Source organism: Hemitrygon akajei, chromosome 31 (genome assembly GCF_048418815.1).
Source record: "Hemitrygon akajei chromosome 31, sHemAka1.3, whole genome shotgun sequence".
Taxonomy (NCBI): domain Eukaryota; kingdom Metazoa; phylum Chordata; class Chondrichthyes; order Myliobatiformes; family Dasyatidae; genus Hemitrygon; species Hemitrygon akajei.
The window spans coordinates 30,709,685-30,853,863 of NC_133154.1; the positions used below are offsets into that span (position 1 = coordinate 30,709,685).

The 144,179-nt window shown below is 46.3% G+C and overlaps 3 protein-coding genes across 5 annotated transcripts; 1 reads left to right on the forward strand and 2 right to left on the reverse strand.

Moving 5' to 3' along the window:
• Nucleotides 1-620: 620 nt before the first annotated feature.
• On the reverse strand, nt 621-68,718 carry stk36 (serine/threonine kinase 36 (fused homolog, Drosophila)). Of its 2 annotated transcripts, none has more exons than XM_073033427.1 (27): nt 68,592-68,718; nt 67,576-67,737; nt 67,199-67,339; nt 60,882-60,959; nt 59,954-60,084; nt 57,027-57,276; nt 56,700-56,793; nt 56,085-56,257; nt 55,560-55,741; nt 52,266-52,362; nt 39,794-39,937; nt 38,209-38,388; nt 36,844-36,929; nt 29,741-29,846; nt 29,140-29,290; nt 26,561-26,676; nt 20,624-20,731; nt 18,974-19,066; nt 18,388-18,482; nt 13,679-13,736; nt 13,287-13,397; nt 12,229-12,303; nt 11,708-11,870; nt 10,786-10,933; nt 6,025-6,181; nt 1,727-2,211; nt 621-1,362 (listed from the first exon to the last, which is right to left on the reverse strand). In XM_073033427.1, the coding sequence occupies exons 2-26, from the start codon at nt 67,684-67,686 to the stop codon at nt 1,750-1,752; spliced, it is 3,510 nt and encodes a 1,169-aa protein (XP_072889528.1). In that variant the 5' UTR covers nt 67,687-67,737; nt 68,592-68,718; the 3' UTR covers nt 621-1,362; nt 1,727-1,749. The 2 variants fall into 2 exon arrangements, with proteins under 2 accessions (XP_072889528.1, XP_072889527.1); XM_073033426.1 differs by having other exon boundaries at nt 36,844-36,932.
• Nucleotides 68,719-68,733: 15 nt separating this feature from the next.
• rnf25 (ring finger protein 25) lies at nt 68,734-87,420 on the forward strand. Of its 2 annotated transcripts, XM_073033428.1 has the most exons (10): nt 68,743-68,832; nt 74,932-75,006; nt 75,398-75,500; nt 76,277-76,344; nt 79,976-80,045; nt 80,411-80,482; nt 82,053-82,193; nt 82,701-82,787; nt 85,533-85,667; nt 86,426-87,420. In XM_073033428.1, the coding sequence occupies exons 1-10, from the start codon at nt 68,810-68,812 to the stop codon at nt 86,912-86,914; spliced, it is 1,263 nt and encodes a 420-aa protein (XP_072889529.1). In that variant the 5' UTR covers nt 68,743-68,809; the 3' UTR covers nt 86,915-87,420. The 2 variants fall into 2 exon arrangements, with proteins under 2 accessions (XP_072889530.1, XP_072889529.1); XM_073033429.1 differs by lacking the exons at nt 75,398-75,500; nt 76,277-76,344 and having other exon boundaries at nt 68,734-68,832.
• A 6,192-nt stretch (nt 87,421-93,612) lies between these two features.
• LOC140719389 (carbonic anhydrase 4-like) lies at nt 93,613-115,894 on the reverse strand. Its single transcript, XM_073034005.1, has 9 exons — nt 115,743-115,894; nt 107,693-107,764; nt 106,832-106,861; nt 106,334-106,501; nt 103,893-104,041; nt 103,479-103,568; nt 103,003-103,075; nt 94,988-95,151; nt 93,613-94,499 (listed from the first exon to the last, which is right to left on the reverse strand). The coding sequence occupies exons 2-9, from the start codon at nt 107,748-107,750 to the stop codon at nt 94,272-94,274; spliced, it is 960 nt and encodes a 319-aa protein (XP_072890106.1). The 5' UTR covers nt 107,751-107,764; nt 115,743-115,894; the 3' UTR covers nt 93,613-94,271.
• Nucleotides 115,895-144,179: the final 28,285 nt, after the last annotated feature.

Here is a 144,179-nt window from a genome sequence, read left to right on the forward strand (position 1 = left end):
CCCTTATGTCATCATGGAATGACTTGATGATACTTTGGAGTTTCGGGGGACAGCCGCTCTTGAGGAGAATCTGAAAGAGCCCATCCCTGCTGACAAGGTTGAATGCTTGGTCAAGTCAATGAAAGTGACATAGAGGGATTTCTGTTGTTCCCTGCACTTCTCCTGGAGTTGACGGAGTGAGAAAATCATGTTGACAGTTGACCTCCTTGTGCGAAAACCACATTGGGAGACAGGGTAGACTCGTTCTGCCAGAGTTTGTTGACACGCCAGAGCTACACAAGCAAAGACTTTGCCGAAAATACTCAGGAGGGAGATACCCCTGTAGTTGTTGCAGTTGCTCCTATCACCCTTGTTCTTGTACAAAGTGACGATTTTGGAGTCGCACATAATCTGTGATACGGCTCCTTCCTTCCAGCACTGACAGAGGACCTTGTGTAAAGGTTGGAGGAGTGAGCTCATGCAGTGTTTGATCAGGACTGGAGGAATCCCATCACTGCCAGGAGCTTTCCCTGGGGCCAGACTGTCAGTTGCCTTGCTGAGGACCTCAATGGTTGGTACGGAGTCAAGTTCATTCATGACTGGTATTTATATGCAAAATATGCAATATTTTGACACAACAGTTTATCAGATAAAATTTAATGTGAGGACATACAGAGCCGATGGACGGTATGAGGTGGCTGTGTGCACATTTGGGGGGGCCTCTCCCCCCACCTGCCATCCCCCTATGCTGAGGGAGGGAGCAGCTCTTGGAGCCCCTCAGTCAGGGTAAAATAGCTGCTATGTCTGCTTTCAACCCCAGACCAAATGACCTCTGACTTCTCATGGCTTGTGTAGCTGATCTCTAGCTGGCCCTGACCTGTAACCAGTCATTTCGACCTCTGTCCAAACTTTTGTTCCTGACCCCTTACTGTCACTTTTGCCTGACTTATGACCTCTCACCACCCCTGACCTCCATCCCCTCAGTGCCCCTGACCTCTTTGTTGTTGGGCTCCATCCCTGACCTGCAACCTCTCATTGATCTGACCTCTGCCCTTAACCCCTCACTTATGTGATCTCCACCACTGAATTGTGACCTCTCAACACTCAGGACTTTGCTTCTGCTCACCCCCCACCCCACTAAACCAACCTTTTGCCTCTAGCTGCCTTGCTCCCTGTCAGCTCCCATCCTGCTTCCAACCCTCAGCCCCTGCTGTCCCAGGAGAGAGGCGTGGTGTCAGGAGGGGAGTTGTCCAAGATCTGGGAGTGGTGATGGAGAGACCTCTGGGTCGATGACTGAGTGTGCACGCCAGGGGTGGTGAGAGAATGCACATTCCAATCCCACAGCTGGGTCAGAAGCTCGGGAGCCTTGAGGGAGATCAGGACCTGGAGGAAGAGGGAGAGGGTTAGTCCACTGTGCATGCTCAAATCACAAACAAGAGAATATCTGCACATGCTGGAAATCAAAGGGCCTTTTTCTCCTTCCAGTCTTGTCCCATCCCTCCACTCCACCTACCCTGACCTTTCTTCTCATCCTCTCTCCTCCCAAACCTCCATCTGCCATGTGCACCCTCACTCACTCCTCACTCTATACCCTTACCCTCCTGACCCACCTCTCTTCTTCACCCCCTTCCTTCCCTATCCACTCACATCTCTTGGAAATTCTCCCTCTGCCTCCTCCCTCCACTCCCAGGCCCCCAACTCATCTTTCCCTTCTCCCATCATCATTCCTCCTCAAATTCTCACTCACCTCTTGGACTCCTGCCCGGCGGCTCACTCCCCCTCAGGGAACGCTCTGGGTGCGGGTGGGAATCCTGGAGAGGTGTCCCCATCTCCTGTCGTCTCGCCCTCCAGTCGCAGGGCAGAGGCCAGCCGACACGCCTGGGACCGGACCATAGGGTGTGGGTGGGACAGGGCTTGGAGCAGGGGTCTGGAGGGACAAGACTTGGAACTCTCCTCATCTCCCTCTCCCTCCAGTGCATCTCGCAGCAGGGTCCGAGTAGGGGGAGAGAGGCGGCAAAGCCAGGAGAGGAGTGACAGTAAGAGAGCAGCAGGGGGTGGTGAGGAGGGGGGAGGAGAGGAGAGGAGCTGGTTCAGCAGAGAGCAGAGGCGAGTAGGAGGGGGCAGGCTGGAGAGCAGCCGCTCTTGGCTGGGGCCCACTACCGACAGGGAGAGGTGGCAGAGCAGAGACAGGGGCAGGTCAGGTTCCGAGGAGGGCAGGCCACAAAGAGACAACTGGGGAGGGAGAAAGAGGGTTGTACAAGGGGGGAGGAAGGAGAGGGTAGAACAGGGGCAGGGAAGAAAAGGGGCAAAGGATGGATAGAGAGTGAGAGTGCGAGGTGTCAGAGGGTATAGAAGGGGAAGAGTGGCAGAAGGAGATAGGAGGAAGAAAGGGGAGAGAAAGAGAAAATATGTAATGTACTCAAATGGTTACGTTCAGAATAAAGCTGTTTCTAAAGAAAACGGCTTGCATTGTGAACCTCTGTGTCTGTGGTTTATGTTGCAATGTAATTGTATGCAGGGTGCAGACTGTTGGAGGAGGGCAAGGTAAAAGGAGATGTGCAGGGAACAGGGGCACTGGGAAGAGAAGGCTGGTTAAAACAGTGCTTGGGAAGGAAGTGTTACAGTAAAACTGCCAGTACAGAGCATGTGGAGCATACCTCTCACAAGGTGGTGGCACGCTTAGACACAGCAGCTTCTATGGGGCTGTGTCTAAAGGTGTTATTGTCTTTTTTTAAACGTATTTGTTACGATCACAAGACCCTGCTGAACATAAAGAACTTAAAGTACTGCAGGTCTAGCCCATCAGCGAGTTGCTTGTTGGTGGAGAAACTGAAGGAACTGGAAGGAACAGAGAAGCATTGGTCTGCAAAGGCTGTACGCGGGATAACAGTGAGACTTACTTTTCAAGTGATGTGCAAGTCTGATTCACTGATTGATTGGCAGATAGTGGGGGGAGTTGCATGGCCTCGGTCGTAGCAAGGACCGGGCTTCAAACGGTGTTGTCACCCGCTTGCATATGCCCAGGAGAGTCAGTGCACTCCACTGGAGTGCCTGAGGCAGTGTTCATGCTGTAGCGCCATCCAGTGTTCATGTAGCAGAAGACAAGATCTATTGTCTGCAGACTGCAGAAAAATTCATACAGGGACTTAGAATTTTTTTTTGTGTGTGACTGTATTTTACTGCTATCATATGCTACATTGCCTGTAAAATGTATTCAACCCCTTGGAAGCTTCATGTTTATTGTTTTAGAACACTGAATCACAGTGGATTTAATTTGGATTTTTTTTAAACTGATCAACAAAAGACTCTTGTGTGTTAAAGTGGAAACAGATCTCTACAAAGTGATCTAAATTAATTACAAATATAAAACACAAAATAATTGATTGTATAAGTATTCCCCCTCCCCCTTTAATATGACCCACCAAAGCATCGCTGCTGCAGCAATTGGCTTGTGACATCACATAATTAGTTAAATGGAGATTTGTTTTTGGAGACCTGTGTGCAGTCAAAGTGTTTCATTTGGTTGCAGTAAAAATATACCTGTATCTGGAAGGTCCAACTACTGGTGAATCAGTACCCTGGCAACAACTACACCACGAAGACAAAAGAGTACTCCAAGCAACCCCGTGAAAAGGTTATTGAAAAGCACAACACACACAAAATGCTGGAGGAACTCAGCAGGCTAAGCAGCATTCTATCGAAGGGTTTCGGCCTCATATGTTGACTGCACGTTTTTCCACAGATGCTAACTACAGATTTTCTCTTGTTTGTGATTTGAAAAGCACAAGCCAGGAGGTGGAAACAAGAAAATTTCCAAGTCACTGAATATCCGTGGAGTGAAGTTAAGTCTATCATCAAGAAAAGGAAAGAATATGGCACAGCTGTAAATCTGCTGAGAGCAGGCTGTCCTCAAAAACTGAGTTACCGTGCAAGAAGTGAACTAGTAAGGGAGGCCACCAAGAGACCTATGACAAATTCTGGAGGAGTTACAAGCTTCAGTGGCTAAGATGGAAGAGACTGTGCATACAACTGCTGCTCGGGTGCTTCACCAGTCGCAGCTTTATGGAACAGTGACTAAGAGAAAGTCACTGTTTTAAAAAAAAAACTCACATAGAATTACAGCTAGAGTTTGCCAGAAGGCATGTGGGAGACTCTGAAATCAGTTGGAAGAAAGTTCTATGGCCTGATGAAACCAAAATTGAGCTTTTTGGCCATCAGACTAAACACTACGTTTGGCTAAGCCAAACACTGCACATCATTAAAAACTCACCATCCCTACAGTGAAGCACGGTGGTGTCTGCATCATGCAGTGGGGTTGCTTCACTGCAGCAGGTCCTGGAAGTCTTGTGAAAGTAGAGGGTAAGATGAATGCAGCAAAATACAGGGAAATCCTGGATGAAAACCTGATGCAGTCCGCAAGAGAAATGAGACTTGGGAGAAGACTTGTTTACCAGCAAGACAATGACCCCAAGCATAAAACCAAAGCTACACAGGAATGTGTAGCTTTAAAATCAACAAAGTTAATGTCTGGGAGTGGCCAAGTCAGAGTCCAGACCTCAATCCAATTGAGAATTTGTGGCTGGACTTGAAAAGGGCTGTCCACTCACGATCACCATGCAATCTGACGGAGCTTGAGCAGTTTTGTAAAGAAGAATGGGGAAAAATTGCAGTGTCCAGATGTGCAAAGCTGATACAGACCTATCCACACAGACTCAAGGCTGTAATTGCTGCCAAAGGTGCATCTACTAAATACTGACTTGAAGGGGGTCAGCAATTGATTATGCAATCAATTATTTTGTGTTTTATATTTGTAATTCATTTGGATCACTGTAGAGATTAGCTTTCTCTTTGAAAGAATCTTTTTTCTGTTGAGCAGTGTTAAAAATGTCAAATTAAATCCACTGTGTTTCAATGTTGTAAAACAATTGTAATGCCGTGGTTCATATAGTTTTACTACTATGCTGTATGTATTTCATTTTGGCAGTTCTGCGAGAGCCGCTTGTTTTCAGCTTGCTCCGTTTTCAGCTTATGTTCGGGTTATTGTTGAAGATAAGAGATGAGGAGAAATGTCTGCCATCCAATTAGGACGGTGGAATTAAGGGGAGGTTTCTCTGGTGAGGGACACTAAGGCTGACCTTGGGGCGCTTGCTTGAGACAAGATGAAGAGGGAAGACGTAGGATTCGACCTGGAGCAGGACCATGATTTGACGAAGCCCAGGGTAAGCTCGATTGAGCATTGGTGACTTGGAGAAACTGTGAGCTCCAATGTGCACATTAGACTGTTTAGTTAAAATAGGCTCTTTTCTTTTTTTTTTGTTCTTTTCTTTGCTAACCCTTTAGTCAAATTAAGAATTATAAATCTTTTAATCATATGCGGTGTACTGTCTGTTATTTCATGGCACTAATTTCTAACAGGGTAGCAAATTACACAGCCTCCACACAAACAGGGGGTTTGGGGTGGGATCACATCTCAATTTCACACGTTTGGCTGAGCCAGAGGTTGTCTTTCCCAGACTTATGCAGCCGAGGAAACCAAGGGGTTTCACAATAAAAATGAAAACTTACAGGGGAGGGTGGGCTGAATACTTTTGATTTTTGATAGGCACTGTTCGTGTGCCTGGTGCTATGAATGACTGTTGGTATTGTGTTGTGCACCTTGGCCCAGGAGTAACGCTTTTTCATTTGGCTGTATTCAAGTATGATTGCATGATAATTAAACTTGAACTATACGGTGCGGTGTTGCATGTCTGTACGTGTGGAGCACGTGTATGGCACGGGGTTAAGTGTCCACGAGGATTGTGTGTTTAAGCGTAGTTGCATGTCTGTCTATTTGCAGCATGTGCACTATGGGGAGCTGTGAGATTGTCCATGCACGTGAAGTGTGTGTTTTGTGTCTGGTGGAACATGTCTATAGCACAGAGCTGCATGTCTGTATATGTGGACCGTGTGTATCATACCTGGTTGAGGGCCTATGCTAGTGGACCACTTCCAGTGTGCAGTGTTGCTTGCCCCATCTGTGTATGGCTGGACATATGTGTCACATACCTGCACTAGGTGCCGGACAATGTCTCCCTCCAGCAGGGCTAGCAGAACATTACTGAAGAGTGGCTCCTCCACATCTGTGGCGAAGGGAAAACATAGGAGCTGGCACACTCGCAGCACCACACATGACACAAGGTCCTGGCCGGGCTCAGAGCAGAACCTGCACATGGAAAACTGGGACACTGAGACATTTCATTTACCAGAGAGAACAGTAACATGGTGTCAAGACAACCTTTCCCTCAACTTCAGTAAAAAGATGGTCACTGACTTCAGGAAAAGGGCGATGCACATCAATGGTGTATGATGTCAGACCAAGAGGGCTGAGAGCTCTAAGTGAATGAGTGAATGTCACGAGCAGCCTTGTCCTGGTCCAACCACGTAAAGCTCACCAACACCCCTTCCTCCACGGAAATTCAGCATACCCCTGCAACTCTCACTAGATTTTACCGATACACTACAGAAAAGATCCTATCCAGATGCATCATGGATTGGTACATCTGCTTCAAGTCAAGTCACTTTTATTGTCATTTCAACCATAACTGCTATGTACAGTACATAGTAAAAATGAGACTCTGTTTTTCAGGACCATGGTGTTACGTGACACAGTACAAAAACTAGATGGAACTACGTAAAAAACAACACAGAGAAAAAACAGCAACTACACTAGACTACAGACCTACCCAGAACTGCATAAAGTGCACAAAACAGTGCAGGCATTACAATAAATAATAAACAGGACAATAGGGCAGTAAGGTGTCAGTCCAGGCTCTGGGTATTGAGGAGTCTGATGGCTTGGGGGAAGAAACTGTTACATAGTCTGGTTGTGAGAGCCCGAATGCTTCGGTGCCTTTTCCCAGACGGCAGGAGGGAGAAGAGTTTGTATGAGGGCTGCGTGGGGTCCTTCATAATGCTGTTTGCTTTGCGGATGCAGCGTGTACTGTAAATGTCCGTGATGGTGGGAAGAGAGACCCCGATGATCTTCTCAGCTGACCTCACTATCCGCTGCAGGGTCTTGCGATCTGAGGACCCCAAAAATATCTGCAGAGTTGTGGACATAGCTCAGCACGTCACGGAATCAATAGACAGTAGGTGCAGGAGTAGGCCATTCGGCCCTTCTAGCCAGCACCGCCATTCACTGTGATCATGGCTGATCATACACAATCAGTACCCCGTTCCTGCCCTCTCCCCATATCCCTTGACCCCACTATCTATAAGAGCTCTATCTAACTCTCTCTTGAATGCATCCAGAGACTGGGCCTCCACTGCCTTCTGGGGCAGAGCATTCCACATATCCACCACTCTCTGGGTGAAAATGTTTTTCCGCATCTGTTCTAAATGGCCTACCCCTTATTCTTAAACTGTGTTTCCTCTAGTTCTGGACTCAACCATCAGCGGGAACATGCTTCCTGCCTCCAGTGTGTCCAATCCCTTAATAATCTTATATGTTTCAATCAGATCCCCTCTCATCCTTTAAAATTCCAGTGTATACAAGCCCAGTCGCTCCAATCTTTCAACATATGACAGTCCTGCCATTCCAGGAATTAACCTTGTGAACCTACGCTGCACTCCCTCAATAGCAAGAATGTCTTTCCTCAAATTTGGAGACCAAAACTGCACACTATACTCCAGGTGGGGTCTCACCAGGGCCCTGTACAGCTGCTGAAGGACCTCTTTACTCCTATACTCAATTCCTCTTGTTATAAAAGCCAGCATGCCATTAGCTTTCTTCACTGCCTGCTGTACCTGCATGCTTGCTTTCATTGACTGATGTACAAGAACACCTAGATCTTGTTGTACTTCCCCTTTTCCTAACTTGACTCCATTTAGATAGTAATCTGCCTTCCTGTTCTTGCCACCAAAGTGGATAACCTCACATTTATCCACATTAAACTGCATCTGCCATACATTTGCCCACTCAGCCAACCTGTCCAAGTCACCCTGCATTCTCATAACATCCTCCTGACATTTCACACTGCTACCCAGCTTTGTGTCATCAGCAAATTTGCTAATGTTACTTTTAATCCCTTCATCTAAATCATTAATGTATATTGTAAACAGCTGCGGTCCCAGCACCGAACCTTGCAGTACCCCACTGGTCACAGCCTGCCATTCCGAATGGGACCCGTTAATCACTACTCTGTTTCCTGTCAGCCAGCCAATTTTCAATCCATGTCAGTACTCTGCCCCCAATACCATGTGCCCTAATTTTGCCCACTAATCTCCTATGTGGGACTTTATCAAAAGCTTTCTGGAAGTCCAGGTACACTACATCCACTGGCTCTCCCTTGTCCATTGAGGCAGGAATCCAGCCTCCCCTCCACGGACTCTGTCTATACCTTTTGCTACTTCAGAAAAGCAGCCAGAATAATCAAAGACCCCACCCACTTGGACATTCTTTCTTCTCCCCTCTTCCAAAGGGCAAAAGATCTAAAAGCTCAAAAGCACATCCCACCAGGCTCAAGGACAGTTTCCATCCCACTGCTGTAAGACTATTGAACAAGATGAACTCTTGACCAATCTAACAATTTATTCTGCATTGTTAATGTTTTACTTTAGCATCTGAACACATTGTTCCAATGAATTGATGTGTGTGAATGATATGATGTATGGAATGATCTGTATTGAAGGCATGTAAAACAAAAATCTTTTCTATAGCTCGGTTCATGTGATAAAGCAACAAACAACACAGCGAAGTTGAGAGAATTTCACCCTGCAGCTGACCTCCGGGGATTGTGCAGAGGGACGGTGTGGAGGGGATTTAACTCTGTCTGATCCCAGCTGTGTGTGATGGGATGATGTGGTAGGAGTTTTATCCGGTGTCTGACCCTGAAGGGGGAGAGGGTTTGCGTGTATGATGAGACCGTGTGGAGGGAGTAATACTCTGTGTCTGACCCCGGGGGAGTGGGAAGTGGTTTGAAGGGACGGTGTGGAGGGAGTTTTACTCTGTCTGATCCCAGCTGTGTGTGATGGGATGATGTGGTAGGAGTTTTATCCAGTGTCTGACCCTGAAGGGGAAAGGGGTTTGTTTGTGTGTATGATGAGACAGTGTGGAGGGAGTTTTACTCTGTGTCTGACCCCGGGGGAGTGGGGAGTGGTTTGATGGGACGGTGTGGAGGAAGTTTTACTCTGTGTCTGACTCCGGGGGCGGGTGGGTGTTGTGATGGTATGGTATGGAGGTAATTTCAACCTGTGTCTCATCCCGGGGGTGGGGGGTGTGTGATGGAACAGTGTGAGAGAGTTTCATTCAGTCCAATCCCAGGAGTATCTGGTGGGGCAATGTAGAGGGAGTTTTTATTGTGTCTGACCACAGAGAGTGTGTGATGGGATTGTGTGGAGGGAGTTTCACCATGTTTGATCCTGGGAGTGCATGATAGGATGGTGTAGAAGGAGCTTCGCTGCTCTGTGTTTGACCTCGGGACTATTTGATAAAATAATGTAGAGGGAACTTCACTCTGACCCCAAGCCCAGGGAATGTGTGAATGATGTGCCGTATGGAATGATCTGTATTGAAGGCATGTAAAACAAATATCTTTTCTATAGTTCGGGTCATGTGAAAAAATAATGAAAAACAGAGCAAAATCGAGAGCGTTTCACCCTGTATCTGACCCCTGGTGGTTGTATGGAGGAACGGTGTGGAGGGAGTTTCACTCTGTCTGAGCCCAGGAGTGTGAGATGGGATGATGTGGAGGGAGTTTTATCCTGTGTCTGATCCTAAAGGTCAGACCTTTAGGGAGAGAAAGAGGGAGAGTGAGAAGGAGAGCAAGTGAGAGAGATAAAAAAATGAAAGAAAGAAAACAGTGTGGAGGGAGTTTCACTCTATGCCTTATGCCGAGGCGTGGGAACGTGATGGTATGGTATGGAGGGAGTTTCATTCTGTCCAATCCCAGGAGTGAGTGATGGGGCGGTGTGGGGGGAGTTTTTACTGTGTCTGACCCCAGAGGGTGTGGTAGGATTTTTTAACAATGTCTGACCCCGGAGGGTCTGTAATGGGATGGTGTGGAGGGAGCTTCACCTTGTTTGATCCTGGGAGTGCATGATAGGATGGTGTAGGAGCTTCGCTGCTCTGTGTTTGACCTCGGGACTATTTGATAATAGGAGTGTCTGATGGGGCAATGTAGAGGGAGTTTTTATTGTGTCTGACCACGGAGAGTGTGTGATGGGATGGTGTGGAGAGAGCTTCGCTCTGTGTTTGATCTTGGGACTATGTGATAAAAAAGTGTCGAGGACGTGACCCTGTGACATAGTGACTCTGTGACCCCAGGCCCAGGGGGTGTGTGAATGATATGATGCATGGAATGGTCTGTATGGAAGGCATGTAAAACAAAAATCTTTTCTTTAGCTCCGTTCATATGATTAACAAACAACACAACAAAAATCAAGAGAATTTCACCCTGTAGCTGACCTTGGAGGGTGGGGATGGGTGTGATGGTATGGTGCGGAGGAAGCTTCACTCTGTGTGAGTGGACGAGATGGTGTAAAGGGATCTGCATTCATTCTCTGACATAGGTGTGTGTGGTGGGTCAGCGCAGAGCTCCCTTCACTGTGTATCGGACCAACGGGAACGTGTAATGACACAGCGTGGAGGGAGACTCATTCTGTGTGACTCCGAGACCATTTCACGGATGGGGTGGAGGGAGCTTCAATCTGGGGTCTGATCCTGGGAGGTCCGGTAAGGAGGGAACTTCACCCTGTATCTGACAATGGGATTATACGATGGGATGATGTGGAGGGTGTCTCATTCTGTGCCTGGCCCAGGATACTGACCTTTGACTCAGATGAGCGAGGAATGGTTCTGACAGCAGATGCCCGAGCATTGCCAACACGACACTGGAGGGACTGGAGAGCAGCGGAATGCACTGAGAGGGAACGGTGGCAAACACCAGTGTGGCCAGACTGAGGAAAGCCAGAAGCCCTGTCCGGGAAAGAGAGAGCGGGAGCAAATCAGATGGAGAAATAATGAGGGCAACAAGTAGGGACAAGTGGGAGGTGGGAGAATTGGAGGAGGTGGAGTGAGGGAGCCAGGAGAGGTTCAGGGGTGGGGTTTCCTGGAAAGAAGAGGTTATTTGGAAGAGAGGTGTAGCCAGAAGAGGAAGCAGGGTCATCATGAGAGAGAGTGAGTCAAGCCAGTGAAGGGAGAGGGAGGGAGAGAGGAGGGAAGGGGTGAGGGAGAGGGGAGAGGAGAGGGGGAGGGGAAAGGAAGGAGAGGGAAGAAGGAGGGGGGAAATGAAGGGGAAGGGGAAAAGAGGGTGGAGGGGAAGGGGAAAGAGGGTGGAGGGGAGGGGAAGGAAGGAGGGGGGAAGGAGAGGGAAGGGGAGAGGGAGAGGAAAGGAGAAGGGAGAGGGAGTGGGGAGGAGGAGGGAGGGGAAAGGATAGCGAAAATTGGGGAAGGAGTGGGGGAAGGATGAGGGGAGGGGGAGTGGGGAGGGAGGGGAAGGATAGCGAGAGTTGGGGAAGGAGTGCGAGGGGAAAAGGCATGTAGGAGAGAGGGGTCACATGGGAACGGGGAAGGTGAGAAGAGGGTGTGGAGTGGAAAGTTTTCAGTGAGGGAAGTGGAGTGGCAAGAGGAGGAGAGGATGGGGAAAGAGGGAAGTGATCAGGAGAAGGAACAGGCAAGAAGGTGGTAGGTGGGGAGGTGAGGAGAGAGAGTGGGTGGTAGAGATCAGAGGGAGGAGGCAGAATTACTCACCTGTGGGAGAGAGACAGCTCCAGTTGGGGACAGGGGTGGGTCTTCCTGGTCTTGGGGTGTCTCCTTCCATCAGTGGCCCCTCTGGGCAGATGCGCAGGTCGCGGCACACCCTCCGCCAGCTGAGTGGCCACACCTCGGAGCCCTGGAGAATGGCAGCTGCACCCTGTGGGAGAGAGGGAGGGAGCAGGTAGAGAAGGTCACTGACTCATAGAGAGAGAGAGTGATGGCAAGAGGAGAGGGAGAGAGTAGGAAAGCGAGAGAGGGTGGGAAAAAGAGGCAGGGAGAGATGGGGCAGAGGGATTGAAAGAGTGATTGGGAGGGAGAGGGGGAAAGATGTCACTGAGTCATAGTGTTAGAGAGGGAGGGGGGAGAGAGAGAGAGAAGATAGGGAACAGGAGCGAAAAGGAGTGACAGTGAGAGAGAACGAGAAAAAGTAATGGGGGAGGGTGAAAGTAATGGAGAGGATAGGGAAGTGAGAGTGAGAAAGGTGTAGAGTGGAGCGGGCATTTTTCAGTCCATACCTCGGCAGCTATCTGCAGCAACAGGATCAAAAGCCCGTCCAACATGCCAAGGTCTTGTGGTGGGGTAACTGAATGCTGAAAGAGGGAAACATAGTACTTTTACCCATCTTCACACACTCCTTAGGGAAGAGAATTAGGCCATTTGGCCCATTGGGTCTGTTCTGCCATTCTATCATTAATATCCATCTGCAGTTCATTCTCCCCATAAACTTTGATGGCCTCACTAATGAAGGAACCATCAACCTTTTTATATACACAGAATACACGTATACACAGTCGTCTGTGGCAATGAATTTCACATATTCACCACCCTCTCTCAAGAAATTCCTCCTCATCTCTGTTCTAAAGGGACACCCTTCTATTCTGAAACTATGCCCTCTGATCCTAGACTCCACTACAAGAAACACCCTCTCCACGTGCACTTTGTCTAGGCCTTTCAATATTCTGTAAGTTTCCATGTGATCCGCCACACCCACACCCCACCCCCGGCCACTAAGTACAGGCTCATGGCCATTAAACCCTCCTCGTATGTTAACCCCTTTAATCTTGTAAACCCCCTCTGGATAGCAGCACATCCTTTCTTAGATTTGGGGCCCAAAAACTGCTTATAATACTAAACAGATGCAGCATTACATCCTTGCTTTTATATTCTAGTCCTCTCAAAAATGAATACTAACATTGCATTTGTCTTCCTTACTTCTAATTAAAACTACAAGTTACCCTTTAGGAAATCCTGCACTAGTCCCTTTACATCTCTGATTTCTGGATTTGCTCCCTGTTTAGACAATAGTCTACACCTTTATCCTTCTCCCTACAACACATCCCATCTGCCAATTATTTGACCAGACTCCCTGCTTCCTCCACACTAACTGCAACTTCACCTATCAGGGTGAAGGTCCCTCCACACTGTCCTTTCAGCCACATCCAGGATCAGCCATGGAGTAAAGGTCCCTCCACACCAACCTATCACACACTCCTGGGGTCAGACCCAGAGTGAAGCTCCCTCTGTGCCCTCACATCACACACCCCCTGTGGAGCTGGGAGGTGCGACACCTTACCTGGAAGCTGGAAGTCAGCGTGACGAGGGCTGCTTGCAGAAGGTCTTCGAGCTGAAGCTCCACCGAACAGCCTCGGGACCTCAATTCGATCAATAGGAGGGCTGCAGCGCTCTGTGGAAGAGGAGTGAGGGTGAGGGGGGGGGGGGGCAGGTGCGAGTAGAGAGAGGGAATAGAAAGAAAGTAGCACCGAGATAGAGAGGGGCAAGGAGAAGACAACGGTGGGGGTGGGGCGAGGGGGAGGGAAGGAGAGTGGGGGACAGAGCCGGGATGCGAGTGAAATTGGCAGAGATGGACAGTGAGAGTAGACTTGTAAATAGCCCCCACTGCAGTGGTCCCTCCTTCCTCCTTCCACCTCCTGCTCCCTGACCCAACCATATTGCTGCTGTACTCACAGTATGAACTGAAGATCGCAGTAAGATCGAGATGACTGCACCGGTTGCGTCTTCCAGCCTGCGAGCAGAGAGAGCAAGGAGGTGGGAAGAATTCCGGAGAGAGAGGGCAAGGAAGGGTGAGAGAGAAAGAGTGGAGGCGTGCGAGAGAGTGTTGGGGGGGCAGATGGCGACAGGGAGAGAGTGGGGGTGGGCGACAGGGAGAGAGTGGGGACGGCAACAGGGAGAGAGTGGGGTGGGCAACAGAGGGAGAGAGTGGGGGCAGAGAAATGTGATAGAGGGGAGAGAGTTTGAATGGAAAGAAAGTGAAATTGAGTGGGGTAGTTTGGGGAGAGAAGGGTCATCAGTCTATAGATCACCGAGTGACACCACTTCCCCATTTGGACCCATCCCGTACATTGCACAGATACACTGACCCCAGCCCCCAACTTCACCTTCAACAAGTGGGAGGAGATCTCCAAGTCAGGGATTCCTGCAATCCACTACCCATTCTGAACCTCTCAAGCAGGATAAGGGCAGGAGGCTCAGAAATGGGCAGGGTGGGGTGGGAAGCCCCTGAGAATAGAGCTGAAACAATTCCCGCTTCACTGGGTGGAGATAGTCCATGGACTCGATAACTGCCACATTACCTCTTCCCTATCTGCAGGTCAGGAGTGTGATGGGAACACTCTCCATGTACGTAGTTCTAACAGCTCTTGGGAACCTTGACACCATCCAGGACAGACCATCCTCACCTGGTCACTCACCCACCTCACCCCCTACATTGTCCCAACTGGGGCCAGGTCTGAATCTCAGAATCCCCTTACCTGACAGCACTGTGGGAACTCCAGCACCAGAAGGAATGACAGTTGTTCAAGTACTGGTCTCACCCCTACCTTCTTGAGGGATGGATTAGGAATGGGTGATAATATCTTGCTTGCTGCTTGTGCCATCAGCCAGGGAGGTCAAGAATAAGATGATTTGGCAGATGAATGCGTGTCTGGAGAATTGATTCAGGGGGCAGGGTTTTAGATTTCTGGATCACTTGGATCTCCTCAGGGGAAAGTATGACTGTACAAAAAGAACTGGTTACACCTAAACTCAAGGGGAGCAATACCCTTGCTGGTAAGTTTGCTAGAACTGCAGGGGAGTGTTGAAACTAATTTGACATGGGCATGGGAACAGGAGAAATAGGAGTAATAAATGGGGCGCTTGGTATACAGCCAGTGAGACTGAGGAAGAACAGGCAGATGATAGGGTAATATTGAAGTCAGTGGGATGAGTTAAAGTGTAACAGAACCAAAATCAAAAAAGGTAATGAATACAGGACTGAAATTGTTATATTTAAATGCACATAGAATAAGGTAGATGATCTTATAACAGAGTTTGGCAGGTATGATGCTGTGGGCATTTCTTAGTCATGGCTAAAAGGTCATAGTTTGGAGCTTAACATCCAAAGTACACCAAGAAATAGCGGACAAATTTAGTAACTATTTTGCGTCAATCTTCACTGTGGAAGATACCGGTAGAATGCCAGAAATGCAAGAGTGTCAAGGGGCTTTTACTAAGGACTGGGAAGCCAGGAAGTCATAAGGTAGGTAAGTCATCTGGACCAAAAGGATTACATCCCAGCATTTCGAAAGAGGAAACTGAAGAGATTGACGAGGCATTAGTAAAAATCTTTCAGGAATCACTAGATTGTGGAATTGTCTAGAGAACTGGAAGACTGCAAATATTACTCCACTCTTCAAGAAGGTAGGGAGGCAAAGGACAGGCAATAATAGGTCTGTTAGCCTGACTTCTTTGGTTGGTAAGATGTTAGATTTCATTATTAAAAATAATGTTTCAGGGTACTTGGAGGCACATGATAAAACAGACTGAAGTCAATATGGTTTCCTTAAGGAGAAATCTTGCTTGACAAATCTATTGTAATCTTTTGAGGAAATAACCCGCAGGATAGTCAAAGGAGAGGCAGTGAATGCCGTTTACGTAGACTTTCAGAAGGCATTTGACAAGGTGCTGCACATCAAGCTGACAAGGTAAGAGCCCGAGGTGTTACAGGAAAGCTACTAGCATGGGTAGATGATTGGCTGACTGGCAGGCAGCCAAGAGTGAGAATAAAGGCAGCCTTTTCTGTTTGACTGCCGGTGTCTAGTGGTGTGCCGCAGGGTCTGTGTTGGGACTGCTTCTTTTCACTTTCACTTATCATCAATTATTGATTGATATATGAAAATATATTTGAAGGAATCAATGGCTTTGTGACCAAATTTGCAGCTGATATTAGGATACAGTGAGTGGAAGGGCATGTAGTGTTGAGGAAGGAGGGTGTCTGCAAAGTGACGGCCGATGGAATATAGTGTCAGGATGTACATGCACTTAGCAAAAGGAATAAAAGTGTGGACAGTTTTCCAAATGGGGAGATTCAAGGAGACTTGGGAGTCCTCGTGCAAGATACCCTAAAGGTTAACTTCAAGGTTGGGTCAGTGGTAAGGAGAGCAAATGCACTGTTAACATTCATTTTGAGAGGACTAAAATGCTATTCACCAATGCTGTTCCTCAACTATTGCTCAGCATTTAATACCATCATTCCCACAATCCTGAAGGAGAAGTTGCAGAACTTGGGCCTCTGCAACTCCCTCTGCAATTGGATCCTCAACTTCCTAACCAGAAGACCACAATCTGTGTGGATTGGTGATAACATCTCCTCCTCGCTGACGATCAAACTGGCACTCCTCAGGTGTGTGCTTAGCCCACTGCTCTACTCTCTATGTACACATGACTATGTGACTAGGCATAGCTCAAATACCATCTATAAATTTGCTGACAATACAACCATTGTTGGTAGAATCTCATGTGGTGATGAGAGGGTGTACAGGAGTGAGATATGCCAACTAGCGGAGTGGTGCAGCAGCAACAATTTGGTACTCAACATCAGTAAGACAAAAGAGCTGATTGTAGACTTCAGGAAGGGTAAGACGAAGGAACACATACTAATCCTCAGAGGGATTAGATCCTCAGTGGAGAGAGTGAACAGTTTCGAGTTCCTGGGTGTCAAGATCTCTGAGGATCTAACCTGGTCCCAACATATCGATGTAGTTATAAAGAAGGCAAGACAGTGACTATACTTCATTAGGAGTTTGAAGAGATTTGGCATGTCAACAAATACACTCAAAACTTCTATAGATGTACCGTGGAGAGCATTCTGACAGGCTGCATCACTGTCTGGTGTGGGGGCTACTGCACAGGACCAAAAGAAGCTGCAGAGAGTTGTAAATCCAGTCAGCTTCATCTTGGGTACTAGCCTACAAAGTACCCAGGACATCTTTAGGGAACGGTGTCTCAGAAAGGCAAAGTCCAGTATTAAGGACCTCCAGCACCCTTTTCTCACTGTTACCATCAGGTAGGAGGTACAGAAGCCTGAAGGGACACACTCAGCGATTCAGGAACAGCTTCTTCCCCTTTGCCATCTGATTCCTAAATGGATATTGAACCCTCGGACACGACCTCATTTTTTTATATACAGTATTTCTGTTTCTTGCATGTTTTAAAAAAAATCGATTCAATATAAGCATACAGTAATTGATTTACTTATTTTTTTATATTATTATTATTATTTTTCTATATTATGTATTGCATAACAGAACAGCTGCTGCTAAAGTGACAAATTTCACGTCACATGCCGGTGATAATAAACCTGATTCTGATTCTGAAAAGCAGGGATGGAATGCTGAGGCTTTAAAGAGCACTGGGTAGACTGCACCCGGAGGGTCAGAGGGAACAGCCTTAGAACTGAGGGACATTCAGTTAGAACAGAGATGTTGGAAAAATTTCTTTACCCAGACTGTGGTAAATCTGTGCAGGCTAGGAGATTGGGTATATTTCATGTGGAGGTTGATGGGCTCTTGATTAATCAAGTTGTCAAAGACTACAGGGAGAAGGCAGGAGAATGGAGTTGAGAGGGATAATAAATCAGCCATGATGGAATGGCCGAGCAGACTCGATGGGCCAAATTGCCTAATTCTGCTCCAAGGTCTTTTGTCTGATAAATGCTGGCAAGCTCCCTGCCTTCTCGAGGGGGCAATGAACGATGGGCAATAAATGTCAGCAAGCAACAACTTTATCAAGGGGTAATAACAGATGGATAATAAATGACAGCAAACATTCACCTTCTCCAGGCACGTTGAGGGATGGGTAATAACTGCTGGCAAGACCCCGCCATTTCGAGGGGGCATTGATGGACGGGTAATAAATGCAAGCAAGTAAGCACCTTATTGTGGGGGGGGGGGGGGAGAGCGGAGAGTGACAAAGGATGAACAACAAATGCTGGCAAACCTCCATTCTCTCAAGGCAAGATGAAGGATACACATTAAATGCTGGCAAGCTCCACACATTCTCGAAGGGACGATGAGGGATGGGCAAAAATGCTGCAAGCTGGACTTCTCCATAGGTGATGGGAGATAGGCAAGACCCAAATCCACAGGGGTAAGGAAGGATGGGCAATCACTGCCTGTGAAGTTGGGGCAAGCTCCCAAAAATCCCATACCCAGAAAAAGCAACACTCAGGGAAAAAATAACCAGCAAGGAAATCTGGAGTAATGCACTCCCCTGGAGTCTGGAGTGGTGAGGTCATGGAACATGGAAGGGGGAGAGGTAGTAACCAGATGAATTGCCACATCTTGCATGGGGATATGAAGAGAAGGGAAGGGTCAGAACAAGGAGAGCAGACAACGCACCTGTCGGGGACACGATCCAACTGTATCACCACCAGCGACAGAAGGAAGAGAGTAAGTTCCCAGAGCTGAGACCAGATGGGGTCTTCGGGGGAGACCTGGGGAGCACACACAGATTATACAGATAGGGGCTGCTAACTTACTCCAGAGGGAGGAAACGAGTGTTTCTGACATCCGATACTGTTGGAGGGGGAGAGAATGGAGTATGCGAAGCCCAGAGGGTGGGGAGAGAACAGCATGTCTGAAGCCTAGTACCAGGGGAGGGGGTAATGGTGGAAGAGGACAATCTGTCTGATGCCCAGTCCCGGACGTAAAGAGGACCTGAAGAACACAGTGTATCAACTGTCTAGTCACGGGGGGTGGGGGTGTGAAAGAGGATGATCACACTTAAGCCCAGTTCCTGAGAGGACAGTGCATCCAGTACCTAGTCCTTGGAGGGGGAGGGGGGGGGGTGGTGGTGGTGGTGGTGGTGGGAGGAGGACTGAATGTCTTACACGTGGTCCAAGGAGGGGCGAGGTAAACAGTGTGTATGACCTACCCTGACAGTCAAGCAGGTGAGACTGCTGTCTGATTTCCGAGTGAAACTCACCTGACTTTCCAAGAGCCCAATCAAGTTTGGTAAAGCCTCGTCCATGACGAGCTGACATGTGTCTTTACTGACATTACAGCAGGAGTAGATAACCTGAGAGAATGGAGGAAACTAACAAAGTAAGTACCTGTGCATGTCTCTGTCTCTCTCTCTCTCTCTCTCTCTCACACACACACACACACACACACACACACACACACACACACACACACACACACACACACACACACACACACACACACACACACACACACACACACACACACACACACACACACACACACACACACACTCTCACTCTGTCTGGTGATGCACAGTCCTTCTTGCTCAATGTGGGGACCTGTACACTGGCCATTGTCTCAGTTCCCCTCACTCGGGGAGATATTTACATTGACTGGTGACTCAGTCCCTCTCTTGCTGGTCTGTATACAGACCAGTGTCACTCAGTTCTGTTCTCTTGGACAGATCTGTACATGGATCAGGGTCTCTCTCTCTCTCTCTCTCTCTTCCTCTCCCCCAGCGTCTATCAGTTCTTCTCTCCCAGGGGGAGATTCGTATACTGAACGGTGATTCGCAGAGGGAGATCTGTATACACTAACTAGTGACTGTCAGTCAGGTGCCTTTCAATCCTTCTCATTCAAGGGGAGAACTGTACACATACAAAAGCTGGATGAACTCAGCAGGTCGGGCAGCATCCGTTGAAAAGAGCAGTCAACATTTCGGGCCAAGACCCTTCGTCAGGATTGGGTCTTGGCCCGAAATGTTGACTACTCATTTCAACGGATGCTGCCCAACCTGCTGAGTTCATCCCGCTTTTGTACGTGTTGATTTGACCACAGCATCTGCAGTGTACTTTGTGAGAACTGTACACTGTCTGTTGTCTCTGAATGAGTCTCTCTCAGAGGGAACTCTGTATAATGACCAGTGTCTTTCAGTCCCTCTCACTCGGGGGAAAGCCGAATGCTGATCAGCGCTTCTCAGTCAGCCTCCCTCGGGGGGGGAGGATCTATACACTGACCGATGTCTCTCAGTCCCTTGCTCTCAGAGCGAGATCTGTACATTGACTTCTGTCTCTTGGTCTCTTTCTCTCAAGGGAAATCTGTACCCTAACTAGTGTTTCCCAGTCCCTCGCTCTCTGAGGGGGTTGTTTGTACACTGAACAATGTTTTCGTGCCTCTCTCTAAGCATAAGATCTGTACACTGATTACTATTGCTCAGTCTCTCGCTGTCAGTGAGATCTGTACATTGACTCGTGTCTCTCAGCCCCTCTCACTAAGGGGCAGATCTGCACACTGACAAATATCTCTCAGTCCCTCTTTCTCAGCAGGTGATGTGCACACTGACCGATGTCTGTCATCCTTTCCTCTCGGGGTGATCTGAACACTGGTGTCCCACAGTTCCTCTCTCTGACCTGCACACTGACCTGGTGTCTTCGTCCTGCTCTCTCAGATGGATAATCTGTACACTGACAGATACCTCTCAGTCCATCTCTTTCAGGGGGAGATCTACACACTGTGTTTCTCAGTCCCTCTCTATCAGGGGAATATCTGTACACTAACCAGTGTCTCTCAGTGTGAGAGTTGAACACTGACTGTAGTCTCTCCTTCCGGGGGAGACCCATACACCAGAGTCCCTGTCCATGTTCCCTACCTTTAGTGTGTAGAGCACCAGGGTCTGGTCTTTGATTCCATTCAGGAAGTTGTTTGGTCCCTGTGGCTTCTCTGTGGGAAAGAGGCGGTTGTTCACATACTGAGTCACCTGTAATAGAGAAAGAGGCTCAAACTTCTCCCATCATTCGCAAACACACCCCATCCTGAGTCGTCAGTCCCACCATCCCAAACCTCCCCTGCTCCCTGACAGAGGTTCCAGCCCCACCCTGACGTGTCTCTGACCACCTCCCTCCATCCCCAACCTTCCTGCTTCCTGAACCTGTTCTCAATCTTTTCACCTACCCCACAGATAGTCTGTCTCTCTAGCTTCTCACTTGCCCTGCTGGGTCCTGCTGTAGAGATCTTGGGAGTCCCTAGAATTCAGTGTACAGCCTCTTCAATCCTGTCAAGTCTATGCTGAATATGATGCACCATAAAACGGATTCCTTTTGACACACTGGCCTTCAGTGAATGTGGCACTGAGTACAGAAGTCGTGATGCCGCGTTACAACTGTACAAGACGTCAGTGAGGCTGCACTAGGGAGTACTCTGTGCAGTCGTGATGAAGGGTCTTGGCTCGAAACGTCGACTGTTCATTCCCATCCACAGATGCTACCTGACCTGCTAAGCTCCACCAGCACATTGTGTGTATTGCTCTAGATTTCCAGTATCTGCAGTACCTCGTGTCTGAAACGGAATCCTTTCTGCCCGCATGTGGTGTGTACAGAAAAGCCTTTCACTGTATCTGGGCGTGCGACAATAATAAACCAATACCAATTCCAATTATTTGTCTAACAGCCTCTTAAATGTCTCTATTATATCTACATCACCACCACCACCCCTGGCAGCAAATTCCAGATACCCACCAATCTCTGTTTAATATAAAAAAAAAGTCCCACACATCTCCTCTAAACTTACTCTCACCTTAAATGCATGCCCTCTAGTACTGGACGTATGAACCATGAAAAAAAGGATTCTGTCTACTCTACTGATGCTTCTCATAATCTAGTGAACCTTTTCTACATCCTCTCTGAAGCTTTGACACCCTTCCTGTAACATTTCGACCAAAACTGTACCCTATAATGGGGAGTGTTGAAGAACAGACAGACCCTGGAAGTGGAGCTAGGTACACAGATGGTGAAGGGGGTGTTTGGCACACTGGCCTTTAGTCAGAGTACATGAGTCAAGATGCCGCATTACAGCTGTACAAGATGTCGTGAGTACTGGAGCACTATGTGTAGTTCTGGTCACTCGGCTATAGGAAAGGTGGGATTAAGCTGGAGAGGATGCAGGAAAGATTCACCAGGACATTCCTGGGACTGCAAAGCTGGAGTTATAAGGAGAGGTTGGACAGGGCTGGTATAGGGTAACGTAAGGGGTGGAAACATTGGCATAATTCACAACCACCCTCATTGAGTTGGGGCTCACTTTAAGAGGCTGGTCTGACATGATGACATAATGACGTGAAGTTTTTCACTGCACTTCGTGTTCGATATTTAGTGGACAACAAAGGGGATGTTAGGGTTTTCCTTAAACTTAAAATGCCTCTGCTGTGTTATTTACTAAAACCTACATTGGGTGACCTCGATGCTCCAGGACGATTCCAGAGTTATTCAAGATGTCGACCACTTTGATACTGCCAGAGTTTTGGAAGTAAAATGCCATCACTTGATTTGCACAAGTCAAGGCCCAATTCGTGCTGCGAGAAATCTCTGCGGACAACGTGCAGCTCAGTAGCTTCGCGGCAGGGAGTGTGGTGAGCCCGCTTGAACATCTGACAGAACGTGCTAAACATCACACACTGAAAACCCAGCTTTTACTGTTGGAGTCTCAGCATGCCAAAGGTGCCTCCTTTGCTCGGTCTGGGAGATGCTGGCCTTCAGAGCTAACAGAACACATGATGTCTCTCCTGGGAAGTCACCACTGTTTTATTTTTAAAGAACTCTTCGTGCAGCAAAAGCCTGATCCAGTTCGCACAGCCCTCGCTAACATACCTGTGAATGACTACAGGGAGCTTGCTAAAATTTCTGATAGTCTACATTCAGCCAGGTAGAGGTGCATGTTTACTTGCACTATATTTTCTCTGAACCTTTACACTTTATTCTGCATTATTGTTTTACCTTGTTCTTTGTCAATGCATTTTATAGTTAATTGAACAGCACACAAGACCAGCTTTTCACTGTATCTGGGCACATGTGGCAATAATAAACCAATAACACTGAATCTTGTGGCTATATCCCCTAGTTCTAGTTTCACCTGCCAGTGGGAACTACTTTCCTGCCCCTTTCCCTTTCATAATTTTATATGTTTCTATAAGATCTCCTTTCATTCTTCTGAATTCCAATGAGATCTCTCAAAGGCTAACTCTCTCATCTATGCAAAAAATCCTAGACTCTTCTATCAATGGGGACATTGTATCAATGTTCACTCCATCCACTTGTCAACATCCAAGAGGTTTCAATGAGATCCTCTGTTCAACCCATCTGAGTACAGGGCCAGTGGCATTGAATGCACCCTGTATGTTAACTCTTCATATGTTAACTCTTTCATTCTGGGATCATTCTGCTAAATCTCCTCTGGATCCTTTCTAGAGCCAGCTCACCTTTCCTTAGATACATAGCTTAGAACTGCTCGATATTTCAGATAAGATCTGAACACCTTGTAAAGCCTCAGCAACACACCCTGGCTTTCAGTTTCCACTTCTCTTGAAATTAATGCTAATGTTTAGTTTGCCATGCTTATTACTGACTCAACCTGCAGGTTAACTTCAAGAGAATCCTAAACTGTGACTCCCAAATCCCTTTGCACCTCAAATTCCTGAATTCCCTCCCCATTTAGAAAGCAGTCAACATCTTTATCCTTCCTACCAAAGTGCATCACCCCACAGTTCCCCACACTGCATTCCACCTGCCACTTACTTGCCTACTCCCCCAACCAGTCCAATTCCTTCTGTAGATTCCCTGACCCTAGAATATAAAAACAGGCCTCTGGAAGACTAGTTGCTGGGAACAGACTCTCTTGAGAGCCCATTGTCTTCTGCTTGCCTTGTAGTGTGCGTAGTCGTAGTTAATAGTGTTAATCCTCTGCCATCCAGTTAGCCACTCCCACATGGGAGGAGTTCAAATAATGTACAAGCAAGGTTATCAACAGAGTTCAGTTGAATATCCTGCAGGTTGGTGTCCTAGTGTGCTCTGCACTCTCCCTCAATAACAAACACAACATGGTGTCAGAAGTGGTTGATCGTTGATGAATTGGTGCTACAGGCCAAGTGAGATCCCCAACAAAAAAGAATTAACAGTGAGACTGTTTTTGTTTACATATCTCTATGAAAAATATCCAGAGACTTAGTAGCTTAAACTGCCTATGCTAGTTTGCTAACTGTATGAACCATGAGGCGTGAGCTGACAAAGGGCCAGGGTTGCTAGGAAATGCCTTCAGCTATACCCCAAAGTGGATATGTTGTATTAATCTGTGGGCCACTAGCCTGGGGAAGGGCACAGAGATAGACACAGCAGAGCAATCAGTCAAACTCTCAGGGAGAGAAAAGAAGACTTTTGCAGTCCAAATAAATAAAATAACAAACAGGAAAATGGAGCATATACTTGCAGTACCCACATCTACTGAGCCCCCTGAGACATCTGATTGCTCTAAAACAAGGGACTTTGAGAGAAGACAGACACTTTGAGAGATTTAGAGTTGCAAGCAATCTCACTCAGGCTTCAGAAGAGCATCAAGTAATCACACTGATATACTGCATGGGTGGCAAAGCAGGTGACATCATGGGTGGATTAGGACTGACAGATGCTCAGAAAAAGGAGTACAAAACAGTGCAGGATAAATTCAAAGAGTATTTCACAGGAAAGTAAAATATGATATAGGAGAAAGCAAACTTCAACTCCAGAAAACAGGAGCCAGATGAAACTGTAAATGACTTCATCTAGCATTGTATACCGTCAGGCAACTGTACATATGGAAATCTGAGAGATGAGCTCATTAGAGACGGAATTGTTGTTGGGCTACTTGACACCAAATTGTCTGAGCAATTTCCATTGCAGGCAAACCTCACACTGAAGAAAGTTATTACTATGGTCAGGCAGAGTGAGAATGTTCGTCAGCAACAGGTGGAACTCAGGCATGAAAATGATGCTGAGGTAAAGCTACAAGCTGTACAGAAAGAAGGGTACAAACAAGGTGCAGTCAAAAAGACTCCAGAAAGAGGTGACAGTAGAGCTCAGTTCAAACAAAACAGAGCAAAACAAAGAGCAGGTAAAGTGTCCGACTGCAAGAGATGTAGCAAGTCTCTGGTCCATATCCAGCAAAATAAGTGAAATGCCACCAATGCAATAGAGTCGGCCATTATAAAAACCAGTGTCACAGTTCTTCAGGAGGGCAAAGAAAACCAAGATTTAGAAGAAGAGAGAGCTTTCATTGGGGCTCAAGATTCAAATAGACAAGGTTGGTGTACTATGGTTCAGTTGCATAATGAGGCAGTAATGTTCAAAATGGACCCTGAGCAGATGTCACAGCTATCCCTAAATGTCTGTTCACAAAACTGGCGAAGAAAACAGGCAATATGCTAAACCCAACAAAGAAAGTGCTCACGGGGCCAGGGAAACACAAGCATACTGTGTAAGGAATATTTACTGCTTCCATCCATAAAAATGAGAAACAGTTAAAAGAGGATGTCTATGTTGTTCAGAATCTCTTCTCACCAATACTGGGATGACAAGTCACTGAGAAGCTGAACCTCATTGCAAAGCTGGATTGGCTAAACAATGTTCAGTGGCAGGAGAGCTACTTGGAGTTGTTTCAGGCCTGGGGTTATTGAAAGACTACCTTATCCAACAGAGGCAAAGAGTGACACCATTCTTATTGGGGGGGAGAGACAGTTATAATGTTGGCAATTCTTTTTTACACAAAGAGTGAGAAATTTAAAAACAAAGAGAAAGACAGTTAGAATGTTGGAAATTCTTTTTTATGTTTATATAAAGAGCATAAGTTATGTGCTATAGGTAAAGTGAACTGAATCGTTCTGTTTCAGTGACAATAATTTCAATGCAGTTTTTTCAACAAGTAGTACATACCTAGTTTTCATTTTTTTCAAGATGTTGTGGTAGTTACTAGTGTTATTCCTACGCCACTCAGTTAGCCACTCCCTCATGGGAGTTTACATACTGTACAAGCAGGGGTAGCAATAAAATTCAGATGAGTATCCTGCATGCTGGCATCCTGGTGTGCGCTGCACTATCCCTCAATACCAAACACAAGTGTACCCAGAGAGTTGTGCCTGTCATATGACAGCACTGCCCTCACCTGGTTGGAAGTCACACCACCTGCCAGTCAACATTTTGCCCCTCCCAACTAATCAATGCACACTTAACCACTGGCCACCTTAGTTGGATTAACCCATCTAGCACTAAGCTGTTGGCCCCCTGGTGAATCACCTGGGATGGACCCTCCAGTCCCCTGACCTATAAAGGGTGCTACATGTACTTGGCCCGCTCTCTTTCGCCATCCTCGAGGGACCACCCTGCTTCACTCCAGGCTGAAGACTGCAGAACAGCGCTGGAGACACATGGTAAGGTGTGCATTGAATAGAGTTGTGGGAGCATTTATTGTTGTCCCTTTAGCAAAGAGCCGTGCCTGCCCAAGTCAAGGGCGGCAGGTATTGTAGTTACTTTTCCCTTGCTTATATGTGTACCTGTACTCCATCCCCACACTGTTTTCCCATGTATTGTACTGCAGAACTGACTTCTCCCATGTTCGTCTATTCTAAGCGCGTTTGTGCGAATATCGTAGTCGGTTGTGTTGTTCCCAAGCCTTTTTTCCCCTTGTAAGTAAACTCCTTATTATTAAAACTGTGTGTCCAGAGCTCTTGCCTTTGAGACCCAAAGAATCTTTCTCATTTCCATCACAACAAAGTGTGTCCAGATGTTACCTTGCGCTTGGATTCTTGACAGCAATTCCCTCCTGGTGAGACGTGGCAGAGAGCAGCCACTGCAGCAGTGTGCACAATCTGAAGGTGATCCTGGGACTCCGAAAACCCTTCCAAACCTGTGAAAACAAGGTAGGCACAATGGAACCAGCAGGGGTTTAATTCGGTGTTCTAATTTGTCTCCGTCTTACCCTCACAGGGAACAAATCCAGACTTCACAATCCCATCTCAGTATTACTCTGGGTCAGATACGGGTCCACACCAAACCAGGAGCAGCATGCACAGTTCCCAGCTCAGGGTCCGCTAGGCTAGACCCACACCAGGGGTGCCGTGCATGGTTCCTGGGTCACACTCACATAAATAGCACCTTACACGATTCCTGTTTTCATACCCTCTAGTTTAGACCTAGAGTGGTAGCATCATGAACGGTTCCCATCTCTGCATCTCTTGGTCAGATCCACACCGGGACAGACTCAGGTTCAGACTCAGTCCAGGGGCCTTGTGCACAGCTACTATCTTTAAGATGTTGGAAAAGATTTGTAGCTCCAGTTGAGGATGTTGTCTGTGAGTAGCTCGCTGAGCTGGCTTGTTAGCCTGCAGATGTTTCGTTACCCAGCTAGGCAACATCATCAGTGCAACTTCGAATGAAACGTTGGTGATCTACAATGTACTCAACAAGTTCCTGTTTACTTACCCCTCTGGGTCAGACCCATACTGGGAGTACCATGCATGGTTCACCTCTCTGTATTCTCCAGATCACAAAAACACAATGGGAGCATCATGCATTTGTTCCTGTCCCTGTATTCCCTGGGTCAGTCACACACAAGCAGCAAAGTGCACGGTTCCCATCTTTGTATCCCCGAGTCAGACACTCACTGGGAGCACTGTGCACGACTGGGAATAATGGTCTGGGAAGAAGGCGGAGCAAAGTTAACATGGCACTAAATGGAGACTCCCTTGCTTGCATCTTCAGAAACAGCCCTATTTCTATCTTTGATATCTCTATTTTCCTTTTTCAAGGTTTTTTTTGAAGACCCTGACCAGGAGTTACACTCTGACTTGGGTTCTTTGCAGGAATGGGACCCGCTCTCGGGGCCTCACGACTGGCCACTTTTTGATATGCCTGGAAGACTAGCACGCCTTCAGGGCGCCGGATTTCCGTGGCTCTGGAGACGGGTTGATTCAAGGCTGGTACCCCTGATTGAGGCTTCGTGGGAGAACATGGAAAATCACGAGCTGTGTGTCCAGAGACCTGAGCCTTTCCAGGGCCAATTCTCTGGGTGCAGGGCTGGAAAAAGCGACACAACAGACTTTTAACATTATAAATCAACGTCTCCCTCTCGCTGTGAAACGGAACACCTCTTTTTCCCTTATTAAGGAGAGGGAGAGCCTGTGGTATGTCGAATTACCAGGTGAATGAGTAGTCTTTGGGGTACTGCAAGTCTGTGTCTTTACTGATGCTTTGCTGCAAGTGTGAGTGCTCGATAGGGGGGGTGCCGATGCTTATTTTTTGCTGGTGAGGGAGCGGGGTTTGTTGCTTTGCTGCTTCTTATGTGGGGGGGGGGACAGCTGGGGGCTGGCTTTGGGGTTCTAAGTAACTGTCATTCATTCTTTGGGGCATGTGGATGTTTGCGAAGTAAAATAATTTCAGGATGTACACAGTCGGCCCTCCTTATCCGCGGATTCTGTATGCGCGGATTCAACAAACCGCGGATCAGGAAAACCCGGAAGTTCTCTCTCCAGCACTCGTTGTTTGAGCATGTACAGACTATTTTTTCTTGTCATTATTCCCTAAACAATGCAATATAACAAACTATTTACATAGCATTTACATTGTATTAGGTATTATAAGTAATCTAGAAATGACATAAAAGTACAGGCAGTCCCCGGGTTATGAATGAGTTCCGTTCCTGAGTCCGTCTTTAAGTCGGATTTGAAGTCAGAACAGGTTCATCCGGTATTATTTAGCGTCAGTTAGTCAAACGTTTTTCTTAGTACACAGTACATATTTTACCTTTCTATGCATATAAAACACTTAAGAAACATACGTATTTCAATAATTAAACCACTGTGTTGCTTAGTAATAATTGTAGTTTTCATTGGGGCAGGGCCTTTCATATGCTCCATTACAATTGTTCCGATCATTGATCGATTGTAGCCTAACGCTTTTCCAATGACCAATGGCGTTTCACCTCTTTCAGATCACTTTATTACTTCCACCTTATTTTCAATCGCGATTGTGATTATTTTCGTGAACAGAAACACTGCAGATTCAGAGCTGCGACGCCAGGTCCTAATGTCCACCGCACAGAGAGACGTTAAATAAAGTCCGGGGTTCCGCTGGGTCCTAAAGACCACTGCACTGATGCATGTTAAATAAGGGATTTGAGCATCGGCGAATTTTGGTATCCGCGGGGGGTCCCGGAACCAATCCCCTGCGGATAAGGAGGGCCGACTGTATTGTATACATTTCTCTGGTATTAAATATACCTATTGAACATCAGAATTTCTCGTCTATATGCTGGAAGCACTTGCCCAGCCAGCTCTTCCCGGTAAATTGTGCAGACACTCTCACATACTACCTTGCTGCTTTGTGGGTGGTGGCTGCATTTCCCGGCTGCCCTGCAGCAAACTGTCCAATACAGCCTGGTGCTCAGACAGCAGCGACTCATAAACCAAGCGAGAGGAAGCCTGAGAGGTTCGATCCACTGCCTCACACAGGAGGATGAGACACTGGGGGCAGAAAGGAGAAACATAGGTCACAAGTAAAATAGATGCAGTGTATTTCCACAGTAAAACACTGTGAACCTTCCTTCACATCATCCTATCACACACTCCACGTAGGATACAAAATGAAGCTCCCTCCACCCATTGCAGCACACACTCCCAGAGTCAGACATAGCATGAACATTCCTCCACACGGTCTATCACACACTTCTGGGGTCAGGCACAGGGTGAAGCCCCCTCCACACCATCCCATTATACAACTACCCCCAGAGTCACTCAGTGTAAAGCTCCCACAATACTGTCCCTTTGACAGATCGAAGAGGACAGTATGTGTTCCACACTAAGTCCCAGAGGTGAGGGGAAGGACTTAACTTGACACTCGGTTCCTGGGGGTGTGGGGGGGGGGGGGGAAAGACAGGGTACCTGCCACATTATCCTACTGCCTTTTCCACTTACCGTGAGAGCTTGTTCCTTCAGCCGCGGTTCCTGGATGGACTCCTGTGACACCAGCCAAGGGAGGAGTGACAGGAACTGGGAGGCAGACTGGTCCAATGCCTGTATCCTGGGAAGAGTCAGAAGGAACCAGTGAGGTTGGGGAAATGGTGCCTGGGGCTGCATGAACCACTGTCACCGTGTGCCTGATAACCAGATTCAATCCAAGCAATAAGGCCATATGGTACAGGAGCAGAGCAAGTTCATCATGTTATTCATTTCAAGTACTGTGTTCACCTAGTGTACTGTGTTGAGTTCTGAATCAAAATCAAGTTTATTATCACTAAATATGTTATTAAGTTTGTTTTTATGTGGCAGTAGTACCCTGCAATGTGTACAAAAGAACAACAAGTTACAAAAAGAAATATGAAAAAAATCAAAGTAGTGCAGAAAGAGAGTAAAACAGTGAGGTGGTGTTCTTGGATCATTCAGATAGGGAGCCATGGTAGTACAGCAGTTAGCATGATGCTTTTACTGCTCAGGATGGAGTTTGAAGTTCATTTCTGACATCATCTGTGTAGACTACCCGTGGAATTCATGGGTTTTCTCCGGGTGCTCCAGCTTCCTCCCACAGTCCAAAGACGTACCGGTTAGTAGGTTAATTCTTTATTGTAAATTGTCCTGTGATGAGGATAGGGTTAACTTGTGGGCTGCTGTGTGGAAACATTTTCTCACAGCTGCACAGACCAACCATTGCTCTGAGCAGGAAATTTCTTACACAGCCTGAAAACTACGCGCACACTATACTAACATTATATAAAAGAAAATTCCAGCCGCGTGGCAACAAAGGCTATGTGCACGGCCGTATTTCAGTTATTGTGCACTGTGCATCTATTCAGCTGAGAGGGAAAGGTGCTGGGCAGTGTGGCTCAAAGGGCTGGAAGGTCCTAACCACACTGTATCTCTAAATTAAAAAAAAAGTAAAATAAATTCTGGAGGTGCAGGGGAAGAGGCTGTTCCTATAACATTGACAAAGTGTGTCTTCAGGATCTTGTACATTCTCATTGTCTTGGAGAGTGAAGGTCCTTGATGAGGAATGCTGGCTTCCTGAGGCATCGCCTTTTGAAGATGTCCTCGATGGTGACAAGCTAGTGCCCATGATGGAGCTGGCTGAGTTTACAACCCTCAGGGTTTTTTTTCTTGATCCTGTGCACTGGTGCCTTCATACCAGATGGTGGTGCAACCAATCAGAATGTTCTCTGCAGTACACCAGTAAAAATTTGCTACAGTAGGGGACAGCATAGTAGCATAGCAGTTAGTGCAAAGCCTTGCAGCAGAAGCTGTAAGATCAAGGTTCGATTACTGCCACTCTCTGTAAGGAGTCTGTACATGCTGCCCATGACCCTGTGGGTTTCTTCTGAGTGCCTGGTTTCATCCCACACTCCAGACACATGGGTTATGGTAAGTGAGCTGTGGGCATGCTATTTTGGCACCAGAAGTGTGATAACACTCGCAGGCTACCCCCAGTGCAGTCCTCGCTGACTCTGATTGCACAAAATGATGCATTTCATTGCAACATACAACATGTTGGAGGGACTCAGCAGGTTAGGCAGCAGAAACAGATAGTTGATGCTTAGGGCTGAGGCATCAGGACTAGAAAGGGAGGGGGAAAAAAGCCAGAATAAGGTGGTGAGAGGAGGGGAAGGAGTACAAGCTGGCAGGTGGTAGGTGAAGCCAGGTGAGGAGGATGATAGGTGGGAGGGGGATGAGGGATGAAATGAGTGTGGGAGGTGATAGGTGGAAAAGGTAAAGAGCTGAAGGAGAAATCTGGAAGGAGGAGGAAATTGGTAGGAGAAGAAAGTGGACCATGGGAGAAAGGGAAAGAGGAGTGGAACCAGAGGGAGTTGATAGACAGGCGAGAAGCGGTAAGAGGGGAAACAGAATAGGGAATAAAAAAAGAGAGAAGGGGAAGCAGGGAGAAATTACTTGGTTAGAGACATCAATGTCCCTACCATCAGGAAAGAGGCTATCCAGTTGGAATATGGAAGCCTTGACCCAATATGTTGAAATAGGAATGGGGAATGGAATTAAAGTGATTGGCCACAGGCAAATCCTGTCTGTTGCGGACAGAGCAAAGGTGTTTTCATGTTCAAAGTTTAAAGTAAATGTTATTATTAAACAACATATATGTCACCACATAAAACCCTGAGATTCATTTTCCTGCTGATATGTTCAGCAAATCTATAGAATAGCAACCATAACAGGATCAATGAAAGATCAACTAGAGTATAGAAGACAGCAATTGTGCAAATGCAAATATAAATATAGATAACAAGAACATGAAGTAACAAGATAAAGAGTCCTTAAAGTGTGGTTGTGGGGACATCACAATGGATGGGCAAGTGGGTGTAGGTATTCCCTTTTGTTCAGGAGCTTGATGGTTTTAGGGCAGTAACTTGGACATGGTGGCACGAGTCCCGAGATTCTTGTACCTTCTACCTGATGGCAGCAGTGAGAAAAGAGCATGGCCTGGGTGGTGAGGATCTTTGATGATGAATGCTACTTTCCTACAACAGCTACAACTTACCGTGCACAAAGCCATGTTGACCATCCCTAATCAGTACTTATCTATTCAAATACTTACATGTTTGTTCCCTTAGAATACCTTCCAATAACTTTCCCACTACTGATGACAGGCTCACTGGCCTTTAATTTCTTGGTTTATTCTTAGAGCTTTGCTTAAACAATGCAATAACATCAGCTAACCTCCAAACCTCCAGTACCTCACCCATGGCCAAGGATGTTTCAAATATCTCAGCTAGGGCCCCTGCAATTTCTGCACTTGCCTCCCACAAGGTCCAAGAAAAAATCCCGATCTAATTTGCCTCAAGACAGTAATCACCTCCTGCTCTGTAATCTCTTTCAGGCTTATGACCTCACTGCTGCATTGCCTCACATCTATAGACTCTAACTGTCTCCTGAGCAAATACAGATGTAAACTATCTATTTAAGACCTCCTCCACCCCTTTTGGCTCTATGCTTACATCACTTCTCTGATCTTTCAGAGGACTAATTTTGTCCCTTGCTATCCTTTTGCTCTCAATATATCTGTATATCTCAATATATCAATACACCCTCAGCCAATAGGCTGGTCCTGGACTAATTTCCACTTGGCATTATTTACTTATTATTATTTAATTATTTATGGTTTTATATTGCTATATTTCTACGCTATTCTTGGTTGGTGCGACTGTAACGAAACCCAATTTCCCTCGGGATCAATGAAGTATGTATATAAAGTATGTAAAGTATATATAAATACTTGCTGTGCACTTCCTTCTTTTTCTTAACTAGGGCTTCAATAGCTCTCAAAAACCAAGGTTCCCTAAACCTAGTTATCCTTGCCTTTCACATTCTGACAGGAATGTCCAAACTTTCTACTCTCAAAATTTCAATTTTGAAGGCCTTCCACTTACCAAGTACACCTTTGCCAGAAAACAACCTGCCCCAGCCAACACTTTACAGATCCTTTCTGATACCATCAAGTTTGGTCTTTCCCCAATTTAAAATCTCAAACTGATAACACCTATTGTTATGAGTGCTGAACAGACCTGATGGAAATGGGGTGAAGAGTTAACCATTCCCCCCCCCCCTTTGAGAACTATGAACTATTGCTGTTGCTATGCTGCTAATGAGAGAGAGAGAGAGAGAGTTGAAGCACAGAGGCAGGAACATCTGCTACAGATAAGAGAGACTGTTGATTTATGTATTATGGCTTCTTTGTATATTTGCATTTTTGATATTGTATTGCTTAGTTTACTAATAAACACCTTTAGTTTTCGGTACCACCAGACTCCAACGGATTCTTCTATTTCTGCTGGTCTGTAAACCCAGTTACGGGGTACGTAACACTATCCTTTTCCATAATCACCTTGAAACTAATGGCATTATGATTAATAGATGCAAAGTGTTCCCCGACACAAACTTCTATCAATTGTCATGTCTCATTTTCTAAAGGAGATTTGGTATCGCGCTCACTAGAAGGATTTCAATGTACTGATTAAGGAAATGTTTCTGAACAAATTTAACAAACTCTTTCCCAACCAGCCCTTTTACAGAATGGGAGTCCCAGTTAATATGTGGAAAGTTAAAAATCACCAACTATTACAACAGCTTGCAATCTCTCTACAAATTTGCTCCTCTAAATCTGTGAACTGATGGGTGGTCTGTAATATAATCCCACTAACGTGGTATAGCTTTATTTCTCATTTCTATCCATAAAGCCTCACTAGATGAGCTCGAGTCTATCCTGACTGAGCACTGCCATGACATTTTCCCTGAGTAGTAATGCCCCCCCCTTTTAATTCCTCCCATTCTGTCGCATCTAAAACAATGGAATCCTAAAATATTGAGCTGCCCGTCTTGCCCCTCCTGAAAGTCTCAGTAATGGCTACAATATCATAATCCCATCTGTTGATCCATGCTCTGTGCTCATCCACCTTTACTACAATACTTCTTGCATTGAAGTATATGCAGCTCAGAACATAAGTCCCACGATGCTCAACTTTCTGAATTCTGACTTTGTCTGAGATCTTAACAACATCTGTCTCCACAACCTCTTCACTATCTAATCTGGTACTCTGGTTTCATCCCCTTTAATTCTGTAGATTCCCCACCCTCTGGCTGAAGAAATTCCTCTTCGTCTCAGTTCTAAAGGGATGTCCCTTTATGTTGCGGCCATGCACTCAGATCCTGGGACTCACTCACTGACGGAGACGGCTCCTGCATGCCCACTCTATCCAGACTTCTCATATCGGGGAGGTTTCAATGGGATCATAAGGCTAGAAGACACAGTAGCAGAATTAGATCATTCAGCCCATCAAGTCTGCTCCGTCATTCCATCATGGCTGATTAGTTATTCCTCTCAATCCCATTCTCCTATCTTCTCCCCGTGACCTTTAATGCCCTGACTAATCAACCCGCACTTTAAATATACCTAGTATTCACTTCCTTTGCTATCTGAGGTAATGAATTCCATAGATTCACTACTCTGGCTAAAGAAATTCCTCCTCATATTTGTTCTAAAAGGATGTCCTTATATTCTGAGGGTATGCCCTCTGGTCCTAGACTCCTCCATTATAGATAACATCCTCTCCCTGCCCACTCTATATAGGCCTTTCAAAAGTCAAAAGGTTACTATGAGAACCCCCTCATTCTTCTGAATTCCAGCAAGAATAAGCCCAGAACCATCAAACACTCCTCATACATTAGGCCTTTCATTCCTGCAAACATTCTCGTAAACATCTGAACACTCTCCGATGCCAGTATATTCCTTACTTCCAGTTAAGATAGCAACACTGAACACATACGATAGTTAAAAAGTTAAGAAATCTGACTAAAACATCACTAAAAATACCTTTTCTGAGGTAAATTGTGTTAAGTTAATTGCCAGAAACAGTGAAGGGGTGAGTGATGGTGAGGTGAGTTCAGGGGATGAGCCGAGATGGTGTGTTGCAGAATTGTTGCAGATGGAGTTCTGATTCCAGTACAACTGGCCCAGGTGCAAGGTTGCATCTCTCTGGATGCCAAGAGCAGAAGTTAAGGCCCGGGCAGAGGAGATTTGATGCTCGTACAACTGGCCCATGTGCGAGGTTGTATTTCTCTGGCTGCCGTGCTCATTTGCAGAGCTTGAAAGCGGCTTCGGGCTGGGCAGCAAAATCCGGGCCAGCAGCGAATTGCTGGACGGTGTGTCCTAGGCCCAGAGCCTCTTGCTGCAGTGGTACCTGGGTCCTAGTGTGAGGTACGATACACTGTTTAGACAATTAAAACACAGTCCCAAATTGAAGGGAAGAGCTGATTTCATTCGCTGTCCATGATGTTCAATCTTCTCTTTAGGGAACAGCCTTTTGCTGTTCTGTTGTTTGGTCAATTTAAACGCTGGCCCAGATAGACTGAAAAGACAAGGTGTCGGAATCTGGGGTGAGAGCCAGTTGTGCTTGTTCCCCTCCCTCCATGGCGTTGATGCTATGAAGACTGCCCCCCGCTGCTGTGCTCTGTGCCCACTAATAAGATGAACTGATAAGCGAGGCTTTGAGACTTCTCTGGGCTGCTCTGGGATTTGAATCTGAGGACTCAATTTGGTTCAGAATGTTGTTATTTGCTTCAATTGCTTGCATGATATGTGTTTTTTTTTTCTCTTGCACAACGAGTGTTGGTCTTTTATTTTTATTCTTTTGTTTTTCTCAAATTGAGTTCTTTCTTTCTTTGTGGTTACTTGTGAGCAAGTATATCTCAAAGCTGTATAATTTATACATTCCTTGAATCTTAAATTCTCTCTTAGATAAGGGGCCCAGAACTGTGCACAATTATCCAAATGTGGTCTGACCAACACCTTGTAAAGCCTCAGAATCAGAATTGGATTTAATATCACCGGCATATGTCATGAAATCTGCTGCTTTGCAGCTGCAGTACATTGCAATATTATTGTAATAAAAACTGTAAATTAAAGTATATATAAAAATAAATTAAATAAGTAATGCAAAAAGAGAGGGGAAAATACTGAGGTAATGTTCATGGATTCATTGTCCATTCAAAAATCTGATGGCGGAAGAGAGAAAACTGTTCCTGAAATGTTGAGTGTGTGCCTTCAGGCTGCTGTATCTCCTTGATAGTAGCAATGAGAAGAAGGCATGTCCTGGGCGATGGGGGTCTTTAATGATGGATGCTGCCTTTTTGGGCCTTCGCCTTTTGAAGGTGTCAGGATGTTAAGGAGGCTAGTGCTCACGATGGAACTGGCCGAGTTTACAACTTTACCAGCTCTTTTTGATCTGTGCAGTGACCCCTCTATACTATCCGGTGATGCAACCAGTTAGAATTCTCTCCTCAGTATATCTGTAAAAATCTGCATCTTTGGTATGCCAATTCTCCTCAAACTCCTAATGAAATAGAGCCACTGTTGAGCCTTCTTTGTAATTGGATCAATATGTTGGGCCAATCCTTTTATTCTCCCACAAACCTCTTGACTCTCTGCCTCACCCACACAATGGGGCTGATTAGCCCACTGACTCCACACCATTTGGACAATGGGAAAAAGCAGTGCACCAATGAAAAATACGCTGGGTACCTACCCACTACCAGAATCCATGCCAAAGTCGCCAGCAAAGTAGGCAGATAGAGCAGACAGGAGGTCGCAGAGAACAGGTGCTCTCCAGGGCTGCTGTAGGACAGAGAGAGAAAGAGGGGAGGGTTGAGTGAGAGATGGGGCTAATGAGGGCGGGGGGACGGGACGGTGAGTGACGGAGGGACAGATGGGGGAGGGAGAGTATGTTAGTAGAGATTGAAAGGCATAGGGAGGTGGGGAGAGAGGAGAGGGCAAATGGAGGCAACACTGCCAAGGGCAAGAGGGTATGGGGAATTGGGTGGAATGTTCGGAGATAGTTCAAATGGGGGAAATAGGAGATGTGAAGGGAGGGAGATGGAAGGGGAGTGCCCAGTGGGTGGGGCCAGAGCCGAACAAGAGGTGGCAGTGTAGCAATACAAAATAAAGAGGGGGTAAGTTGTGCAGTGCAAGAGGTGGGCGGCACAGGATGGGGGGTCAGCAGGGTGGGCAAGTGCGGGGGGCAGAAGACAGATGTGAGACTAGGTTTGGGGTGGGGTCAGCAAGATTGGTGGGGGGGGTCAAGAGAGAAAAGGAGGAAATAGCAAGTGCTGCAAGTTGGGAGAAGGGAGGGGTGGCAGTATAAGAGGGGAACAGGGTGGCAGATGGGAGATGGTAGGGGAGTTAGATGGGAAAAGGGAGAGAGGTGGGAATATGGACAGGAATGAGATGGGAGTTCGGAAGGAGAACTTCCTTGGACAGGAGAAGTGAGCTGAGATGAGAGGAGAGAGGGAAAGGGAAGGAAAAAGAAGGGAGGGTGGAGGAGGTAGACAGGAAGGGACAGTAGAATGATGGGAGGGGGATGGGAGATATGAGATGGTAAGGGTGCAAGGCAGAAGAGCAGGGTCATGGGTGAAGAGGGTAGAAAGATGGGAGGGGAGTGGAGGGAAGCAGAAGAGGGGTGGGGAGGGACGTTGGAGAGGGAAAGGAGGAGTCAAGGAATACGGGAGATTTGAATGAGATAAGAAGTGCAGTGAGAAGGGAGAGAGATTGGAGACAGGATCAGAAAGATGAGTGATGGGAGGTAGGGGAGGAAGGATGGGAGACAACAGACAAGACAGGAGATGGCATAAGATTTTGGGGGAAGAGGGTGGGTTATGGAAGATGGGGGATGGGGGTGAGGGTAGGAGATGGGAGATGGTGAGAGCTGAGGTGTCGGAAAGGGCGTACAGGGGTTACACACCTGTCGGTGACACGAAGGAGATAGGGAACAGAGGTAAAGTACAGGAAATGGGGTAAGAGCTTACTCACCTGTCGGAGGCGGATACAAAGAACAAGACAGCGGTGACTCACCTGTCGGAGGTGGATACAAAGAACAGAGATGCCGGTGACTCACCTTTCGGAGTTGGTCACTCTGAAGCACAGCCCTGATGAGTTGTAGCAGGAGCTGAGGTAGGCACAGGCTCTGACAGAAGGTGTGCAGCAGCTCCCCGTCACATCGTGTGGCCAGCAGGTGGGTGGTGACGCGCAGCACCGGGCGAAGTCGGGAGGCTCCCTCCAGCATCCCCTCCAGTACCTACGCAATGTGGAAGGAAATGATCGGGGGAGCATGGACAGGTGTGGTTCTAGGTCACGCACCCCACACACACACAGCTTGCATGCACATGTGTATTGACTGCCCATGCACACAATGTGTGGCACCTTCACGTGCACGCTGAACATTCAAGCGGTCTGCGCTGTCAGCACATGCACACACAGAATATATACGATCTACATGAACACACAACATATACCCATCTGCATGCACAAACTGTACAAATCCTCCCTGCATGCATAAACACATGCATTTACACTGCAATCTTGTCGCCACAATGCATTTATGCATAACAGACCATCTCTATGTGTCGACATAATGCAAAGCCCAGTCTGCACATGTATCAATCTCTATGTACATCTACACAGTGCACACTGTCTGTATGCAAACATACAGCACACCCTGTATGTGTACATACAGTGGATGCTGCCTACATGCAGACATGCATACACATAGCACACACCCTGTCTGCATGAGTACACACACAACATACACACATTATCGATCTTGTTTGCACACAAACCCCCCCCCCCACCTTGTTGATCCTGAGCACAAATCCACACCCAGTGATGCTTAACACCTGCCCCCCACACCACCCAGCATGGCTTTCCCGAGCCCTTGAGGCTCCTGTGTCATACACCACCCAAGACCATCACCTCTGCACCAACTTCCCCTTCACCTGCTTGGTCTCCCATACCATACACGACTCAAGAACAGCCACCATTCCTCCGCACAGATGCTCCATCTCTCATTTGGGGTTCCATACCATTCAGGAACAGTTCTCACCTCCCCGACTTACCCGTCCAGGCTTCTGTGCCATAACCCATTCCCCCCGTGTCAACCTCACCCCTCCCCTGGATTCCCAGTACCATACAACACACAGGACACCACATCCCCCCCTACACCTGCTCCACCCTTTTCTGTTTCCTGTGCCGAACACCACCTGGCATACCTTGTCCTTCTCCCTGTGCTGACAACCTCCTACACCCCTGCCCTCCTTGCTACACCAGCCTGGACGCAGTGCAATGACCTGGTCCCCATGCTGATCTCTTTCTCATCCCCATTCCATAGGGACCACCCACCCCCAAGCTAACCTCTCTCAGTCCTGCAGAATGGTTTTGGACTGAAATGTCAACTGTTTACTCTTTTCCATATATGCTGCCTGGTCTGCTGAGTTCCTCCAGCATTTTGTGTGTGTTGTTTGGATTTCCAGATCTGCATATTTTCTCATTTGTGGTTTGATAACCTCTCCCCCTTCCAGGACTTCTGTGACATACACCACACAGGACTAGTGCCCCTCCACACCAACCTCCCCCTTCCAGAGTCTTTGTGCTGCACACTCCCAGAGCAGAACCCCACCCCCACCCCCAACTTCTGCAACCCGTACCTGTGCGCTGGAGTTCTCCAGTCGAGTCCGCAGTCGTTCGCGGAAGGTGGGGTCCTGCAGGAGAGCCAGCGGGGTGCTGAGCTGCAGAGCAGATGGGTCAGTGGCCTCGATCAGCTGTTGCCATTCATCATCACTGTCCACCGCCTGAAGGGGACAGATAGGAAATTGTGACTGGCTCCTGCTAATCAACATTCCCTCCTCTCTCCACCATCACGTCACTACTGGAGTGAGGGTGGGGGGAGGGCGTAATCCAGAACTCCCCCCCCATCCACTGGAATCTCCCCCCATGGCCTGAACGGTGCCCTCACAGAGGGTCTCCGAATTAAGCGGCAGGATACAGATCGATTGCAGGCACAGGAGGGGTTTATTCTATGCAAATTTGAGATGTTGCACATTTGGAGGTCAAATACAAGCACGGAATACAGAACAGTACTGCGCAGTATAGGCCCTTCGGGCCACAATGTTCTGCCAACTTTTTAATCTACTCCAATATTAACCTAATCTTTCCCCCCGAAACACCTTCTATTTTTCTTTCATCCATGGGCCTATCTAAGAGTCTAGTTGGCATGCCATCCAAAACTTTGACAAACTCCTACAGATGTGTAGTGGTGAGTATGCTGACTGGTTGCATCGTGGCCTAATAGGGAAACATCAATGCTCTTGAATGAAGAAATCAACCAAACTTAGTGGATACAACCCAGTCCATTATAGGTAAAGCACTCCCCACCACTGAGCATATCTACAAGGAATGGTGTCACAGGGAAGCAGCTCTCTTCTTGCTGCTGCCTTCAGGATGGAGGTACAGGAGCCTCAGGATTCACACCACCAAATTCAGGAACAATTCAATCATCAATTCATTCAATCATCAGGCTCTTGGACCAAGGGGATAACTTCACTCAACTCAACATTGAACTGTTCCCACAATGTAGTGTCTTATTTTCAAGGACTCTTCATTTCATGTTGTCAATATTTATTGTTTATTTATCATTATTATTTTGAGTACTTTTTGTATTTGCAGTTTGCTGTCTTTTGCAGACTGTTATTTGTCTTGCTACATGTGTTTTTTAAAGTTGATTCTGTGGTGATTCTTTTGTATTTACTGTGAATGCCCAGAAGAAAATGAATCTCAGGGTTGTATATGATGACATATATGTTCTTTGATAATCAATTTACTTTGAACTTTAAACTATGTATCTGCCTCTACCACTAACACTGGCAGTGCATTCTATGAATCCACCACGTGTGGAAGAAAGCCCACCTCTGCCATCCCCCCATTACTTTCATCCAATCATCTTAAAAGTCAGTGCTCTCATATTAGCCATTGCCAACCTAGGAAAAAGGTGCTGGCTGAACACTCTATCAATGCCTCTTATCATCTTAAATACCTCTGTCAAGTCACCTCTCATCCTTCTTTACTCCAAAGAGAAAAGCCTTAGGTTGTTCAACATTTCTTCATAAAGCATGCTCTCCAATCCAGGCATCATCTTGGTAAATCTCCTCTGCACCCTCTGTAACTCTTCCACATCCTTCTGGGGCAACCAGAACTGAGCACAATACTCCCAAGCGAGGCTAACCAGAGTTTTAAGTAAAGAGAGAGTGCACAGTTAACTGCTGAACTCTTAATGGTGTTGGTGCACAGTCCAAGGCCACCTATAACTGGACACACTGATACAGTGGTACAGAAAGTGTTTAGAATTCTCACCTTTATTAGTCGACACATTGAGTTCAAGACTGCATTCAGTTCTGGTCACCTTACTAGAGGAAGAGTGTGGAGGTTTTGGAGAGGGTGCAGAAGTTAACCAGCATGCTGCCTGGTTTAGTGGGCATTAACTATAAGTAGAAATTGTACACACTTGGACTGTTTTCACTGGAGTGCAGGATGCTGAAATGAGACCTCTTAAGAGTTATATAAGATTATGAGAGGTATACATTGGTTAGGCAGCCAGTATCCTAACACCAGAGGGCATGCAACATAATTGAGAAGGAGGCTATTAAAGAGGTGCAGGGCAAGTTTTTTTTAAACACCTGGAATGAACTGCCAGATGTGATGGTTGAGACAGGTACAGTAGAAGTGTTTAAGAGGCTCCGAGGCACATGGATCTGTAGAGAATGGAGCGATACTGGGTGTGTGGGCAGAGAGATGAGGTCTCTGTAGTTTAAAGTAGAAGATGCAGAATCCTCAAGGGCAGAGTTAAGAAACTGCAAGAGTAAAAAAGAACAACACTGATGTGAAGCCTCCGAACAGTAGCCAGAATGTGGGATACAAAATTACAAAAGATAGAAAAGGCACGTAGTCATGGAGGTTTTCATTATGTGGGCAGACTAGGAAAATCAGGTTGGTGCTGGATTCTAAAAGAATTCATTTGTTGAATGTCTACAAGCTTCTAAGCTAAAGATTTTGGCCTCAATATCTCCTTGTGTAATTGGATCCTTGATTTCCTCAACTGCAGACCCCAGTCATTTCAGATGGGCAAAAATCTCCTCCAGCCTCCATCAGTACAGTTGCACCACAGGCTGTGTGCTTTATACCTGCTCTACCTGCTTTATACTAATGACCGTGAGGCTAAGCACAACTCCAATGTCGCATTCAAGTTTGCTGACAACACCACTGTCATTGGTCAAATCAAAGGTGGTGATGAATCAGCGGACAGGAGGGAGATTGAAAATGTGGCTGAGTGGTGCCACTACAACAACCTCTTACTCATTGTCAGAAAGAGCTGATGAGGAGGAGGAAACCTGAGGTCCATGGGCCAGTCCTCATCGGGGGAATCAGAGGTGGAGGTGTGCAGCAAGTTAAATTCCTCAGAGTTAGTGTGTCAGAGGATCAGTCCAGCCCAACATGCAAGTGCCAATACGAAGAAAGCAAGGCAGTGCCTCTACTTCCTTAGATTCAGCAAGACATCCAAAACTTTGACAAAACACCCAAAGATGTGTGGTGGAGAGTATAATGAATGGTTGCATCATGGCCTGGTATGGAAACACCAATACCCCTGAACATAAAATTCTACAAAACGTAGTGGAAACAGCCCAGTCTATCACAGTTAAAGCCCTCCCCACCACTAAGGACATCCATATGGAGTGCTGTTACAGGAAAGTAGCCTCCATTATCAAGGACCCCACCAACCAGGACATCTCACTGTTGCCATCAGGAAGGTGGTACAGGAGCCTCAGGACTCCCAATACCAGATTCAGGAACAGTTATTACCCTTCAGCTATCAGGCTCTTGCACCAATGGGGATAACTTCACTCAATTTCACTTGTCTAATCACTAAATTGTTCTCCCAACCAATGGCAAACACGAGGAAATCTGCAGATGCTGGAAATTCAAACAACAACACACACAAAATGCTGATGGAACACAGCAGGCCAGGCAGTATCTATAGGGAGAAGCGCTGTCGACGTTTCGGGCCGAGACCCTTCGTCAGGACTAACCGAAAAGAAAGATAGTAAGAGATTTGAAAGTTGTTCTCCCAACCAATGGACTCACTTTCAAGGACAGTTCATCTCATGTTCTGAATATTTATTTCTTATTTCTTTATTTTTCTTTTGTATTTGCACAATTTGTTCTCTATTGCACACCAGTTGTTTGTCCATCCTGTTGGGTGTCGTCTTTCATTGATTCTATTGTGTTTCCTGTGAATGCCCACAAGAAAATGAATCTTGGGGTTCCATATGGAGACATATATTTACTTTGATAATAAATTTACATTGAACTTTGAGATGGCTTTTTAATAGCAGCTTGTGGTAGAACCCAGTAAGAAAACACAATTCTGGATTGGGTGTTGTGTAATGAACCAACTTGATGAGGGAGCTTACGGTGAAAGAACCTTTAGGAGACAGTGATTAAAATATGATAGAATTCACTCTGTAGTTTGAAAGGGAGAAGCTGAAGTTAGATGTATCATTATTATAGTGAAGTAAAGAGAATTACAGTGGCATGAGAGAGAACTTGGCCAAAGTTAATTGGAAGGGGACACTTGTAGGGATGACAGCAGAATAGCATTGGAGAGTTTCTGGGAGTAATAGATTCAAAGGCCTGCTTTGAATTACTATATGGGGAGTCAGCGGGAGACGCTCATGGAGTGAGTACTGTTTCAGATCCGCTCCATAATCTTTACTTATTTTAACCTTTGATCACCCTTATTCAACTTATTGTTACCTACACCAAAAGACTTTTGCTACTTTCTCGGGCTTATTGTTAAGATTTTATCGTGAATTTTGGAAGATATGCAAACAGAAATGGCTCTTAGATCCAAAGGACGAGAACCGGGGCGAAACCCGAACGGTAATGGAAAGAAGCCAGCTCAACCTCAACGCACTGAGTTAACTTATGAACTGCTTATGGAGCTTTTGGATAAAAAATTTGAGGAACAACGTCAGGCTTTTCAACGAGACATAAAGGTTTTTCAAGATTATATGGTTAAGACGGATTCAGTAATTAACCAGCAGCAAGCGCTTATCTCATTGCTGCAAGAGGAAGCGCGGAAACGAGATTCGACAATTGAAAAATTGCAACAGGATTTAATTTCGACTATTAAATTGGTGGAGACACTTAAAGCCAAGAGTGTCGATTTGGAGAATCGGTCCAGAAGACAGAACCTACGCATACTTGGTCTCCCAGACGGCATAGAACAAGGCGATCCTTCGAAATACTTTGCTCAATTTCTAAAAGATGCGTTTCCGTCGGTTTTTCCAGTAAACCCTCCGCTACTTGACCGAGCACATAGAATTTGGAGTCGATCACCGACGGTTTCAGATAAGCCCCCGGTGGTAATCGTCCGATTTCATTACGTACACGATAAAGAACAACTCATTCGTGAAGCTCGAAGGGCTGGGATGATTAAATTTCGTGATTATTGTTTTCGCTTGGTCCAGGATTTCAGCCCAGAAATCATGAGAAAAAGGCTGCTTTTTAAACCTCTGATGTCTGAATGTTATGAGAAAAATCTAAAACCTGCGCTCTTATACCCGGCGAAGCTCAGGATCTCCCCCCCGAATGCTCCGCGTAAAGTATTTCTGTCTACCTTTGAAGCGAAAAAGTATTTGGAAGAGAACTTCCCTACTGATACAGTTACTACTCTCCAGTAAATGAGTGATTCTGATCGTGAAAGATGGTTTTTGATTTTTTAAACCAGGGTTAGTCTCTGGTTATTGGTGTAGGTTTATCCTATACTTCATATTTAAGTTAAAGTGTGTTTTCGTTATATTAATCGCTCTGTCTTATACACTTTAACTACTATACTATATTTTTGTCTACTATTTTTGTTCCCTTGAAGGTATATTTTTAACCTTTCGAAGTGAATTTTTTGTTTAATATCAAGATAATGGTTTTTTGTAAAGTATTGGTTTAGTTTAAGATGGCGTTATTGCTTCTTTTTTCGTCTTCTTCCTATAATGCATCGCTTATCATAGTTTAAATACTTCTTGATTTGTTTGGGTTATAACCCGATTTATAAACTTTTAATGATTTTATTCCCTTTTTCTTTACAACTCAGCATATTAAGAAGCGTAGTTTTTAGTACTGTGATCATAATTCTTAAAGTTCGGGTGGTTTTTTATATATATCCGTTAAACACGGAGTGGTCTGCCGCTGATATGGGGTTAGAGTTAGTTTCATTTTTTCTTTTTTCTAGCCATATTTTGGCTTTTTTTCTTTTTCATATGGGGGTGGGGGTTGGTCTGTTCTCTTTTTTAATTTTTTTCTTATCAATTTGTTTTAGTTTTTTTACTTGGGCTGTTCATGAACTACAAATATGTCTACGATGTCGTCACTTCCGGGTCCGCTCTTTATTTTTGTCCCTCTTCCGGATGCATGAGTTTATAACATGGTTAACCCTTTATATACCAAAGGGATGACTTTAGAAACATGGTTCAAACCATTAACTTTGTGTCTTGGAATACTAATGGATTAAACCATCCGATTAAACGAAAGAAGATTTTCAAAGTATTCCAAAGACTTAATGCTCATATTATTTTTGTACAAGAAACTCATGTGAGGAAGGAGGACAAATATTGCTTTTTTAGGTCTTGGCGGGGTCAACAATATCATTCGAATTCGAATGCCAAAGTTAAGGGAGTTTCAATTTTTATTGACTCCTCTATTACATTTGTTCAACACGATATCCTTTCGGATCCGAATGGTAGATTTTTGTTAATTACGGGTTTACTCGGTAATAAAAAGGTTGCTATGGTTAATGTTTATGCCCCGAATGTGGATTGTCCTGACTTTTTTAAGTCCTTATTTACTTCTTTACCTAATTTAAATGAATATAAATTAATAATGGATGGTGACTTTAATTGTTGTTTAATTCCTTTGATGGACAAATCTACAACTATTCAGACTCTACCCAATAAGTCGGCCACTTGTATTAACTCCTTTTTGACTGATAATGGAGTTTTTGATATTTGGAGATTTCGTCATCCTAATGACAAAGAGTTTTCTTTTTTCTCACATGTTTATCACTCCTATTCGAGAATTGATTATTTTTTTATTGACTCTTGTTTTATTCCATCGGTAATTGGTTGTAATTATGATATTATAGCTATTTCTGACCATGCTCCATTAAAACTTTCTATTAATTTTACGGATACAGCTTTAAATGCTAGACAATGGCGATTTGACTCTACCTTATTGCAAGAACCAGACTTTATTAAATTTATGAAGGAACAGATTGATTTCTTCTTTTCAACTAATTCCACGGAGGATATCACATGCGGAACACTTTGGGACACTTTAAAAGCGTATATACGTGGACAGATTATCTCATATTCTGCTGGTCTGAGAAAACGCATTAAGAAGGAAACTCTTTTACTGGTTGATAAAATTAAAGAGATTGACAAGAAATATTCGACTACTCCTAGCATGGAACTTTATAAACAAAGGGTTGAACTTCAAATGGAACATAGTTTATTACTTACATCTCCGATAGAAAATCAATTAATGAAAACCAAATCTGATTTCTATATACATAGTGATAAATCAGGAAAACTGTTAGCTAGTCAGCTGAAGAATGTTTCAGTTAAACGCCAGATTACTAAGGTTCGACAGCAGAATGGGGATTTGACAGTTAACCATGATGACATAAATAAGTCTTTTCAAGACTTTTATACCTCCCTGTATAAATCTGAATTCCCTCAGGATCATAATACCATGTGTGATTTTCTCGGGAAATTGAATTTTCCAAAACTATCATCTGATGATATTTCAGTAATAGATACTCCGTTTACAGATGCGGAAATTAAAGGGGTTATTTCCTCAATGAACTCTGGGAAAGCACCAGGTCCAGATGGGTATACAGTAGAATTTTTTAAATGTTTTTCTGATACTCTATCTCCTTGGCTATGCAAGGTGTTTGAAGAAGCAATTAGATTGGGGAAGTTGCCACAATCTTTTTATAGAGCTTCCATTTCTTTAATACTGAAGAAAGATAAAGACCCTACTGATTGTGCATCCTACAGACCAATATCTTTATTGAATGTGGATTCTAAGATTTTTTCCAAGTTGCTGGCTTCTAGGTTGGAGAAGGTATTACCCCAAATTATTTCGGAAGACCAAACCGGTTTTATTAAAAATCGCTATTCTTTTTTCAATGTTAGGAGATTATTGAATATTGTTTATACTCCTTCACATAATACTTCAGAATGTGTTATATCATTAGATGCGGAAGGCCCTACTTATTTTATGTGTTGGAGAAGTTTAATTTTAGTCCGACCTTCATTTCTTGGATTAAACTGATATATCAAACTCCAGTAGCCTCGGTGTTTACTAATAATCAAAGATCTCCATTTTTTCGTTTATTTCGGGGCACTAGACAAGGTTGTCCTCTTAGTCCATTACTATTTAACATCGCCTTAGAACCTTTGGCAATTGCCATCAGAGAATCACATGATATTTTGGGTATTAATCGTGGAACAGATATTCATAAGGTATCTTTATATGCAGACGATTTATTATTATTCATCTCTAATCCTGAGAAATCTATTCCAGCAGTCTTATCATTGTTGGCTCAATTTAGTGAGTTTTCTGGGTATAAGTTAAATCTTAATAAGAGTGAATTGTTTCCTTTGAATAAACAGGTCCCAAATTATGGTATTTTACCTTTTAAATTAGCTAACGATTCTTTTACTTATTTAGGGATTAAAATTACCAAAAACCATAAAGAATTATTTCGGTTTAATTTTTTACCCTTAATTGATCAGATTAAAGGTTTGTTTACTAAGTGGTCACCATTATCTTTATCTCTGATAGGTAGGATTAATGCTATTAAGATGGTTATTTTACCTAAATTTTTATATGTTTTTCAAGCGGTACCAATTTTTATTCCGAAATCCTTTTTTACTAATGTTGATTCAAAAATTTCTTCATATATATGGCAGAATAAAAATCCCAGGTTAGGTAAAATATACTTACAGATGACAAAGAAGGATGGTGGGTTGGCATTACCCAATTTCAGATTTTATTATTGGGCAGTTAATATTAGATATTTGATATGTTGGTTGAAAGAATGGGATGGTCCTTTTGGCCCTCATTGGGTGAGTTTGGAAACCAAATCGGTTTCTGCTTATGCTCTGGGTTCTATCTTAGGGACATCTCTCCCTTTTGCTCTTTCTAAATTGCCGAAGCGAATTGACAACCCGATAGTTAAATATACCTTACGTATATGGTTTCAATTTCGGAAATTTTTCGGGTTGACTCAATTCATGTTAAATAGTCCTATTGTATCTAATTGTTTTTTCCATCCCTCAATTATAGATCATGCTTTTTTGGCTTGGAAAACTAAGGGATTATTAAGATTTTCCGACTTATTTTTGGACAACTGTTTTATGTCCTTTGAGCAACTAGCTAATAAATATAATTTGCCTAGATCTCATTTTTTTAGATACTTACAGGTTAGGCATTTTTTAAGTACGGTACTTCCTTCGTTCCCAAATTCTCTGTCTTCAGATACTTTGGAAAGTTTGTTTGAACTAAACCCTTTTCAAAAAGGGCTTATATCAAAACTTTATAATATAATTATGAAGATACGTTCAGTGCCCTTTGATAAGACCAAAAATGATTGGGAAAGAGAACTTAATCTTATTATTCCTATTGAGAATTGGGATAGAATTCTTAAATTAGTTAATACATCATCTATATGTGCCAAACATTCATTATTACAATTTAAGGTTGTACATAGGGCCCATATGTCCAAGGATAAATTAGCTCATTTTTATTCTCATATAAACCCTATTTGTGACAGATGTCATTTAGAAATCGCTTCTTTAACTCATATGTTTTGGTCATGTCCACTTTTGAGAAAATATTGGAAAGATATTTTTGATATTATTTCGGCGGTATTGAACACTGATTTACAACCCCATCCTATTACCGCAATTTTTGGTTTACCGATGATGGACTTACTTCACTTATCTCCTTCCGCCTGTCGAATGATTGCTTTTCTCACTTTGATGGCTAGAAGATCTATTTTGTTGAATTGGAAGGAAATTAATCCTCCCACGGTATTTCATTGGCTTTCTCAAACTATGTTATGTCTAAATTTAGAAAAAATTAGAAGTGCTGTATTTGATACTTCTATTAAATTTGAAAAGATATGGAGACCATTTATTCAATATTTTCATATGATGTAATGGCCCTGTGCCGGGCTTATTGGTTTTTTTTTTCAGCTTTAATCGTATGTATGTTGAGAGGATCGGAGTTGACGTCATTGATGTTTATGTATACTCGTGAGATACTATGAACAGCCCTTTTTTTTTTTCTCTTTTTAAAAGTTTTTTTTATTTTTTTTCTTCTTTGTTTTTTTTTCTTTTTCTTGATACTAGATTAGTAGATTAGCTAACTTCCTTAGATAGATTTTTTTTTCTCTTTTTTACACTATATATTATGAAATATCTAAACTTACCTTGTTCATATATATACTATACGGTTTATGTTTTGGGAAACTTACTTATGCTCTATTCATTGTTTATGTAATACTTTATGTATAATGGGAGTCTATATATTTGTAATCCCTTACCATTATTTGAATTGTATCTCATTCATAATATTCTAAATATTAATAAAAAGATTGAAAGAGAGAGTGAATTACTATATGAAGGATAGATTCATCCCCAGAAAGAAGGATTCTAAAGGGAGGATGAGGCAACTATGCCTGACAAAAATAGTCAATGACAGCATAATAGCAAAAGAGAGGGTATATAATATCACTAAAATTAATGGGAAGCTAGAGGATTGGGAAGCCATTAAAATCAACACAAGGCAATTTTTTAAAAAAGCAATGAAGACAGAAAAGATAAAATGTGAAGGCAAGCAAGCCAATAATATAAAAAAGGATACCAAAAGTGTTTTCAGAAATATAAAGAGTAAAAGAGAGACAAGAATGGATATCAGACTGCTGGAAAATGATATGGAGAGGTAGTAATAGGGGACAAAGAAATGGCAGACAAACTCAATATTTTGTCTAAACCTTCAGCTGGACCAGATGGGCTACACACAAGGGTTCTGAAAGAGGCAGCTGAAGAGATTGTGGAGACATTAGTAATGACCTTTCAAGAATCATTAGATCCTGGCATGGTTCCAAAGGGATTTGAAAATTGCAAATATCACTCCACTCTTTAAGAAGGGAGGGAGGCAGAAGACCTGTGAACCAGACTTCATTGGTTGGTAAGATGTTGGAGCCCATTATTAAGAATAATTTAGGGTACTTGGAAGCTCATATTAAAATGGCTTCCTTAAGGGGAAATCTTGCCTGAAAAAAATGTTTATTCTTTAAGGAAATAACAGGCAGGATAGACAAACGCGAGTCAGTGGATGTTGCTTACGTGGACGAGACCTTTGACAAGTTGCCGCACGCGAGGCTGACAATAGCCCATGTTATTACAGGAAAGATACTAGCTCGGGTAGAAGACTGGCTGACCAGCAGGAGGCAAAGAGTGGGAATAAAGGAGACCCTCTCTGGTTGGCTGCCACCTGACTAATGGTGTTCCACAGAGGTCAGGATTGGGACCACTTCTGTTCATGTTATACGTCAATGATCTGGATGACTGAATTGACGGATTTGTGGCCAAGTGTGTGGACAATACAAAGGTAGGAAGAGGGGCAGGTAGTGTTGAAGAATCAGGGAGTCTTCAGAAGGATTTGGTCAGATTAGGAGAATTGGCAAAGGTGACATATGGAATAGACTGTCGGAAAGTGTACGGTTATGCACTCTGGTAGAAGGAACAAAGCCATAGACTATTTTCTATATGGGAAGCAAATTCAGAAATCAGAAGTGCAAAAGGTTTTGGGAGTGCTCGTGCAGGATCTCGGAAATGTTAACTTGCAGGTCAAGTCAGTAGTAAGGAAGTCAAACGCAAAGTTAGCATTCATTTCAAAAGGACTTGAATATAAAAGCAAGCATGTAATGGTGAGGCTTTATAAAACATTAGTCAGAGTGCACTTGGAATATAATGAACAACTTTGGGCTAAGGAAAAATATGCTGGCATTGGAGAGGATCCAAAGGAGTTCACACAAATAACCCCAGGAATGAAAAGGTTAATGTATGAGGAGCTTATGATGGCTCTGGGGTTTTACTTGCTGGAGTTTAGAAGAAAGAAAGGGGATCTAATTGAAGTTTATCAAATGTTGAAAGGCCTAGATAGAGTTGTTGTGGAGAGGACATTTCCTACAGTGGAGAAGTCTAGGATAAGAGGTCACAGCCTCTGAATACAATGATGTCCCTTTAGAATAGAGATGAACAATTTCTGAGGGTGGTGCACCTGTAGAATTCATTGCCACAGATGGCTGTGGAGGCCAAGACATTGATTGATAAGTTCTTGAGTAGTAGGGTGTCAAAGGTTACAGTGAGAAGACAGGAAAATAGGATTGAGGGGGGATAATAAATCAGTCATGATCTAATGGCAGAGCAGACTCGATAGGCTGACTGGCCTAATTCTGGTCCTATTTCTTCTAGTCGTAATTAGTAAGACACAGCATCGGGGACACACACACACCCCCCCACCCCCAGAGGGGGAACTGAACCCAAGTCTCGGTGCCCAAAGGCAGCAGCTCTACTGACTAAGCCAATGTATGATCCAGCCCCACATTTTACAGCCTTTACATCCCTGGGAGTGCCCTGGATAATGTTACTCACTGCTTTACCCTTATCTTAGGAAGTAGTGCCAGGGAGTCCTTCCACACAGAGACAGGCCCTTCAACCCATCAAATCTGTACTAACAAAGATACATTGGCACTGTCCTATTTTATTCTCTTCATACTAACCCTGGGTGTGTGTGATGGGATGATATGGAGGGAGATTTACTCTGTGTCTGACCATGGAATTATGAGATGGGACAGTACAGAGGGAGCTTTAGTCTGTGTCTGACCATGGGATTATGTGATGGGATGGTATGGAGGGAGCTTTACTCTATGTCTGGCCATGGGATTATGTGATGGAACGGCACAGTCAGTGATGGTGACATAGGAATAGATGGTACCTCATTTTCTGTGCTGTGACTTTTCTTCTTCACCATCCTCGTTGAGATCTGGACCTTGGGGAACTCCAGCTCATAATCCTGGCTGATCTGTTGAAGACTGTTGGCAGAAAAGTGCTCATCAGACCCCAGAAGGAGAACCAACTGACACCTTGTGCCCTAAGGAGAAAGGCTGGCAGGGCCTCAGCCCCTCTCCATCCCCCCCATTTCCCTCCCCATGGCAGTCTCACACCACTGCCCTCTGCCAATAATAGGGTGCATTGAATATTGACACAGGACCTTCAACCCAATTGGTCCCTGCCAAGCAAGGTGCCTTCCCGAGCTGGTTGCATTTGCCGATATACCTCTAAATCCTATTTATCCCATGGACCCCTACCTTTTACCAGGTCTGTGGAGCAGGTTGGAAATGCCTGCTCTAAACTTTTCTTATCTGTGTACCTGTCAAGTGTCTTTGAAACGTATAAAATTCTAAAGGGATTGGACAGGCTAGATGCAGGAAGATTGTTTCCGATGTTGGGGAAGTCCAGAACGAGGGGTCACAGTTTAAGGATAAAGGGGAAGCCTTTTAGGACTGAGATGAGGAAAAACTTCTTCACACAGAGAGTGGTGAATCTGTGGAATTCTCTGCCACAGGAAACAGTTGAGGCCAGTTCATTGGCTATATTTAAGAGGAAGTTAGATATGGCCCTTGTGGCTAAAGGGATCAGGGGGTATGGAGAGAAAGCAGGTACAGGGTTTTGAGTTGGATGATCAGCCATGATCAGACTGAATGGCGGTGCAGGCTCGAAGGGCCAAATGGCCTACTCCTGCACCTATTTTCTATGTTTCTATGTAATTGTAGCTTCCCCTACTTCTTCTGGCAGCTTGTTCCAAATCCCCACCACCCTCTGTGTAGGAAAACTTGCCCCTTTAAATCTTACCCCTCTCACTTTAGACCTGTGCCCTCTAGCTTTAGACTCCTCTCCTCTGGGGAAGAAAGACTGTAATCACCCAACTTATCCATGCCTGATGTGCTTTTACAACCCTCCGTTAGGTCACCCCTCAGCCACCTTTACTCCAGGGAAAACAATCCCTGCATGTCTAATCTCTCCTCATAACTCACATCCACCAGTCCCGGAAGTGACCTGGTGGATCTTTACTATACCCTCTTCAGCTTAATCCCACCATTTCTATTGCTGTATGGGATTCTCTAAATGTGACCGTCATAGTATGCTACAGTATGGTAAAAGGTCCTTTGGCCCACTGTGACCTGTTGACCCTTTGTCCCATCTGTCCATGTTAGGACCATATCTCTCCATACCCTGTTGTTTAATTGCCTGTCTAGTGAGGCTTCCATTGATTGGTCAACCATTGATGCTCTGCCCTAGCTGTACTCAAGCCAGTAAACAACCCTGGGCAGTACAATTTGGTGAGGAAGCTATTGCCTGTGCAGCAGGCTCCCTCTCTCCATGCAGCTGATAAAACCAAAGCAACGGCAGAGACTGACAATTTGGCACAAGCAGTGTTGCACAGTTGACAGTCAGCGTTGAACTCAACATAGGACTGCCTTAGGGACTACAGCTCTGGATTTTTCCTTGGGGGTTACTCTCAAAGGCTTCCCCACGAGCTGCCAACCATGGCTGATGAGCCCCATCTGCCCAGAGCAACTGGTTTTCAGACATCATTGCCTTTGTCCCTTCTCTCATCAGTAGAAACAGTTCCACCGGGCTTAGTAGCTAAGCCACACGTGAAGGCCAAGAGCTAGACTTGGTTGTCCAGGCTGTCTATATGCCTCATAAACGTAGTAACTGTATTTGATTCCACCATCTCCTCTGGCAGATCTCATCCATTCTTTGTATGTGAAAACTCATCCTTCAGATCTCCTTTAAGAAAAAGATTACCTTTTTTTGGCACATGTATATTGAAACATAGTGTGAAATGTATAATTTTCAAAATCAGCAAGGATTGTGCTGGGCAGCCAGCAAGTGTCTTCAAGTTTCCAGCGCCAACAAAGCATGTCCACAAATGATTTACCCTAATCCTAACCATACATCTTCGGAATTTGGGAGGGAACTAGAGCACCCACGGTGTCACGGGGAGAATATACAGATAGCAGCTAGAATTGGACCCTAATCTGTTTGCTGGCATCATAAAGCAATGTGCTAACTGCTATGCCATCATGCCAACCCTAAATCTTACCTCTCACCTTAAATCTGTGCCTTTGTTTCTGACATCCCTACCCTGGGAATAAAGATTCTGAGCATCACAACAGAACCGTCCTTCCTATAGTGTGGAGACCAGAACTGCACACAATTTACTCCACACAATCTAACCAGTTTTGTAAAGTCGCAACTTCATGTCTCAACTCTTATATTCTCTGCCATGACCTTTGAAGGCAAACATGGCTCACACCTTCTTGATGACATAATCCACTTGGGGGTGCCACTTGTATCCACTCAATCCACTCGGGGCATTATTAGTTAACACTCCTCTCCCATTCACTCCTTCCGCACCCCCTAACCCACCCTCCCAATTTCATTTCCCACAAGTTCCAAGGATGTTCTCAAAGCCTTTTCTTTTGCAACATCTCTGCTGATCCCTGAATGCCCTGGAAGTACTGAAGGAGGAGCATTCAGGAAGATGTGGAGAAGCCTGTTGTCCTGTACTGGGGCAGGTTTTTGGTGGGGTGGAGTTGCCCTGAGTAAGTGGTGGAGATAGCACATCACATCGTAAGGTACACACCGCAGAGTCTTTGGTGTGTCAAAGGCTCTCAGCCAATTTCTACAGCAGAGCACTTGTGTCACTGTCTGGTGCACAGCATCAAACCAGCTCCATCATCGAGGACACCTTCAAGCGGCAATGACTCAGGAAGGCAGTGTTTTTCATTGCGAACCATCACCGTCTGTGACACACTTTCTCTGCACTGCAATCATCGGGGAGGAGGTACAGGAACACTCAACGTTTTATGAACAGCTAAAATATTGCCCCAAAACTATCAGATTTCTAAACGGTCCATGAACACTACCTTGTTATTTGATGTTTGCACTATTTGTTTGTTTGTGACTTTTAGTAAATGTTATTCTGTCTTGCACTGTACTGCTGCTACAAAATAATACATTTCCTGACATGTCAGTGATAATAAACCTAATTCTGAATCTACTACTGTGCCACCACCAACTTTTGTGGCAGAGATTTGAGGGATCCTGCCAAATCAATGGACCCTAATTAGGAAGAAGTTTGGACTTCTGCAGTCTCCTCTCTTGTCTTCTTACCTCCTTCCACCCAATGCGAGTTTCCACCCCACCCACTCCCCCTCACCTCTGCCCTGTCTGCTGGGCCTGCGTGCTTCCCTGGTGGCTGGTGGTCCTATAACAGGAATGAGTGCTGTGTGCTGGGATCCAGTCATTAGCAGCCTCTTCTCCTGCAGGCGGCCTACACTCCTGGACCTTGGGATCTGCCCTCGGGTTTGACTCCTGGATGACCAATCGATTACCTGACTCCTGTGGGGGTAAAAAGAGGTGTTGGTGATGGCCCAGGATTTTTCAATGCAAGGAAAATCCAACCTGGCACACCAGGAAGGATGGGGGGCGGGGGGTTGGGGTTGAGGAGTAGGGAGTTCCAGATGGGGGGAGGGTAAGGGGTTTGGGGGCAGGGGATGGGCAGAAGTTATGGATGCAGGGTGTAGAGAGAGGCTCTCTCCCCTCTAGTCTCTGTCCCCTACATCCTCTCTCTCTGCTCCCCACCCCTGCCCACACACCAACTCTCCAACCCTCAGCCCGATTCACACATTGTTTCTCTGCCTTTGCCACCACTCCCTCGCCCTCTCTCCTTCCCTCTTCTGACCTTGTTGCGTCCCTCCTGCAGCATTCTCTGCCGGGCCTTCCTCAGGATGCGGGAGTGACCAGAGGTGGGTGCCCGTTCACGACTCTGCTGTTCCTTCCGTGCCTGTTCCTCGGGGCTTAGCACGAGGGTCAGGGGCTTGTAGCTGGCCTCATCCTGTCTCCCCTCCTCCACTACTGTGGGGGTGAGGTGGTGAAAACCAGAGTCAGAACGATCATCGTACTCCTCCCTCCCTCCACCACTGATGGTGGCAGGCAGACAGGGTGGGAGGGATTATCACTCCCCTCCAGCCCCCACCCTGTTATCCCTCAAACCCTCTCCATCCTCTCACACCTCCCTCCATCTACTTTTATTGCTTCCTCCCTCCCACACCTCTCCTCCTTCTCCACTCCCTCCCTGACCCCCTCTCCCTCCAGCCTCTACCCTCTCAGAAACCCTCCCCTCTCTCCCAATACTCCCCTTCCAGCCCCACACCCACCTCCCACCCTTTCTGCAACCTTCCAGCTCCCTGTCCCACCTCCCTGTCTAATACCTCTCTCTTTCTCTACATTTGTCCCCACCCATCTCCCTCCCTATTCTATCACCCTGTCACCATTTGCCATTCCCTGACCCTCTCACCGAATACTCTGTCAGCCACGAATGGGTGGTGGAGGAGACCAGGCCATGAGAGCCTCTGGTTTGGATCCTTGGTCAGAAGTCCCTGCAGAAACTCCTGGGTTGGGGGGTGATGAAAGACTGGATCAGAAGCTCTGCAATAGGCAGGGATTGCCCCCATTCTCCACCGATTCCCCCCACCCACCAAATCCCATCCCATAAACACTCCCCCAAACATCGGCTCCCCCTACCCACTGAATCCCCTCCCTTAGCTCACAGACACTCTACCCCAACAGTGATTCTCACTTCACACATCAAAACCCCCTCCAAAGTTCACAGAGGCTGACTGACCTTGAATTGGGAGCTGATGCCCTTGGGCCACTTGACAGGGTCTCTGACGATAATGCTGACCAGCTGGAAGATGCTGCTGGTGTAGAAGGGAGGCGTGCCGACAAAGAGCTCATAGAGGATGCAGCCCAAGGACCAGAGGTCGGCCGTGTGGTCATAGGGTCTCTCCTCCACCAGCTCTGGGCTCATGTACAGCGGGGTCCCTTTGATGGAGGTCAGCACAAGAGTCTGCTGGCTCATGGCCCGTGCAAAACTAAGGGAGCAAAATAGTGGAGAGAGTGAGGGAGGGGAGGGAGATAGGGTGGAGGGGGGTGTAAGGCAAAGAGGTGGAGGAGAGGGGAATAGGGAGTAATAAGGAGAGGCAGAGAAAGGGGAGAGAGAGGGAGAGGTACATAGAGCAGGTTAGAAAAGGGGAGAGATGGAGGGAAAAGTGGGGATAGGGAGAGGAGGAGGAGTAAACAAAATAGAGCAATGGGTGCAAATAGTGAAGAGAGATTGGAGTTACATACAGGACTGCCGTGTTTGTACTCAAACCAAAGTCCCTCTCCTCAAGTTCAAAGTAAATTTATAATCAAAGTACATATACGTCACATCTTCAACCCTTCAACCCTTCATCTTCAACATTTTCTTGCAAATACACTCAATAAATCCAATAACCATAATAGAATCAATGAAAGACCATACCAACAGAATGGAAAGCCTGACAATAAAAAGGACAGTAAACTGTGCAAATACAAAAATAAACAATAATAAATAAGCAATAAGTACTGAGGAGCAATGTCTCAAAAAAGCAGTGTCCATCATTAAGGACCCCCACCACCCAGGTCACGTTCTCATTGTTACCATCAGGAAGACAGTACAGAAGCCTGAAGGCACACACTCAGTGATTCAGGAACAGCTTCTTCCCCTCTGCCACCTGTTTTCTGAATGGACATTGAACCCATGAACACTACCTCTCTATTTTTTTTATTTCTATTTTTGCACTTTTTATTTAACTATTTAATATATTTACTGTAATACAGTTTTTTTCTATTATTACATACTGCTACCTCAAAGTCAACAAATTTCATGACATATGCCATATTATACCTGATGCTGATTCTGAAAATGAGATGAAGAGTCCTTGAAAGTGAGTCCATAGTTGTGGGAACAGTTCATTGACGGGGAAAAAGGAAGTTGAGTGAAGTTATCTTCTCTGGTTCAAGGAGGGTGGTTGAGGGTTAGTAACTAATTCTGAACCTGGTGGTGTGAGTCCTGAGGCTCCTGTATTTTCTTCCTAATGGCAGCAGCGAGGAGACAGCATGCCCTGGGTGGTGTGGGTTTGTGATGAAGGATGTTGTTTTGATGCAACATCGCTCCGTGTAGATACATTCAATGGTTGGGAGGACTTTACCTATTATACACAGGGCCATCCATGACTATTTGTCGGATTTTCTGTTCAAGGGCATTGGTGTTTGCATACCAGGCTGCGATGCAGCCACTGAATATACTCTCCTCCACACATCTACAGAAGTTTGCTAAGGTTTTAGATGTCAAGGTCTACGTATGTACCATTCATTACACTTCTATACCTGCACCACATTGGAGCTGCGATCTCTGAAACTTGGTGTTCCTATTCTGAGTGTAAATCAACGCCAAATACAGGTCCAAGTATAATTAATTGTAGTCGCTATTCCCACTTCTTCTAGCAGCTCATTCCATATTCCCGCCACCCTCTTTGTGGGAAAACCTGCCCCTTTAAACCTTTCTCCTCTCTCCTATGACCTGTGCCCTCTGATTTTAGACTCCCCTCCCCAGTAGAGAAAGATTGTGACCTATCGGTGCTCTTGCCTCTTCTAAGTTTTCTTACTATATCCATCCCTTCCATTTCCTCTCCAAAAATCGAACGAGCTGTCAGAGGAAGTGGAAAAAGACACTTAGCGCACTTCATCTCTGCTCCGAAGTGCAATTTCACTTGAGAACATAGAACAGAGCATTACAGCACAGTACATGCCCTTCAGGCCATGATATTGTGCCAACTTTTTAATCTAATCTAAGATCAATTTAACCCTTCCCTCCTACATAGCCTTTATTTTTTTCTATCATTTATTGTGCCTGATGTATCTGGCTCTACCACCATCCACACACACACCTTTCTCTGCATAAAGAAGTCACCTCCGACATTCCTTCTACACCTTCCTCCAATCACATTAAAATTATGCCCCTTTATAAGCATTTCCATCTTGGGAAAGTCTTTTGGTTATCTACTCAATCTATACCTCTTCATTTTGTATACTTTTATCATGTCATCTCTCATCCGCCTTTGTACCAAAGGGGAAAACCCTAGCTTACTTAGCCTATCTTATAAGGCATGGCCTCTATTCCAGGTAGCATCCTCCCTAAAGCTTCCACATCCTTCCTATAATAAGGTGACCAGAACTGAACACAACATTCCAAGTGAGGGTCTAACCTAGCTTTTTATAGAACTGCAACATTACCTCACAGCTCTTGAACTCAATATGGCCAACCCACCATATGCCTCCTTAACGACCCTACCAACTTGTGTAGCATATTTAAGGGGTTGATGGATGAGGACATGTAAGGACATTTATGAGCACACGGATGTAAGAAAAATGGAGGTCTCTGAGAGATGCAAGGGTTAAATTGAACTTGGAGTAGCTTAAAAGCTTAAATTGGAGTAGCTTAAATTGAATGTTCCATTTTCTATCCAGACTCTGATGCCTGCACCTCATCACTCACTTGCACTCACTGAATCATTTCCCCGTACCAGCACTCCTAATTGCTGAGGGGAGTGCCATGTCTAATTCAGATATTCCTGTGAAGAACTGACCGTCGAGGTCATGTAACACAGTTCAGGACCTCCCTTCCGCGCACTGCAGTACGTGACATCCGCTGGCACAGATGGTGGGAGGTCCCGGGACTTAGCTCACCCAAAGTCGCAGAGTTTGAGGATCCCTCCTTTGCCGATCAGAACGTTCTGAGGCTTCAGGTCCCGGTGCAGGACGCGGTGGGAGTGCAGATAATACAGAGCAGACACCAGCTGCCCCGCGATCTCCTGGACCTGCACACAGAGCAGAGAGATCAGAGTAAGCTGTTGTCCTACCGGGGGGGGGGGGGGGGGGGGGGGGGGGAGAGGTTGCCGGGGGGGGGGGGGTGGGGGGGGGGGGGAAGGTGTAGGTAGTACAGAGCAGATATCAGTTGACCTTTGATTTGATTTCCTGGACCTGGAAATAGAGCAAGGAAACCAAAGTGGAGCTGGGAGCTGCTTTCTGAACCAGGATAGAGAAAAGGAGGGGAGAGGGTGTGGCAGGGAAAGATAAGGGGAAGAAAGAGGGAGGAAAAGAGGAAAAGGAAAGAGTGAGAGATATGGGGGGGCAAGGAAGGATTGACGACAGAGAAGGGAAGGAGGACAGATGTGAGGCAGGGATTGGGAGAGAATGAGGAGGTGTGTGGGGGGTGATGGAGGGATTGAGAGGAATGAGGAGGTATGTGGGGAGTGAGGGGGAATCAGAGGGAGTGTCGGGGGAGAAAGGTCAGCGAGAGGGGGCCTTGTGGGGAGATGCCAGGGAATGGGACATGGGGTGTAAGTGACAGTGGGAGAGACGTGGGGGAGAAGGATAGAGAGAGAAGGGTGAGGTACCTGGAGGTTGGCGAAAGAGGTGAGGGGAGGAGAGGACAAGAGGGGTAAAAGGGGGGCAGGACAGTGGCAAGACGAAGAGGGATGCGGAGTGTGCTTAAGGCAAGGGTGGAGGAGGGAGGTAATCAGAGAGGGTGGGAGAGGAAAATGAAGGCAAGGAAGTGAACAGGGTGGAGGAATGATATGGAGATTGTAGGATGGTCTGGCACAGACACACCCACCTGCTCCTCGGAGAGGCTGCCGTCGTCCTCCAACACCTGGAAGAGTTCACCCTCTGCATACTCCGTCACCACCACTACCTGCAGGAAGGAAGAAGTCAGTGGAAGCAAGCCAGAGTGGGACACCAGACATGACATCACTCCATGCCACGCCTCACCCACCACCATGTCTACAATTGTCTTTATATACAGTGCACTCCCACAAACCCTGGAAATGAGGTCAAGATGCAACTCGTTCAAAGGTGCAGAGACGACTGCTGGACCATCCTGCCCAAACAGATGGTGTCAACAATCAAACTGCTCAGTCCCAGGATACGGTGCCCACAGCCAGACTGTCCTGCCCAGGGATGCGGCAACCAGCATCAAACCATTCTTATCGGGGAAACAGTGAGTCCAATTGGACCATGAAGCTGCAGCACGGTGACTACAATTGGACCATGCTGACCAAGGGTGCGGTGTCCGCAATCGGACCATCCCATCCAGGGGTGTGGCGACCACGCTAGGACCATCCCATGTAGTGGTGCAGTGACCACAATTGGACCATCCCATGTAGTGGTGCAGTGACCACAATTGGACCATCCTGCCCAGGGGCACGGTGACCACCATTGGACCATCCTGTCCAGGGGCGCAGTGACCACCAATGGACCATCCTGTCCAGGGGCGCAGTGACCACCATTGGACCATCCTGTCCAGGACACAGTGACCACCATTGGACCATCCTGTCCAGGGGCGCAATGACCACCATTGGACCATCCTGTCCAGGGGCGCAATGACCACAATTGGACCATCCTGTCCAGGGGCACGGTGACCACAATTGGACCATCCTGTCCAGGGGCGCGGTGACCACAATTGGACCATCCTGTCCAGGGGCGCGGTGACCACAATTGGACCATCCTGTCCAGGGGCGCGGTGACCACAATTGGACCATCCTGTCCAGGGACGCGGTGACCACCATTGGACCATCCTGTCCAGGACGCGGTGACCACCATTGGACCATCCTGTCCAGGGGCGCGGTGACCACCATTGGACCATCCTGTCCAGGGGCGCGGTGACCACCATTGGATCTTCCTGTCCAGGGGCGCGGTGACCACCATTGGATCTTCCTGTCCAGGGGCGCAGTGACCACCATTGGATCTTCCTGTCCAGGGGCGCAGTGACCACCATTGGATCTTCCTGTCCAGGGGCGCAGTGACCACCATTGGATCTTCCTGTCCAGGGGCGCAGTGACCACAATTGGACCATCCTGTCCAGGGCGCAGTGACCACCATTGGACCATCCTGTCCAGGGCGCAGTGACCACCATTGGACCATCCTGTCCAGGGCGCAGTGACCACAATTGGACCATCCTGTCCAGGACGCAGTGACCACAATTGGACCATCCTGTCCAGGGACACGGTGACCACCATTGGACCATCCTGTCCAGGGGCGCAGTGACCACCATTGGACCATCCTGTCCAGGGGCGCGGTGACCACCATTGGACCATCCTGTCCAGGGGCGCAGTGACCACCATTGGACCATCCTGTCCAGGGGCGCGGTGACCACCATTGGACCATCCTGTCCAGGGGCGCAGTGACCACCATTGGACCATCCTGTCCAGGGGCGCGGTGACCACCATTGGACCATCCTGTCCAGGGGCGCAGTGACCACCATTGGACCACCCTGTCCAGGATGCAGTGACCACAATTGGACCATCCAGTCCAGGGGTGCAGTGACCCTATTTATGTGCAGTCATCCAGTAAGGGGAAGGTGGAAGGAGGGATGAAGATGTCCTAGTAAACTTGCTCTGGCAAAGTTAACTATCCATAGGTCCTGGAAGTGGGCAGCAGAGGTTTTTGTCCAGGCAACGTTCCAGGCATATGTCCATGCCTGAGTAACAGTGGAGTTGAAACACAGGTACCAAGCAACTGTTCCGGGACAGTTAGGCACCACACGGGATAAAAGTCATCCAAGATCAGGATAGGGATATTTAATATAATTTAGTTTGTGTTAGTGATTCTATCAGTTACTGTTAACGTCTCTGTATTTGTAGTATCAAATATTCCCGTTGACAACTTGTTGTTACATGCCACTGAGTCATCGACTCATGGCGACCCTACAGATAGTTGCCCTAAATGAGTTTAGATCCTTGCAAAGGTGGCTCATTGTAGATAACGTTGCAGTCATAGCTGTCCTTATTATGTCCATCATTCTGATCAGCGGCCTTCTTCTCTTCCATTGTCCTTCTCCCCAATGCCATTTGGCTTTACAATTCAACCGCCAGGACTTAAGAACTTTTTAAAAGCTATTATTAATGCTTTTTGAGATAGTGATTTAGATGCATATCATATTTTTTACTGAGTTAAGTATTGTATGTTATTAGTTTTGCTACAACAAGTGTATGGGACATTGGAAAAAAAGTTGAATTTCCCCATGGGGATGAATAAAGTATCTATCTATCTATCTTCCACCTTGCCGAGCAAGATATCCTTTTCCAGAGAGCTGTTTCTTCGCATGATGCGCCCAAAGAGTGATAGGCGGAGTCTTGTCATTTGAGCCTCCAGAGAGTGACGGTTTGATCTCGCTGAGGCCCGGTTCATTTCTTCTGTGAGAGGTCCACAAGATGCTTAGTAGTTTTCTCCGGCACCACAGTTCGAAGGCATCAATTCGCTTCCTATCCTCCTTCTTTGCCATCTAACGTTCGCATCCATATGATGTTGTTGAGAACACCATTGCCTGCCCAAGTTGAATCTGTGTACATAGAGATAGATTCTTGTTTCCAAGGATCTTCTCCAAATCCTCCATGACTGCTCTGCCAAGGGCGCTTCTTCATTGGATTTCTTAACTGCATACCGCTTCGGTGTTAATCATTGATTCAAGTAAATTGAAACTGTCAACCATTTCAATTTCTTCTCCATCTAAGAATGAAATCGGTTGTGCTGCCAATAGTCATAATCTTAGTCTTCTTCAGGTTAAGGTGCAGACCCATCTTGAGCCTATGTTCCTTGAATTTAGTTGGCATTTGCTTCAGGTCGTCTTCATTTTCAGCCAGTATTGTCGTGTCATCAGCATAACAAAGGTTATTGATGATTCTGCCACCAATTCTCATCCCTTCAACGTCTCCTCCTATACTCCTGCTTCTCTGGAGATTTGTTCGGTGTACAAATTAAACGGGCAGGGGTGGAGAATACAGCCTTGTCATACCCCTTTACAGATGCTGAACCACTCTGTTTCTTCTTGTTCCGTTCCAACTGCTGCTTCTTGATTGATATAAAGATCAAACACAAGGACGATCAAATGTTCTGATACAGCCTTGGGTCTTAAGGTGATCCACAGTTAGACATGATCGGCACAGTCAAAGGCTTTGCTGTTGTCAATAAAGCACATGTAGATGTCCATCTAGTGTTCTTTTGCCCTCACAAGAATCCATCTCACATCAGTTTAGAACTACTACAGTTGAAATCCCGTCATAGACATAGGTACCCCAGTAAGTAACATCATTTTAAGACATTCAAAAAACCTATTGATTCTCAAAATCAGTCCTTCTTGGACCACAGGCTCAGGTTGTGAGTGCAGTTCCCCTTTAAGAAAAAGGAAGTGAGTGCGGGGCAGTTTGCAGGTATCATTGAAATACAGAGCCTTTACACCATCAATACCAACTATGTTGCTGGTGAGCACAGAATCTCTGTAAAGTAAAATTGAAGAACTCAGAACAAGATTTCAGTACCAGAGGTTATTTCAAGGTCTGCTGTTTACTTTGCTTCCTGGAAATATAGCTCACCCCTATAATGGCTCAATGTTAACCTACAAGGCAAAACCAAACCTTATGAATGGTTGTGATTCTTCACTCCCAGATGGGCTAAATTCCTTTTATGCGTGCTTTGAAAGGGAGAGCAGAAATTAAACCCATGCAAATCCCTGCAGCATCTGATGACCTTGTGATCTCTGTCTTAGAGGCCAAAGTCAGAACATCTTTCATGAGGGTGAACCCTCGCAAGGCATCAGCCCTGATGGTGTACCTTGTAGGGCACTGAAAACCTGTGCCAATCCACTAGTGGGAGTGTTCAAGAACATCTTCAATCTTCCACTGCTGCAGTTGGTGGTTCACACCTGCTTCAGAAGTGTGACAAACACATCACTGCCCAAGAAGAGCAGGGTGAGCTGCCCATTTGCACTCATATCTACTGTGATGAAGTGCTTTGAGAGAGTGATTATTGCCAGACTCAATTCCTGCCAAAGCAAGGATTTGGACCTGCTAGTTTGCCTATCACCACAACAGGCCTACACCAGATATAATCTCACTAGCTCGCCACTCAACCATGGATCACCTGGACAACAACAATACATACGTCATGCTGCTGTCAACTGATTACATCTCAGCATTCAAACACCATCATACCCTCAGTGTTAATGAACAAGCTCCAAAATCAGCCTCTGTACCTCCCTCTGTAAACAGATCCTTGACTTCCACATCAGACCAGTCAGTGCAGTTCAGAAATAACATCTCCTCTCACTGACAACACTGGCACACCTCAGGATGCATCCTTACTTAATCCACTGCTGAACTCTCTCTACACCCACAACTGTGAGGCTAGGCACAGCTCAAACACCGTCTATAAATTTGCTGATGACACAACTATTGAGATGGACGAGGAGTCTATCTTATTGAGATAGATCGGCTGGTTGACAGGTGTCACAACAACCTCATCATCAATGTTTGTAAGACCAAGGAATTGATTGTGGATTTCAGTAAGGAAAAGTTGAGGGAATACAGACCAGTCCTCATCAAGGGATTAGCAGTGGAAAGAGTGAGTAGTTTTAACATCTCTGAAGATCTATCCTGGGTCGAACATATTGATGCAATCACAAAGAAGGCACAACAGCGGCCATATCTCATCAGTAGTCTAAGGAGAATCACCAAGGACCACTTCAATTTTCTACAGCTATACAGTGCAGAGCATTCTAACTGGTTGCATCACTGTATGGTACAGAGGGGCCACTGCACAGGATCGGAAAAAGCTGCAGAAAGTTGTAAACTCCACCAGCTCCATCATGGCTGCTAGCCTCCCCAGCATCGAGGACATCTTCAAAAGGCATACAGGCAGTCCCTGGGTTACGAACGAGTTCCGTTCCTGAGTCCGTCTTTAAGTCAGATTTGTACGCAAGTCGGAGCAAGTACATCCGGTATTATTTAGTGTCGGTTAGTCTAATGTTTGTCTTAGCATATAGTATATATTTTACCTTTCTATGCATATATAACACTTAAGAAAATATGTATTCCAATAATTAAACCACTGCATTGCTTAGTGATAATTTTAGATTTCATCGGGGTAGGCCTTTCAAATGCTCCATTATTCTCACTTTATCCTTTAAAATTGTTCCAAACGTTGACTGACTGTAGCCTAACACTTCTCCAATGACCAATGGCGTTTCACCTCTTTCCAAACGCTTTATTATTTCCACTTTATTTTCAATCGCGATCGCTTCCCATCGACGGAACAGAAACACTGCGGGCGGCGGGTCCCGTCCTCTGCCGGCCCCCGAGGTCTGCTGGGTCCCAAGGACTACCACACTGTATTCCTCGGCTCCTTATGTCCACCGCACTGAGACAGGTTAAATGGGACAAGTGGGGGCTGTGCTGGGTTTGGGTATTTGATCCTCCACAATTTTCCGCATGGGAATTTAAACTGGAGGTGGCAGTGGTTTTTTTTACGAGGTTGAGTTGCGAGCTCGACATCAACCCAGCACGGATGGTACGGGACTCACTGGATCGACATCAACCCGGCATGGGAGCGGTCTGTCACTGGATTGAACTGGGAACCTCCATTCTCAAGCCCGGTCCTGATCTCACTGCGCCACCAGCCAACCGGAACCGGGGGTGGGGGGGAGAGGGAGGCAGGATCAGGGTGAAACTTAAGAAAAATTTAAGCCAAATACAAAGTTACACACTCAAGGCAGTGTCAACAGCAACAACTTAAAATGGCGGACTGTGTCGCAATCTGACTTAAAATGGCAGACGGTGTTCTCCTTCCTCGTTCGTAAGTACGAGCTGTCCGTAAGTCGGACGTTCATAACTCGGGGACTATCTGTATAATTTTTTTAAAAATGTGTTACCGTGTACTGCTGCTGGAAAACATACATTTCACAGCATGTTGTATGTTAGTGATAATCTGGTTTATTATCACTTTATTAACCGGATTCTGATTAGTATTCTAGAATGTAATTTGTAACAATACATTTTTGTAAAAATAAGACGCAACGGCCAGTCAGACCGCCCATTCAGGGCGTGGCGGCCACAGATGGTGCAGTTTGACGGAGCTGGGACCGATCGATCAGTTCCTCACCTCCTGGTCCGTGTGGAAGCTGTCGAGCAGCTGGATCACGTTGGGGTGCCGGAGACCCCGCATGATGTCAATCTCCCGCTGCAGGCACCTCAGCTCCTTCTCCGAGCGGCCAACCTTCGGGATGAATTTCAGCGCCACGACCTGTGGGGATAGGGCTTAGGTCACCAGGGAAGAGGTTGCTGAGGGTGGAGGGCTGGCTGGAGCATGTGGTCATATGGGGGTGGGAACAGAAGTCAAATGGAGTAGGGGACACCAAGGGGTGTCACTGATGAAGAGGGAGGTGGGAGGACGTACAAGGTCACTGGGGGAACGGGGGTAGGAGTAGGCGAGCGGGGGTTTTGGGGAAGTAGTGTTCAGGGGAGGCACAGGCTCAGTACCTGTCCACTGAACTTCCTGCGGCCCTTATAGACTCTGCCAAAGGACCCCTCCCCGATCAGATTCAGCACGTGGTAATCCATCAACCCCGAGCCCAGTGGTGTGTTCTCCATCCCGGGGTTACCGGGAGACAATGGCTCCAAGCGAAGGAGTCACGGATCTGCCTGTAGAGGACAAGGGCAAGAGTTCAGTGCAGCGTGGGGATTTAGCCTTCTCCCCAACCTGAGACCCATATCATCCCATTCCAATAGTTTGCCTCTTCTTTTCCTAGAAGCACAATCCTCCCACCCTCCCTCAGTCTTACTACATCTGATCTTCCTCTCTATTCTCCTCTGCTGCTCACTTTCTGCTTCCCTCACCTCTCTTTCACCATCCCACTCCTCCCACCCTTCTTTCCTTCCCCATCCATCCATTTCATTCCCCTCCCCACCCTCCTTTCCCATCCCTTCCTCTATTCATTCCCCTTAATCCCCATCGGCAACCTACTCTCTGTTCCCCCTCCCTGCGTCATTCCTCTCACTCTCATTCCCCCTCCCTCCGTCATTCCTCTCGCTCTCATTCCCTCTTCCTCAGTCATTTCCCTCGCTCTCATTCCCCTCTTCCTCCGTCATTCCTCTCACTCTCATTCCCCTTTTCCTCCATCATTCTTCTCTCTCATTCCCTCTTCCTCACTCATTCCTCCTCCCTCCGTAATTCCCCTCACTCTCATTTCCCCGTGTCATTCCTCTCACTCACATTCCCTCTTCCTCCGTCATTCCCCTCACTCTCATTCCCTCTTCCTCCGTCATTCCCCTCACTCACATTCCCTCTTCCTCCGTCATTCCCTTCACTCTCATTCCCTCTTCCTCCGTCATTCCCCTCACTCTCATTTCCTCTTCCTCCGTCATTCCCCTCACTCTCATTCCCTCTTCCTCCGTCATTCCTCTCTCTCATTGTCCGTTAACCACCACCCCATTTATTTGTCTGTACCTCCTCCCTCACTCCAAGCACCTCTCCCTTCCCTCCACTCCAACCTCACCTATCTCACGCTTCACCGCCTATCTACTGCCCGCAGGCGGAACAGAGTTAGACCAGCTCTGATCGAGGACCCCGCGCCCGCCGCCATGGCAACCGGCGTCGCGTCTCGGGAATGAAACAAGATTTACAGCCAGAGAGGCCGAGGCACCCCATCTGATCGACAGGTGCTTCAGCCAATCACCAGACAGTACAGTGTGACGGCGGACGGGAGCCTACAAAATGGCGGAGGACGGAGAGGAGGGGTAAGAGCTGGGAAGAGAGAAGAGTGGAGGAGGGCTTGTGAGGGACAGAGAGCCGGTTTGAGCGGAAGCAGGGTTAAAGGGTACCTCCAGAGAACCGGGATCCCCTTTCTCCTTACCCTTACCCTCCCCGCTTTTCTCCCTCTCTTCCCCTTCCTGTCTCCATCCTCCCCTCCCCCGTTGATGTTGTATGAGGTTAGAGCTTTTACCAGAAACCACATGACCATAATATGTAGAAGAATTAGGCCATTTGGCCCTTCGAGTCTGCCATTCTCCCTCTCAGCCCCAATCTCTTGCGTTCTCCCCATGTTCTGTCATGCCCTGACTAATCATGAATCTATCAACCTCTGCCTCCACAACTGCCTCTCCAATGTTAGAGGGGCCCTGGGTGTTGTTGTAGACTAGAGTACGAGGCTTCCTGTGAGTAGAGTCACAGCTAGTTCAGGTTAGATTTGTTATTTATTCACATCCAATACAAGCTGACGATGGCCTGGGGGCAGTCCACAAGTGTTGCCATGCATTCTGGAGCTAACAGAGCATGCTCACAACGTTCACAGAAAAACATGCAGTTGACATTCAACAAGCAAAAACAGCAAAACAAACCCATTTTCCCACCTCTCCTACATGCACGCACACACACCAAAACATGCCACACTCAGACCTCTGACCTCTAGACCATGAGGCATTGAACTTCAGGCTTGACCTCTACTCAGAAATCCCAGGACTTCGGCCTCCACTTTGCCAACCATGGGCCTCTGACTTTGGAACTTGTCAAAAAACCTCGTCCTCGAATCACAGGACTCACTGACTTCAGACCACCATCTTTGGGGATCACTGGTCTCCGACCTGCAGCTCTTAACCCCAAGGATTTACTGCTTCTACCATCTCACTCCCCTCATCTCTGGCCGACACCTGACCTGACCCTTAAATTCTTATGCTGTACTACAAACCCAGTAAAGTAAGTCTGACCCACAAATCCAATGGACAGCTAGGAAGTTTGTTCTCTGGGCTGGACTTGGTGCTGAGGAACTGCTGAAACATTCTGTGGGAATATTGACCGATGGCCTGTATAGGTCCAGAACGACATTCGTACACAGTTCCTTGCAAACTCTGATAGGATGGCAGGGAGGGAGACTGATGGTGACAGCAACAGCACAGAGTTTGAGTGGGAAGAGGTGGGGAGAGGGACTAAGAATAGGAAGGTGATGGGTTGGAAGAGAAAGAAAGGAGGTGGGTCTAGTGGATCGGAAAATGAGGGAAGAGAAGATGAGGAGAAGGGCCCGAGGGTAAAATTGCTAAATATAGTGATAAGATTTGAGGGGGAAGAGGGAGTAAAAAAAATCAATCCGCTTAATAAAAGTCATCAGAGGGCAAGTAGGGGAAGTGAGCTATGCGAGAATTTTAGGAGATAGAAACCTGCTGATAGGACATAAAACTAAAGAGCAGATGGAGAAGGCAATGAAGGTGACTAATGTTGGGAAAGTCAAAGTGTCCAGGGTTATAAGAGTTGGAGCACAAAGGGTCAATGGTTGCAAGGGGGTGATCTCTGGGGTTCCCCTCAGTGTTAATATGAAGGAGCTAGTGGAGAACTTAAGGGTGAGGAATAGTTCAGTGAAGAGTGTGAAAAGAATGACAAGGGGAGCAGAGAAAAGGGAGATTGGAACTGTTCTGGTAGAATTTGAGGATAAGGTGCCTCCAAAGGAGTTATATTTTGGATTTCTAAGATACAATGTAAGCGAATATATACCAAAACCTATGAGGTGTTTCAATGGCCAGGAGTTTGGGCATGTGGCCGAAGTGTGCAATGAAAGAAGATGTGCAAGGTGTGGTGGGGAACATGAATACGGAAAATGTGGAGAGGGATTGGGACCAAAGTGCTGTGATTGTGGAGGTAACCATAGTGTAGCGTACTGGGGATGTTAAGTGGTGAAAAAAGAGGTGGAGGTGCAGAAGATAAGGGTGAAGAAAAAAGTCTCATATGCTGAGGCAGTCAAGTTGGCAGGACAGAAGAAAATGAATGAGGGAGGATGTAGCAAAGAGCAAGTGGCAGCTAAAGAAAGGCAAGATAAGAAGAATGCATGGATAGAGAAGAAGAAATTGGTGACCTTTATAGCAGGAATGGTAAATGCAACTTGTGACATCAAATCTAAAACTGAAAGGATTCAGATTATTGTGAAAGCTGCAGAGCACCATTTGGGTACGATAGGATTAAAATGGGAAGAGGTAAATGATGAACTCAGGTTACAGTCACGTCAAGAAACAGTATGTGTGGGTTGATATTACTAATACTACTTCTTCAATGGAATGCAAGAAGCCTGATTAGTAATGGACAAAATTTCAATAGTTTATAGCTAGTAGGAGAGAAAAGCCAGATGTTGTGTGTATCCAGGAGACCTGGTTAAAACCTAATTTAGATTTTGTTTTATATGGTTCTGAAGCAGTAAGGCAAGACAGGAGAAAGGGGGGAGGAAGAGGATGTGCAACTTATGTAAAGCAAGGTATCCCTTATAGAATACTAGATATAGGAAGTGAACAAGAGTATGTGGTAGTAAAATATGGGCTGAAAGGAAAGAGTTGGTGATTGTGAATTATTATAATCCATGCAAAAAGCTAGAGTTGAACAAGCTTGAGGAGATAAAAGGACAGAATAGTAGTAACGTTGTTTGTTGTGGTGATTTTAATGGCCATAATATATTATGGGAGAGCGACAGAACAGACATCAATGGTCAAGTAATAGAGGAGTTGCTAGATGAGAAGTATTTAGTATGCCTAAATGATGGCAGTAGTACTGGTATTGATGTTAATACAGGTAAAGAATCTGTGCTTGATCTTACTTAACTATCAAACTCTATTGCATCATTAAGGAACTGTAGGGAGTGATCATTACCCAATCTGGTGCAAGATAAATATTTCTGCCTCATTGGTCACAGAGAATATAGGTGGGAAATGGATCCTTGAGAAAGCCAGTTGGGAGAAGTTTCTGGAAAAAAGTGATAGATATCTAAGTCAGGTCAGTGATGAGATAGACATAGAAACCCTTGACAGCATATTAAAACAAGGTATAATATCAGCTGCATTAGAATCCATTCCTAAAAGTAAAGGAGGAACAAAGAAGAGAATAATGCCATGGTAGGATGATAATTGTAAGGAAGCAGTGAGAAATAGAAATAAGGCTTTTAAATTGGTTAAAAGAACTCATAACTTCCAACATATGATTCAGTACAAACAAGCTCAATAAGGAGGACAATAAGACATGCTAAAAGGACACACTGGAAAAAGCATTGTGATTCAATCGGAAGCACAACCCAAGTAGGAGAGGTGTGGGAGATGATTAAAAGGATGGAAGGGGCCAGGAGTGAGTGGAGGTACCCAGTTCTGGTGGATGGAAATGTGACTGCAGTAACAAATAAGGAAAAGGCAGAGTTGTTGGCAAGTACTTTTGTTATGGTACATAGTTCTGATAATTTAAGAAGGGAAGAAGAGGTAGAGAGAGAACAAAAGCTGAAAATATGGAGGTTTTATGTAGGAAAACTAACCTTGACGGTGTGCAAGATAGAACAGGAAAGACTGCACCAGGTAAAGATGAGATATGCTATAGTATGATAAAACACCTGAGTGAAGGAGGTCTGGAGAAACTACTGCTTCTGTATAACAAAGTCTGGGATGAAGGGAGAATACCAGGGAGCTGGAAAGAGTCAATAATTATTCCAATAAGGAAAGCTGGAAAAGACGCCTGCAGGCCAGGAAATTACAGGCCAATTGCCTTGACGTCTCATCTATGTAAACTTATGGAACGTATGATAAATGAGAGGTTAGTGTACTTTCTGGAAAGTAGAGGTACGGTGGCTATGTATCAAAGCGGGTCAGGTAAGGAAGGAATACTATGGATCCAGTGGTGTGTCTAGAGGACGAAATAAGAAAAGCACAAGTAAATAAAAAGACAGTGGTTGCAGTTTTTTTTTTGATGTTGAGAAAGTTTATGATATTAGGAGGGGGCTCCTAATCAAGCTGCATTTAATGGGAATCGGGGGGGTCAGTGTTCAATTGGGTTAAGGACTTTTTAAACAGGAGAACTATTCAGGTGAAGATAAGATCAGAGCTATCAAGCCAGTATGTTGTAGAAAACGAGACGCCTCAGGGGAGTATAGTGAGTCCAACTTTATTCTCCATTTTTATAAATGATATATTCGTAAATATACCAACGGAAGTGGGGAGGTCATTGTTTGCAGATGACGGGGCTTTGTGGAAAAGAGGGAGAAATATTGAACTTATAGTTATGAAAATGCAAGATGGAATTAATCAAGTATGGAAGTAACCTGGAGAGAGTTGAAAGTTTTCGGTTTTTGGGAGTGCACTTTGACTTGAGATTAACATAGAGAGAACATGTTAGATATGTAGTTGCTAAATGTAAAAATGTGATAAATGTCATGAGGTGTCTTGCTGGTTTGGAATGGGGTGCTGATTTTGCATCACTGAAGTATGTTTATGTAGCATTAATAAGATCAAGATTAGATTATGGAAGTATTGTATAAGGGTCAGCAGCAAAATCTGTGTTAGCAGAACTGGATATCGTGCAAGCTCGGGCCCTAAGGGTGTGCTTGGGAACTTTCCCAGTGTCTGCACTCCAAGTTGAAGCAAATGAAATGCTATCATCATGCCCCCTTAAATTAATCCAGTAATTGGCCTCCAGCTGTTTATGTCACAGCCCCAATGGCATTTCATTTGCTTGGAGACATGCTGGGAGAAGGAAAGGACACAAAAAGAAAGTTTTGGCTGGACATGAGAGCAAACAGCAGAAGATATGGGTGTATATGATAAAGAGTTTTGTCCAAGTGTGGTGTGGCCTGTCAGACCTTTCTGGATATTAGAAAATCCCTCTGTAGAATTGGAATTGCTTAAGATTAAATGCAGTAATAAATTGGCTGATATACTCAGTGATTATCATAAGTACAGAGAATGTAAATATAAAGGCAAACAGATTTTTACGGATGGATCAAAGGATCCAGAAACAGGTGCAACAGGTTCTGCAATTGTGCCAAGTTATCAAGTGGAAATTAGCAAGAGAACACTGGATTGCTTGAGTGTTTATGCAGTTGAAATGTTTGCCATATTGTTAGCACTAGAATGGAGTGAGCAGGTTGACTGTAGTAATTTTGTGATGTGTAGCGATTCTGTATCTGCCCTTGCAAGTATTAAGGCGGGTACAGCTAGAGGACACCAGGATCTGCTTTATGAAATCCTGTTTGCAAATTCAAGACTGGCTAGACAAGGCAAAAATATCGCATTCATGTGGGTTCCAGCACATTCGGGTATTATGGGAAATGAGACAGCAGATAAGCTTGCAACAGCAGCAGTCAAAAAAGGATCTGTATAGGTCAATATTAAACTATCAAAATCAGAGGGGAAGAGCATAGTGTGGAGAAGGATAAATCAACAGTGGCAGCAGCATTGGGATAGAGCAATAAAAGGAAGACATTTACATTCAACTCAGAACAGAGTAGATATGGGAAGGATTAGGGGAGTAAAGTGGAAGGAGCAAGTAATTATAAGTAGACTGAGAATTGGACACAGCAACCTTAATGGTATTCTGGCCATCATAAATAAGCATCCGACAGGTTTTTGCGATCTATGTCCGGAGATTGGAACAGTAGGGCATATCCTTATTTCATGCAGGAAATTTGCACAGGAAAGACAACAAATGCTACAACAATTACGCAAAATAGGACTGGTAGAGAACAGTGTTAAAGGTTTATTGGAATGTGGGGAGAGTGATCAGGGGAGGAAATGGTTGTTTAGTTTTTTAAGGGCAACGGAAAGATGACTTTAGGCAGTCAAGTGAATGGACAATGAGGGACAGTAAATCCTGAAGATGGCAGTAATGCAACAGTGTGGATGCCAACTGCCGTAAAAACTCAAGGAAGAAGAAGAATCCAATGGATGTTGCTGTACAGCGTCATCTCATTTGAGTTGCTGGCTTTGGAAAGTTATGTTGCAGCTGTATGGCTTGAGTGGGATATGCTTGTTCAGCATAGACAAGTTGGGCTGAAGGGCCAGTTGCACTGTTCTGCCACTCTGACACAGCCTTCCGTCCCTTTCTTGCAGGGACCTGGGCTCAGAGCTGGAGATCCTTCGCTCCATCTACCTGGATGAGCTGAAGATTTCACACGATTCAAACAGGTAGGTAGCTGTGGATCTGTTCTTCTCCTTCCTCCAGCCCTTCACAACTCCTGTCCACCCACACCCCTCCCCTTCTACCATCCCACTCTTTCCTTCCCCCTCTTCCCCTCCCCTCGCCACCTCCTCCCCCTCCACCATCCCTCCTCCCCTTCCACCATCACCCCTCCCCCTCCACTATCCCTCCTCCCCTCTCCCCTCCACCATCCCTCTCTCCCCTCTCCTCCCCCTCTCTCCCCTTCCCCCTCCCACCCCCTTCTCCCCTCCCCCTCTCCCTCTCTCCTCCTCCCCCTCTTTCCCCTCCCCTCCCCTTCCCCCTCCCCTCTCCCCCCTTCCTCCCCCTCTTCCCCCCTCAGCCTGCCTGCCTGCTGATCCTGTCCCTCCCCACCTCTAGGCAGCACCCTTGGGAACTCAGTATCACCCTGCACCCGGCCACAGCCGACGTCACCGAGTCCCAGTACGTCTGCCTCACCCTCGGCCTCTCCTTAACTGCCCAGGTGAGTGTGGAGGTTGGGTGTGAGAGAGGGTGGGTGTGACAAGGGGGAGACCATACACTCTTCTGATGGCCCTTGGTGCCCCAGGCGTGGTCCGATACCACGTGCTCTGTCTTATGCCTTGCTGTCCCACTCTCTCTCCCTGCCACTTTCCCCTGCTGCCTACGAATATTAATGCTCCAACACACACCCTCCCCACCACTTTCCCAATCCCTCCCAGAGCCCCCCTTCTCCCTCAACCCACTTAAGCATCCCTTCACACAGCATACTGCCTTCCGTATTCCCCATCCTTTTCAATTCCTTCTTGCTGCCAGCCCATCCTCCTCTGCTTGCCTCCCCTCCTGCACCCTCACTTTGCACCACACTCTCAACATACAGCACAGTACAGGCTCTTCAACCCACAATGTTAAACCCTGCCTTCCATATAAATTCCCGTGGCAGTTCCTCCCTACTTGCTGCCACCTCACAGTGTGCTCTCAGAATTAAGTATTTTTGAGTCTTAAGTGACTTAGGATTTGAGCCAGGCTGTATCTGGACCTGTGTGGTTGATTTCATTATAACCCCACCAAGGTTCACCTACCTCCCTTACGCTCTCCTTCAGTAACTTCTCGCCCCCAGCGCGCTGTCATTGACATTAATTAACACTGCAGCTTGATGTTCAAATCAAGAGATTAATCTGTTGATTTCCTCTTTCTGCCTGGGGTTCTTTTTCCCACTCACCCATTCTCCCCTCTTCTTCCCACCCTGTCTCCTCGCTTCCTCCCTCCCACTCTTCCCAGTATCCTGACATAGCGCCATCGATCTCAATCTGGAATCCTCGAGGCTTGTCAGATGACCGGATCCTAAGGTGGGAAATGTCTTTGGAAGTTTTACTGAGTGTCGTGCCTTTTGTTATGGCAGTGGAGAATGGTGGGGACCTTTCAACTATTTTTTTCTGTAGGTAGTTGACCACAATCATACATAATAAATTCGGCCTGACCAATAAAACTTCAACATGACATCCATACTCCTGTATTCAGTGCTGATTTATGAAGGCAAAGGTGTCAAAAGGTCTCTTTATGATAACACTTTCAAAGAATTATGAATCTGTATTTCCGGATCCCTTTGTTCTGCTGCTTTTCCCAGTGCACTACCATTCATTGTGTAAGTCCTAAGGCCATAAGACATAGGAATAGACTTGGCCTATTCAGCCCATTGAGTACGTTCTGCCATTCCATCATGGCCGCTTTATTATTCCTCTCAACTCCATTCTCCTTCTTTCTCCCTTTAACTTTTGATGCCTCTACTAGTCAAGAACTTAACAACCTTCATTTTAAATATACCTAATAACAGCCTCTACAGCTGTCTGTGGCAATGTTCCACAAATTCACCACCATCTGTCTTAAAAAAAAATCCTCCTCATCTTTTCTGAAAGGATATCCATCTGTTCTGAGATATTGCGTAGAGTCCCCCACTATAGGAAATAATCTCTAAACATCTAGGATTTCCAATATTCGATAGATTTCAATGAGACCCCTCTCATTCGTCCAACCTCCAGTGAGTACAGGCCCAGGGCCATCAAACCCTCCTATGTTAACCCTTTCATTCCCAGGATCATTCTTGTGAACCTCCTCTGGACCCTCACACGTCCTTTATTATATAAGAGGCCCAGAACTGCTCACAATACTCCAAGCCTCAGCATTACATCCTTACTTTTATATCCTAGTTCTCGCAAAATGAATTGCTGTCTTACCACTGACTGCAGTTAACCTTTGGGGAACCTTGCACTAGGATTTTGAAGTTCCTTTGCAGCTGCAATTTCTAAATTTGCTCCCCATATGGAAAATTCTACCGAAGTGCATGACCACGTACAGTACTTCTCCCTACACTGTAGTTCATTGCCATCTTTTTGCTCATTCTACTAATCTACCTGAACCCTTCTGCAGACTTCCTGCTTCCTCAGTACTCCCTGCCCCTACATCTATCTTAATATCATCTATAAACTTGGCCACAATGCCATTAATTTAGTCATCCAAATCATTGATATTATATGTAAAGAAACATTCCCAACACTGAGTCCTGCAGAACACCACCTGTCACCAGCAGCCAACCCAAAATGGTGTTGTTTATTCCCATAACAAAAATGATTTCCACTGAATCAGACTTCGTCACAGCACTTTGACACTCCCTCTCTTTCTCTCTCTCTCTGCACCTATCTCTCTCTCATCTCTGTCATCTGATCTCTTTCTCTAATAACACTTCCTCCTGTATTCTGTTACTGTTTTTGACTTGTACTCTCTGGATGTACTGATGCTGTTTTATAATGCTGCCACAGCAAAGTAGCATCCATCATCAAAGTCGCCCACCAACCAGGCCATGCCCTCTTCTTACTTTAACCATTTGGCAGGAGGTATAGAAGCCTTGGGCCCCACATGACCAGGTTCAGCAACATTTATTCTACAAACATCAGGCTCCTGAACTGGCATGTATAACTTCATTCAACTCTATGAACTGATTCTACAACCTATAGACTTACTTTAAAGGACTCTTTACAATGCATGCTCTCAGAAGTATTTTTATCTGTACAGTCTGCATTCTTTTGCACTTTGGGTTGTAAGTTGATCTTTATCTTTTTATGTAGTTCAAGTCAAGTCAAGTCAACTTTTATTGTCATTTCGACCATAACTGCTGGTACAGTACATAGTAAATATGAGACAACATTTTTCAGGACCATGGTTTACATGACACAGTACAAAAAACTAGACTGAACTACGTAATAAAAAAAACAACACAAAGAAAGCCACACTAGACTACAGACCTACACTGGACTACATAAAGTGCACAAAAACAGTGCAGGCATTACAATAAATAATAAACAGGACAGTAGGGCAAGGTGTCAGTCCAGGCTTCGGGTATTGAGGAGTCTGATAGCTTGGGGGAAGAAACCGTTATAAAGTCTGGTCGTGAGAGCCCGAATGCTTCGGAGCCTTTTCCCAGACGGCAGGAGGGAGAAGAGATTGTATGAGGGGTGTATGGGGTCCTTCATAATGCTGTTTCCTTTGCGGATGCAGCGTGTAGTGTAAATGTCCGTGATGGCGGGAAGAGAGACCCCGATGATCTTCTCAGCTGACCTCACTATCCGCTGCAGGGTCTTGCAATCTGAGATGGTGCAATTTCCGAACCAGGCAGTGATGCAGCTGCTCAGGATGCTCTTAATACAACCCCTGTAGAATGTGATGAGGATGTGGGGTGGGAGATGGACTTTTGCAAAAAGTAGAGACGCTGCTGGGCTTTCTTTGCTATGGAGCTGGTGTTGAGGGACCAGGTGAGATTCTCCGTCAGGTGAACACCAAGAAATTTGGTGCTCTTTACGATCTCTACTGAGGAGCCGTCGATGTTCAGCAGGCAGTGGTCACTCCGTGCCCTCCTGAAGTCAACAACCATCTTTTTTGTTTTGTTCACATTAAGAGACAGCTTGCTGGCTCTGCACCAGTCCGTTAGCTGCTGCACCTCCTCTCTGTAAGCTGACTCGTCGTTCTTGCTGATGAGACCCACCACGGTCGTGTCATCGGCGAACTTGATGATATGGTTCGAGCTGTGTGTTGCAGCACAGTCGTGGGTCAGCAGAGTGAACAGCAGTGGACTGAGCACGCAACCCTGGGGATCCCCCGTGCTCAGTATGATGATGTTGGAGATGCTGCTCCCAATCCGGACTGACTGAGGTCTCCCAGTCAGGAAGTCCAGTATCCAGTTGCAGAGGGAGGTGTTCAGGCCCAGTAGGCTCAGCTTTCCAATCAGTTTCTGAGGGATGATTGTGTTGAATGCTGAACTAAAGTCTATGAACAGCATCCGAACGTATGTGTCTTTTTTGTCCAGGTGGGTTAGGGCCAGGTGGAGGGTGGTGGCAATGTTGCCATCTGCTGAGCGGTTGGGACGGTATGCAAACTGCAGGGGGTCCAGTGAGGGGAGCAGCAGGGTCTTGATATGCCTCATGACAAGCCTCTCAAAACACTTCATGATGATGGATGTAAGTGCAACGGGATGGTAGTCATTTAGGCAGGACACTGAAGACTTCTTCGGCACGTTGGAATGGTGGCGGCCTTGAAGCATGTTGGAATGGTGGCGCTGCTCAGGGAGATGTTGAAGATGTCAGTGAGAACATCTACTAGCTGGTCTGCACATCCTCTGAGCACTCTACCAGGGATGTTGTTCTTGGTAAAATACTATTGGTTTTCTTTTTCTCCTGTAAATGCCCGCAGGAAAATAAATCTCAAGGAAGTATATGCTAACATATCTGTACTTTGTTAATAAATTTACTTTGATAAAGTAATCTGACTGGATAGGATGCAGAACAAATGTTTTGCTATCCCTCAGTACACATGACAATCATAAATCAGTTTAATAAAGTAGGTTGGTGTAAAGATTCACAGAGAATGGGAGGGCGACAGAGGTTTCACCAGGGATGATCTGACAGGATTGTGCCTTTTCTGATGATGCAGCATCCGACGAGAATTGGAGGAGGAGGCAGAGGCGGGAAGAGGAGGGCAGGTGCTCTACCAGTTGATCGAGGTGAGCAAGGGATTGAGTGGCAGGACTTGCCAATGCGGGGTCTGCGTTTGAAGGGGATGTGGGGTGGGAGCTGGAGATAATGGTGTGCAGGATTAAATTCGGGGGGGGATATGATCAGTGATAGGGTGCTAGAGAAAAAGTGTTATTGACAGAACGATTAAAATCCGTGAAGACAGTCAGTGACACTGAACATGGGTAGAGGGAAGACGTGAGGGAACTGGATTATCTTCAGTTGGGATATAGTCAGTATCATGACACTAGGGGGAGAGGGGTTCCTGAAGGATGGTGTGAGGAAGCTAGATTTTCTCCAGGGACTCAATGTGGTGACATTGCCGTGTTGAATGACCTGTTCTTGTGCTTTTCAGAAGGGGAAGGAGATCCTCACTAACAACAATGTGCCCTTTGGTCATTGTGTCATCTGCCTGAACTGTTTTCAGGTGAGGGGGACAAACAGGGAAGGGTGGTGCTCTGCGGCCTGGTGGGGGGTGGGTCGAGGGAGTAGCAGTGGGCAACTGAATGTTGGGAAAAGATTCAAGTGTGGAAGAGGTGAATGTGGCAGAGGAGGGGAGACGGTGGATGTGTGGACTGTGATTGGTGTCTGATAGGGTTAAGGAGTAGCAGTGGGTGATGATGTGTAGGGAAAAGGAAGGAGATGAGGATCAGTGAAGAGGCAGGTTAGTGCGAGAAGAGGAAGTGGGGAAGAGAGTGCTACTGTGTGTCTCATGGGAAATGGGTCAGTGGGAGAGGGAAAGGGACAAGGCTGGGGGGTGGAGTGAGTGGAGATGAAAGAGTTGAGGGATTGGATGTTTGATGGGGAAGGGCTTAAGGTCGAGCAAGGAGATTGTGAGGGGTAGGGAGAAGGGAGGGATGGGTGGGATAGAGAACAGGAATTAGTGTGTGTGGATAGAGTCATGGAGTCAGAGAGAATGACAGCACAGAACTAATTTTCTACCTAGATGCATTTACCTGCACACAGGCCATAGTCCTCCATATCACTCCTATCTACATACATGTCCAAACCTCTCTTAAATGATTCAATTGAACCTCCATGTATCATTTCCACTTGATTGTCATCTCACAGTCACACCACCCTTCAGTATTTCGCCTTTCACCGTAAACCTATGACCTCTAGTTCTGGTTTCATCCTACCTGAGAGGAAAAAGCCTGCATGTATTCACCTATCTATATCCCTAAATTGTGTATGCCTCTAAAATCTCCTCTATTTCTCCTATGCTCCAGACTTATTTAACCTTTCCCTCTAACTCAGGATGGTGAAGTCCTGGCAACGTGGTTATAAACTTTCTCTGCACTCTTTCAAATCTACTGATATCTTTCCTGTGAATATGTGACCGGAATTACACTCAGTACTCTAAATTTGCCCTCTTGTACAACTTCAGTGCCGTGAAGTGCATTGTGCCAAAAGATCACATTATGACCCTATTCACCTGTGACGCCACCTTCAAAGATTACTGGATCTGTATTCCCAGATCCCTCTTTTCTAACACAATCCTCAGTTCCCCAACATTCACCATGTAGACCTACTCTGGTCTATCCTCCTAAAGAACAATTATCTGCATTAAATCCCAGATGAGATGGCAAGGCTGGAGAGAGATGAGAGTGGAGGGAATGTGGTCGGAAGAGAGGGGTTAAGGAGAGGAGGGAGTATGGTGGGGTTGAAGGACGTGTAGGGTTTGATAGCATAGGAGGAATTAAAAAGAGGTGGATGATGAGTGCACAGGGGTGGAAGGAGGTGGACAAGGAGAGAATAGGGTAGGGATGGGGGAGAGTAACCAAAAGCAGTTCCTGATGGCGAGGGGAATGGAGTTCGAGATGCAGAGTTGGTGATTGATGGCGTGAGCAGGGCAATGGATGGGGGAGTGGATAGTCCGTAGACCTTCAGATGTCCAACTTATCTGTATGCCTCACCTCCACGTACCCCCCCACCCCCATGGACATATGCTCTGCCTGCCTCACCCACCTGGGCATTTGGTCCGCCTGTCTCCCCAGGAGAGCGACGACTTCACCAGGACCAGCTGTTACCACCACTTCCATTCGTACTGCCTGGCCTCTTATATTCAGCACGTACAGGCGGAGCTCAGGCTGCAGGAGTCTCCCCTGCCCTCCTCTAAACCCCCCAACACACAAACGGTAAGGAACTCATGGAGGGGAGGGACTGTGGGGAGAGGGATAAATGGGTAAGGAAGTGATGTGGCATTGGGGAGTAAGAAATAGGTTGGGGGATGGGGGGATGGGAATTGTGTTGGGATTGGGGAGAGTGATGGGGAGGGGGCAGTGAGGAGGGAGAGAAGATGTGGGAGCATGGAGGAGAAGGGATAGGCAGCAGGGAGGAGGAATAGGAAAAGAAGGGGAGTGGGAGAGGAGATAGGAATGGGAGGCTGCTGAGTGGAAGAAGGGATTGAGGGAGAAGTTGGATAAGGGGAATGGGGAACTACCTGGAAGGCATAAAGGGTTGGTGAGGGAGATGGATATGGAGTTGGTGGAGTGGAGCAAGGTGGGAAAGACGAGTGGTTTAGTGAAATAGGGGAGCTGGGAGGAGGAAAAGGTTGAGGGAGAAAGGGTGATGGGGGAGTAGGAAACCCTCCTGTCACTTTCTTCCCCTTAGTAACTACTGCATCTCCCTGTTGCCTCTACCAGGTGGGTGTTCTCTGCCCTGTATGCCGGGAACCTCTGACCTACGACCTGGGCCTGCTGTCATCAGCTGCCGATCCCAGCCACCCACTGGTGAGAAGGGGGCGTGGGGGGAATCACTGGGAGTGGTGGGTGTGGTCAGGGGTTGTGAAGTCACCAGGAGTAGTGGATGGGTGTAGTTAACCCTTAGCAATTGTGTTCACCTCCCCTCCGCACCAGATTGTCTGGGCACAGTCTACCCTTCCTCAGACTCAGTTCCAAAGGGAAAAGCTGCAGAAGGGGAAGAGGAGTGCAATAGTGATAGCTGATCAGATAATTAGAGGAACAAACAGGAAATTCTATTGGTGTGAAAGAAGGTTGGTGCTGGATCTCAAGAGAGGGAAATTATAGAATGGCTTTGAGATGGCTTTTCAGAGCAGTTTGTGGTTGAGCCTACCCAGAAGGATTGGGTGTTGAGTTGTAAACCAGATTTGATTAGAGACCTTTAAGATGAAGAAGCTCTTAGGAAGTAGTGATCATAATTCACCCTGGAGTTTGAGAGGGAGAAGCTAAAGTCACATGTATCATTGACCACTGGAAATGATAGTAATGGGGAACAAAGTAATGATGGACAAACTTAAATAGTTTTAATCAGTCTTCACTGTGGAAGTCATGAGCAATATGTCGGAAGTTTGAGTGTGTAGCTGACGTTACTAAGGAGAAGGTGCTTTGGAAGCTGAAAAGGCTGAAGGTAGATAATCACTTGGACCAGATGGACTACACTCCAGGGTTCTGAAAGAGGCATCTGGAGAGATTGTGGAGGGATTAGTAATTACCTTTCAAGATTCTGGAATGGTTCCAGAGGACAGGAAAATTGCTAATGTCACTCCACTCTCAAAAGAAAGGAGGGAACCCCAAGCAACACATACAAAATGCTGGAGAAACTCAGTGCCAGGCAGCATCTGTGGAAAAAATACAGTCAACGTTTCGGGCCGAGACCCTTCGGCAGTGCACGTAATAAAACAGGCCAAAGTAAGCGTGTTTTCCTCGAGGAGAAATCTTGCCTGACAAATCTGTTGGAAATCTTTGTGGAAGTAACAAGTAGGATGAACAAAGGAGAGCTAGTGGATGTTGTTTGCTTGGATTTTCAGAAAGCCTGTAATAAGGCACTGCACGTGATGCTGCTTAGCAACATAAGAGCCCATCCTATTACAAGAAAGAAACTAGCATTGTTGGAAGACTGGCTGACTGACAGAAGGTGAAGATTAAAGATAAAGGGAGCCTTTTCTGGTTGGCTGCCAGTGACTACTGGTGTTCCACAGAAGTCGATGTTGAAACAGCTTCTTTTCATGTTGTATGTCATCGATTTGGATGATGGAAATGATAGCTTTGTGGCTAAGTTTGCAAACAATAGGTGGATGGGCAGGTAGATTTGAGGAAGTTGAGAGACTGCAGAAGGACGGATTAGGAGGATGGGCAAAGTAGCGGTAGATGGAATATAATGTAGGGAAGTGTATGGTCATGCATTTTGGTAGAATGTACAAAGGTGTAGACTATTTTCTAAGTGGGGAGAAAATTCAAAAATCTGAGTTCCAAAGGAACTTGGCAGTCCTTGTGCAGGATTTCCTAAAGGTTATATTGCAGGGGTGAAGAAGGCAAATCCAGTGTTACCATTCATTTCAAGAGGACAAATATAAAAGCAAGCATTTAATGCTGAGGTTTTTCGAAGGCATTGATCAGACTGCTTAGGAGTATTGTGAGCAGTTTGGGCCCATTGTCTAAATAAATCTGTGCTGGCATTGGAGACAGTCCAGAGGAGGTTCACAGGAATGATTCCAAAAATGAGTATATGCATATGTACATGTTGGAATTCTGAAGAATGAGGGGTAATCTCATTCAAACCTATCGAATATTGAAAGAGCTAGATATAGGGGATGTGGAAAGGATGTTATTTTATATTATGGGAGTCCAGGAAGAGAAGACACAATTTCAGAATGGAGAGGTCCATTTAGAACAGATGAAGAATGTCTTTATTCAGAGGGCAGTGAATCTGTGGAATTTAATGCCACAGACGACTGTGGAGGCCCAATCATTGGGTATATTTAAAGCAGAGGTTGATAGGTTCTTGATTAATCAGGGCATAGCTGTTACAGGAGTTTGGTGTGTGGCCAAGTGGTTAAGGCATTGGACTAGCAATCGGAAGGTCGTGAGTTCGAGCCCCAGCCAAGGCGTGTTGTGTCCTTGAGCAAGGCACTTAACCACACATTGCTCCAGTCCACCCAGCTGAAAATGGGTACTGGCAAAATGCTGGGGGTTAAGAGCAAACACAAGGAAATCTGCAGATGCTGGAAATTCAAACAACAACACACACAAATTTAATCTTACTATCTCTTACTATCTTTCCTTTCGGTTAGTCCTAACGAAGGGTCTCGGCCCGAAACGTCGACAGCACTTCTCCCTATAGATGCTGCCTGGCCTGCTGTGTTCCACCAGCATTTTGTGTGTGTTGTTGCTGGGGGTTAACCTCACGTTAGACTGGTGTCCTATCCGGGGGGCGGGGGGGGGGGGGCAGTCTCGTCCTCTCAGTCACTTCACGCCACGGATGAGCCTATAAGGCTTGGGACAGACTTTAACTTTTAACTTTAACTGTTACAAGGGAAAGGAGAATTGGGTTGAGAGGGATAAAAATAATAAACAGAACGGACTCTAGCCAAATAACCTAATTCTGCTCGGATGTCTTATGGACTCCTTGCTCTCCCAGCTGTCTGTCTCCCCTCTGCCTGCAACATCTTGGTCATGTTTAGATATGTAGCAACTGGCCTCTGTCTGGACACCCACCATCTTCCCTTCTGCCTGCAGGAACCCTACCAGCCAGATGAGACGTGGGTGAAGAGGTGGCAGGAGCTTCAGAGGATTTACCACCGACAGAAGGAGCGTGGGGGCATCATAGACCCCCAGGCTGACCGTGATCGCTTCCTCGTTAGCCTGACCAGAGTGAGTGGGAACAGATACGAGAAGATCCTTGTGTTGTGGGCCCACTACAGGAAGACCCCTCGTGGCAGGGGATAGGGATCAGTACAGGAAGACCCCAGGGCAACAATCTGAAACAGGCAGATCCTGAGGGATAAGGTCCAGCACATGAAAATCCTGGAGCTGGGTGTCCAGTGGAGGAAGATTCCAGGGGTGTGGGGAAGGGTCCATACAGGAAGATCCTGAGGCTGAGTGTCTAGTATAGGAGGATCCCAGGGGAGGGGGTGGTGGGGAAATCATGTCCATTACAGGTAGATCCTGGGGGGGATGCTATCTGGTACAGGAATACTCTTGGGGACGCTGTAAAGAAAGATCCCAGGAGGTGACATTAGGACTGGTACAGGAAGTTCTATCCTTGCCCTAACACTCTCCCCTATGTTTTCCGCTCCCCATCTCCCTTCCCTCCCTCCTTTCTCCTCCAACTGTTTATCCCTTGTTCCTTCCTCCCCTCCCTATGCCTCCCCGTCCTCTTTGTCTTGTCTCTACCTCACTCCCCTTCCCCCCCTTGTTCCCCTTCCTTCCTCCCATCCTTTCCCTACCTTCCTCTCCCTCGCCCTCCCTGCCTCCCTCCACCCTGCTACCTCTCTCCCTCCTTCCCTCCTGTATGCCTCCCCTCATTCACCCTTGCGTTTCCTCTGTCCCTCTTCACACCCTCTCCCCTACACATATCCTCTCCTCAACCTCCGCTACATCACTAACCCCAGTTTCTTGCACTCCCACAGCCCTTGGATGTCGTGGCCCGTGAGGTGGAGCGGAAAGAGACCACAGAGACGCCCTCCCCTGCTGGCCCTCCTCCTCAGCAGATGGATCCTCGGGCTCCACACCCCCACGGCTCCCGCCCCTTCCGCCGCCCACGCCCCACCAGGAGGGGCCATCATGGAACAAGGGCTCCTTCTGAGACCCAAGGTGTCAGGCAGGAGAATGAGGAGGAGGTGGAGACATCGGCTGAGGCCTCACACACATGGCGGCTCACCAAGACCCAGCAGGAGACTGAGATTGAGAAGAATCTGCCCCGGGCTCGAGGCCCTTGGCCCAGGATGGAAGGGGATGCCCATCCCAGGGTTGGCAGGGGCCAGATTGGCTGGGGGCGGGGATGGGGTAGGGGAAGGGGAAGGGGGCGTGGCTGGCGTGGCTGGCCTGGCAAGGGGTCCTCCACACCGCGGGATCCTGCTGACCCGCAGCCTGGGGAGGCTCCCAGGGAGGGTCACTGAAGGGACTGTGCTGATCCTAACAGGTCCTATGGATGATCAGTGCTAGGTCTAATACAATCTATGTTGATCTGTTGGGTTCCAGGTAGGATAGGTGATGGGTCTGGTCCATGCTGATCTGGGTCAGGGCCTGGGGAGGTTCAGTGATGGGTCCAGTATATTCTTACCTGGTGTGGGTCCTGAAGTGGGGTTTGTGATCGGCCCATGCTGATCTGATCGGGTTTAGGGGAAGGTCAGTGATGGGTCCGGTCTATGCCGATCTGGTCTGGGTCCCAGGACAGGTTGGTGACGAGTCCATTGTGATTCAATCTGGGATCTGGGGGTGAGCACCATGTGTGGTCCACCCGGATAATAAGTTAAAGTTCAAGTTTATTGTCATCTGACTGTACATATGCACAATCAAACAAAACAGTATTCCTCCAGACCACGGTGCACTCGCAGTATATTCACACACAGCACATTAAACAAAATGTTCCCACAAATAAGTGAATAAAATATATTTCAAAATGCTTGTTACATGTGCAGCACAGGTAATTAGTTAACAGTATTGCTGTCCTTCTGTCAGGACCTCAGTGGTGGCAAGTTATATATGAGACTCACAGAAGCTGTTGTCCAGTCTAGCAGTCCTAGTCTTGATGCTCCTATACCTCCTTACTGATGGTAGTGGGTCAAAGAGATTGTGGGTTATGTGGTAGAGATCCTGAACAATGCTTTGGGCCCTTCATGTACAACACTTCTGGTAAATATCACAAATGGGGGGAGGGAGTCCGTAGTGATCCTCTCAGCAGTCCTCTGTTGGGTCTTGCAGTCCAATGCCTTCCATATCACACAATGATGCAGCCAGACAGGATTGTAGAAAGTTAGAGTCTCAGAAAAGTACAGCACAGAAATAGGCCCTTTGGGCCATCTAGTTCGTGGTGAACCATTTAAATTGCTTACTTCCATCGATCTGCACATGGATCATTGCCCTCCATACCCTTGCCATCCATGTACTGTACCTATCCAAACTTCTCCTAAGCATTGAAATTGAGCTTGCATGCACCACTTACCCTGGCGGCTCATTCCACACACTCATGCCCTCTGAGTAAAAGAAAAGTGTCCCCTCGTGTTCCCCTTAAACTTTTTGCTCTTAACCCATGATCTCTACTTGTAGTCCCAACCAACCTCAGTGGAAAAAGCCTACTTGCATTTACCCTAGTATACCCCTCATAATTGTGTATACCGCTATCAAATCACCCCTCATTCTTCTATGTTCCAAGGAATAAAGTCCTAACCTATTCAATTTTTCCTTATATTTTAGGTCCTCCACTCATAGCAACATTCCTGTAATTTTTTTCTGTTCTCTTTCAACCTTACTTGCATCTTTCCTGTAGATAGGAGACTAAAACTGTGCACAATCCTCCAAATTAGGCCTCACCGTTGTCTTATACGACTTCAACATAATATCCCATCTCATATGCTCAGTACTTTGGTTTATGAAGGGCAATGTGCCAAAAGCTTTCTTTACAACCCTATCTACCTGTAACACCACTTTCAATGAAGTATGGACCTGTACTCCCAGATCCCTTTGTCCAACTGTACTCTTCACTCTTCAAGATAATATCCACTGCCTTCATCAAATTTCTTGGTAGCTTACTCAAAATATTCTTTAAGATTGGTTAGACCTGACCTACCACACACAACACTATGCTGACTATCCTTAGTCCATCATATTTATCCAAATACTCATATATCTGGTTCCTTAGAAAACCTTTCAATAAGTTTCCTACGACTGATATTAGGTTCACCGGCTTATAATTTTCTGGTCTTATTTTTGAGCCTTTCTTAAAAAGCAGAACAACATTATCTTCTCCAGTTCTCTAGCACCTCACCTGTCTCTAAGGATAATTTAAATATCTCGACTAGGGCCCCCGCAGTTTCTGCACAAGCCTCATGTCTGTGGAACACCTTGTCAGGCTCTGGGTTTTCGCAAAAAAAACGGCAGAGGACCTTTAAGTGTTTTTCATATATTTTTTTTAAATTTCTTTTTGTTCAGCATAACAAAACTTTCAATTTCCAGATAAATTCACATTTCTTCCCCTCACAGATATCAGCTATCAGAATACTTCCATCAAAATATAGACATTACCACCGCATCCTATACAAAAGCCCTTATTAGTATAGCAGACAGGTTTATATCTACATATTACAGGAAAGGTTGCCATGTTTTATAAAAACTACTTGTTTTTGAGTGTACCATACATGTTAAAAAGTCCAAAGGAAATTATACCATGATTAATTTATGCCAACCAAAAGGTCCAGGGGCCTTATCGGATATCCAACAAAGTAAAATGTTCTTCCTCGCACAAAAAGTCAGGATGTTAAAAAGTTTTTTCTGATGTGCATTAATAATACGACTGCTGGGTAGGCCTAAGAGAAAAGACACTGGGTCCAGTTCAAGCTCCATCTTCAGAATCTTTTCTATTTCACCCAAAGTATCACTCCAGTATGCTTGAAGTTTAGGACAAGTCCAAAAAGTGGGTGAAAGTTCCAGTATTTACATTTAGAACACATTGGAGAAACCCCCGTCTTAAATTTCAAGAGACAATCTGGAGTCAGATGGGCTCTATGCAGAATTTTGAATTGCAATGCTTTAGTTCTATTACAAACTGAAATTATCTTTGCATTATCACAGATGTCTTCCAATGTTTCAGCTGTAACTCCTACTCCCACAGCTGCTCAGCCTCTCCACAAGAACATTCCCTCAGGAAGCTGTAAAAAGTACTAATGGAGACTTCACCCCTAGAACAAACACCTTCTTTTCTACGTCAGAACTATGGAAATTAGTTAACAATGTTTTTTTCTGTATATAGTCTCTTATCTGAAAGAAACGAAAAAGATCCTTGTTAGGTATGTTGAATTTCTGTACTATTTGACTAAAAGACATCATCGTACCTTCATCAAACAAGTCTCCTAGGTGAAAAATACTCTTAGAAATCCAAAGTTTAAATCCCGACTGCCAGTTATTGGAGTGAAGGGTGATATTTTTGCTGCGTTGCCCTCAATTTGTTGCACTGCCCTCCAAGCCCTGACTGTGTTAATTGTTATTGGATTGTGACAATATTCCTTAACTAGTTTCATCTTATTGAGTAAAAGCAAATTAATAAGAGGGCAGTTTGTTTGTGAGGCTTCAATGTCTAGCCAAATGGCGGAGGGGTCCCTGCAAACACAGTCAACCACATAAGATAAAAAGGAACTTAATTGATATTTTTTTATGTCTGGAAAATCCGACTACTGGGAAGCTGTAACTTAGACATTTTAATACAGGGTCTTTTTTGTTCCAGATGAAAGAAACAAACCAGCCATTTTTTTTTTAGTATTTGTTGGGTGAAAATGACTGGAATAATTTGTATTGGGTGGAGCAAATGAGGAAGAATGTTCATTTTGAGCAAGGATATTCTGCCAAGCCAAGAAATGGGAATAGTGCTCCATCGCTCAAGATCCTGTTTGATTTTGTCAAATAACTGTAAAGTTAGCTTTGAACAATTGATCAAACGCATGTGTGATAAATATGCCTAGGTAAACAAAACCTGTCTGTGACCATTTAAAGGGGAAAACACCTTGTGTGTCAGTTACCTACTGCAGATTCCCCAGAGGCATAGCCTCTTATTTAGTAAAGTTGATTTTCTAACCTGAAAAGGCACTAAATGAATTAATGCATTGTATAAGGTGGTGCACTGACAGAGGACCTTTAAGTTTTAAAGGAAATCGTAACAACACTTTTATTCCCCTCCAAAACAGAACATAAAAGGCATGGTTAAAAAAACAACGTAATTATGTCATCACGTCAGACCAGCTTCGCTATGTTGGTGGTTATGAATTATGCCTATCCATTACATTGCCCTGTAATCCACTTCAAGAGAACAGCAGCTCCTCCTCTAATGTCTAGCGTTTCGCCTCGCTGCTGCTTTGCCTCACTTTCATCGACTGTGTCAGTCTCCTGGGTCAATACTAATGCAAAAAAAAATACATTTTAAGACTTTCCCCATCTCTCCTGGCTCCACACTTAGATTGTCTGTTAGGACAACCTCATGTCTTCTTTTAATCCTCCTTATTAAGTGTCCTTTTGCATTTCTTATATTACATAAGCACCTCATTTGTTCCTACTTCCTATACCTGCTACACAGCTCTTTTTTTCTTAACCAGGACCTCCATCTCTTGAAAACTAAGGTTCGCTAAACCTGCCGTCTTTACTTTTTATTCAGACAGGTACATTCAAGCTTTGCATGCTCAATATTTCTCTTTTGAAGGCCTCCCACTCACCAAATACACCGTTGCCAGAAAATAGATGTCCCAGCCCATACATGCCAAACACCATCAAATTTGGTCTTTTTCCCAATTTAGAACCGCGAACCAGACTTTTTCCATATTTATTTTGAAACTAATGGCGTTGTGATCACTAGATGCAAAGCGTTCACCCTCACAATCTGATGTCACCTGTCCTGTCTCTTTCCCTAATAGCAGATCAAGGATCGCACACTCTTTTGTTGGGACTTCTTTGTACTAATTAAGGAAACTTTCCTGAACTCATTAGACAGGCTCTACCCTATTTAGTCTTTTACAGCATGGGAGTACCAGTCAAAATATGGAAAGTTAAAGTCACCGATTATAACAATCTTTTTGTTTCTAGCAACTGTCTGACCTCTCTTGACAAACTTATTCCTCAAAATTCCGCGGGCTGTTTTGTGGTCTATAAAATGGTTCCATTTTAATATCAGAGAATGTATACAGTAATGTACACCTGAAATTCTTCGCGGACATCCACAAAAGCAAGAGAACCCCAAATCCCCCTCTCCCCCTCGCACACACAAGCAGCGGCAAAATGTCAACCCGCCCCTCCATTCATCAGAAAGCATCAGCACCCTGAGACTAGCAAAGAGTCGCTGTTACGGTGTTGCAATATGCTGCGTTACTTTTTATGAGATTCTTCAACTCTAGAATCAGGGGCAAACTCACCCAACAGTGGAGAGAAAGAGAGGGAGCGATCACTCAAGTGCAGAGACAGCTGCATCCGCCGCCACACGATGTTGATGTTCATTCGGCAACACCGGCAGGGAATCGGTTATCCACGGGGCCGCACCCCATTAATATATCTCCATTAACGTGGTCGTACCTTTCTTATTCCTCACTTTCACCTATAAAACCTCACTAGAAGAGTTCTCCAGTCTGTCCTGACAGAATACTACCAAGGCATTTTGCCTGACTAGAAACACTACCCCTCCCCTTTTAATGTCTCCTCCGTTATGTCTAACAACAAAGCCCCAGAACACTAAACCGCCAGCCTTGCCCTTCCTGCATCCAAATCACACTAATGGCTACAATATTGTAATTCCAGGTGTTGATTCATGCCCCGAGCTCATCTGCCTTTCCTGCAATATTTCGTGCATTGAAATACACACTGCTGAGAACATTAGTTGCACCGTGCTCAACCTTTTGATTCCTGACTTTGGCTGAGGTCTGAACAACATCTGATTTCACAACCTCTTCACTGTATGTTCTGCCACTCTGGTTCCCATCCCCTGCAGCACTAGCAAAATCTTCCATCTGGATATTAGTCCAGCTCCAGTTCAGGTGCAAATCACCTCTTCTGTACAGGTCCCACCTTCCCTGGAAGAGAGGCAAATGTTCCAAAAATTTGATGCCCTCCCTTCTAACCAACTCCTAAACTATATGCTTCACTGGCAGTTATTAGAATGGGGACAAGGAGCCTTGCACATCTTAATCTGCTCAGATAGTAAAGATATGGCTGTTCCTTATTGACTAATGAGGAGGCATTGGGAGTCAAAGCTAGATTATGCATTAAAAACTTAGTTTTTAGAACAGTGCTCTTCCCTCTCTCCATGGTAGAGCCATTGATGCGCAATGGACTGAGTCAACCTGGCACATCCTGAAGTCTGCAGTCATCTTTGTCTTGTGCACTTTGAGATGCATTTAACAAGCTCTACCAACTCTCTGTATGTAGACTCATCATTGTTGCTGATGAGGACAACCACTTGTATCATCAGCGAACTTGATGTGTTCTGAGCTGGATCTGGTAGTGCAGTTATGCCAGCAGAGTGAACTGGTGGAGCAGCAGGTCTGACATATTTCGTATCATTGTGGTCATCAGGGAAGAGAACAGGCAATTCCAAAATGATGAGCCATCCTGTTTCCTCATTCACACCCCACCATCCTTTCCTACCCTTCCTTCCTGCATCTCCTCCTCCCTTCCCCATTTCTTCTCCCCCTCTCCCAACCCACCCACTACAAGCCTCACAAACCCCCTCTTTCTCACTCCATAGTCACCAACCCCCTCCCCCCACATCATTCTCACACATTCTCTCTTCTCCATTTGTCCTCCTTAGTTAGGACATTATCCTCCTCTTCCCAATCCCAACCTCACCTCAGCTCTCAACAACACGTCTCTTCCATCCTCATTTCTCCTCCTTAGTCCACTTTCCTCCTGTTCCCCCACATAACCCAAATACCCCTCCCAACTAACCTCCTCCACTCCCCCCACAAACATATACTCACTCTTCCTCTTATTCTCATCCAAAACACTACCCCCTCTCCCCTCCCTCCTCTTTCTCATTTCTCATCTCTAATCAGGACATTCCCCCTGCCTCCCTACTATGGAGCCCCAATCCTGGACAAGGTGTATGCAGCATGCACTGGACACAATGTCAAATATAAAGTGCAGTTTAATCATTGAAATAATTATGCATTGAGATAATATGAACTGACACAGTACTTCAGGCATCAGGCCCAGCCGCTCATCCGGTCACCAGAGAAAATGATGAGGTGTAATTGCACGAAGGTGATGGGGACTCCGTTTTGGCTCTGCTCCCCGGGGAACCCTGCAACTGACAGTCCGGGGAGGACAGAGCACTGAGCTGGTGCTCCCATCCTGATGGCGTGCACCACTGTCCCACGACCCACCAGCTCGAAATGAACTGTACTGGACATTAGATTGATCAGGGACAGAGTGGCCTCCTCACCGGACTGGATTTGTATTTATTTAATAAGTTATTGATTGGTTGATTGATTTTTTTGAGACAGTTGCAGAAAAGACCCAATGAGCTGCACTGTCTAGCATCCCACCCATTGAACCCTAGCCTAATTACAGAACAATTTATAATAACCAATTAATCCACTATCCCTCACCAGACTGGATCAGGATGGACCAGGCACCTTCCTGTCGCATCAGGCGCTTATGATTAGATTCAATTTGATTTTATGGTTTAAGGCTCCTCCTATCAGTCCTTCCAAACACTCCAAGTAATCCCTCATTCCCTGCCCCATGTGGGGCGAGGGAGCATCATTCACTGTAGAGGAGAGGAACTCAGGACAACAGCAGGATGGAAGCCAAAGGCAGGAGCAGGCCAAGGGGTTGAATCCAGACAGTTGAGCTCCCTCCCCTGGGGGTGGTGGGGATGACGGTGGGGGCTGCCTGGGATGCCTGCTGTGAGGCATAGATTGAGTTCCTGTTCTCCTGGACAGGGCGGAAGTTGTTGAGCAAGCGTATTCCTTTGGTGGCGTTGACAAAGAGGTCGGTGTAGAAAGTTTCCACCTGTGAGGGGAGAGGGCAGAGGGGTGAGAAAAGGGAAGAGAGGAGTTGTTCTCCAACCGTCCAGTGGTCAGAGGGCAAAGTTCCCACCACACTGCCCTGTCGTACCCTCCCAGCTTCACACACAGGGAAGTTCACTTCACACCATCCCATCATACAGTACCGATGTCAGACAGAGAGAGTGAAACCCCCGCCCCCCCCCCCCATCCTGTCACAGGCTTCATCCTGTTGACTCTGTTTTTCACGAATGGTATGAGACAAAGTGAAGCTTCTTGCATGCCTCCAAGGGTCAGATACAGAGTGAAGCTCCCTTCACACCATACCATCACACACTCCTAGGGTGAAAGATACAGTGAAACTTCCTCCAGGCTATTCCGTCACACACTCCTGAGATCAGACACAGGGAAAGGCTCCCTCCACATCATGCCATCACACACTCCCTAGGTCAGACATAGAGTGAAGCTCTCTCCACAGGCAGAGGTTGTACGCACCAGTGATGCACTGACGCGGATGGGCTCTTCGAAGACAGTCCAGAGGACGACCTCGTTACACTCTGGGGTGGTGAGAGAGCCATTGTACCTGTAGTACTTGGTGAGGTCGATGCTGCCAATGAGATCCATCATCGAGAATGTCCCATTAAGTGTGAGTTTATCACCTACAGAGGAGAGTGGGGTCAGGAGAGGTGAGAATCAGTCACAGAAACAGGTAATAATCTGGATAGTTCCCCAAGCCACATGCAAATTGGCATATATTTAATTAGATCATAGAATTAAATGTGTGGCTCAAAGATGGGCATGGGAGAAGTATGTTTGAATTGATGGGATATTGGCAACTGTACTGGGGAAGGAGGGAGCTGTTCCGATGTGATGGGATCTACCTGAACCATGCCAGGACCAGGACCCTGGTACACCGCATAACTGCCTCTGGAAAGGTTTGGGTTTTAAACTAAAGGGTAAGTGGAAACGTAGGGATAAAGTAAAATGCAAGGAGGGTGCAGAAGAGGTTACTGAAGTCTCCAATATAAAGAATTAGAAAGTTTAGAAAGGGATAAGAATTTAACTTCAGGCAACATGGAGATAAAATTGAGAAGAGTGATGAAAGACAGGACTGAAGGTGTAATATTTGTAACCATAAGATATAAGAGCAGAATTAGGCCATTTGGCCCATCGAGTCTGCTCCACCATCTGTCATGATTGGTTTATTATCCTTCTCAACCTCATTCTTCTGCCTTCTCCCTCATAACTTTTGACACCAGAACTAATCAAGAAATTATCAAAGTCCTCTTTAAATATACTCCATAACTTGGCCTCCACAGCTACCTATGGCAAAAAAATTCTACAGATTCAGCACCCCCTGGCTGAAGAAATTACTCCTCACCTCTGTTCTAAAGGGGCATCCTTGTATTTTGAGGCTATGCCCTCTGGTCCTTGACACCCCCAGTAAAGGAAACATCCTCTCCACACCCTTTCAAGAGTCGAAAAGTTTCAGTGAGATCCCCCTTCATTCTTCTAAACGCCAGAGACTACAGCAAATGCTCCTCATACATTGACCCTTTCATTCCCATGCATTATTTTCATGAACCTCCTCTGGACTCTCAACAATGCCAGCACATCTTTTCTCAGTTAAGAGGCCTAAAATTACTCACAATACTCCGTGCAGTCTAACCAAAGCCCAATAAATCCTCAGCACTACATAGTTGTTTTTATATTCTAATCCTCTCAAAATGAATGCTAACATTGCATTTACCTTTCTTACCACCAACTCAACCTAGAAGATAACTTTGAGGGAATTCTGCAGAAGGAGTCCCAAGTCCCTTGGAATTTCTGATTGTGGAATTTATAGAATAGTCTATGCTTTTATTCCTTCTACCAAAGTGCATGACCATACAATTCCCTACGCTATATTCCATACAACACTTCTTTGTCCATTTTCCCAATCTGTCTTAATCCATTCTGCAGACTCTCCACATCCTCAACTGTATTTGCCCCTCCACCTATCTTCATATCATCCGCAGACTTGTCCACTAACCCATCAAGTCCTTCATCCAAATCATTCATGTATACCATGCAAAGAATATTTGAATGCACACAGTTTATGAAATAAGCTTCTGGTGCAGCTAGAAATTGCCAGGTATGATGTTCTGGGCATCACCAAATCATATTTGAAAGATCATAGCTGGGAACTTAAAAACCAAGGATACACATCGTAGCAAAAGGACAGACCAGTGGGCAGAGAGGGTGGAGTGGTTCCCTTGGTAATAAATCATGTCCTTACAAAGAAGTGATATAAAAGCAGAAGATGTTGAATTGGTGTGGGTATAGAAACTTCAAGGATAAATAGACCACGATGGAAATTATATTCAGGCTTCCAAATAGTAGACAGATAGGGGTACAAATTACAACAGATAGAAAAAGCATGCAAAAAAGAGTAACGATATGGGGGATTTCAATATGAAAGAAAATTTGAAATATCAGTTTGTTGCTGGATCCCAATTTGAAGAAGGCTTAAGAGATTGCTTTTTCAAGTAGTTTATGGTTGAGCCCACTGGGGAAAGGCATTTTTGGATTGGGTGTTGTGTAATCTAACTGATTTGTTTCGGGAGCTTAAGGTAAAGGAACCCTTAGGGGATGTGATAGAATTCATAAACACAAGCAAGTCTGCAGATGCTGGAAATTCAAAGGAACACACACAAAGTGCTGGGGGGACTCAGCAGGTGAGACAGCATATATGGAAATGAATAAACAGTTAACATTTTGGGCTGAGACATGTCTTCAGGACTGAGAAGGAAGGGGGAAGATGCCAGAATAACAAGGTGGGGGGAGGGGAAGGAGACTAGCTGGAAGGTGATAGGTGAGGCCAGGTGTCGGGAAGGTGAAAGGCTGGAGAAGAAAGAATCTGATAGGAGGAGAGAGTGGATCATAAGAGAACATGAATGAAGAAGGGACCCAGGGGAAGTGATTGGCAGGTGAGAAGAGATAAAAGACCAGAGTGGGGAATAGAGGCAGAGGGGAGGGAGAGGGGAAAAATTGTTACCAGAAGGAGAAATCAATATTCTAACCATCAGGTTGGAGGCTTCACAGTCAGAATATAAGGTGTTGCTCTTCCATCCTGAGGTCGCCTCATCTTGGCATGGGGGAAGCAATGGAGTTAGATTTCCAAATGGGAATCGGAATTAAAATGTTTGGCCACTGGGAAATTCCACTAGTGGCGGATAGAATGGTTGCTAAAGCTAAAGCTTGCTAAAGCTGTTACCCATTTTACCATGGATCTCACCAATGTAGAGGTCGCGTCTTGAGGACCGGACACGATAGATGATCTGGGGAAATTCACAGGTGAAGTGTTGCCTCATCTGGAAGGACTGTTTGGAGCCCTGAATAGAAGTGTATGGGCAGGTGTAGCACTTAGGCCACTTGAAGGGATAAGTGTAGAGAGGGAGGTACATAGGGAGGGATGAATAGACAAGGGAATTGCAGAGGGTGCGATCTCTGCAAAAGCAGAGGGTATGGGAGGTAGAGCTATGTTTAGTGGTAAGATTCCTTTGGAGATGGCGGAAGTTGAAGAGGCTGATGGGGTAGTAGGTAAGGAAAAGAGGAACAATTACCAGGTAGAGTGATTGTGTACACCCCAGGGTTCTATAAGAGGTGGCTGAAGAGATCATGGAGGCATTAGTAATGATCTTTCAAGAACCGCTAGATTCTGGTATGGTTCTGGAGACTGGAAAATTGTCGAAGTCATGCCATTCTTTAAGAGGGGAGAAAGGAAAAGGACGGGAAATTATGGACTAGTTAGTCTGATTTCAGTGGCTGGGTAGATGTTACTGTCCTTTATTAAGGACAAGGTTTCAGGGTACTTGGCGGCACATGATAAAATAGGCTGAAGTCAGCATGGTTTCCTTAAGTGTGCAATGGATATGGAGTCTGATGCAAAGTCATCAGAAGGTTGTAGGTTAATGTCCTACCTCAGTTGTGAGTTTATTAGGCATCTGGGAAAGGCCTATAAAACTAAGTGTGATTTAAGCAGTGGCAACTGTGCAAGACTGGAAAGCTGGACATTTCCTTTGTCTACTTCTCCTAGCTAGAATGGTTTCAGTGTCAATGGTGTTTTCTTCACTTTAGATGTGGGAGTTCTACGTAATCTCCGGTCTCCCTAATAGCTAACATCTGCATGAGGTGCATTCAGCTGCAGCTCCTTACAGACTATGTTAGGGAGCTGGAGCTGGATGACTTCAGCTCATACAAGAGAGTGAGGATGTGACAGATAATCGCTACAGGGAGGTTGTCATTCTTAAGTTGCAGCAGGCAGGTAGCTGGAGCCTGACAGTGCAGAGTACCCCTGTGGCCATTCCCCTCAATAACAGGTATACTACTTTGGATATTGTTGGGGGGAGGGGACAACTTCCCAGGGAAAGATGTCATGACCAGTAATACGGCACAGAGTCTGGCTCTGTAGCTGAGAAGGTAAAGGGAGAGAAGCACAGTGGTAATCGAGGATTCTATAGTTTGGGGAGCAGACAGGAGATTCTATGGGCATCAAAAACTCTGGCCCACATGGTATGCTGCCTCCTGGGTGCCACGATCAAGGACATCTCAGATCAGGAGCACAGCATTCTAAAGGAGAAGAGTAAGCAGCCAGAAGTTGTGGTATATACTGCTATCAACGATATACATAGCAAAATAGATGAGGAGGCTAGGTAGACAGTTGAAAAGCAGGAACTCAGGGGTAGTAATCTCTTAATTATTGCCTGTGCCATGCACCAGTGAGGGTAAGAATGGGATGAATGCTTGGCTGAGGAATTGGTGCAGTGGGTATTGTTTCAGATTTCTGGATCATTTGTATCTCTTCTGGGAAAAGCATGACCTGTACAAAACGGATGGAGTACACCTGAACCTGAAGAGTACCAAGATCCTTGTGGAAGATTTGTTAGAGCTACTGGGGAGTGTTTAAACTAGCTTGGCGAGGATATGGGAACCAAAGTGATTGGTCAGAGAATGGGGTCATTTGTGTAAAGGTAGATGCAGTGTATCAGAGGAAGGATAGGCAGTTGATATGGCAAAATTGCAGTCAGTGGGGTGGGTTAAATGAAGTATGTCTATTTTAATGAAAGAAAAATTGGGAACAAGGGTGAGGAGCATAGAGCGCAGGTCAGTATGTGAAACTACAACATTGTTGCCATTACGGAGACTCAGCTGTGACAAGAGCAGTAGTGACTTGGGGTTTAGATGTTTCAGAAGGGACTGGAAGAATGGTAAAAGAGCTCGGGGAGTAACGTTGCTAATCATGGATATATCACAGTTGTAGACAGGAAGAACATCATGGAGGGATTGTCTAACGAGTCCGTGTGGATGGATATCAGGAACAGGAAGAGGGCAACCACTATTGGGAGCATATCATAGCCCTCCCAATAGCAGAGACATTGAGGAGCATTAATTGGGGACAGATTTTTGGAAAGGTGCAAAAAAAATAAAAGGCTTGTCATGGGTGACATCAACTTCCCTAAAATTGATCGGTACCTTCTAAGTGAAGACAGTTTAGATGGGGCGGAAGTAGTGAGGTGTGTCTGGGAAGCATTCCTGATGTAATCTGTAATTCTGCATACTAGAGGCGAGGCCATAATGGATCTTGTGCTAAGCAATGAACCAGGTTAGGTGTCAGACCTCTCGGATGAGCATTTCAGAGAGAGTGTTCAGAACTCCCTGATCTTCACTATAGCATTGGAGAGGGATAGGAGCAGACAGCATGGGAAGGTATTAAATTAAGAAAGGGGGAATTATGAGGCAGACATTTGGAGCATCAGTTGGAACAGATAAGAGTCCAGGAAATGCACATTGGAAATGTGGAGGTTATTTCTGAAAAACTTACATGAGGTTTGGTTTCTTCCATTGAGGAAGGCAAAGTGTGTTAGGGTTAAGGAACCATGGTTGACAAGAAATATGGAATGTCTAGGGAAGAGGAAGAAAGAAGCTTAATAATGGACTCAGAGCTAGAAGGGGGCATGAGAAAGCCTTGACGAGTAGGATTGAGGACAACCCCAAAGCAGTCCACATTTTGGGCTGAATAAGAGGATGATTAGAGTGAGGGTAGAAATGATCAGAGAGTCACAGGAAGAAGGGAAGGTTCTGAATGATATTCGCTTCAGTGAGAGAGTCCTTGGTGTTTGTGAGGTTAGTACAAAGTGGGCTGGTATGTTAGAACATGTAAGAAAGAGGATGCTCTAGAATTTTTGAAAAGCACTGGGACAGATAAGTCCCTGGGGCTGGCATTGATATACCCCAGTTCAGAATCAGAATCAGGTTTATTATCATCAGCATGTGATGTGAAATTTGTATGCTGCCTTTTTGAGATACTGCTCCTTAAAGATGTCCCTGGTACTTTATAGGCTAGTACCCAGGATGGAGCTGAGTAGATTTACAACCTTCTGCAGCTTCTTTTGGTCCTGTGCAGTAGCCCCTCCATACCAGACAGTGATGCAGCCTATCAGAATGCTCTCCACTGTACAACTATAGAAGTTTTTGAGTGTATTTGTTGACATGCTAAATCTCTTCAAACTCCCAATAAAGGACACCAGGAATTACAACAGGAAGCAAAGAAGAGATTCATGCATCTTTGTCAATGATCTTTTTATTCTGACTGACCACAGGAGTAGTACCAGAGAAGGGGAGGGTAGCCAGTGTTATTCCTTTATTCAAGGAGTAGGGATAACCCTGGCAATTATAGACCAGCGAATCTTACTTCAGTGATGGGCAAATTATGGGAAAAGATTCTTAGCGACAGGATTTATAAGAGTTTGGAGAAGCATAGTCTGATTAGGGTAAGTCAGCATGGCTTTGTGAGGAGTGGGTCATGCTTCATAAGCCTGATTGAATTCATTGAGGATATGACAAACCACATTGATGAAGGTAGAGCAGTGGATGTGCTGCATATGGATTTTAGGTATTTTCTAAGGTTCCTCATGATAGTCTCATTCAGAAAGTCAGAAGGAATGGGAAACTTGGCTGCGTGGATTCAGAACTGGTTTGCCCATATAAGGGAGGGGGGTTGGTTGTAGGTAGAGCACTTTCAGCTTGGACATCAATGACCAATAGTGTTCCACAGGAGTCTGTTGTGGGACCCCTGCTGCTTGTGATTTTTATAAATGAGGAAGGGGAAGGATGGTTTAGTAAGTTTGCAGATGACACAAAGTTTGGTGGAGTGGTAGATTGTGTAGAAGGTTATCATTGGTTACAACAAGATATTGTCAAGATGCAGTGTTGGCCTGCGAAGTAGCAGATGGAGTTCAACCCAGAAAATTGTGAATTGATTCACTTTGTAAATTTGCATAAACTAAATGGCAGGATTCTTAGCTGTGTGAGGACTAGAGGGATCTTGAGGTCCATGTCCATGGATCCTTCAAAGTTGTTGCAGAAGTTGATAAGGTTGTTAAGAAGGCCTTATTAGTCAGGAGATTGAATTCAAGAGCTTCATGGTAATGTTTCATCTCTATAAAACCCTGATTAGACCCACACTTGGAATACTGTGTTCAGTACTCGTCCCCTTATTATAGGAAGGATATGGAAGCAGAGGAGATTTACCAGGATCCTTCCCTAATAAGAGACCATGTCTTATGAACAAACACGAGGAAATCTGCAGATGCTGGAAATTCAAACCACACACACAAAATGCTGGTGGAACACAGCAGGCCAGGCAGCATCTGTAGGGAGAAGCACATTTCAGGCTGAGACCCTTCGGGCTGAGACAGTGCTTCTCCCTATAGATGCTGCCTGGCCTGCTGTGTTCCACCAGCATTTTGTCCATGTCTTATGAGGATACGTTGAGCTTTTCTCTTTGGAGCAAAGGAGGTGACTTGATAGAGGTGCCTGATGGGAAGAGACATAATTCAAGTGGATAGACAGAGATTTTTCCCATTACTAATATCAGTTAGCACAGCACCATTACAGCTGAAGGCATCAGAGTCTGGGGATCAGTCCTGACATTGTCTGTAAGAAGTTTATATGTTCTTCCCATGAGATGTGATCTTCGTCCCACATTCCAATAACGTACCTGTTAATGGTTTAATTAATCATTGTAAATTGTCCTGTGATAGGTTGATTGTTGGCTGGTGCTGCTTATTGGGCTGGAAGGGCTTGTTTTACATTGTAGCTCCAAATTAATTAATTGATAGTGATTAGAGGGAAGATGGTGGTGAATTTGTGGAATTCTTTGCCACATACAGCTATGGAGACCAACTCAATGGGTATATTTAATGCTGAGGTTGATGGGTTCTTGATTAATAAAAATGTCAAAAATTCAAGGGAAAAGCAGGAGAATGAGGTTTAGATGGAAAATATTGATAATTGAATGGCAGAAAAGACTTAATGAGCTGAATGGCGCAGATCTGCTTCTATGTCTTATGGTATGTCAAGGTACCTCCTGAGATAAGGGGACTGAGAGCCAATGATCAAGATATAGATCTCCCCCTGAGAAACACTGGTCAGGGTGCAAATATCAGCTGGCATTCTGAGTGACCTACCATCCTCTGTCAGGTTTGAGACAAGTTTGGTCAGGTTTTTCCAGGCCTGGTTCTCGGAGATGTTAGATTCAATCTGGAAAACAACACTAGTGTCATGGAAATGGATATCACTCGGGAAGTGAGGGAAAGGGAGGTGAATCTCAGCCTCACATGCTCCCTCCAATTCCTCTCACCCTCTAACTCCCTCGCAGTTCCTCTTGCCCTCCAACTCTTCCCCCTCCCCACCACCCTCCCATTTTCCCTTCTCTTCCCACTTCCCCTCCCCACTCCCTCTTCCATACTTCCCTCTCCCCACTCTCTTTCCCCCTCCTCCCTTTCAACCCCCACTTCCCCCTCCCCTTCTTCCTCCCTTCCCCTCACTCCTCCACTCTCCCTTCCCCCTCCTCCCTACTACTTTGCTCTCCCCTTCACCCTCCCCTCCCCCTTACCCCTTCCTCTCCCCCCCCCCTTTTCCCTCCCCTTCCCCCTACCCTCACCTGGATGAGGAATCCCAGCACTGCCAGTCCCTCCGGGTAGTTAAAGACCTGGGTCAGGTTCAGTCCTTGCTGTCGGTGGACGATGTGGAGCTGATGATGATGCAGACTGGGTCAGTGGTGTCAATGTCAACATCCCCACCCCTCTCCCTCAACGCGCTTGCTCTACCCCTTTCCCCTTCCTCCCCTTCTACCATTTCCCTGTCCTCTCCACTTCCCTGATTCGCCCTTCCTAATCCCTCTCCCAAGACTTCACCCCCACTTCCTGATCCCTTCCCCCTCCTTTTCCATCTCCCAGCTCCTCCACCATATTCCACACATTCCCCCTCCTCCCACATTCCTCCCCCTTGTCTCTCTCGCCCACCCCACCCACACCTCCCTCACCTCCCTCTTACTCGCCCTCCCCAACATGCTCACCTCCATGTTGGCCTGCCTGCCATCCATCCAGTGCTCAGAGCCCCCAGAACGGCTCCCATTGCCCCAGTGCAGGTGGAACTGGGTGGCAAGGTAAGTTCCAGGTAGCCCGCCTCCACTCACCTGCATCTGGGTGCTAGTGGTGACTCTGACTGTATCACAGACAAAGCAGAGACGTAGTCAGGTTAGACTGTACAGATTCAGGCCCTTTGGCCAACCCAGATGCCTATCTCAGCTCATCCTATTTGCCCGTGTTTGGCCCCTATCCCTCTGTGGACCTGTCCAAGTGCCACTTAAATATTGTTAGAGAGCTTGCTTCAACCATGTCCTCTGACTCTTTCACCCTCTGCATTCTCAATTCCCCAATGCTGCGTGCATTCACTATACCAATGCCCCTCATGATTTTACATATCTCTATTAGATAACCCCCTTGTCTCCTGTACTCGTGGAAATAAAGACCTAGCCTCTCTCCATAACTCCAGTCCCTCGAGTCCCTGTAACATCCTCATAAATCTCCTCTGCACTTTCTCCGGTTTAGTATCTAAACTTAGTATCTTAGAGCTAAACTGCTAAGACTAAACAACACTCCAGGTGTGTCCTCACTGACATAACCTCACAACTTTTATACTCAGTGCCTTGACTCATGGGGGCCATTATGCCTAAAGCCTTCTTCATAACCCTGATGCTATTTTCAGCGAACCATGTACCTCTGCTCCTAGGTCCCTCTATTTTAAAATGCACTTCAGGGTCCTGTGAAAGCCAAAGTCCTTTGACTCTCCAAAGTGCAATACCTCATCCTTGTCTGAACTGAACTCCATTTGTCATTCCTCAGTCCACTTACCCGGCTGATCAAACAGCCCCTATAATTCTTGACTATCTCCTTTGCTGTTGAAATCTTTATCTATTTTAGTGTCATCTGCTAAGTTACTAACCAGGCCTTGCACATTCTCATCCATAGTGTTGATATAGATGACAGACAGCTCAGGTAGTTAACACTAGTCACAGATCTCCAAACAGAGACTCAACCTTCTACCGTTGCTTCCAACCGTGAGCCAATTATTTGTCCAGTTAGCAGCTCTCCCTAGATTCCATGCAATCTAACCTTCCAGAACAATCTACCATCTGGAACCTTATCAAAAGCCTTACTGAAGACCATATAACCACATTGACTACCTTGCCCTCATCAACTTTCATGATCTCTTCTTCAAAATTTTCAATCCAATTAGTGAGACATGACCTCCCACAGACAAATGCATGTGATCAAATTTTAATTAACCTGTCTTTCCAAATGCTGGTATATCTGATCACTCAAACTCCATTCCAGTAACTTTGCTACCACAGATATTAGGCATTGATCTGCCTCCCTCATACATTGTAGTCCCTCTGTTCCTCAATACTCCCTGCTATTCACAGTGTGTGGCTTACTCTTTCTTGGATACCAAGGTCCCTCAGTTCTTCAATATTCCTCACCATTCAGAGGAGTGGTGTCTGTCCTATGCTCCCCTCTCCCTCCTCCCTTCTTTGTTCTCCTCATATCCCTCTCCCCTTCCCCTCTCCTTACACCCCCTTCCCTGCTCCCTCTTGCCAGGGCCCACTTTCTCCCCCTCCCAACCCTTCCCCCGATCCCCTTTTTCCAATCCCTCTCCTCTCCCTCTTTCCCAACCCCTGCCCTTCCACCTCCTGTTCTTCGATATGCCAAGGTCCCTTTGTTCCTCAATGCCCCGCCGTTCACAATCTGAGTCCCCCTCTCATATGCTGGGGGCCCTCTGTTTCTCAGTACTCCCGCCCATTCACTGTGTGTGTCCTAGCTTCTTACACTGAGGTCTCTCTGCTCCTCGATACCCCTCACCCTTCACGGTGCTTATCCTACCCTTGTACGCTGAGGTCTCTCTGTTCTTCACTGTTCCTAATGCCTCATTCAGAAACCAACAGGAGAGATTGGGGGTCAATTGAATGCAATTTATTCAGCAGGAGTGGCATTAAGGGGTAACAAAGGGACCTTGCCCCCTGGCAGATTCCCAGTTACCAGTGAATACTCTGTGGAGAGAAGTGGTGAGGATATAGGCCTTGAGTTAGATAGAGCTCTTATAGATAGTGGGGTCAAGGGGAGAGGGCAGGAATGGGGTACGGATTGTGTATGATCAGCCATGATCATAGTGGATGGCGGTGCTGGCTAGAAGGGCCGAATGGCCTACTCCTGCACCTACTGTCTATTGTCTATTGTCTTCCAAATGCAGGTGGCAGGTCAGCATGAGGGGTGATACGGCGTGCTCTTTCTGTGCCACGCTGGGTTGGAAGAGGAAAATGGGGAGGGGGAGGGGTAGGGGTGCTCTCTGCTGGCCAACTGACCCTTGAAGGAAGCTGGGCTGAGAATGGAGCCTGGGAGTCTCCTGGTGTGTCGTTTCCCTTCCCCCCCCCCCCCCCCCCCCACCACCTCCACTCACTGGTTTTCTTGACGTTCATGATCTGGAGCAGCAGACTGGAATTGTCATAGTTATAGAAGGAGAAGGAACCGAGGTGCCCCTTCCGGACAGCTTTGCCCGTGTTGATGTTGACTGGTGACTGCTGTGTGCCGTTGCAAGCTGAATACTTGACAGGCCATTTGGCAGGACCTAGAAGAGAAAAATTAGAAATCATCCAGTGTGTGTGTGTGTGAGTGTATATACATGGCTGCTTCCCTGTTCCCCTCTCTTAGGGGGAGATCTTTGCAGATCTTTACACTGACACTGTTTCTCAGTCCCACCCTCTCAGCAAGGTATCTATAGATTGACTGCTGCCACTCAGACTCTCTCTCTGACAACCGTTGCCAGAAGGGAGAAGATGTGTGTCTGATTCTCTATGACGACCAAGCTGGATGGCATGTTCAACACCTTGTCTCAGGCGGAAGAGTGGAGAGGACTGCGTGTCACAGGCCACCAGGTACTTGTTGTTTATCAACTTACCGCAGGCAGGGTCATGGTAGCAGAAAGGTCCTAGAAAACACAAAGAGGAACAAAATTACAGTTGGACCACACTGGGAGCACCACGCATAGTTCACGCCTGTCTCCCTGGGCTAGACCTACACTGGGAGCACCAGGCAGAGTTCCTACCTGTCTCCCTGGGTTAGACCTACACTGGGACCTATACCAGGAACACCATGCACAGTTCAGACCTACACTGGGAGCAACAGGCACAGTTTACGTCTGTCTTCCTTGGGTTAGACCATCACCATGGTACCCCGGGCACACCTTCAGTAGGAGTACCATGTACGTCCCTGTCTCCTTATTCCTGGGTCAGCCACAAACCAGGAAAACCTTTCACGATTCCTGTCCTTGTATCTCCTGGGTCAGGTCCATACCAGGAGCGTTGTGTATAGTTCCTGCCTCTATATCCCTGGATCCGACCCACGCTGCAAAAACTATTAATGATTCCCATCACCATATGCCCTGGTCAGAGCCACACTAGGAGAACCATGCACAGTTCCCATCTCTATATCCTCAGTTCAGTCTGGGATCACTTGTGCAGTTCCTCTCACCATACTCCTGGGTCAGACACACAGTGGGCGATCTCTGTACGGTTCCCGTTTCCGTATCCCCTGGGTCAGACTCACTCTGGGAGAACCCGGCACAGTGTTCCTCTTCCTATACCTAGTTCACACACTAGGAGAAGTACCAGTCTCCATATCCATGGATCAAACCCATAACCGTGCATGGTTCTCATCTCCGTATCCATAGATCACACCCACACCAAAAGCACCAAACGCTGCTCCCATCTCCTTACCCTTGGTCCAGACACGGAGCGAGGACAGATGCTTTTCAACTTACCAGTAGCGGCATTGAGTTGTTGGATCCCCAGGAGCAGGATAGTGATTAGGAACACCATTCTCTCCCTGAAAGCTGAACACAAAGGGTACTGTGGTGAACTACATATACCTGTCTGGACACCCCCCCCCCCCCCCACCGCTGACTGCTCCTGTGGCTCCTCCCACAGACCCCGGTATAAAGGCAATTAACCCACGTCTCAGAGTTATTGATGGTGCATCAGGTACCATGACCGATCGTGGGAGAGCAAAATGCTTTTCTTTCTCCCAGGAGAAATCAGTGATCTGTTGTGGGCTGCAAGACTCCCCAAATGATTGGGGAATTGTCACTAAACTGATTGTCACAGAAAGCAAGCCTTACAGCCCAATCCGTACATTCCAGAATCAGAATCAGGTTTATTATCACCGGCATGTGATGTGAAATTTGTTAACTTAGCAGCAGCAGTTCAATGCAATACATAATATAGAATAAATAATAATAAGCAAATCAATTACAATATTGAATCGATTTTTTAAAACGTACAAAAAAGCAGAAGTACTGTGTATTTTAAAAAGTGAGGTAGTGTCCAAGGGTTCAATGTCCATTTAGGAATTGGATGGCAGAGGGGAAGAAGCTGGTGCTGAATTGCTGAGTGTGTGCCTTCAGGCTCCTGTACCTCCTTCCTGATGGTAACAATGAGAAAAGGGCATGCCCTGAGTACTGGAGCTTCTTAATAATGGACGCTGCCTTCCTGAGACACCGCTCCCTAAAGGTGTCCTGGGTATTTGTAGGCTAGTACCCAAGATGGAGCTGACTAGATTTACAATCTTCGACAGCTTCTTTCGGTCAGTAGACCCTCTACACCCCACCCCACCCCATACCAGACAATGATGCAGCCTGTCAGAATGCTCTTCCTTTTAATCTTCGCGAATCTCTCATGCTTGCATTAGCAACACACACAAAGTGCTGGAAGAACTGAAGTCCGGCATCAACTAATGGAGGGAACCAAACAGCCTGTCTTGCTGAGATTTTCCCTCATTTTGTGTGGGTGTTACTCAGGATTTCCAGCATCTGTAGAATCTCATTTGCCTCTGTTGGAACCAGATTCTTCTCTGTCCTGCTTACCTAATGCCTGTCTAAATGCCTCTTTACTAAAGGACTGTTCCTGATTCCACCGCCTTCTCTGACAGTTCCTTCAGAACCAGAATCAAGTTTATTATCACTGATAGAGGCTGTGAAATTAGTTTTGCACCAGTGGTACGGCACATAGCTACATAAACAAAAACAAAAAAAGAATAACTTGAGGAAGCGTTCATGGACTGTTTAGAAATCTGCTAAGAGGGGCAAAAGCTATTCCTAAAATGAGTGTATGGGTCTTCAAGCACTGTACCTCCTCCTTGACAGTAGTAATGAGAAACGGGCATGCGTCTGGTGGTGAGGGTTCTCAGTGACCAATACCGCTTTCTTGGGGCCTCTTGAAGATGCCCTGAATGGTGGGGTGGGCTGTGCTCGAGCTGGATCTGGCTGAGTTTCCAGCTGTCTGCAGCCCCTCACTATCCAGCACACTGAAGCCTCCATGGTAGGCAGTGTTGCAATCAGTCAGAATCCCCTTCACAGTACGTCTGTAGAAAGTTGCTAGTCTTTGGTGACATACCTTATCTCCTCAAACTTCTAAACTGTGGCATGGCAGCATAGAGGTTAGCGCAATCACTTTAAATAGCTGTGGTCCCACCGCTGTATGTAAAGCGTACGAGTAGGGATTAGTAAGTTGTTTGTGCTGGAAGTGCAGCTCTAACCACATTGATCTGATTAGATGCAAACAATAGATTTCAATTGTTTTGATGGGCTTGTGCCAAATAAAGCGAAGCCCAAGTCATAATTATTAAAATAATAAAGCCACCAGCATGCCTTCTTTGTAATTGCATCAATGTTTTGGGCACGGGATCGATCCTCTAAGGTGTCGATGCCCAGGGACAATCCAAGACATACCGGTTGGTAGGTTAATTGGTCATTGTAAATTGCCCCATAATTAGGCTAGGGTTAAATCAGCGGTGCTGGGTGGGGTGGCTCGAAGAGCCCGAACGGCCTACTCCACGCTGTATCTCAATCAATAAATAAAAACTTGTAGCTGCTTCCCTTCCCATCGCTGAGCCCTCAGTGGACCAGAGCACACGGATCACCCAAGCCCACTGAGACCAGCAGGAGCACGCAGTCTGATCCGCCCGGCGGAATGCAATGGGACCGGCTGCTCCAGGGAGAGATGATTGAACAGAAGAAAGGGGCAGGGGGTGGGCGAGGGTGTTCTTGTTCCTCATTTGCCAGTCAGCAGCCTTACGAGGGCGCCCCCACCCCGCCCACCATTTCAGAGTTGCTTCCCTGCACGGGGGTTTTGCTGAACGATCTGGGATCCAGTGGGGTAGGGGGAAGGAGCCACACTCCTGTTTTTCTCTGTGGTTATCTAGGGATCTCCCTTGTATCCCTGGGGAGCCCATCTTCCTGTATCTGTGGTGAGTTCACTCTCCTTTGTGTCTGAACAGACCTCCCTCTTGCATATCCGTGCAGGAAGCTCCCCTCTCTCCTGTAGCTCTGTTCCTTCCTCAATATGTAGGGAATTCCTCTCTCCTTTATCTGCGTGGAAGCCCACCCTCAACCATTAGGCATTTGAACCAGAGGGGATAACTTCACTCAACCCATCATTGAACTGTTCTCACAACCTTTGGGAGCACTTTCAAGGACTCTTCATCTCAGTTACTTGATATTTATTTACTTTAATTGTTTATTTTATTCTTTCTTTTTCACATAAGTTGTTTTTCTGTCCTGTTGGGTGAGGTCTTTCATTGATTCTTAACCTCGCGATAAACTGGCGTCCTATCCGGGGGCGGGGGGAGTCTCGTACTCTCAGCCGCTTCACGCCACGGAAACCGGCATAAGCACCAGCCTGATGAGCCAATAAGGCTTGGGACAGACTTTAACTTTTATTGATTCTATTGTGAGCATAGACAGTGAGAGTGAATGGGGTCCGTCAGTGCATCACACAACGGGAGTGGATGGGCTTCATTGGGAGTGCTGATGAAGGGAGTGAATAGGAATTGCTTGGGTCAATTTGCAGAGGGGTGGGGATGAAAGTGGGTCAGATCCTCGGGCTCTGACCTCCAGTGTAGTGGTTACCACAATGTTCTTAACAGCTCGGGGCGTTCCAGAGTTCAGTTCTGGTGCCATTCTGTATGGAGTCTCTGTGTATCCTCCCCGTGCAATGCATGGGCTTTCTTTGGGCCGTTCGGTTCCCTCCTGTAAATACCTACCGGGTAGGTTAATTGGTCATTGAAAATTGTCCCAAGATTAGGTTAGATTTAATTGGATTTGTCAGGAGTTGCTGGGATAGCATGTCTTGAAGGGACAACTGCTAAATAAATAATGATTCTGATTCCAAGTTCTTTTCACCCAGCTAGGAAGGGTGGGGTTTAGCTGGAGAGGGTGCAGGGAAGATTCGCCAGGATGTTCCCAGGACTGGAGGGTTTGAGTTATAAGTAAAGACTGGATAGGGCTGAAGGGCTGGGGTTGTTTTCCCTGGAGTGAAGGAGGCTGAGGGTGAGCAGTCACTGTCCTTCTCCCCCAGGTTAGGGGTGTCCAAGACTAGAGAGCACAGGTTTAAGGTGAGAGGGAGAAGGGTTTAAAGGGTGATTTTATTTTGCCCACAGGGGGGCAGTTGGGATGTGGGTCGAGCTGCCAGAGGAAGTGGGAGAGGTGGCGACAATTAAAAGACATTTGGTCAGGTACACAGGTAGGAAAGGTTCAGGGAGATAATGGCCCACAGGGACCAGCTCAAGGAAAGACCTTGGGAGACCTGGTGCTGAACGACATGTTTCTGTGTTACATGATCTGAAATGCCATATTGATGGGGGCGTGGCTGAGGAAGGAGGGAGAAGGGGAAAGAAAACTTGACAGAGTGAGAAGAGTGGGGTGTCTGTGTACTGAGCAGCCTCATGCGAGAGGACGTGTAGGAACCAGGCCCTGACAGACAAGATTAGTTGGTGGAGATGAGAATGGGAATCTGCAGGGAGGGAAAGGAGGAGTGACAGGAGAGGGAAGGCGATGACGGGGGGGTGGAATGGTGGGTTGAAGATAAAACTCATTGAGCCAGGGAGAGGGAAATGGAAGGTGTCAAATGGTGAGCTCCCTTCCAGCCCAGTGCCTAGAGTCATAGACCTGGGGAGCACCCCCTCATAACCCCCACTCCTATATCCAGAGAGATCCCCCTCCCTGAGGGGCTGCGTCTAGACTGCTCCCTCATCCCTCCCTCCCACATCTGGAGAGCTCTCTTTCATCCAAGGGTCCTGAACCTGGGAAGCTGCCTCACAACCCACCCACCTGTATCTGGAGAGCTCCCTCTCACCCCAATGTCCTGTACCAGGGAGCTTCACCCCACCCTCCTCTCCTCCATCCACACTGCTCTTTTCTGAGGGTCCTGTATCTGGGGAGCGCCATCTAACTACCCCCTCCCCCCTTCTGAGGAGCTCTATCACACCTCCATCCAACTCCAGCATCTTCTATCTGTGTCCTTTTGCTTGTGTGCAGGGAAGGTTTTAGAGTAATGAGAACTGTGTTGAGCTCGGTGTGTGTGTGTACTTGTAGAGGTCTAAGTGCTTTTAAAGGAGAGGCGTGTACGTATATGTGCGCTCAAGTGTATTTATAGGAGGTGAATGTGCGTGTGTGTGAAGTACAAACACTGACTTGAACAACTTGTCCAGCAGTTACATAGAACAGTATGATAGGGCTGTAGTTAAATGGGGCGGCACACTCTCTAGAGATTTTTCCACACAGAGGGCAGTTGGTAAATGGGTCGAGCTGCCAGAGAGAGTGAGAGAGCTGGCTACAATTATTTGAACAAGCACACAGAGAAATAAAAGCCAATTGGTACCAGAATGAGTCTGATATCCGAATTTTGTTCCTTTCCGCGCATCGGGCGGCAACCTTGCGGTTTCTTTAACAGTTGTCTGTTTTTTTTAAAAAACAAGAGTCCGGGTTGCTTGCTTGCTCGACACACGGATGGAAAGCAAGGAGCCGGCCGGATTCCAACCCGGGAACAGTCGCCTCGAAGTCCGCTGCGGATGCCATTACACCACCGGCCGGCCCCGTGTAAATGAATCAGGGCTGCTGTTATGTGCGGGAGCTGGATAGCTGACGAGAATTGGTGCGGGTGTCTAGCGGGAGGTTGGTGAACGTTTCCAGTATGAAAGAGTGTGAGAAAGACGCAGTGTGTTCCTGCTGGGGAGGTCAGTTTCCAGCCTGGGGAGATTTGACTCAGAGAGATTGGTAGCCTATAGATCCTGGAAGATTACTACCCCGGAAAGGTCAGTAACTCGGGCAGGTCCGTAAACTAAATAGGTAGGTGACCCTGGAAGATTACTAATCCAGAGAAGTCAAAAACTCTGGAGATCGGTAATCCAGAGAGATAATTAACTCAAGGATGTCAGTTACTTGGCGATCCTCGGGGATCATCAACAAATTGTGATCAGAACGGGGGCAAAGTGGACCAGTGGAGACATGCAAGCCACTTACCTTTCCTCCTCCTTCCTGAACAGACTCCCTCCTCGTTCTTTCCCCTCCCCTCACCTCTCCCTTCTCTTTTCGGCCGTTTCCCTCCCCCCTCCTCTACTTTACCCCCTTTCCCTCCCCTCTCCTCTCTCCCACCCCTTTCCCTTTCCTCTCCCCTACCCCTTTCCCTCCCGTCCCCTCTTCCCTACCCTCCTCCCCTCTCCTCTTCCCTACCCACTTCCTTCCCCTCTCCTCTCCCCTACCCCCTTTCCCTCCCCTCTCCTCTGTCCCACCCGTTTCCCTCCCCTCTCCTCTCTCCCACCCCTTTCCCTCCCCTCTCCTTTACCCACTTCCCCTCCCCTCTCCCCTACCCCATTTTCCTCTCCTCTCCTCTCCACTACCCCCCTTTTCCTCCCATCTCCTCTCTCCCACCCCTTTCCCTCTCTCTCCCTTACCCCCTTTCACTCCCCTCTCCTCACCCCTACCCCCCTTTCCCTCTCCTCTCCTACCCCTTTCCCTCGCCTCTCCTTTCCCCCACCCCTTCCGTCCCCTCTCCTCTCCCTACCCCCCTTTCCCTCCCCTCTCTGTCCCACCACTTTCCCTCCCCTCTCCACTGTCCCACCCGTTTCCCTCCCCTCTCCTCTCTCCCACCCCTTTCCCTCCCCTCTCCTTTACCCACTTTCCCTCCCCTCTCCCCTACCCCATTTTCCTCCCCTCTCCTCTCCCCTACCCCCTTTCCCTCCCCTCTCCCCTACCCCCCTTTCCCTCCCCTCTCCTCTCACTTACCCCCTTTCCCACCCCTCTCTGTCCCACCACTTTCCCTCCCCTCTCCTCTGTCCCACCCGTTTCCCTCCCCTCTCCTCTCTCCCACCCCTTTCCCTCCCCTCTCCTTTACCCACTTTCCCTCCCCTCTCCCCTACCCCATTTTCCTCCCCTCTCCTCTCCCCTACCCCCTTTCCATCCCCTCTCCTCTCCCCTACCCCCTTTCCCTCCCATCTCCTCTCTCCCACCCCTTTCCCTCTCTCTCCCTTACCCCCTTTCACTCCCCTCTCCTCACCCCTACCCCCTTTCCCTCTCCTCTCCTACCCCTTTCCCTCGCCTCTCCTTTCCCCCACCCCTTCCATCCCCTCTCCTCTCTCCCACCCCTTTCGCTCCCCCTCCTCTCTCCCAACCCTTTCCCTCCCCTCTCCTCTCCCTTAACCACTTTCCCTCCCCTCTCCTCTCTCCCACCCCTTTCCCTCCCCTCTCCTTTCCCCCACCCCTTCCGTCCCCTCTCCTCTCTCCCACACCTTTCCCTCCACCTCTCTCCCACCCCTTTCCCTCCCCTCCTCTCTCCCACCCCTTTCCCTCTCCTCCTCTCTCCCACCCCTTTCCCTCTCCTCTCCCCTACCCCTTTCCCTCCCCTCCCCCCCCTCCCCTACCCCCTTCCCTCCCCTCCCCTACCCCCTTTCCCTCCCCTTTCCTTTCTCCCACCCCTTTCCCTCTCTCCCCTACCCCCTTTCCCTCCCCTCTCCTTTCTCCTACCCCTTTCCCTCCCCTCTCCTCCACCCCTTTCCCTCCCCTCTCCTCTCCCCTACCCCTTTCCCTCCCCTCTCCCCTACCCCCTTTCCCTCCCCTCTCCTCCACCCCTTTCCCTCCCCTCTCTCCCCTACCCCATTTTCCTCCCCTCTCCTCTCCCCTACCCCCTTTCCCTCCCCTCTCCTCTCCCCTACCCCCCTTTCCCTTTCCCTCCCCTCTCCTCTCCCCTACCCCATTTTCCTCCCCTCCTCTCCCCTACCCCCTTTCCCCCTCTCCTCTGTCCCACCCCTTTCCCTCCCCTCTCCTCTGTCCCACCCGTTTCCCTCCCCTCTCCTCTCCCACCCCTTTCCCTCCCCTCTCCTTTACCCACTTTCCCTCCCCTCTCCTCTCCCCTACCCCATTTTCATCCCCTTTTCTCTCTCCCACCCCTTTCCCTCCCCTCTCCTCTCTCCCACCCCTTTCCCACTCCTCTCCCACCCCTTTTCCCTTCCCTCTCCCCTCCCTTACCCCGTTTCCCTCTCCTCTCCCCTACCCTCTTTCCCTCTCCTCTCCTCCACCCCTTTCCCTCCCCTCTCCTCTCTCCCACCCCTTTCCCACTCCTCTCCCACCCCTTTCCCTTCCCTCTCCCCTCCCTTACCCCGTTTCCCTCTCCTCTCTCCTACCCTCTTTCCCTCTCCTCTCCTCCACCCCTTTCCCTCCCCTCTCCTCTCTCCCACCCCTTTCCCTCCCCTCTCCTCTCCCCTACCCCATTTTCCTCCCCTCTCCTCTCCCCTACCCCCTTTCCCTCCCCTCCCCTCTCCCACCCCTTTCCCACTCCTCTCCCACCCCTTTCCCTTCCCTCTCCCCTCCCTTAACCCGTTTCCCTCTCATCTCCTCTCCCCTACCCCTTTTCCCCTCTCCTCTCCCCTACCCCCTGTCCTCTTCTCTGTCCTATCCCCTTTCCCCCTCTTTCTTCTGCACCCTATTTCCTCTCCCCCGGTCACCCCGTCTCCCACCGACCCTGAACGAGGAGGTGACTTACCCTAGTGTATAGAGCTTTTCTATACGTGTCCGACCGGAAAGGTCTGCGTTCCGTGGAATGTGACCGTGTACCTGCGGATACGTGTGATGTGTTGATGCTGACAGTTCCCAGTGGAGACACTTAAAACATCAAAGTCGTTTCGACTTTATGTAATTGCTACCTCCGCGCCGCCCCTCCAACAGCGCACACCCTCAGCACCGCCCTTCTCATTAAGGTGCTCCATCCGCAGGGATACGCTCACTAGCGGTCCCTCCCGCTCCTTTGCACTTTTCAAGGAACTCCTCCACCCCCCCACACCCTCCAACAGTGTCCGCTTCTTCTCTTCCCTCCTCACCTATTCTCCTTATGCTCCTCACCCGTCTGCCCCTCCTACTCATCTCCCCTCCCCTTTTCGCCCCTACTCCCTTTCACCTTCTCCTTTCCCCTCCCCTTTCTCCTCAACCTTATCCCCTCCCTACCTCCCTCTCTGCCACTCCCCCTTCCTTCCCCATCTGCCCTCCCTCTTCCCACATCTCCCACCCTCTGTCCTCTACTTTTCCCTCCTCTCCTCACCTGCCCTTGCCACCTCACTTTCCCTTATCGCCTCACCTCCCCTCCTCTCGCTATCTCACCTCCCTCTCTACCACATCCCTCCTCCTATCCCCTCCTTCCCCAACCCCATCAAATCCTTCCCCCTCTCCTTACCCATCACCCCTCCTTGTCCTCCCCTCTTGACCCATCTCCCTTCCCCTCTGCTGCCCTCCACTTCTCCACCTCATCTGCCTTCCCTCCTCCCCTTCCCTGCCATCTTCTCCATCTCCCCCTTCCATCCCCTTGGAACTCCACTCTTGACGGACCACTCTTTGCCTTCTGTGGGCAAGCCAGTTCTGGATCCACAAAGCATCCCTTGGATCCCATGCCTCCTACTTTCTCAATAAGCCTTAGATGGGGTACCTTATCAAATGCCATGCTGAAATCCATATACACTTCAACTACTGTTCTTCCTTCATCAATGTGCTTAGTCACATCCTCAAAAAATTCAATCAGGCTCGTAAGGCATGACCTGCCCTTGATAAAGCCATGCTGACTATTCCTAATCATATTATACCTCTCCGAAGTGCCTCTCAGGATCTTCTCCATTAACTTACCAACCACTGAGGAAAGACTCACTGGTCTATAATTTCCTGGGCTATCTCTACTCCCTTTCTTGAATAAAGGAACAACATTCACAACCTTCCAATCCTCCAGCACATCTCCCGTCCCCATTGATGATGCAAAGATCATTGCCAGAGGCTCAGTAACCTCGTCCCTCGCCTCCCACTGTAGCCTGGGGTACATCTCGTCCGGTCCCGGCGACTTAACCAACTTGATGCTGCGGCACATCCTCTTTCTTAATATCTACATGCTCAAGCTTTTCATTGTGCTGCAAGTCATCACTACAATCACTAAGTCCCTTTTCCATAGTGAATACTGAAGTAAAGTATTCATTCAGTACCGCTGCTATTTCCTTCGGTTCCATACACACTTTCCCACTGTCACACTTGATAGGTCCTATTCTTTCACATCTTATCCTCTTCCTCTTCACATACTTGTAGAATGCCTTGTGCTTTTCCTTAATCTTGTCCACTAAGGCATTTTCATGTCCCCTTTTGGCTCTCCTAATTTCCTTCTTAAGATCCTTCCTATTAGCCTTATAATCTTCTAGATCTCTATCATTACCTAGCTCTCTGAACCTTTTGTAAGCTTTTCTTTTCTTCTTGACTAGATTGATTACAGCCTTTGTACACTATAGACAATAGACAATAGGTGCAGAAGTAGACCATTCGACCCTTCGAGCCTGCACCGCCATTTTGAAATCATGGCTGATCATCTACTATCAATACCCGGTTCCTGCCTTGTCCCCATATCCCTTGATTCCCCTATCCATAAGATACCTATCTAGCTCCTTCTTGAAAGCATCCAGAGAATTGGCCTCCACTGCCTTCCGAGGCAGTGCATTCCAGACCCCCACAACTCTCTGGGAGAAGAAGTTTTTCCTTAACTCTGTCCTAAATGACCTACCCCTTATTCTCAAATCATGCCCTCTGGTACTGGACTCTCCCAGCATCTGGAACATATTTCCTGCCTCTATCTTGTCCAATCCCTTAATAATCTTATATGTTGCAATCAGATCCCCTCTCAATCTCCTTAATTCCAGCGTGTACAAGCCCAGTCTCTCTAACCTCTCTGTGTAACACAGTCCAGACATCCCAGGAATTAACCTTGTGAATCTACGCTGCACTTCCTCTACAGCCAGGATGTCCTTCCTTAACCCTGGAGACCAAAACTGTACACAATACTCCAGGTGTGGTCTCACCAGGGCCCTGTACAAATGCAAGAGGATTTCCTTGCTTTTGTACTCAATTCCCTTTGTAATAAAGGCCAACATTCCATTAGCCTTCTTCACTGCCTGCTGCACTTGCTCATTCACCTTCAGTGACTGATGAACAAGGACTCCTAGATCCCTTTGTATTTCTCCCTTACCTAACTTTACACCATTCAGATAATAATCTGCCTTCCTGTTCTTACTCCCAAAGTGGATAACCTCACACTTATTCACATTAAACATCATCTGCCAAGTATCTGCCCACTCAGCCAGCCTATCCAAGTCACCCTGAATTCTCCTAACATCCTCATCACGTCACACTGCCACCCAGCTTAGTATCATCAGCAAATTTGCTGATGTTATTCTCAATGCCTTCATCTAAATCGTTGATGTAAATCGTAAACAGCTGTGGTCCCAATACCGAGCCCTGTGGTACCCCACTAGTCACCACCTGCCATTCCGAGAAACACCCATTCACCGCTACCCTTTGCTTTCTACCTGCCAACCAGTTTTCTATCCATGTCAATGTCTTCCCCCCAATGCTATGAGCTTTTATTTTACCCACCAATCTCCTATGTGGGACCTTATCAAATGCCTTCTGAAAATCGAGGTACACTACATCCACTGGATCTTCCTTGTCTAACTTCCTCATTACATCCTCGAAAAACTCCAACAGATTAGTCAAGCATGATTTACCCTTGGTAAATCCATGCTGGCTCAGCCCAATCCTATCACTGCTATCTAGATATGCCACTGTTTCATCTTTAATAATGGACTCTAGCATATTCCCCACTACTGATGTTAGGGTGACAGGTTGATAGTTCTCTGTTTTCTCCCTCCCTCCTTTCTTAAAAAGTGGGATAACATTAGCCATTCTCCAATCCTCAGGAACTGATCCTGAAACTAAGGAACATTGGAAAATGATTACCAATGCATCCGCAATTTCCAGGGCCGCCTCCTTTAGTACCCTAGGATGCAGACCATCTGGACCTGGGGATTTGTCAGCCTTCAGTCCCATCAGTCTACTCATCACCGTTTCCTTCCTAATGTCAATCTGTTTCATTTCCTCTGTTACCCTACGTCCTTGGCCCATCCATACATCTGGGAGATTGCTTGTGTCTTCCTTAGTGAAGACAGATCTAAAATACTTATTAAATTCTTCTGCCATTTCTCTGTTTCCCATAACAATTTCACCCAATTCATTCTTCAAGGGCCCAACATTGTTCTTAACAATCTTCTTTCTCTTCACATACCTGAAAAAGCTTTTGCTATCCTCCTTTATATTCCTGGCTAGCTTGCGTTCGTACCTCATTTTTACTCCCTGTGTTGCCTTTTTAGTTAAGTTCTGTTGTTCCTTAAAAATTTCCCAATCATCTGTCCTCCCACTCACCTTAGCTCTGTCATACTTCCTTTTTTTAGTGCTATGCAATCTCTGACTTCCTTTGTCAACCACTGTGGCCTCTTTCCCCCCTTTGAAACTATGGTTCCTGTACCCTACCATAACTTCCCTGTCTCATTGTAACATACCTATACAGAACTCCACAGAAATATCCCCTGAATATTTGCCATATTTCTTCTGTACTTTTCCCTGAGAACATCTTTTTTCAATTTAAGCCTCCAATTTCCTACTTGATGGCCTCATAATTCTCCTTAGGAACAGACAAGTTAGAAAAGCATTTAATTGGAGATAGGCTATTGTAAAGGAGATAGAATTATGATCACTAACTCCAAAATGCTCTCCCACTGAGAGATCTGACACCTGACCAGGTTCATTTCCCAATACCAAATCAAGTACAGCCTCTCCTCTTGTAGGCTTATCAACATACTGTCTCAAGAAACCTTCCTGAACACACCTGACAAACTCCACCCCATCGAAATCCTTTGCTCTAGGGAGATGCCAATCAATATTTGGGAAATTAAAATCAGACATCACGACAGCTCTCTTATTATTACACCTTTCCAGGATCTGTTTCCCTATCTGCTTCTCAATATCACTGTTACTATTGTTAAAAAACACCCAGTAAAGTTATTGACCCCCTTCCTGTTCCTAACCTCCACTCACAGAGACTCCGTAGACAATCCCTCTATGGTGTCCTTTTCTGCAGCTGTGACACTATCTCTGATCAACAGTGCCACACCCTCTCCTCTATTGCCTCCCTCCCTGTCCTTTCTGAAACATCTAAAACCTGGCACTTGATGTAACCATTCCTGTCCCTGAGCCATCCAAATCTCTGTAATGGCCACCACATCATATCTCCAAGTACTGATCCACGCTCTAAGCTCATCCGCTTTGTTCACAACACTCCTTGTGTTAAAATAGACACATCCCAAACCTTTGGTCTGAGCAAGTCCCTTCTCTATCACATGTTTATCCTCCCTCTCGCACTGTCTACAAGCTTTCTCTATTTGTGAGCCAACCTCCTCTTTCCCAGTCTCTTCAGTTCGGTTCCCAACCCCCAACAATTCTAGTTTAAACTCTCCCCAAGTAGCCTTAGCAAACCTCCCTGCCAGGATATTGGTCCCCCTGGGATTCAACTGCAACCTGTCCTTTTTGTACAGGTCACACCTGCCTCGAAAGAGGTCCCTATGATCCAGAAATCTGAATCACTGCCCCCTGCTCCAATCCCTCAGCCACGCATTTATCCTCCACCTCATTCTATTCCTATTTTCACCGTCGCGTGGCACAGGTAGTATTCCCAAGAGTACTACCTTTGCAGACCTGCTTCTCAACTTCCTTCTTAACTCCCTGTAGTCTTTTTTCAGGACCTCTTCCCTTTTCTTACCAATGTTATTGGTACCAATATGTACCATGACCTCTGGCTGTTCTCCCTCCCACTGCAGGATATCTTGGATGCGATCAGAAACATCCTAGACCCTGGCACGGGAGGCAAACTACCATCCGAATTTCCTTCCTGCATCCACAGGATCGCCTGTCTGACCCCCTAATTAGAGAGTCGCCTATCACTACTGCCTTCCTCTTCCCTTTTCCACTCTTCTGAGCCACAGGACCAGACTCTGTGCCAGAGGCACGGCCACTGCCGCTTCCCCCAAGTAGGTTGTACTGCCAGCAGTACTCAAACAGGAATACTGATTGTCAAGGGGTACAGCCACAGGGGTACTCTCCAGTACTTGACTCTTCCCCTTCCCCCTCCTGACTGTGACCCACCTGTCTGTTCCCCATGGCCCCAGTGTGACCACCTGCCTGTAACTCCTCTCTATCACCTCCTCACTCTCCCTGACCAGGCGAAGGTCATCGAGCTGCATCTCCAATTCCCTAACTTGGTCCCTTAGGAGCTGCAGCTCGATACACCTGGTGCAGACATGGCCGTCCGGAAGGCTGCAAGACTCCAGGACCCCCCACATCTGACACCGAGCACAGAAATCTGGCCTCACACACATAGTTCCTCCTTTCCACAAATAACACAGGTAAACCTACCTCGCCTCGTCCCATTACCACCTAAGTCTGTTGAGCCAAAGCCCTCTCACTCCACTCCGCTCCAACGGTGCCTGCTGGATATAGTGGTCTTCTTTTTAAACCTTTTGCACGCTACTGGCTGACATCATGTGCCTGCGCAGTCTCGCCTCTATTTTCCCTGAGTGGCAAAAAACTCCCTTCGCTCTGAAAAATCAGCCATTCACTTGCAGCCTTCTTGCTCCGATTCCAGTCTCTCAAACACAAAGCTGCACTGACTATCCTTAATCAACTCATCTTTTCAACCGTGGATATATCTTATTCCTTAGAATTCTCTCTAATTACTTACCTGCCACAGATGTAAGACTCACTGGTCTATATTTTCTCGGCTTTTTTTAACACCTCTTTTTAAATTAAGTAATTTGGCCACCTTCCAGCCCTGTGGCACCTTCCCAACACTGACTATGATGCATATATCACAGCTGAGGCTCCTGCAATCTTTTCTCTAGCTTCTCAATGGGTCCTTGGATCAACTTGATCAGGACCTGGAAACTTATAAACATGACACCACATGAGAGGCTGGCACATAAATTAGGAACCTAAGACACTGGAGGGTGTGGAAGGGAATGGATTGAAAAACTGCCTTCCACATAGAAAACAAACAGTTGAAATTATTGAGTACTTTTCAAACTGGAGGGACGCAACTGATAGAGTATCGCAGGGATAGGTTCTTGGCCCTGAATTATTTTCAATTTACTATAATAACCTGGAGAAGGGAATAAAAGATTAGGTTTCCAAATTTGCCAATGATAGAAAGAAATGTGGAAGAGCATGTTTTGATGAAGACATTGTGACTCTGCATTGGCTTCGGGATGGAGTGATTGTGGGTAGCCCTGTAATCGTGGGGAAGTGAGGCCGTGTACTTCAGTAAGAGGAATCAAAAGGAAAATGATTGCCTAAGTGGAGAGGGACTGCAAATGTGTGACATTGATGGGAATCTCGGTGTGCGTGAACCTGATATTGAATAAACAGATTCAACAAATTCAGAAGGTAAATGGCATTTTGGCTTTATGCAAAGGAGTTGGAATTTAATAATAGCAGCGTTTGTTGAGGCCACACCCAGAAAAATTTGTACGATTTTGGTCCCCCTTAAAATACGACACAGTAACACTGGAGGCATTCTGAAGGAGATTCATCAGTCTAGTTCCTGACAGGAGAGGATTCTCCTATTAAGAAAGATTTAGACAGTTTTGGCTTGTGCTCCTTGAAATTGAAAAGTTTGAGGTGTGTCCTTCTTCAAAAATATTGAAGGCTTAAGAGTATACTCAAAATCTTCTCACTGGTGAGTAATTTACAAACAACGAAGTGTAGTTACAAAATGAGGGGTCAATATTTTAAAACTGCGCCTTGCCTTTGTCCATTATCAAGAGTGGCTTGTTTGCACCACCACTGACTGAGCTAGATGAGTCCTGAGCAACGCATCTTCGAAACTGGGTGTATGGATATTGCAAGCAGGACCAAAAGCTCTCCAAATATACCTTTATCATCATTATACATAGTCCCTCCCCTTTCTCTCGCCTATCCCCTCCCCTCCACTCCTCCCACTCCCCTCTCCCCTCTTCCCCTCCTTGTCTTCCCTCCTTCTCCTCCTCCTCCTCCCCATCCCCCTCCCTCTCTCCCATAAACCTCTCCTCCTCCACCTCTTCCCCTCTACCCCGGCTCCAGCTCTTCCTCCTCACTCCCTTCTCTCCCCACTCCCCTCTCCCCTACTGCCCTCTCTACACCCTCCCCTCCTCTCCGGCGGCGCTCAGTGTTTGAGATTGTTGTTCCTCGGCGATAATTGTTACCCGCCGGCCCCGCTGATGTTCACAGCTAGCCGCTTGAGCGGCCTTCACCCCGCCCCTGCATCAGTCGTTGCCCAGCAGCGGTTCGCCAGAGGGGGGTTGTCACATCGCATCTTCTCGCCACTCCGGCCGCCTCCAGGCCCCGCTGAGGGAAGACTCAGCAATTTTAGTCTCATTACCGCAGCCAATTTTCTCTGCCGGATCCCGGGATACCGCTGCCCCTTACTCCCTGAGCGCGACACCTCTTCACCGTGTGTGTATGTTTAAGTGTGAGAGGGGGAGGGAGAGAGATACAAAATACAAATACTTTATTGTCACCAAACAATTGATACTAGAGCGTACAATCATCACAGTGATATTTGTTTCTGCGCTTCGCGCTCCCTGAAGTACAAATCGAAGTAAGACAGAGCGAGTCTGACTGTGCGTTGTGGATTTATGTGTGTGTGTTGCATATATACGTATGTCTGTGTTGTGCATCTGACGTGTATGTGTGTTGTGGCATATCTGCATACCCCTCCACACACAACCTACCTGCCCCATGCATACTACATGCGTGCGCGCGCACTATGCAACTCCTACACACCATAGACCCAGAAAAACACATTGCATGCCTCCCACACGCACACAAACCCACACAACACACACACACACTAAATCCCTGCATAATTTACATTGCACGCCCACCCACAGTACAACAGACTATCCCTAAGTACAGCTGTAGCAAAGGGAGTTTACGCCCCACGGGTGGGGGGGGGGGAGTGGTGCACCTTTAGGGGAAGAACCAGGCAAGGGGATGAACTCCACTGGGCTGTGCCGGGCGAGTGGAGGGAGGAGTGAGAGGGGTGCTCCGGGAGTACAGTGCATGAGGTTCTGCTGTCCACATTATTGGAAAGCTACTGTGGCTTTGGAGAAGCTCAGGTTACCCAGGACATTACCTGAATTCAGAGAACTTTAATTATCGGGAGAGGTTGAAAGGAGGCTGAAGGTGGGGGGGGGGGGGGGTATGACAGAAGTGGAAGAAAGTGTAGATTTTTAAAGTGTAGAAAGATTTTTAAAAACAATCAGATGGCAGTGGAGCAGGAAAAGTGGGAAAGGAAAAAAATTCAAAGGGGACCTGAGGGGTGAATATCTTCACATTGAGAGTGATCGCTATATGGAATGAGCTGCCAGAGTAGGTGGTGGAATTGGCATTTAGACTGATATTGTAGGCAGGAGGCATGAGGGCCAGTGACCCAACCCCAGGTTGGCGAGTCTCGAGGTCAAGGCGCATGTGTGTCCGGAAGCCAAGTCCCAGACTTTGAAGTCCAGGGATCAGTGAGTATGATAGCTGGAGCCTGAAGGTCAAAGGTCAAAGTTGGCAAGTCCAGGGCCAAGGGCTGGTGGTCAGAGTCACAGAGGCAGCCTGACCTGCGGTTGGAGGCTGTCTGTGAATGGAAGGATGGGAAAGGAGCTTGTTTTACTGCTGTGGTGTGTACTGCTCTGCTGAACATTGTAGGCAAGCTATGTTGGCACTGGAAAGTGCGTGGTGACACTTGCCGTAAGACTATAGGATGTGGGTCATTCAGCCCATCGAGTCTGCTCCACCGTTCCATCATGGCTGATTTATTATCCCTCTCAACCCGTTCCCCTTTATTCTCCCCATAACCTGTGACACCCTTATCAAGCTTGAACCTATCAACCTCCACTTTAAATAGGCCCATTGACTTGGCCTCCACAGCCATCTGGCTAAAGAAATTCTTCATCTCTGTTCTAAAGGAATGTCCTTGTAGTCTGAGGCTGTGTTCTCTGGTCCTGGACTCCCCCACTAAAGGAAACATCTTCCCCACACCCTTTCAGGAGTCGAAAGTTTTTCAGGAGCTCCTCCCTCGTACTTCTAAACTGCAGTGAGCACGGGACCAGAGCCAACAAACGCCCCTCATGCATTAACACTTTAATTCTCGGGATCGTTCTCATGAACTTCTTCCAGATGCTCTCCAATGTCAGGCACATCCTTTCTTAGATAAAGGGGCCCAAAACTGCTTGCAATACACTTAATCTGGCCTGACCAATGCATTATAAAGCCTCAGCATTACATTCTTGCTTTTATATTCTAGTGCTCTAGAAATGAACGCTAACATTATATTTGCCTTCCTCAGCACTGACTTGACCTGCAAGTTAACCATTAGGGAATCCTGCACAATGACCCCTAAAGCCCCTTTGCACCTCTGATTTCTGAATTTTTCCCTGTTTAGAAAATAATCAATGCCTTTATTTCTTCTACCAAAGAGCATGACCTTACATCTCTACACTATATTCCTTCTGCCACTTCTTTGCCCGTTCTAAGTCCCAAGGTTGTATTGGTTGTTCATGCAAATGACACATTTCACTGTTGTTTTGATGGACATGTGATAAATAAATTAATATAAATCTGTATATAGAAACATTGGGCCCGTACTGTATAACAGCAGGTATCTCTGAGCATGAGGAGAGAGGTTGAATAGTCGTGAATGGATATATAGATGTGTCTGCTGAGACAGGAGAAGGGCTCCCTGCTCCTTTGACCTGCTGTTGGGTTCTCTTGGTGACTTAGAGTCATTCTGGGAGGGCAGTGGTTCCGGAGGATACTTACACACCACGGTGCAATCTCAATAGAAAGTGGAACAGTGGAGTAACAGGCCCTTTGGTCCACAGTGTCTCTGTTGACCTGATTGATTGCATCGGCCTGAACATGTGCCATGTCACTCCACTACTTGCCCTGTTCATGTGTCTGTGTAACTACCTCTTAAACTTCACTGTAGTGTCTGCACCCACCACCAGCATGGGACTATCTCACACACACACACACACACACACACACACACACACACACACACACACACACACACACACACACACACACACACACACACACACACACACACTCTGAGACGAACACACCCACACACCAAACACATACACTTAAAGACGCACACCTAACACACTGGTGCTAGAAAGTTTGCAAACCCTGTAGAATTTTCTCTATTTCTGCATATATATGACCTAAAATTTGGTTGGATCCTCATGTAAGCCCTAAAACTAGCTAAAGCGAACACAATTAAATAGAAACATTGTACTTGTTCTTTTTATTTATTGAGAAAAGTGATCCAATATTACATGTATTTGTTGGAAAAAAACATGTAATGCCTGGAGTAATGCCTTCTCCAGAAGCTATTTGGAGTCAGGTGTTCCAATCAATGAGATGAGATTGGTTGTAGAGGTGCCCTGCCCTATAAAAAAACACAAAGTCAGGTTACTGACAGAGCCTGCTCTTCTCCGGAAAGATCTATTGATGTGCACCATGCCTCAATGAAAACAATTTTCACAGGAACTTAGGAGAATTGTAGAGATGCATGAAGTTGAGAAAGGCTACAAAAGCATTTCTGAAGATCTGACTGTTCATCAGCCCACATTAAAAGAAATTTCTACAAATGGAAGAAATTCAATACTATTGCTACTCTAGAGAGAGTAGCAACAACTTGTAATACTGAAAGAGGTGAAAAAGAACCCAAGGGTAAAAGCAAAATACCTGCAGAAATCTCCAGAACTTACTAAACTCTCTGTTCATGTGTTCATTATAAGAAAAAAACTGAACAAGAATGTTCATGGAAGGACACCATGGAGCAAACCACTGCTCTCCAAAAAAAAAACATTGATGTACATCTCAAGTTTGCCAAAGACCATCTGGATACAGTATTCTACAATACTTCTGGGACAATGTTTTGTGGGCACATGAGACAAAAGTTGAACCTTTTGGCAAATATGCACATTGCTACATTTGGAGGAAAAGAGGCACTGAACACCAACACCAAAACCTCATCCCAACTGTGAGGCAAGGTAGAAGGAGCATCATGGTCTGGGGTAGCTTCTCTGCCTCCGGGCCTGGAAAGCTTGCAGTCATTGAGGGAACAAAGAATTCAAAATTGTATCAAGACATTTTACAGGAGAACGTCAGGGTAGCAGTCCGTCACTGAAAGCTTAATAAAAGATGGATAATAGACAAAAGACAATAGGTGCAGGAGTAGGCCATTCGGCCCTTTGAGCCAGCACCGCCATTCAGTATGATCATGGCTGATCATCCCCAATCAGTACCCCGTTCCTGCCTTCTCCCCATATCCCTTGACTCCGCTATCTTTAAGAGCTCTATCTAACTCTTTCTTGAAAGCATCCAGAGAATTGACCTCCACTGCCTTCTGAGGCAGAACATTCCATAGATCCACAACTCTCTGGGTGAAAAAGTTTTTCCTCAACTTTGTTCTAAATGGCCTACCCTTTATCCTTAAACTGTGGCCTCTGGTTCTGGACTCCCCCAACATCGGTAACATTTTTCCTGCCTCTAGCGTGTCCAATCCCTTAATAATCTTATACGTTTCAATCAAATCCCCTCTCATCCTTCTAAATTCCAGTGTATACAAGCCCAGTCACTCCAATCTTTCAACATATGACAGTCCCGCCATCCCGGGAATTAACCTCATGAACCTACGCTGCACTCCCTCAATAGCAAGAATGTCCTTCCTCAAATTTGGAGACCAAAACTGAACACAATACTCCAGGTGGGGTCTCACCAGGGCCCTGTACAACTGCAGAAGGACCTCTTTGCTCCTATACTCAACTCCCCTTGTTATGAAAGCCAACATGCCATTAGCTTTCTTCACTGCCTGCTGTACCTGCATGCTTAAGAAATGCAACAAGACAGTGGTCAAGAGTAAATCAACAACAGAATAGTTTAAGAAGGACATTCATGTTTTGGAGTGGCCGAGTCAAATTCCTGACCCTCATCCTATAGAAATGTTGTGGAGGGACATGAAGCAAGCAGTTCATGCAGAGAAGCCCACCAACAGAGTTGAAGCAGTTTTTTAAGGAGAATTGGCCTAAAATTTCTCCAAGCCAATGTGCAGGACTGATCAACAGTTACTGAAAACGTTTGGTTGAAGTTATTGGTGTACAAAGTGGGGGGTCACACCAGTTACTGAAAGCAAAGGTTCACCTACTTTTTCTAACAAATACATGTAATATTGGATCATTTTTCTTAAGAAAAATGGAACAAGTATAATGTTTGTGTGTTATTTATTTAATTGGGTTATCTTTATCTAGTTTTAGGATTTGCGTGAAGATCTGACACATTTTAGGTCATATTTATGCAGAAATAGAAAAAATTCTGCAGGGGTCTTAAACTTTCTAGTACCACTGTACACACACCACACATGCACACTCACAAATACATTACACACATACACACTCACTCATCCCTCTGCTTCCCTTGATTCAGAGAGAACAGTCCCAGCTGAGGGCGGGGTTGCTACCAACGATCTGTGAAGGCAGAGGGAGACAGGGGTAGAGGGAGGGAATCGGAGGGAATCTTGAAGCAGAGGTAGTGATAAGGGACAGCAGGAGAAAGGGCTAGAGGGAGGGAGATCTGGAGAAGAGAGGCTGCAAGGGATAGAGGGAAGGGAGAGGGTTAGACATAGGGAGGGATGGGTAGAGGGAGCGTGAGAGATGGGTAGAGGGAGCATGAGAGATGGGTAGAGGGAGCGTGAGAGGAGAGGAGCAGAGATAGAGACTAGAGCAGAGAGAGATGGGGAATGAGGGGAAGGGTGAGGAAGAGAGAGGGGAGAGAGATGGGGAGATTAAGTGGAGAAGGGAGAGAGGGAGATGGGAGGGAAAACGTGAGAATGTGAGCAAAAGTGTTATAGAGATCAAGAAACAATTAAAGGAGAGAGGGAGTGGTGTAGCGACAGTGTGTGTTGTGTATACATCTGCATGATGGGGGATCAACGCTCTCTGTAACACAGAGAGCTCTTGTGTGCTCTCTCTCGCTCTCTCTCTCTCTCTCCCTCCCTCTCCCCTCTCTCCCTCCCCCTTCCCCCTCTCTCCCTCCCCCCTTCCCCCTCTCTCCCTCCCTCCTCATGTCGAGCTCTGTCGGTGTCTTTTTCTTTGTTTCTCTTTCTGTCTCTGTCTTTTTCTGCATGTCTGTCCATCCCCTGACTGAGTTCCGCCAATATCTTTTCCTTTGTGTCCCTGCGTCCTTCTGTACAATGACATGTCTGTTGTGTATACATCTGGGCAATGAGGGATGTACCTACTCTGTAATGTAAATCTCTCTCCCAACCCCCCCTCTCTCTCTCCCGCTCCCCTCCCTTCCCCACTCCTTCTTTTCCTCCCTCCCTCTCTCTTCCTCCCTCTCTCTCTTCCTCTCTCCTTCCCTCTCTCCCCCACCCCCTCTCTCTCCCCTCCCCTCCCTTCCACACTCCCTCTCTTCCTCCCTCCCTCTCTCCCCCACCCCCTCTCCCCTCCCCTCCCTTCCACACTCCCTCTCTTCCTCCCTCCCTCTCTCTCTTCCTCTCTCCCTCCCTCTCTCCCCCACCCCCCTCCTTCCTCCCTCTCTCCGTCATTCTCTCCTTCGTCTCTTTCACTTCCTCCCTCTCTACATTCCTCTACAAATGGTAACTTGAGATGACTGCACTGAGTCAGTTGTGCCAGTTGGGCTGCTTTTTCAAACGCATTTGGCATCAAGTATTTCCAGTAGGGCTGAGGGTATTGTTAGTTCTGGAGAACTGGTGATCTTTAAAGAATAGAAGGGCAAGACATTCCTGCACACCTATTTTGACTGATCATTTATTAACTGTGTTTAGCTTTAATGATCTGTGAAAGGCAGAGGGACAGTGAGATGCCGACATAGTGATAGAGAGATAGAAAGACAATGAGGGAATGAGGGAGTATAATAAACAATCTGTTATACAACCACCAAGGGTGCTTACTGTGCTTACACTTTGGAAAATGTGATCACCTGGCTGTACTTCAACACCCTGAGTACAGGCATAGACTGAAGACAGCAGCATTAAAGGTGAAAACCAAGAAAGATGGACATGGGAGATGTAGGGGCACTTACAGGACTGTATTCATAAAATTCATAAAATCAAAAGCGAGGATGAAACAGGAGATTCATGATCTGCTGAGGGCTAGATCTGTGGCATTCAAGCCTGGGAATCCACGACTGCACAAGATGGCCAGGTACAATTTACAGAGGGCTATCTTATAAGCAAAAGAACTTTTGCATCTAACCATTGAGGTTCAAGACAAGTCAAATCACTTTTATTGTCATTTCAACCATAACTACTGGTACAGTACATAGTAAAAATGAGGCAACTTTTGTTCAGGACCGTGGTGTTACATGACACAGTACAAAAAAACTAGACTGAACTACGTAAAAAACAACACAGAAAAAAAAACCTAGACTACAGACCTACCCAGTACTGCATAAAATGCACAAAACAGTGCAGGCATTACAGTAAATAATAAACAGGACAATAGGGCAAGGTGTCAGTCCAGGCTTTGGGTATTGAGGAGTCTGATAGCTTGGGGGAAGAAACTGTTACATAGTCTGGCAGTGAGAGCCTGAAACTTGATGTCAGGGATGGGAGGCGGGAGGGATGGTTAGAGGCAGAATTGGATGCATTTCTGATTGGCGGGATTTGTACGCCACTGCTTCCTACAAAGTGAAATATAACATCAAGTATGGTTGTGACGCTTCACTCCCAGTCGAGCTCAATACCTTTTATGCACGCTTTGAAAGGAAGATTAAAACTACGGCTATGAGGGTCCCTGCAGCACCAGTGACCCCATGATCTCTGTCTCGGGAGCCGACATCAGATCATCTTTCGAGAGGGCGAATCCTTGCAAGGGCGACAGGCCCCAGTGGAATACCTGGTTGGGTTCTGAAAGCTTGTGACAAGCAGCTGGTGGGTGTGTTCAAATTGCTACAGTCGGAAGGTCCCACTTGCTTCGACAGGCAACAATCATACCAGAGTCCAAGAAGAGCAGGATGAGCTGCCTTAGCGACTGTCATCTGGCAGCACTCACATCTACAGTGATGAAATGCTTTGAGAGGTTGAATTAATTCATTCCTTAGCAAGGACCCAGTGCAATTTGCTTATCGTCACCATAGGTCTACAGCAGATGTAATTTCATTGGCTCTTCACTTGGTCTTGGGTTACCTGGACAATACCAATACCTATGTCAGGTTGCTGTTTGTTGATTACAGTTCAGTGTTTAATACAATCTTTCCTACAGATCTGATCAAAAAGCTCCAAAACCTAGCCCTTTGTACCTCCCTCTGCAACTTGATCCTTGACTTCCTCACCAAAAGACCTCAGTCTTTATAGATTGGAAATAACATCTCCATCTTGCTGATAATCAGCACTGGTGCACCTCAAGGATGGTGTGTTTAGCCCACTGCCCTACTCTCTCTACACCCATGACTGTGTGGCTAGGCATAGCTCAAATGCCATCTATAAATTTGCTGACGGCACAACTATTGTTGGCAGAACTTCAGATGGTGATGGGAAGGCATACGGGAGCAAGATATATCAGCTAGTGGAGTGGTGTCGCAGCAACAACCTTGCACTCAAAGTCAGTAAGACCACAGAGCTGATTGTGGACTTCAGGAAGGGTAAGACAAGGGAACATAAACCTGTCCTTGTAGAGGGATCAGAAGTGGGGAGTGTCAGCAATTTCAAGTTTCTGGGTGTCATTATCACTGAAGATCTAACCTGGTCCCATCATATTGATACAGCTATAAAGAAGGCAAGACAGCAGGTATATTCATTAAGAGTTTGAGAAGATTTGGTTTGTCATCTAAAACACTCAAACTTCTCCACATGTACCGTGGTGAGCATTTTGGTGAGCCTGGAGCCTGGGGGTGGGGGTGGGCTACTGCACAGGATCAAGTTGATTTATTTGGATTTATTAACATATAGTGCTGCCTCTTGCTGTCCAATTAACCTACCAACCGTAGGTGGATACCAGAGCAGCCAGAAGAAACCCACATGGTTACAGAGAGAGTGTACAAACTCCTTTCAGGCAGAGGTGGAAATTGAACACGAGTCACTGGTACTGTAAAGCGATATGGTAACCACTACACTACCATGCTGCCCCGAGCTGCAGAAGGCTGTAAACTCTGTCGGCTTCATCATGGGCACCAGCCTCAGTAGCATCTTTATGGATTAATCAAAAGGCGGCATCCATCATTAAGGACCCCCATCGCCCAGGACGTGTCCCCCTTCTCATTGCCACCATCGGGGAGGAGGTACAGGAGCCTGAAGGCACACACTGAATGATTCAGGAACATCTTCCTTCCCTCTGCCATCAGATTTCTGAATGGATATTAAACCCGTGAATACTACCTCAATTTCCTCCTCTTTTTGTGCTACTTATTTAATTGAACTTTTTAAGATATATTTACGGTAATTCTCAGTTTTTATTACGTATTGCAATGTACTGTCGCTACGTAACAACAAATTTCATGACATATTCTGGTGATATTAAAACTGATTCTGATTCTGGAGAGGAAGAGAGAGAAAAGAAATGAGTGCTGGATGGCGAGACGGAATTGCAAAGGCAGAGAAGGACGGCGGGAGAGAGGGTGAGACAGATAGACAGAGAGGTTGAGCGAGAGAGTGAGAGAGACAAACAGAGAGGTTGAGCGAGAGAGAGGCAGACAGAGAGAGAAGCAACGTGAGAGAGGTGGGTATGGTGTGAGAGAGAGGGAGAGTGATGGAAAGTTCATGAGAGGGAGAGTGATGGAAAGTTCATGAGAGGGGAGATAAGGGACGGAGGCAGAGAGTGGGAGAGAGGCAGGGTTCAAACAAAGCAACAGGAAAAGTGAGAGAGAGGGGGAGATGGTGGTGGAAAGGAAGGTGAGGGGGAGATACATTAGGAGTAAGTGAGGGGGGTGTGGATGATAGATTTTAAAATATATATATATATTCACTCCGGGGGTGTGAGCTCTGCAGTCTGAGGCAGCCCCCTCGCTGGTTGCCGCTGAGAAAATGGTGGTGGAGCTGCCTTCTTGAGCCACTGCAGTCCTCGAGGTGTGGACCTGCACAGGGTGCAGTGAGGGGGAGAGTACCGAAGTTTGGACCCAACAACGGGAAATGCAGATCAGAGAGAGAATGAGAAAAATGGAGATCAGAGCAGTTCATAAGATCATAAGATATAGGAGCAGAATTAGGCCCTTTGGCCCATCATTTGCACTGTCATTTGATGGCTGATCCATTTTCCCTCAGTCTCAATCTCCTGCATTCTCCCCAAATCCCTTTACACCATGACTTACCAAACATCTGTAACCCTCGGCTGCGTAAGTCTAGGGAAGACAATCTCTGGCCCTGCCAAGCGGGTGAGATTGAGATGTGAGCCCACCCAGAAGCCCCCCTGTTTGTGTGGATGCCTCGTGATTTGCTACCCTGTTACAAATCAGTACCACGAAATAACAGGTGGTACACTGCATATCATTAAATGATTTAGCTTTAGTTCTTAATTTGACTGCAGGGTTAGTGACGAAAAAGGGAATAAAAGGCCCATTTTAATGAAACAGTCCAATGTGCACAAGCTGGAGCTCACAGTTTCCCCTTCACTGATCCTCCTTCGATCTCCCCGGCCTTCCTCAGATCATGGCCCCAATCCAGCATCTTCTCTCTTTATCTCTCACCGAACAAAAGACCCAGATCACCCTGGTGACAGGCACGTAGCACGAAAGCACCCTCCTGTCACTGAACGGCTCACATTCCAAAGCTCCCGTTATCTCTAACCATAACCCAAACACTGTTTCTACAGAAAGGTTCTTCTGCACCACTCTCTGGCTAAAGAAGTTCCTCCTAAAAAGGTGCCCCTCTATTCTGAGGCTGAGGTCTTTGGTCTTAGTCTCCCTCTCCATAGGAAACATCCTCAGCAAATCCACTCCATTGAGGCCTTTCATATTCAACAGACACAGGAAAATGTCACCCCTCATTTTTCTGAATTCCAGTGAGCAGAAGCCCTGATTCATCAAATTCTTTTCATATGACAAGTCTTTAAATTTCAGAATCATTTTCGTAAACTTCCTTTGAACCTTCCTTTCAATGTCAGCACATCTGTTCTTAAATAAGGAGCCCAAAACTGCTCACAATTCTCCAAGTGTTATAAAACCTCAACATTACATCCTTGCTTTTATAATCAAACAGTTTATGGAGAGGGTGTGAGGGGTCTTTAATGATGTACCGTGTCTTCTGGAGGCTTCGACTTTGAAAGAGGTCTTGGATGGAAGGTAGGGATACCCCAATAACCTTCTCTGCTCCCCTAACCACCCTCTACAAGGCTTTTTTGTTGGCAGCACTTCCAGCGTACTGCTAGTGCCTTCCACAGTGATGCAAAATACTTGTTCAGTTTGTCTGCCATTTTCTTGTCTTCCTCTGCTATCCAGCAGCATTTTCCGGCAGTCTGATATCTACTCTCACCTATCTTTTACTCTTGATGTATCTGAAGAAACTTTTGGTATCCTCTTTAAAATAATTAGATGGTTTATCTTTTCTAACTTTTTTGTTGCCTTCTGTTGTGTTTTAAATGCTTCCGACTCCTCTAACTTCCCGCTAATTTTTGCTCTATTTTTTTCCTTCTCGTTGGCTTTTATGTTGGCTTTGACTTCTCTTGTTAGCCACAGTGTTGTCATCTTCCCTTTAGAATCCTCTTTGGGATGTACTGTATATACCTTTTGAATTGCTTCCAGAAATCCCAGCCATTGCTGCTCTGCCGTCATCCCTGCCAATTTTTTGGCCAGCTCCTCTCTCATGCCTCTACTTCCCTTTACTGCACAGTAATACCAATTTATCTGACTTTATCTCTTTATTTTCAGGGTGATATTTATCATATTCTGATCACTTTCCTCAAAGGGTTCGTTTATCTTAAGCTCTCTAATCAATTCTGGTTCATTGTACAACACCTAATGCTCAATAGCTGATCCCCTAGTGAGCTCAACAACGAGCTGCTCTAAAAAGCCATCTTGTAGACGTTCTAGAAAGTTCCTCCTCTTGGGATCCAGCACCAACATGGTTTTCCCAATCTACCTTCATACTGAAATCCCCATGACCATTTCAACCTTGCCCTTTTGGCATGCATTTTCTATCACCTGTTGTGATTTGCAGACCACATCCTTTCTACTGCTTGGGGTTCTGTATATAATTCACATCAGGGTCTTCTTACCCTTGCAAAGGATGGGGGGGAAGGAGAGAAAAGAGAGAAGGAGAGAGGCAGGAGAAGGGGGAGAGGGAGAAAGAGAAAATGACAGCAGAAAGAGTGAGGGAAGGAGAGAAACAGCAGAGGGTGACACAGAAGAGGAGGGAGAGAGAGAACAGAGATGAAAAGAAGAGGAAGGGAGAGAGACAGAGAGAGACAAAGGGCAACACTCTGCATCTCTCCAGCACCCTGCCTCTTTGCACCAACTACCTCTGTAACCAGAGCTCCCTGGGACCCTGCCAGGTATCTGTGGTTCATGGCTAGGAGCCTGTGATGTCTGAGACAGAGGGTGGCAGCCTCAGACTTCTGTTTCTCTCTACGTAGAAGGCTAGCAGCTTCTTCAGAAGTAATTCAACAGACTAACCAAACAGGAATGATTAATTTGTGGTATGCTGTTAATTGAATACTGAGAATTGTGAATATCATCTTGACAGATAATTATCACCATTTTTGCTTTATTATGATTTATTATGTTTCCTGGTATCCACCAGAGTTGTCAGCATTAATCACCCATCTGAGTCACCCCATCGAGTGTGACTGAGTGTGTGGGGAGGGAGGATGCCTGCCGTACTCACTCCTCAGCATTGTTTGCCTGTTACATAATCACCCCCTCAAGATATTGGTGATGTGGCTAGCATTTGTCATCCATCCTTAATTAGACCAATGAGAAGATGGGGAGCTTTCCATTATTTACCACAACCTGTCGACCTGTCTAGAATGCATGCTCCTTTTGTGACAGTGTGAGTTTCCCTTGGGGCTTCTGCTCCCTTCCCCCATGCTTCCTTCCTAAACCTGTTGGTTTTCTGGTGCACACACCTTCCTACATTACAAGGGTGGGATTTATGTTTTCAAAAATGAGCAGCACCATACTTTTGCATGGAAAATATGTGTCACACAGCATGTAAACAGGCCCTTAGGCTCAACTGATTCATGCTGACCGAGATTCCCATTTGAGCTCGTTTTATTAGTACGTGTTTAGTCTATATTTCTCAAAATACTTCTTCTTCATGTCCCTGTCATAAGTAACTTGTTACTGTACCTGCCTTAAGCACTTTCTGTCAGCTCATTCCATATAAGAAAAAAAATACTCCTCAGATTCCTATTAACCCTTCTCACCTTAAACTTGTGTCCACTAGCTCTTGATTCTCCAACACTGGGGCAAAAGATTGTATATTCACCCTATAGTGCGGGATATAACTTTCAAGCCACACCACACAGCAATCCCCCAATGTTTTCCTAGCATAATCACATGACAATATATAATGACCAATTAACCTGCCAACCAGTACATCCTTGGACTGTGGGACGAAACCCATGTTGTCACAGGGAGACTGTGCAAGCTCTTTACAGGCAGCGACAGGAATAATTCTACACAGTTCTATGAAATCAGCCCTTAGTTTCCTCCCATACCCCAAGGAATAACGTCTCAGCTTGCCCAAATATCCTTTACCTGACTCAGGCTCTCAAGTTTCTGCAACATTTTTTGTAAATCTTCTCCACCCTCTTTCCAGCTTAATGACACATTTCCCACAACAAAAGAACCAAAACTGAGCACAGTACTTCAAGTGTGGCTGGTGTCCTGTACATCTGCGGCATAATCTCCCAATTCCTGTACTCAGTTCCCTGACTGATAAACTCCAATTTGCTAACTGTCTTCTTCGCCCGATCTTGCTGCGACACAATTTGTAGCGGACCCATGTACCTTTACCCCTAGAGACCCTGGAAAGTGAGACTAGAACTAGGGGACATAGCTTCAGAACTGAAGGGAATAGATTTAGGATAGAGACAAGGAGAAACTGTTGTTCCCAGATTAGTGAATTGGTGGAATTCTCTGCCTAGGGAAGCAGTGGAGGAAACCTTATTGGGGAATGAAGGGTTAATAATAACAACGACAATAATAATACTGGATGGCATCCGTTAGTCTCGCCAGACCATGGATCTGCGCCTTGCTTCAGCTTCTCCAGGGCGCAGGATGGAAGACCGGCAGTGGCCCAAGCAGCAAGTCTCCCCTCTCCACGACACCGATGTTGTCCAAGGGAAGGGCAAGGGCCGATACAGCTTGGCACCAGTGACATCGCAGGAGTTGCCAGAGCGAGGTTGAAGGCAACGTCGGACTGCCTTAGGGACTCCAGCTCCAGATTTGTCCTCAGGGTTTACTCCCGAAGCCTTTCCCATGACTGGGTGTGGCCGCAAGGCAGCGGAGGTTTGAAATCAGAGTTTTCCTTCTCTTAGATGAACTGCCTTTCCAGGCTGTCGAGCTCCATCTACCCGAAGCACTGGTTTTAAGGTGCCAGGACCCACCTTTGCCCCTCTCCTGTCAGTGGAAACAGTTCCGCTGGGCTTAGAGGCTAAGCCACACGAGAAGGCCAGGAGTTGGTCTTGGTTGTCAGAGGCTATTTGAGGCGCATGCTGTGAGGAGCACTTTTAGGTAGTGGGAGCTTGTCCCCACTACCACCCCTCGGCTTGACAGCCTTGGAGCCCAATAATAATAATAATTATAATAATAATTAATAATAAGTAATTTATTGATCCCGAGTGGGAAATTCTTTTGTTACAGCAGCAACATTTAAAAACGCACTTAGCAAAGTGCAGGCTTAACTAATAACAAAGTACAGAATAATAATATACCCAATAATAATATACAAGTGGGCAGTAATGTGCAATAATAATGTAAGAAATAATAAAACAGACTGTTGCACTATGATGTGCCTTCTCCCGTCACACAGAGGTGAACTATTCTATATGCTTATTGCATCTGGTAGGAAAGATTTTCTGTAAAAATCCTTGTACAGCAGAGCTAAATGAGTCTGTTCCAAAGGGGGCTCCACTGCTTATTCAGTAGGTCATGGAGAGGATGTGCCAGATTGTCCATAATGGATAACAGTTTGTTCAGTGACCTCCTCTCCATCCCAAACTCAAAAGAGTCCAGGTTGTAGCCAAGGCTGAATCCAGCCTTTTTAAGGAGCTTCTTTAGTCTTCTTGCATCACCAGCACCGATGCTGCCCCCCAACATAAAGCAGCAGAGAAGACTGCTCACAACAACAGACTAGTAAAAGATCTCCAACATCCTGCTGCACACATTGAAGGGTCTCAGCTTCCTTAGAAAGTGGAGTCTACTCCTCCCCTTCTTGTAAACAGCCATGCTGTTGGTTTTCCAGTCAAGTCTGTTGTCGAGGTGAACACCCAAGTATTTGTACTCCTCCACCACCGTAACTTCTTCTCCCAGAATGTTTACAAGATTTGTCACAGTCCTCCGCCTAAAATCAATCGCCACCTCCCTGGTTTTGGCCACGTTCAGGTCGAAGTTCCACAAACTCGTCCACCCATCCCTGATACGCCCATCCAGTGCAGAGTCATCAGAGAATTTTTGCACGTGGCAAGACAGAGTTGCGCTGAAAGTCTGAGATGTACAGTGTGAACAGAAACTGAGACTGGGCCAGTGTCACTCACCACCACCTCAGTTATGAAGGGAAAAGCAGCTATGTGAGCTGAGTCCACAACCAGAGCAGCCACAATCCTTTTAAATGGCAGAGCAGGCTCAAAATAGATGGCCATTCCTGTTCCTATTTCTTATGTTACTGTACTCTTATGTTCCTTTGTTCCTCAACAGCTCTCAGGGCCCTAAATTTCCCTATGAAAGTCCTACCCAGGTTTGACTTCCCAAAATTGCAATACTTGGTAACTATCTGAATTGAATTCCGTTTACCATTTCTTGATTAATAAAAACGAGTGTTGAAGAAGAACCTGCCTTAATGATACATCCTGCGGCAATTACATACATCCACTGTAACAAAGTGCTTTGCAAGGCTAGCGAGGAAACATTTCAACTCCTGCCTGCTCTAGTTTTCCTGGTGGCACAACAGGTGCACTTCACTCATCCCCGGAACATCTACACAGCAAAGACAGCTCAACATTCAGTACTATCATCCCTTCAAAACCAATTAACACGTTTGAAGACCTTGGCCTTGGTATCTCCTTGTGTGATTGAATCCTCAATTTCCTCACTTGCGACCCCAGTTCGCTCAGATTGGTAACAACATCTCCTGATGGCACGACTATTGCTGGCCAAATCAAAGGTGGTGATGAATCAGCGTATGGGAGAAAAATAGAAAATCTGGCTGAGCGGAGCCACAACAACAACTCAATGTCAGCAGGAACCAATGAGCTAATTATTGACTTCAGGAGGAGGAGGCTGGAGGTCTATGAGCCAGACCTCATTGGGGGGGTCAGAGGTGGAGAGGGTCAGCAACTTTAAATTCCTCGGTTATCATTTCAGAGGATCTGTAAGTGCAATGACAAAGAAAAGACAACGGCCCCTCTCGTTTCTTAGAGGTTTGCACAAATTTGGCATGACACCTAAAACTTTGACAAACTTCTATAGGCATGTGGTGGAGAGTATATTGACTGGCTGCATCACAGCCTGGTATGGAAACACCAATGGCTTTGAATGGAAAATCCTATAAAAATGAGTGGATATGGCCTAGTTCATCACAGTCCTGTTTATAGTTGAGTACATCTATATGGAGCGCTGTTGCAGGAAAGCAGCATCTGTCAACAAGGAACCCCACCACCCAGGCAATGCTTTCTTCTCACTGGTGGTACAGGAGCCTCAGGACCCACACCACCATGCTCAGGAACAGTTATTATCCCTCGACCGTCAGGCTCTTGAACCAGTGGGGATAACTTACATAACTTCACCATTTGCCCTATCAATGAACTGTTCCCTCAACCTATAAATCACTTTCCGGCACTCTTCATCTCGTTTTCTCGATATTTATTCCGTGCCTTAGATGTCTGGCCATTGATCTGTGGATTTTTGTCAGGGAGATTTTTCTGCATCTTGTAAAGCCACAGTGCAGGCAGTGCCCATGGGCAACTGCTAATTGGCACACTGCAGTGTAGGGGGAGAGAGTATCACTGCTCGGTAACAGGCCCTTCACTTGTCCCTGCTGTCCTCAGATGCCTGCATTTGGCCCATATCCCTCCAAGCCATTCCTACACATGTAAATGTCCAAGTAACTTTTAAATGTTCCTAATTATACTTGTTTGTCAGAGCAAGGAATTTGTAACTTCAAAACATTAAATTAATTCAAAGGAAGACACGTGGAGTCTGAAATATAGGTCTGATTTTGTCTTTTATTTTAGTCAGGCGTGCACGTACATCATTTGGTGGCATGATGACATAAGCAGTTAATGTATTTATACATATAACCCGTAATGAATCATTTAAACAATCAAGAATCTTTAATCAAGTAATAAATGTACATGCAAGAATACTCAGATATTACTTAAATATTAAAGCAAAACACTCCTCCCTGCTTAGCTAAAAAAATTCCGACTCAGTGTACTAAAAAACTAGTACCTACAGACATCTACAGCATAGTAAATTTTAAATTGTCCCATTCAGACCTAAAGATTTAATCACTGTGAAGTATTTTTTGGTCTTGTGGGATTCTGTCTTTCCTGACAAGGGAGGTCTAACTGCTTGGCAGGTGAGACTTCTGGCTATGAAACTATCTCAGACACTGGGACCTCTTCCACGGTGGTTGTAGGTGTTGACTATGAGACTGTAGGAAATGGTTCTGGATAGTAGCTACATTTTCTCTTCCTTGTGTTACGAATGTGCCACAACTCTGAGGGGCCGAAGGGTACAAAGTAGTCCCCTCCTTTTTGAGAATCACAAGATCGCTATTAATTCGGGTCTGGGACCCAGGAAATGAGAGAGAATCCACAAGGGTTTGGAATGTGCGTCCTGGCCTCAGCGATACAAAGCCACAGATACTGGCCATTGTCTCTTGGAGACGGAATTGTGTGTTGAGTACTGTACTATTAATTGAAGCCCTCAGGGAATGACCAGAGTGGGCTGGTTGAGGGATTGCATCATCCCAACCTGATTGACATCTGAGACCCCGTGAGTAAGGATAAAAGAGGGTCTGGGGAGCAACCCCTTCAGATGCACCAGGAGAAACCCTAGAAATCCCGTGACAGCGTTTAATAGCGACAGCCAGTGGAGGGCCCACGTGCGTCCTTTCCCGTTGCTGGGATTGGGGCCTTACCACGGAAGAATGGCTCAGCTAAAGAAAAGGACACCAACGAAATTTCGAAGGATCGACATCATAAAAAGGAAAAGCTGGCAAGTTTCAAAAATCTCTCTCTTGACTCCAACCAAAGGCTGCAGCCTGCATGAGCTGAATGACTTTTATATTTCCATCGGACAATACATTATCCCCTAGACAATGATAGAGCTTATTTCTTATTGATTATTATTATACCCGCACTTTTAAAGTTAGCATTGACAACATATATTATCTGTATGTTTGCATTGATATTATTTTTGTGTATTTTTACCAATAAATACTGTTAAAAATAGTACCATCAGACTTCAATGGACCTCTCTATCTTTGCTGGTAAGTGACCCAGTTACGGGGTACGTAACAACTTGGGGTTCTCATCTCGAGATTTGATACCAAATTGGAGGGCCAGTGAATCGGGCTTGTAAGTCTAAACTTGGATCTGGTTACGCGGGTAGCCAGATGGGAAACCAGCAAAGATGGACATGGGTGAATTTATAGAAAACCCGACTCTGGAGGCATAAGAGGCAGCCACAAAGTCGGAATTAATAAATATTGCGAAAGGACTAAACCTCGCAGAGGTTGTCGATGAAAAAGCTGGAGGTGCAGAGGGTCATAACTCAGTATTATATTGTGAAGAATGTGTTTTCTGCTGAGGTATTGGAAAATATCACTGAAAAGGTACCAGCCAGTGGGACAGCTCAGTTAGAGTTGGAGAAATTAAGGTTGGAACATGAAATTAAGTTAAAACAGCTGGAAGCAGCTGAAAAGGAAAAGGACAGAGTCGAGAAAGAGAAAGAAAGGGCCGAGAGAGAAAAGGAGAGAGCCGAAAAGGAAAAAGAGCAGCAAAGAGCCGAAAAGCAACGGGAGCATGAGCTCCAGCTAAAGGAGTTAGAGGTGAAAAGGGAGCAGGACAGGGCTGAGAAACAAAGGGAGCATGAGCTCCAGTTAAAACAGCTGGAAGCAGCTGAGAAAGAGAGGGAGAGAGCTGAGAAAGAAAAGGAAAGAGTCGAGAAGGAGAGGGAGGCAGAGAAACAGGCAACATGACTTGGATATGGAGAAGTTAAGGCAAGAGCGAAGAGCTCAAGGGTCAGACCGAGAGAAGCGGTTTAATGTTAGTTAGGAGTTGAGGGTAGTACCTCCGTTCGAGGAGACGGATGTTGAAAGTTATTTCTTGCTTTTTGAAAAGGTGGCAGTGAATCAGAAGTGGTCCAAAGAGCAGTGGGTGGCGTTGTTACAAAGTGTGTTAAAAGGGAAGGCACAATGGGCATATGCGGCGTTGTCCATGGAGGAGGAAGAGGCGGAGAATTATGAGAAAGTAAAGGAGGCCATTCTTCGGACCTACGAATTGGTACCTGAAGCGTATAGACAAAAGTTCAGAAATTTAAAGAAAGGGTGGAATCAGACGTATACCGAGTTTGCCTATGAAAAGGGTGTGCTCTTGGATCGCTGGTGTACAGCAGAAATCGTGGAAGAGGATTTTTGGCATCTCAGGGAGTTAATTCTGATTGAGGAATTTAAAGGTTGTGTTTCAGAGGATATCCAGATGTATTTGAATGAGAAGCCGAATAAGTCCATCTCCGAATTTGCTAGGTTCGCAGATGAATATGCCCTAACCCACAAGACAAAGTTTTCCTCGAATAAAAGTTACCAGAGAGACCATGGGAATGGTAGAGAAAGCCCACTGGCTGAGGCAGAGGTCCCGCCGGGAGCTAGTGGTAAGATTGAGGAGGAGAGGCAAGACGGCAGGAGATTTCCTGGCTTGACCGGTTTTAATTGTGGAAAGGGGGATCTATTGCATCTAAGTGCCTTGCTCCGAGGAAGGAGACAGGAAAATGGAAAGCAGCAGTCCCTATTGGATGTGCCGTGGTGATCAGTAAATTGACAAGAGAGCCCCAGGTAGACAGAGTACAAGAAGGGTCTGAGACATGTATGTCAAACGGAACCGTGTCTGTGAGAGAGGGAGACACACCGGTTCCAGTGTGGATCTGGAGAGACACGGGAGCTGAACTGTCATTGATTAGCAGTAAGGTACTGGATTTTGGTCGCAAGACAGGAATGTAGCTTTGAAAGGAATAGGAAAAGGGACAGAAACAGTGCCCTTGCATAGAATCATTATAAATTGTGAGCTGGTATCTGGACCAGTTGAAATAGGGGTGCGATCAGAATTCCCAAGAACTGACGTGGACGTCCTTCTTGGTAACGATTTAGCCAGTGGTAAGGTTTGGTCAGCAGTGAAGCTGACGAGCCAGCCTGTGAGTGTTGAGGTCCCGCCCCTAGATTCCAAGATCTATCCCGCATGCGCGATCACTCGCAGCATGTCGAGAAAGGCAGCTGAGACAGAGAGCAGTTTAAATCCAGCCAGTATTGATTTGGCCGAGACATTTTTACCGACCCTGTACCACAAGGGTTTAGAGGGTGGAAAAACGGAGAATAGAAAAGTGAAAGAAAGTAAGGGGGAGGAGGTAGACCTGCTCTTAGCGAGGAGAAAATTTATAGAGGCACGAAGTAAAGATGAGAAACAGATAAAGCTGTTAAAAGGTCCAGAGTTGGACATGGATGATCTGTCTGGTTTGGCAGAACTGTTTGAAGAAGTTGAAAATTCTAAAGGTGTTCCCGATAATGAAATGAGAGCAGTTCTAGATGAAAAGGATGCTATTACCTTGAAGAAGTCTGCTGGGTTGGCAGATGAGGTTGTTTCAGCCC

Excerpts from the sequence above, each read along its gene's own strand:
- rnf25 (XM_073033428.1), top strand. The coding sequence starts at position 68,810 with ATGGCGGAGGACGGAGAGGAGGG. Across the intron at positions 75,007-75,397 it reads ATTTCACACGATTCAAACAG|GCAGCACCCTTGGGAACTCA; the intron begins GTAGGTAGCTGT and ends CCCCACCTCTAG. Across the intron at positions 76,345-79,975 it reads TCAGATGACCGGATCCTAAG|CATCCGACGAGAATTGGAGG; the intron begins GTGGGAAATGTC and ends CTGATGATGCAG.
- stk36 (XM_073033426.1), bottom strand. The coding sequence starts at position 67,686 with ATGGAGAACACACCACTGGGCTCGGGGTTGATGGATTACCACGTGCTG. Across the intron at positions 39,938-52,265 it reads GTCACAGCACAGAAAATGAG|GCGGTGGACAGTGATGATGA; the intron begins GTACCATCTATT and ends TGTCCCCTTCAG. Across the intron at positions 19,067-20,623 it reads TGGTGCTCTACACACTAAAG|GTTATCTACTCCTGCTGTAA; the intron begins GTAGGGAACATG and ends CCATTCTCTCAG.
- LOC140719389 (XM_073034005.1), bottom strand. The coding sequence starts at position 107,750 with ATGGTGTTCCTAATCACTATCCTGCTCCTGGGGATCCAACAACTCAAT. Across the intron at positions 103,076-103,478 it reads TGCTGGGATTCCTCATCCAG|ATTGAATCTAACATCTCCGA; the intron begins GTGAGGGTAGGG and ends GTTGTTTTCCAG. Across the intron at positions 94,500-94,987 it reads TCCGCGTCAGTGCATCACTG|GTGGAAACTTTCTACACCGA; the intron begins GTGCGTACAACC and ends CTCCCCTCACAG.